The 119,135-nt window shown below is 37.0% G+C and overlaps 2 protein-coding genes and 1 long non-coding RNA gene across 4 annotated transcripts in view; 2 read left to right on the forward strand and 1 right to left on the reverse strand.

Annotated features, from left to right (window-relative positions):
- The window catches only part of LOC143736572 (uncharacterized), a 14,189-nt gene extending 14,122 nt beyond the window's left edge, over positions 1–67 (forward strand). The window contains exon 3 of the long non-coding RNA XR_013203485.1: positions 1–67. This exon is cut by the window's left edge and continues 145 nt beyond it. This is a non-coding gene — a long non-coding RNA (uncharacterized LOC143736572).
- A 33,845-nt stretch (positions 68–33,912) lies between these two features.
- immp1l (inner mitochondrial membrane peptidase subunit 1) lies at positions 33,913–47,993 on the reverse strand. Its single transcript, XM_077227877.1, has 6 exons — positions 47,917–47,993; positions 38,010–38,134; positions 37,819–37,907; positions 37,579–37,705; positions 34,598–34,708; positions 33,913–34,047 (listed from the first exon to the last, which is right to left on the reverse strand). The coding sequence occupies exons 1-6, from the start codon at positions 47,960–47,962 to the stop codon at positions 33,985–33,987; spliced, it is 561 nt and encodes a 186-aa protein (XP_077083992.1). The 5' UTR covers positions 47,963–47,993; the 3' UTR covers positions 33,913–33,984.
- A 91-nt stretch (positions 47,994–48,084) lies between these two features.
- Positions 48,085–116,283, forward strand: elp4 (elongator acetyltransferase complex subunit 4). 2 transcript variants are annotated; one of them, XM_077227879.1, is made up of 11 exons: positions 48,097–48,275; positions 49,161–49,196; positions 53,396–53,517; positions 55,866–55,997; positions 58,372–58,505; positions 66,038–66,122; positions 74,061–74,249; positions 81,113–81,221; positions 84,996–85,102; positions 89,753–89,873; positions 90,181–90,252. In XM_077227879.1, exons 1-10 carry the CDS (start codon positions 48,107–48,109, stop codon positions 89,825–89,827), a joined length of 1,158 nt encoding a protein of 385 aa, XP_077083994.1. In that variant the 5' UTR covers positions 48,097–48,106; the 3' UTR covers positions 89,828–89,873; positions 90,181–90,252. The 2 variants fall into 2 exon arrangements, with proteins under 2 accessions (XP_077083993.1, XP_077083994.1); XM_077227878.1 differs by lacking the exons at positions 89,753–89,873; positions 90,181–90,252 and adding an exon at positions 115,769–116,283 and having other exon boundaries at positions 48,085–48,275.
- Positions 116,284–119,135: the final 2,852 nt, after the last annotated feature.

Here is a 119,135-nt window from a genome sequence, read left to right on the forward strand (position 1 = left end):
AAAACGTTCACCATACTCACGCTGATGGCCAATGTCCTGGCCCTATGGTGCAGTCCTCCTTGCTATATGGGGGGTAGAATGTGGCCATGCATAACTGCGCTGTTTTAACCAATGGATGTTTGGATGTCTTCCCTGTTTATCACCAAATAAATCTCACATTTATGCAAGATGACTTGTGGAAAAACAATGAAAATTGCTTGATTTGATGAGTTGGTGTTTTTGTTTGCACTTAAATTACCTTAAATCTTTGTCCAGAAGTTAATGCGTATGAATTTAACAATCTCACAGCAATTCATAACTATTTAACGTTTTGCTTAAAGGTAGGGTTGGCAACGAGACTAGCTTTGAAAGCATGAGATTCCACCCTCCCTTCAGAACATCTCCAAAGCCACACCTCTTTCAAAACACAGTAGGTGGCTTGTTCGACTTGAGCTGGCGCTGCACCGTGTGATCGGTGAATGACAAAGAGAGAGCAGACGGCGGTACTTTGATGTGATAAACTGATCGGCCTGTGCAGTGCCCATTTCCAAGTCGAACATGAGACTGTTAAATTTTGCCTCTGCATTCCCCTTTTAACTTAATAAAAAAATGAATATGTGAATAAAAGCCTTAAATCTGTTCATGTTTTTTTGTGTGTGTGTGTGGCTTTAATATAGCATGGCGGTGTATTCCCTAGTTGCTGGAAATTTTTCAGTCATAATTACTCCAATGGATCCTCATTGCAAATTGATCATTATTTTTACAAATCCCGATTCAAATTCTAGACATACCCCTGTGTTTGTGTATGCTGTCTCTTGATATTCAATGCTGATTTATGCCAGTCTCCAGTACAGATCCAGTTTCCTGAAGAGTTCAACTCCCGGTTTCACAGACGAGGCTTAAGCTTGTCCTATACTAAAATGCATGTTTGAGCAGTTTTAACTGAAAGACTTGCACTGGCATATCTTAGAATATGTCAGTGTCATTGTTTTCACGACCCATCTCCCACACCTAGTTCTAGGTGTAGACACCAAATCAGGAATGTCCTGCTCCTCTAATTCCTGAGTGACAGGGTACACCTCAGTGAATGTATCCAAGGACTGATCTTGTGTACCACTTTTATCATCCTTAGGTGATGCTTGCAACAGTCCCATGCTGCATATTCACAAGGTAGGACCGTGTAGCAAAGTGACTGGCAACAATCATTCCTAATTCTTTAGCATCAGACACCAGATTTCTTCTCCTGGCTGTAGTGTGCTGAGTTTGCTAGCTCTGTGATGTTTATTGAAGTGCTCTGCATCTGTACTCTTTCTTCCCTTCTGTTTTGAGAAAATTCAGTAACTCAAGATCAGTATCAGGGAGTGCTGGATCTACCAATGATGAGAGTGTGGGGACAGTTGTTCGCAGCCTTCTGCCCATAAGAAGGTGAGCTGGGCTGCACCCATTCTGCAAGGGAGTAACTCGATATGCAAGGAGAGCAAGGTAAGGGTCATTGGCTTTCTTGCAAAGAGCCTTTACTGTCTTGACCGCAAGTTCAGCCTCTCCATTGCTCTAGGAAAATTTAGGGCTGCTAGTAACATGGACAAATCCATACGAAGCAGCAAAGACTGAAATGAGTGCCCAAAGAATTGTGGCCCTTTGTCTGTAACCAGCGTCTCTGGAACTCCATGACATGCGAATATGGAGTTGAATAATGATATCAGTAGACCAGCTGGGTGATAACTGAGCAATCTCCACATACCTGGAATAGTAATCCACCACAAGCAGATACCTTTTATTTCCCAGCATGAATAAATCTGCCCCTAACCTTTGCTCTGGCCTGTCTGAAAGCTAAGTGAGCATGAGTGGTTCTTTTGTGTTTATTCTCTCCTTGAGGCATGTCCTGCAGTTGAGCACCATTTCCTTCAGCTGATGACTTAACCCTGTCCACCATACTGATTGTCTTGCCTGCTCTCTGCATTTCACAAGTCATAAGTGCCCCTCATGCAACTTGCTAAGAACACAGTTTTTCATGGCGGCTGGAATGACCAGCCTCGTGCCTCTCAGCAACAGGTCATCCTGCACAGTTAAGAGAGCACGTTCTGCCCAGTATCGCTTCAGTATTGCGTCACTCTTGCTGTGCTCTGTCCACCCTTCAACACACAGTTTCATCACACTGGAACATACATGTACATTGTCACTCTTTAGTTCTTCTCTCAGCTGTCCCAGGTAAGTTGTGCTTGCTGGCAAATTCCCCATAACAGAGTTAGCATAAATGTTAGTGTCCTCCCACAACTATCTCTCTCTTTTTTTCTTCAATCTCTTTATTAAATTTTGAACTTGAAATACGAACAAACAAAATTCCCCTTCACATACAAAAATACAAAAAACATAAAAACAAAGAATAAACAAATTAAGGAAATAAAAAGAAAACAAACATTAACTACTAGCTGTGTGTGACAGTCCAAGAACTACTGCCCAGTCATTCGCAGCAAAAAACGTGGGACAATAAGTCTACTCAGGATTGTCTGGGAAGGACAACTTCCCAACGTATTCAATAAAGGGGTCCCACGTCTTTGAAAATTTAGCCTGGTAGCCTCTTAACAAATGCCTAATTTTTTCCAGTTTAGCAAAGTACAGGACATCCCTAATCCAGTGAATGTACGATGGAGGTGTAGGAGACTTCCATTTCAAAAGTAACAGACGCCTTGCTAACAAACTAGCAAAGGCTATGAACATCTTGAGCTCTGCAAAACAACGACATTGTGACAGGAATTAGTACAGTGACAGAATCAGGCACTATTCTCTTCCCTGTGACCTCACTCAAGGAATCAAAAATGTTTGCCAATAAGTTATTAGAGCAGGGCAAGACCAAAACATATGTATATGTGTTGCTGCTGCCTGGTGACAACGGTCACAAGTCGGGTCAATGTTGTTAAACATCTTAGAGAGCCTGGTCTTAGTCAAATGAGTACGGTGTAAAATTTTACATTGGATCAATCCATGTTTGGTACAAATTGAAGAGTGGTGTACTTTGTCAAAAAGATTCCCCCACATATCGTCAGTGAACGCAATCCCCAGATCTTCCTCCCATAGCACTTTAATTAATGACAAAGAAACCAATCGGAGTGAGTGGATCTGAGCATAAATAAGTGAAATCATACCTTTCAAAGCAGGAGCTGGTTTTAGGAAAGTATCAAGGGGTGTGTCAGAGGGTATAGAAGGAAACTGAGGGAACCTATGAGAAACAAAATTACGGATCTGCAAGTACCTAAAAAAGTGTTGTTTTGAAAGGGAGAGTTTTTTGGACAATTGTTCAAATGAGGCGAAAGTATTGTCAATGTAGAGATCCTTAAATAATTGAATACCCTTACTGGACCAAACCTAAAATGCACGATCAATTAACGATGGAGGAAAAGAGCGATTAGCTGTTATTGGTGCCAAAATAGAATATATTTGAAGATCAAAACAATGTCTAAACTGATTCCAAATCTTCATAGTTGTCTTAATGAAATTTTTGGTGTAACCTGTGATAGGTGATTTAACAGGCGAATGAACCAAAGCTGAAAGTGAAACTGGCTTACAGGAAGATTGTTCCATTCCCAACCAGACTGATAATAATAACTGTGAACCAGAATGTAGCCAAAACGGAATTATTTTAAGGTGAGCCACCCAGTAGTAAAACTTAAAGTTGGGTAAGGCCATTCCTCCTAGCTTCTTCGGCCTCTGCAAATACTGTCGGCGTAATCTTGGTGGCTTCCCGTTCCAAACAAAATTCGAGATAGCGGTGTCTAATTTATGAAAAAACCTTTGCGGAGGGAAAATCGGTTTACATTGAAACAAATATAAAAACCTGGGAAGGACATTCATCTTGATACTATTAATCCGAGCAGCTAGAGACAAGTTCAGTACTGACCAACGATTAAAACTGCTTTGTACCTGAGACAGCAAAGTGGTGAAATTAGCGCGATAAAGATCCTTGAATTTAGCAGTAACCTGAATCCCAAGATAGTTTAACTCGTGCTGAGCAACTTTAAACAACAGGGTATGAAGTGGGTATTCATCTCCTGCCTTATTAAGAGGACGAAGCTCACTCTTATTCTACAGAAATCGATGACAAAATCTATTTAAATATTAAGTTGTAGTTTATTTTAAATATTGTAAGTTCAAGCAGAGTTATTACAGCACTTTTCTGATTCTTGATTTCTGTGCATTGGCTGCAGATCTTTTGTGGTGGAGCACGGCCTGCAAGGAAAGATGATTTTATTGCTGCTCATTATACATCCAGTGAAGGGCGATGTGGTGTAGCATAACTGTAGGAAGGTATATGGCGCAATACAATGTAACAATCACTGTCAGAATCGCAAAAGTTGACAAACGATCAAAGTCTGTGAAATTTATGGTAGAGATACCAAACGCAATTAAGCTAGAGCCCACTATAATATAGCTTAACATTGCAAGACGCACAACCCATTTTTCTTTTCTTTTATATTCTTTTCTTTTAATTTGTGTTCACAACACAAACCTGGCATGCATTGGGTGGACACAAATCTCCTTACTTCTCTGGGTTCAAGCAGCATGGCAGACCAAGAGAACCGTAATTTCTTTGTCTTTCCCTCGCCCTCGCTCTCGTTCGCCACACTCTTCTTCGACCCTGCAGCTCTCTCGGTAGCTTAGTGAAAGCATGGCACCGGTCCAGGTGTTCATTCAAGTTACTCGTTCTCTTTCTCTATGTAGCGAGTTCCCTCTGTGTGCGGAACTTGAATATTACGTTCTTGTCCTTTTTTCCCGGATGAACAGAAAATAATGGGAGTAGGCTATATCCATCTCACAAATGTAGAATCCTTCTCTGCAGTCACACACGTGTACACAACTGACTTTTGTTGCTTGCGAGTTTTGTCTGGCGATGTGAAAAAAAAACAGACTTCAAATCGAAACACCTCAGCAACCTTGCAAAGTCCTATCAGTCACACATGATAACCACATGGAAACATGTTAAAAACTATAGATACACTAATAATCTCAGAACAACTATAATATTATTGTTGTTATTATTAAAGTTTTCAAAATGCAAGATTTTAATACATTTAATAAACAATTTCCTCAATAATTTTATTTTATTTAAATTTTATATGTTATAAATTATTTTAATTTGATCATTTTAATATTTTTGTGCTACAAAGCAGAAAAATAGCTCTGGTTATTGGACATGAAAAAAAACTGTGAAAGCTGTAAAATAATAATATAATGAGTAATTTTATAATAATTTTTATTCATTGTAATTTTATTATATATAGTGCTTCATATAACACGGATAGTTTCAAAGCAGCTTCACAGTTAAAAACAGGAAAATATAAATCAACGATGCAGAATTTTTTAGCAGCTCTAAAAAAACAGGAAAATAAGTTAAGTTAATGTTGCAGAATGTAATCAGTTATGAAAAAAATTCAATTTCAGGTGTAATGGAGCTCTACGTTAGACAGTGTCATTATTCAGGTAAATTCTGTTTAGCGTTGATTCAGTTCAATAACAATGCCAGTGTTGCAAATAGGGTCATTATCCAGCTTGATTCAGTTAAATAAAATTCTCATCTAATTTGTTCTCAATTTAGTGTCAGTCAGCTATGGGGAAATTTACTTGAAAGTAATGCTTTACAATATTGCGTTACTACCTAAAAAGGTAACTGATTGCATTACTTAGTTACTTTTCATGGAAAGTAATGTGTTTTGTTAACCTACTTTTGCATTACTTTTTCTTACCTGGGCTGGTCTTGCTTGTATTGTTTTTTATTAAAAAAAAGTTATATTGGCAAATGTAAAGGTTCTGTCACACCAAAACAACACAACCAAATGCAGAAACGCGCTGCAAATAACAGAACACAACGGAAATGTTTCTAGGGGACCCCAATTAGTGACGAACTCGGCTGGGACGTGCTTATTGCTCGTGAGCAAGCATCCCTATCCCCTACTCCCTTCAAAGGCATACGGCAGAGCCCTTGAAGTGGAGACTTTGGATTGAGCAGGGCACTAGTGTGCCATTATGTAGCCATTTGGAACGCACTTAATGAAGGGAGCAACGAAAGACAACATAATTTCCTCGTTATTTTCACCTGGGATGTTCACATGACAACGCAGCACGGTGTCCATCAGCTGAATAGCTGTTTACGACAGAAATATCTTATTAATATACTGTTAACTGCATAACTTTTCGTATGAAACTTTTCTTTATGAAAATTTAAACATAACATGACAAAATATGTACAATGCAACTGATGTATAGATTGATATCTTTCCCCTCTTGTTCTTTTTCTCTATCTTTTTTTTTTTCTTTTTTTTCAGCTCATTATTTTCTCATTTGTATTCTGATGACATTGAACATATTGTAAATACATTTTGTATATTGTATACAAAGTTGTATGTCATAAAATGTCATCTCTGTATCTTTTGCAAAAAAGAAAAAAGAAAAGAAATAAAATAAAATAAAATAAAGTAGCCTAGACGTTTGAGCTGTAAGCACGTCCCAGTCGGGTTCGTCACTTATTGGGGTCCCCTGGAAACATTTCCGTTGTGTTCTAAGTTATTTGCAGCGCGTTTCTGTATTTGGTTGTGTTGGGAGTATTTGGAGCACATGTGTGTTGTGAAACTGATGAAGATGTTTTCTGAATTTGCGGGTGTTTTTCTATTTGCATATGTTTTCTTCAGTTGCAGCGCGTTGAGCTCTCTCGGCCACCATAGGACATGGCATCTGAGGACTATTTCTCATTTTTCTCAGTTATTATATATAAGACTGCGCACATGCAGTCTTAAAAAAGAGACGCTATAAATCTCTTGACAAACTAAAATACGTAAATGATATTTACGGCAGACGCAGGACACGAGACACTCAATAATGGCAACAAAAAAAATTAAACAAATATGACATACATCTAAAATAATTTTTGCTTATTTTTATGGTTGAATTGGATAATTGAAGGTCAGCAGCAAAGACTCTGTAATAAAGTGAGATTAAATACATAAAGTTGGCTATATTTTTGTTATTTAACATATTTAATTTATTGTGGGTTTGTGTAATGTTCTGAGTTTGCATTTCACAGTTTTATTCTTTTTGAGGAATACTGAATCTGTTTTTGTGCTTTTGTGCGATAAAATGCCTGCTCACATTTAGTCTGGAACAACAATAACCATCACGTTTATACAGTGCACACAACACCTCTACACTTACTCACGATTTCTCTCAACATGGGGACAGAAGAGGTGTCCGCTAACAAATGGGAAACAAAGAAACTTGCATTGCTAATGTGAAAAAGTAACATTTTTTTTGTAAATGTAAAAGTAATGTGTTACTTTACTAGTTACCTGAAAAAAGTAATCTGATTACATAACTTGCGTTACTTGTAATGATTTACCTTCTACACTGGTGTCAATGCAGTTGAATTAATAATATAACTGAATATTATTTGTCTTTTTAACCTTAACTGAGCAAGCAAAACTTTGAAATTCAGCTGGATGTTCACAGAAACTTCAGTAGACTAACATCACATCGCCTCTTCAGGCCAGAGTTAAAAAAGTCAGCAGGATAAAAGGAGGAACTTGACCAATACCCAAAGGTCTTCATTTCTATCTGCACATGTCCCGAGAAATTAAGACATGTTTGATTTAGAGTGATCTCTAAGGGTACAGTGTCTCTCAGAGCTTACACCCTCTTCCTATCAACACAATGAATCTGAATATCATTTTGACCTCAGCTTTCCTACAATCAAGAGGCTCAGCAGGGGGAATATTAATTTTAGGAGCATTCAACACGTCATAGTCCTTGATAGATAGCAGATATCTTATGACAGCAGTGGGAAATGCAATCATGGTGTGTGTGTGTGTGTGTGTGTGTGTGTGTGTGTGTGTGTGTGTGTGTGTGTGTGTGTGTGTGTGTTTCTTAATGAAAAAATACCACCCCACCCCCTACCCCCCTTTCTGTGTGTATGCATGACCCAGTTGGCTCTGTGCCTGTTTTGCAAAATCTGGAAGCTACAAATGAGCCATCTGGTGTGTGTGTGTGTGTGTGTGTGTGTGTGAGAATAAACAGGGAATTTGCAGCAGCTGATTCTACTCACCCCTCCAATGATGATGAATATCATGCAGACATAAATGGATATGCATTTCATCATGACATTGATTTTTTTTTTTTTTATCTTTTATCTATTGTAATTTTATTGATAACGAAAGTAGAGATAACAGTAAATGGTGGCTAGAAGAGGACAGAACAGAATCAGGGCTTCAAAATCACAAATTCAAACCCCACTTTTCCATTAGCTAGATGTGTCTTGTGCACATGCTAACCGCTAGGCCACAGCTTTAAACGATATGTATGATTTTAACATTCATATCAAAGATTTTGCAAGAAAGTGTCTACTGCCTAAAGAGAGCTGCCCTTTAAGGCAAAGTCCTAACTGGTGATGGACAGTCACAGTAACGAAATAGTTTTTACTTCGTTACTAAGTAGCCCTAGCCTACATTTTTCCAGTACTGTACTTTATCAGAGTATTTTTTATTGTGGGAAACTTCACTTCATTGCAAAGCACAATATTGTCCATACATTTTTTCATAAAAAGATGTTGTTCCTCGTTATTTTGACAATAGCCACCTGCTCAGAGACGCGATGACGGTGACCGATTCATGAGCTGATTCTTTTCAATTGATTCAAATGATCCTGTCATAGGGAGTCTCCAGTTAACAATTCATTGAATTCACAAGTCGGAATCAAAATGAGCCGAATGGAGATCCTCTGAGCTTGTGCGCAAGACTGATGGTGCGAAAAGTAGGCTAAGTTACAATTTTTTTGCATTTATTATTGTAAATTAGATGAATATTTAGGTCCTGTAGGAAACTCAGAAGTGAAGACCAGGAGACTTGGTTGTATCTTCAGCAGGATTTATATTGAGAATAGAGCTGTTGCAGCAGTCATCAAGTCTGACAAAGGAAACTTTACATGGCATCTTATAGGCATTCCTTAAAGGTTCTGGCAGTCCTTAAAAGAGAAGACATCCCACCTGGGGGGTAGGGGGGTGCCATCTCCCAGAAATTAGTTTTTGCAGGGTAGGATGTCAACTAAATAATGCAAATGAATGTCCATGCATCTTTCCTGCAGTCATTTTAAGTTATGTTTATAACTCACTGTAAAAAATAATTGTTGGTAACTTAAAAAAGTAAGCCTAACCTGGTTTCGAAGAGAATTTGTGGATAATTCAAATGACAACAGAGTTAAATTATCACAAGACTCATGCAAAGATATTTGACCAACATATGCTTCTAAACCACAGACCCTCGTAAGTTTTTTCTAGTTTTCCCGTATAAATATCTAAACATTCTTAAATCAAGACATATACTTGAGAAGAAAAATGACATATGATATAAAGTCTTGTATCCTAGAAAAACTGATTAATATTAAGTAAGTTTATGCTTAAAACATGGAAAGGTATTTATCAGTGAGGTAAAAAAAATCTTATTTTTCCTTTTAATGAAGTGTTTTTTTTAAGCATAAACTCACTTAATTTGGATGTTTCTTTATTTCAGAAAACAAGACTTAAAATCTTAATTAATTTTCAGTCTCAAGTAAATGTATCCTGATTTAAGAATGTTTAGATATTTGAACTGGAAAACAAGACAAAAATACAGAGTAAGAAAATATCCCCCAAACCCCCATTTTGACTCTGAATGCTATATGTGATGGTGCGTAGATATTTTTCTGTCTATGTATCTGGCACACACTCTATACACACGGATACTCCCTATAGCTCAGAGCAAATTTTCTGACTTTTGATCATGACATCTGTGTCTTGCTGAAATGTTTGCTCGTCTCCTCCTTCTGATGTAGCTCCAGGAGCTAATGGCTTGTGAAAAAGGCAGAAGGGCCCCTGTCTGCATGTTTGTGTCTGTTTGTATCTCTTTCTATATGTGGAGAGGAAGAACAAGAGAAAATAGTTGTTGTTTAAGGAATACGTTTAATTCAGTAGACTAGCAAAGTAAGATTCTTTAAGAAGAGGAACGGATCATAAAAAGTTTGTAATATGTCCAAATAAGGAATAAAATCTGGTCTCTTTAGCATTACTTCCACTGACATCATTACATCTATTCAGGCATCAGGTGTTTTAAGATAATCCAATTATTCTTGACCTTCCTGGAGAGACTATGAATACCTCATACAGTTATGCACTCGTCTCCCGACTTTAATCCGGTCCCAGACGACGATGAAGCAAAACTGAACCCCTTCTGCTCATCAGTTTGGAAAATGATGGAAACGCTGTCTTCTCCAGGTATTGCACATGTTATTCAGTGCTGTGGAAGAGTTTAGGACTCAAACTAAAAGGTGGTGGTCAGAACATTCCTAAGGTATTCTGAGCAGATGTTAGTGTCGTTCTAGGTGGTTTTATTAGTAAATTCAATTTATTTTGCCTTTTAGTAAACAAGGTATTTCATGAAACTTTAGTTTTGTCATGATTCTGCCATCATGTCCTTGTATTCTCCTAGTATTGTGGCAGGATCATGACAGACCCATGTTTTATGTACAAGCGCATGGTCTGTTGTTTGGGCCATGTGCTTGTGTTGTCTCGTTTCGTTATCCCGCCCCCTTGTTATCCTCGTCTCGTCATTATTGTCTAGTCAGTTTCACCTGTCCTTGTCATTAGTGTTCCCTTTATAATCCCCTTGTGTTTTCTGTCCTGTGTCGGTTCATTGTTTGACTTTGTCATACGTTGTGTGAGTCATTGCTAACTTACCTGTGAGTACCTTTTGAAAGTTTTGTCTAGTGTATTACTGATCCTGTTTCTGTTATTAGTTTATAGTCTAGTTTGTCAAGTGTTAGTCTAGTTTAGTCTTCCCTCGTCAGAGTTGTCCTTGTTTTACCCCCTCGTGGGTTTTGTTTTCCCTGTTTTCTGTCTACAATAAACATTCTGTGATTGCATACTGTCTGCGCCTGGGTTCATCCGCCAGCCTCATAACAGAATGAACCGACCAAAGAAGAACCGAGCAGACCGTTTGTCCTTCTCTGCCAAGCATCGTCTGGACCCCCTTGAAGTCTGGTTGTCTTCCCCCCTCAACAAGAGGAGTGTCACCCTTCCATACTTTGGAAGATCTTGTCAAACTTCTCCCGGCTGTATGACCACTTCTCCCGGGAGGAGTCTGGGGCGGCATCCTTGAGGTCTTCACCTTCTGCCTGTCTTCCTGTCATCCCGGAGGGTCGTATGATAGGCGTTGCGACGCTTGGGGACCAGGCTGGTTCCCCCACGACTCCAGAGGCGTCTTCCACACCCACTGACCTCCGTGGTAAACGAGGGAGACGGGTTTCGTGGGATTCCCCTTCGTAACCATCTTCATTTTAGCTTACCCAACCAGAGATGGTCTTCCCAGTTCCTGTTTTGTCTTCCGCTGAGCCCGTCCAGCAGATCACGAGTCCTGCTGTGACCATTGCTTCCCGACCTAGGAGAAAGAGGATGAAGAGGGGAGCCTCCCATCCTTCCTCAAGCGCTGTTCCAGAGCCCGCTACTGCGAGCGCTGTTCCAGAGCCCGCTACTGCGAGCGCTGTTCCAGAGCCCGCTACTGCGAGCGCTGTTCCAGAGCCCGCTACTGCGAGCGCTGTTCCAGAGCCCGCTACTGCGAGCGCTGTTCCAGAGCCCGCTACTGCGAGCGCTGTTCCAGAGCCCGCTACTGCGAGCGCTGTTCCAGAGCCCGCTACTGCGAGCGCTGTTCCAGAGCCCGCTACTGCGAGCGCTGTTCCAGAGCCCGCTACTGCGAGCGCTGTTCCAGAGCCCGCTACTGCGAGCGCTGTTCCAGAGCCCGCTACTGCGAGCGCTGTTCCAGAGCCCGCTACTGCGAGCGCTGTTCCAGAGCCCGCTACTGCGAGCGCTGTTCCAGAGCCCGCTACTGCGAGCGCTGTTCCAGAGCCCGCTACTGCGAGCGCTGTTCCAGAGCCCGCTACTGCGAGCGCTGTTCCAGAGCCCGCTACTGCGAGCGCTGTTCCAGAGCCCGCTACTGCGAGCGCTGTTCCAGAGCCCGCTACTGCGAGCGCTGTTCCAGAGCCCGCTACTGCGAGCGCTGTTCCAGAGCCCGCTACTGCGAGCGCTGTTCCAGAGCCCGCTACTGCGAGCGCTGTTCCAGAGCCCGCTACTGCGAGCGCTGTTCCAGAGCCCGCTACTGCGAGCGCTGCGGCCGATCAAGCTGCAGAAGCAGTCCTGCAAGCGGTGTCTGCTCGTAAGCGGATGCCTATCATTGTTGCTGCCGAGACTCTAGCAGACTACCTTGCCAAGCTTGTCAGGATCCTCGATGTGCCCGTCATGTCTTGTCCCAAGCCCACTGTGTCTGTGAGCTCTATTCCCAAGCCTACCACTGTGAGCGCCGCACCCGATCCTGTCCCTGGGAGCGCCGCACCCAAGCCTGTCACTGGGAGCGTTGCACCCAAGCCTGCCACGGAGAGCGCTGCACCCAGTCCTGCCCCTTCGCCTGCTATGTCCCCCGTCAGGAGTCCCGTTTCCTCATCCTCTGTGTCCTCCGTGTCTGAATCTGTTGCTGCTACCACTGAAGCAGTATCCCAGTCTGTTTTCCCGGTCGCCCCTGTCTCCACTAATTCCCGGACTGTTTCCCCGTTTGTCCCTGTCACCACTAGTTCTCGGACTGTTTTCCCTGTCTCCACTAAGCCCCGGACTGTTTCCCCCAAGACCTCTCCTCGTGTGTCTCCGTCTAAGCCTGCCCAGAGTCCTCGTCCTCAGCCCTCATCCCGTGGACCCAAGACCCCCAGTCTTCCCATCTTTCCTGGATCCCCCCCATGAACTCTGTGTTTCCTCCACCTCCTCTGCCTTGTATGTTGTTTTTGATGTTTCACCCTAATCCTGTTATTGTTTATTCATGTATGCCGTTATTAGTGTTTTCCATGTTTTGTTGGTTTTTGGCAATGTCTCGTTCCGTCTTGTCTTGTGCTTAGTGTCCCTTTGAGCGTCTGGAAGCTGCTCCTTAAGCGGGGGGTTCTGTCATGATTCTGCCATCATGTCCTTGTATTCTTCTAGTATTGTGGCAGGATCATGACAGACCCATGTTTTATGTACAAGCGCATGGTCTGTTGTTTGGGCCATGTGCTTGTGTTGTCTCGTTTCGTTACCCTGCCCCCTTGTTATCCTCGTCTCATCATTATTGTCTAGTCAGTTTCACCTGTCCTTGTCATTAGTGTTCCCTTTATAATCCCCTTGTGTTTGCTGTCCTGTGTCGGTTCATTGTTTGACTTTGTCATACGTTGTGTGAGTCATTGTTAACTTACCTGTGAGTATCTTTTGAAAGTTTTGTCTAGTGTATTACTGATCCTGTTCCTGTTATTAGTTTATAGTCTAGTTTGTCAAGTGTTAGTCTAGTTTAGTCTTCCCTCGTCAGAGTTGTCCTTGTTTTACCCCCTCGTGGGTTTTGTTTGCCCTGTTTTCTGTCTACAATAAATGTTCTGTGATTGCATACTGTCTGCGCCTGGGTTCATCCGTCAGTCACATAACAAGTTTTGTAAGTGTTCTCCCTTATTAGTAAGCTCAGTGCTGTAATGAAGACAATGTGGAAGGTTGACATTCCATCATTAAAATTTAATTGAAAAACATTGTTTCAATAAAATGTCAAATCATTCCGGCGGTCACCTTGATCAAAGTTCCTATTACATTCTGCTTTATAATGGCTCTTTTTAATGAATCTACAATTTATCGGGATACCAAAGAAATTATCATGAATAATCATCTCTTCCTGTCCTGTTTTACAAAAAGTAGTTCTAGATTGGGGGGAGGGGAGGGGGGGGGGGGGAATTGGCAAGGTAAAATTAACTTCTAATCATGAGCATATATAATCCTGTGTTCGTCCAAAATATTATGGTTCATTTAATTGATATTATCGAATTGATTAAAAGAACAATAATTGCTCATTATGTTCCTCTTTGCATTTTCTCTTTAATATTGAGTCCAACACAATTAGGTGCATATTTGAAAGGCCTTCGTACAATACAAATCTTTATACTGTCTATTATTTTGTTTTAATTTATCCCGTAATTAAATTCATGAATAACAAATAAATGCAAAATGAACATAGGACAATCCTGAACATGGCACTTTCCAGTCTCTCAGCAGGGTTTCATGTGTAGATATGAAATGAAAGATGCCCTCTAGCAAACATCTGCTCTCAAACACCACACACACTCACACTCTGCTCTGAGTGTCATGTTAATTAATAATCCCCACAGAATTGAATCATATTTACAGCACAGTCCTGCTGGCATTGCCCTCAGTGCCAGCCTGCTGAGTCCAGACCCGGTTTCTGGAGATCTCAGATACAGACAAGAGCTCTGATAGAAAATCACCCTGATTCACTATAGTAAGCCTGTTATAAATAAGTGTTTATATTTTAGACCGGACGGGATGGTTTTCGTGGGAAATTGCATAGTATGATTTCTGAAGGATCATGTGACACTAGGGATAAAACGTATGCTATTAGCAATATCGTGGTATCAATATATCATGGTATCGATACCAAAACTATCTTGATATCATTGTGGTCACAGACTGAAACAATAGATCTTCCAGGCAAAAAAGGTGTAGGTTTTTTTCAGCCCAGTGGACCGTGCACGAGAGAGACCGAGTGTGTCCACGAGTGCGCTCGATAGTGCGCGAGAGAGATCGAGGGCCCTATCATAGCATACACCCGGTGCAATGCAGCGCCAGGCGCGACGCACGTGTTTTTTTTTGCTAGTTTCAGCTCAACGCAGTAATCATTTTCACGTCCTGCGCCGCGTTGTTTAGCCTAAATAGCAAATGCATTTCGATAATTTGTGCGAGGTGTGTTCAGGCGCATTGTTGGTCCGTTGCTATTTTGAGGCAACTGATATAGACTGCGCCATTGACCAATTGAAACCTGGTCTAAAGTCAGGTAATATTGTTTTTGCTATTTAACCTATAGTGACAAGTAGGCGCGGTTACAAAAAATGGGAGGCACGCGGACGTTCGCATGGAGCCTCCGCGCGCACCCTCCGATGATGATTTTTACATCATGCGGACCCTAGCGAGCGGACCCTCGCGCAATCGCAGACGCGGAAAGTATAACACTAGCTTAGCTTTACACACACAGGGATGCGCAGCAGGACAGCACTATTTCATAATATATATATATTAATTGTAACATATTATTCACTAAAGACAGATAAAATAATGTTAGTCAGTCAGTAAAAACGAAATGAGGTTTATTTTATAAATTAGGCCTAGCCTACGCGTGTGCATCTTTCTATGGAAGCGTGCTGAAGCGCATGCAGACCAGAGGCTCGTAGTAACGAAAGATACAAACAACCCCACATATACTTTTCACACTAGCTTAACATTGGCTTTATATTTGTAGCTATTTGAAAATTATAGCTAGCGAATGCTTTTTACAGATCCAGTAGAGCGAAATTGGCGGATGCTGCTACTAGTAGCGAAAGAGAAGAGAGAGATTTCGTAATTTTGGACGCTAAGGTGAATTTTAAATCTAAAGCGTGGAAGCATTTCGGTTTCCCCGTGACAAGAGCCACTTGTTAAATCATCACCAGTCAAACTTTATTTATTTTTTATTAGAGGGTCTGATTATTTTATCCTTATGAAAACTGAAAACACACTTGAAGTTGCTGTTTCAAACAGACTTAACTGTTTTCTTGCACTTTAAAATTAATACCTAATCTACGAGGTAGGTAGGTAGCATAGAAAATGTTAGAAAAAATATTAGATGTTAGCTTTGTCAAGGTCCAGCTGGTGCTGGTGCTTATTTTATTTTATAAAAGAGAGTTTTAGGTAATTTGACCCATCTATACCTTCATACTTCTAAGAGGATTAGAAAATATGACAGGAGGATAAAGGACATTGGAGGATAAAGAAAAGAGGACAGGAAATGACATGGTTAATTTGTACATCATTGTAATGTTCAATCATTGTTTAATAAACACTTATGGCACTTTTTTCCAAGTCTTCATTGGTCTCTCTCTTTTTTTTAAATATCGCAATAAATATTATACTAAGGACTTTAAGCTGAGGTAGCCTATTGTGAGATTTTGATATCGTTACATCCCTACTGAAGACTGGAGTAATGATGCCGAAAATTCAGCTTTCAGGAATAAATTACATTTTAAAATATTAAAATGGAGAAAGGCTATTTAAATGGTAAGCATATTTTTGAAATATGTCTGTTTTTATTGTATTTTGATCAAATAAATGCAGCATAAGAGACTTCTCTCAAAACATTAAAAGATCTATACCGACCCAAAACTTTTTAACAGTGTAGGGATCATCTGGGAAGCTGGAGACAAATAAAGCAAAACTTTCTCCATTTGTTCTCCAACTCATTATTGTCTAAGAGAAAGATATTAAAGTAATCTTAAAGATAAAAAATTAAAGATTAAAGTAATCTTATTTGTAATCTTTTTTTTTTTTTCTCTTCTCAGATGCCATTTTCCACTAAGGTTTCTGAGCAGCTATATTGTGATATAAAGTTCTTGATGTTAGATTATAGGTTCTTCAAATCAGCAAATTGATTTGATTTCTGGGTTCTATAATTTCTGTTAAAACCTGTAAATAAAACATTCTCATGTAACATCAGACTATAAAACCATATAAAACCTTTATTTTTTAAGAGTGTAATAATAGAAATCTGGTCAAAATAGAAAATTTGATTTAAAAAAAAAGATAAGAAATGAAAAGAAAAGAAAAATGATACAGTGGCATAGAAAGGAAGAAATAGAAATAGGCCTCAGTGTTGGAGCCATCAGCTTGTGTTAAGTGGATTGTGACGGGAGCCAGACGGACTTTGATTCCCTCAGGTGATTTTTCCGGTAAGTTCTCAATAACGCGGAATGACAGGGGACAGAGGGTGCACATCCCCTCTCGTGTCATCCTCATTCTCCTGCTATTTTCAAAATCGCGGCCGTGACAGAACTTTTAGCCGCAGCTGTAACATGTAGCCGTGAAGGGCAGCCGAGCACAAAACTGGTGTTCGTTTGTCATGAGCTGTGGTCACTGGAGTTTGTTACATTAGACTGTCAGGTATGAGAGGCTAACAGACCGCTGTTACTTTAAAGAACATAGGCTACAGCTGTAATATGACAGATTCTGTGTTTGATTCAAGATGATCAACAGAGAGTATAGGGCGGCCTTCTAGCATCATAACGTCATCTTTTTGGGTCATGGAACCCTTTAGTGGGAATTAAATGTACACGTTGTAGTGGAAATGAATGGCCAAAACGCATAAAAAAGTTTCAGTTTTTAGTTGAAAGTATTCAGATTAAGGGTCTGTTAACATGACATTGTTTTCATCAAAAAAATACAACTTTTTATGCATTTTGGCCATTCATTTACACGACAGCAGCGTTTTGAGGGCATGAAAACACACAGTTTTGAAATCGGAGTTTAAAGTGCAACCATCATTTTCTCAATGTAAAAAACGTGAATTTGTGAAAACAGTGATTTGTGTATCTTACGATGTTTTATTAATAAAGTTCGGGAGGAGCACGTTCAGATAATTAAACCTAATTAAACACATGTGGAGCACATTCAGGTAGCCTAATCAAACCTAATTAGACAGGAGTGGAGCACACTCTGTTAATCAGCCCAATCAACAAGTCAAACTTACCTCAGTTCGTTGACAGTTTAACAGCATCCCTCCACCACTCCATCTCCTCACTTCTTGTCCTAAATACTCTTACAACAACGGGGGGAGTAGGCTACTCTGGGTTCAGGCAAAAAATTCCGATCTCGAAGCCCTCCCCTCGGACAGCACGCCAAATACTCATAATCTTCACTTTGTTTAATTGATGTAGCCTAAGTGTGAACTCGTGAACAGTCTATAGTCGCATAATGTTTCTTTGAAGTGACATCGACATCTACTGGTCTGGCATGAATAATGCCATGTTTTTAGTCCTTTTCAGGGATCAATGTGGTTGTTGTCTGAACATGGAAAAATCAAAAGAAAAAGTTTCCATTTTTAGTAGCCTACATAGTTGTTGTGACAACATACCCTAAATGCCAATGGGGTAAGAAACGTGAATTAAATTCAGATTAAAATTCACATCGGCAGATTTTTTTTCTTGTTTAAAGCTAAAACTTAATTTTGATGATTTTTTTTTTTTTTGCTTATTAAGTTATTGTTTCTTGATTTAAGAATGTTTAGATATTTGAATTATTAAATAAACAAAGAAAAAATATATAAAATTCTCTTGGACAACCATATTCACAGACAATCAGCATGATTAATAGAGTAGGCTACATGGCTTTTCGGTTTTGTAGCACGATGCCTTTTTACATTTTTTGTGTCGTCTTTCACTCTCTTTTGGTGCTAGCTTAGCACCAATCTCTGAAATATGGAACCGAAGGCACCCTATATAACAACATTGTGGCTAGCAGGACGCAAGGCCGTTGGTGTGATTGCTGATGAGCGACGGCGCACCGGTCTCGTAGGCTATCTCTCAAGGAGGAGCGACGATCGTGAAGATAGGGCGATAAAAAGGCAAGGGTTTATGATGTGTTTTATTTTATTCTATGTGACAGCAGTCGTCCGTGAAGGGCGAATTTTTGTAATTTGTTTATTTATTTATTAAATTTTGGAATTTTCGCCGGTTCCCTCCTCCTTCTTCCCAACAACGGACCTTGTTACAAGTATGGAGAGCTCAAGCTATGCATACTAAAGGCCGATTTAGCTCTCCGCTAACAACAGGCTATACGGTTTGAACAGCCTGTGATGTGGACAGAGCTGAGCATTCTTGTTTTGTTTGTTGGTTGAGACAGTGTCGCACAGCACACATGGAACAGTGCAGTTAAAGGGCCAAAAATGGTGCAAAATCAATTTATTTATTTTTTGTTCCCCAAAGAACCTTTCAATTAATAGTTCCTAAATTTTTTTTTTTCTTAAGTGTGAGGAACATTTAAAAAAAATCTAAAGGACCTTTTTCCAATAAAGTACCTTTTGTGGAATAGGAAGGATGCATGGATCTTAAAGATTTTACATGGGACTGTGCCAGTAAAGAAACTTTATTTATAAGCGTGCATAGATGGTTTAGAGGTTGCAGGATCAAACCCACCAAGGATTTTCCAAACTGAAGTTTGTGTGGGAATAATTTAATGTTAATGATTAAATCATAAAATATAAATTTAAATAAGCCAAATATAAAAATAAAATAAAAAAGATCAAATATTTAATTTGTATTTACCGGCATGCCATGTGACATTACCAGCATTAAATAAATGAATGTGCAGTTATTAATATTTAATATAATAACTTGAAATTTAATAACTTTAATAACTTAAAATATCAGTGGGTAGGCTAAAGTAAATATTGGGTTTTTCAACTGACAAAAACGTTTGGGAATCCCTGACTAAACCCAGGAATTTATTTGAATAAAAGCATCTAAATGTCTCCTTACTATAAAAAGGAGTAAACACTCAACTATGATGTTATATTCATGACATGTTTCTGAGAAACTAAATTCCAAAAGAATGTCTACTTTTACTTACAAAACCTGAAGTAACCTTCATTACTCACATAAAACATGCCAATTGAGAAGACTGACATGGTCAGTCATTGAAATTAATATAATGGAATAGAATATCATGAATAGAATCTAATTTCATTTCATTTTAAATGACAAATGTTACCACCTTTTTTTTTTCTTAAGGGATACAAAGTTTATTTGAGTCTCATTCAAATCTTTTGAATTTTTTTGTCATACTGAAGAATTGGTAGCTACAATTCGCATCAATTTGTAGTTTCATGGGTCGGTATATCCGGCATACAAATTGAAATTCACCATATTAATCTCTGTAAAAGTATTATTTTTTTTTTACTTCTAAATGAATAATCCATGTCAAATGAAAAGTCATGGATATTCATTGATCAAAGGTGTTGGTACCATCTGGTTCACAGGTGAGACACTTCTGTCCTAAAGAACATTTCACTTTTAACACCAGAACCTGTGAGCATTTTCCAGAGCATCATTGCTAGCTCCAACCCTCTGCCTTTGATCTGCTACTGCAGCGGAGTTATTTTTTTGCCTATATTTTTATTGCCTTTCACTCTCTCATTGCTTGTCCCGTGGGTTTTGAATGGGTAGCATATGGAAAAATGTCTCTGTTTTTGTTTTGTGGCTAAGCTCAAAGTCAGGAACATTTGGTGATCTCAGCACATGACCACCATACGTAGCACCCCAGTACCACCAACATTATTCGGTCATGGGTCAAATTGGTTTGGCAAAGATTTTATTGCATGATCTTATATGCATTTGTTTTGCAAAATATGCAAAAATGTAACTCTGAGTATGCCCATGTGCCGAATACCTTGCTTAGCCTATATTGTATGTCAGACCCAAGGTCTTGTCCAACTTTACCACACAGAGCAAAAACAAGCAGAGAGAGCACTGCAAATGACCCTTAAAATCCAAACTCAGTCCTTAACCTCAGTTTGCATACATGCATATGGGCTCAAGGTGGCAGTGTTGTCCTGCTGGCAGCTTGTCTCATCTTACTCTGGGTCTATTTGCAGTGGTTCCAGTTCTCTCACCATCAGCCTAATGAAGTGAATTCTACAGTGTGGCTGAAACTGATGACTCTTTCTGCTCTGTTACGGACAATTTTACTTAGCTTTCTGAAGTCGTGAACACTCAAATCCAAATTAGCTTTATCTATTATCATAAATGCGTCCGCGGCCCTATAGCCTATATACAGTTCTTTCATGTGCACTCCACTCATGGCAAAACCATGCACATGATTGTGAATATTTTTAAAAATCTGTTATCCTTGGTCATTGTGATTCTCTCTCTCTCTCTCTCTCTCTCTGTCTCGTAGCCTGGTCTTAACTAGACTGTCACGATTCCTCGATTAATTTGTCTATTAACCGGCGAAATGCCACATTCCACGGACGAGAATCCATGACCGATCAGTTAAACATCATAATAAAACATATTGCTATTGTGATTCAGTTAAATAAATATATGTGCTACTGCGCAGGTTTCAGGGTGAAGCACGACACTTTAATAATTAAAGGGTTAGTTCACCCAAAAATGAAAATTAAGTCATTAATTACTCACCCCCATGCTGTACCAACCCCGTAAGACCTTCGTTCATCTTCGGAACACAAATGAAGATATTTTTGATTAAATCTGAGAGGTGGATCACTGCTACATAGGCTGCCAGAGGGAATGAAACTTGACGGCCCAGAAAGTCATTAAAGAAAATGTTTAAATATTCCATGTGCCTACAGTGGCTCAACTATAAGTTTATCAAGCGACGAGAATACTTTTTTCCCGAAAAAAAAAACATAATAACGACTTTATTCGACTATTCCTTTTCTTCCTTGTGGGCCTGAGACGAGAGTTCAAGAGATTTCCACGACGCATGCGCGAGAACTGAGAAGAGAACGTTCTTCTTCTAATACTTCTTGTTCAGTTCTCGCGCATGCGTCGTGGAAATCTCTTGAACTCTCGTCTCAGGCCCACAAGGAATGAAAAGGAATAGTTCATTCCCTCTGGCAGCCTATGTAGCAGTGATCCACCTCTCAGATTTAATCAAAAATATCTTCATTTGTGTTCCGAAGATGAACGAAGGTCTTACGGGGTTGGTACAGCATGGGGGTGAGTAATTAATGACTTAATTTTCATTTTTGGGTGAACTAACCCTTTAATTAAGATAAAATAAATAAGTTCGTGTTTACATAATATATGTGTGTGCACTGTGTATAATTATTTTGTATATATATAAATACACACACACGCGCATGTATATATTTAAGAAATATATGCATGTATATACTGTATATATTTATATATAATTTATATTATATATAAATATAAATATTTTATATATAAATAAAAACAATTTCTTAAATGTATAATACAAATGTGTGTATTTATATATACAAAATAATCATACACAGTGCACACACATATCGCATAATCGCATCCAATATATATTAATATATATATAATATATATAATATATTATGTAAACACAAACTTTTATTTTGGATGCGATTAATAGCGATTAATCTTTTCACAGCCAATATGGTTGCCATAGTTTTAATATCCACATGTTCTTGTTTAAGAAATTACAGTGGCTATAGCATTTCTATCGACCAAATATGAAAGATTAATTGTATTAACATTAATAATAAACATTTATTATTATACTAATTATTATTGACTCATTGTTATTAGATGCTACCTTTGTATTTTAAGTAATTTTAATGGTTATTGTTCACTTATTACCACCAATTTTTTTATCTCATTACTCGATTAATTGTCAAAATAATCAACCATTAGTGATAGCCCGAGACATAACAATATTAGTAAGAGCAGTACAGGCATATTCGTAAAGAGGTGAAAAACATTGTTTTTAAAGGTGAAAATTGAATGGCTTATTTGTATGAGAGTTCATAATCTGACATTAGATGGAATTGTACCTTAATGCTGATTAATCATAGCCATAAATGAGTTTAGAAAGTGATTAAAATGTGTAATGTTTAATTATATATGTTTATTTAATAACGTCTAGTGTTACTAATCTTGAATGTAGTTCAAGATTTGTCATTACACAATTCTGCAGACTTTGCACATTCAGAATGGCGTAAACATTTTTTTAAATGGACTTGTTCCATGTTCTGATGCACCCGTGTGCATTTATGAAGCTAATGAAATAGCCCGAAAGACAAATGAAAAAGAATGAGACTATGAGATAAAAAGAGATTGTACCCAGGTCTGGTTTACTATAATGGTTGCGTGCAAAGGGTTTTACTTCAAGGATCGAGGGAGAAAAAAACAAAAAGGAGCAAAATAAATGAGGCAAAACGCATGATAGACAACTGCGAGACAGGCACAATTAGAATCATTATTGAGGCAGCAGAGATCAGAGAGGTGCAACATGGCCGTCCTGCTGGGCTCTGGCACGCGGATGAATAAGGTCATGGTCACTTCAGTAAAGGTATGCTGAACCTTCTCCTGATCATCCCTACCTAATCCCTCTGGACCTTTAGTTAATCAACCAGCACACACACACACACACACACACACACACCACACACACACACACACACACACACACACACACACACACACACACACACACACACACACACACACACACACACACACACACACACACACACACACACACACACACACACTCATACAGACTTGCACACTCAAGATTTAGCCTTTCTACTGAAAGCTGCAGTTGTAGTTCACACTGGTTTGGAGGCTGTTTTCACTGTACGTCTTGTTTTTTCTCTAATAACACAATGAAACTTCCATTAAGCAATCTTGAAAATTATAATTGAAAAATTCATACTGTAAAACCTTAATTCAAAAGGATCAATGGACAAGTTGAGCAGAGTTGATTAAGTAAATGCAGCCTTCAAAAACATTAAATCTTACTGACACCAAACTTTGAACAATAGAATACACATTTCTAATTTTTTTTTTCATTTATGAAAACTGACCAAAAATATGTGTGACTTTAGCATTCACAGGCATATTCAGATTTTCATTCGAATAAAATGTTCTGTAGAGTGAAAATTTCTTTTCTAATATACCACCTAGCAATAGCAAGTAGCAAATCATGATTCATAGCTGTGAAATTAATTCACCCTAATAATTATTATTATTATTATTTTTACAAAAGAAGATATTTTGAAGAATATTGGTAACCCCATTATTGGTCCCCAAAAGTCAATGGAGTCCATCACCTGTTTTGATGGTTTTTACCTGAAACAAACCCCTAACCCTATAAACTTATAAATCTTGTGTCAAATAAAATGTGCAAAAAAGTGGATGCTACATCACCATAACAATGCGCTAACAACTCTGAAAACCTTAGAAAGCACACACCAACACCTGCAGATTACTCTACTCATTTTCGTTGATAAAATGAAAATAAAAAAGTACTATACAAATTATTTAACTGATAGCCATATGATTTGACTCCAAACAAGTGCCTATAACTTGCAATGTTTCTCTAGGTAACATCAGTTTGCTGGTGACGTCTCCATTGTATCTATCTCTCTCTCAACAGACACACAGTCTCTCCTGAATTCGACCCGCACGACTCCCACATTTAGATATGCTCTGGAATCTTCTGCTCGAGCAAGTGGACTAATGCATCTCCGTGGAAACGCTCGCTTGCAGATTGATCAGGCATTACAATATCTGCTCTCTCCGCCATCACAATCAGAGAGCCAAAGATTCGACTCATCTCAAGCACGGGGGAAAGAGGCAGTGAAGAGCATCTTAAGTTAGTGTCAGTGTTAGGGAGATGATGCATAGTCATTTCAGCAGATAAATTTCCCTCTGCATTCAGATGAGGGTCGATTTGCAATTCCCAGTTCATTTAGTTCCTCTCAGAAGTATGCTACTGTTAGAAGAAACGGTTCTATTCAGAACCTTGAAGAGTTGTGTCAGGAGCTTCACATTTAGAACCTTTTAGGGGCTCCCGTCATTTTATGGATTTAGTTTTAATTAATTTGTAACTAAATTTAATGAATTAAGCAACTCATAAACATATTTAACACTAGAAAAAATCGAAAAAGAAAAACAATTAAACATAAAAGTACTATTATTATTAAGTTTACTTAATTAACTGTTTTAAAAAAAAATTTAGAGAAGAACCAGGGTTCTATTTAGAACCACACTGATCCTTTCTAAATATACTGTGCCAAATGTGCTATTACAAACAAATATCCTTAGGACAATGCTGACCTCAAACACAAAAAAGTATGGGAAATGAGGGAAATTTGAATAATCCCCCCCCCCCCCCCCCAAATCACTAACTATTAATGTACAACAAATATTCAGAGAGGTTTTACAAACACGCAGGTCAGAAGCATGTTGGAGAGAGTCTCTCATTCTGGCCCCCAGGGCTGTTTATGGAAATGCAGAATTTAATAAGCTCTTCTCGACACCTTGTCACTGAAGTGTGTGTGTATGCGTATATGCACCTGCATTAGCAATGCTCTGTTGAATAAGTCCATTATGACAGAATGGAGTGACCTGAGTGTGCACTGTCTGCATTCTTTGAATACTACAGAATTACTTGCATTTCACTTGAGTTCTGTCACAACATCTGACTGTATGTCATGCACACAGAAAAAACACAACACATTTTTTAACATTTGCCATCAATGCAAATAATTGTAATGGGGAAACATAATTATTCAGTTGCAGTCGTACCATCTTGGAAACAAAAACTTTCTAAGTGCTGTGGATTTCTATTTCTGACAAAGCAATGCCTGCAATGGAAAAAGCACAGTGCTTTGACTCACTGTCACACATCAATAAACCTTTTAAGATGGAAATAAGTTTCTAATCATTCTTGTAAATCGATAATCATTTAATACAGCATATGAGTCACTTGAGAGACATTTGGTTAAATTTTGTATTCCTTTTAAAACATGGTCTGAAATTGATACCAAGATGATGCACTGTATCATGTAAACAAAAATCCTCTTTCTTCTGATCCCAACAACTTTTTCAAAAATGCCATGAGCTCAAAAAAGGCACCACATACAAAAGAACAACCAATTTGTTTGAATTTCTTGGTTTAATTTCTTGGTTAAACCCTTGGTTTATATTTCTTGTAATGTTTTATGCTGACATCTGGCAAGGGCCTTCTTGAGAAATAAAAGAGTGAAATCTCACAGGAATTATGGGAAATATTTAATGGGTAAAAGTAAAAAAAAAAGAGATGAATTTCAGGACAGAGGTAAGTTAATCAACAACTTTGTTTTCATTCACATGAAAAATCTGTGTGTTGTAATCACAGCTTCTCTTGTTCCTGACCGTCTCTTGGCTGATTCTACACTCAAACCCATCTGCTGTTCACCGTTCCGCCACATCCGAACCCGAGCAGACCCAGAAACAACCCATCATCCCCAGTGGCCCTCGTTTCATTGGCCCACCAGGCTTTTGGAAGATTGATGATCAGTCGGTAAGCTGCCACAGCACCAGATTTGCAGAAGGTCTGGATTCACTGGTCTGGTAAAGGAAGGGCAGGAATAGCTGGGTAATTTGGCATCACTTTAGCCTTTATTCGCTGGCTGGGCCAGCAGTGTTGGAAAGACAGTCATGCATGTCGGCCCAAAACAACTGCTGCCAAAAAGAACCAGATGATGATTTTATTTATGAGAAAAAACACCTTTTTGTTATAGTTACAATCAACTTGAGTCAAGAAAAACGTCTCATTCTGAAATCCGAGGTTTTGTGACATCTACAATTACAAGTACACTATATATAATATTGTAATAATATGATGCAGACCTAACAATTTTGGACGTAACAGCAAACCACAATAGTCATTTTGAAAGACAAAATATGAATCTGTCATTTTACACTGTAGGCTGGTTTTAAATGGGCTATTAAAATGTGTAATATAATAAATTGCAGGCAAAAAAATTAAAGCTTTTAAAATTTGCACATTTTATGGCATGTTATTCTGTCTCAGAACTATTGGATGTCTTTAAAAACTCAATAAGCGTAAAGGGTTTTATACTGTACAAACTGTAAATGATATCCTTTTACACTAACCCTACCCATCACAGAAAACTTTGCCATTTTTAGAATAAAAAAAACAAACACAGTTTAGTGTGTTTTTAAGCCATTTGGTTTACAAGGACACAGGATATAAACCATATTTACGTTGTAATACCCATGTTGTTTTTCACATTTGTGTTCTCATAAATCATATATACAAGAATACACACACACAGAATAAAGGGAGCTGTTGAAGGAGCTATATGCAGAATTCAGAAACCCTTGTTATTAGCGACACCGGTGGCCATTAAGTGAAATGCAGCCAGCAACTTATTGCTCATGCTCACACTCGTTCACACGTAACGTACAAGAGACTGATTTAATGCCCCAATATACTCACATTGAAGTTTTTTTTCTCTGTTCTTTTCTTAGTTGGAAGTAAAAAGTTGGACCGGTCTTTGCAGCGATATACTGTTAACGAACATCCAGGTGCTGTCCATGCTGCCGACAGTATAATAACCGTTTAAATCAATATGTAAATATGTGCTGTGTGCTTTCCTTTCAATAACAAAAGAAATGCACAACAACAATGACAGTAGTGAAAAAAACAGCAGTTAAAAAAGTATCTGAACATAGCGATATGGATATATTTGCACAAGCTCTGCAATTCAGCGACATAATCTTGACAGATGATTAAAATTACACAGTTATGACAGTTTGATTATAAAGTATATTTGAGACTATAGACTATAGATCTGGCTATGTGAGACTATAGTTTAAATTAATCCCATTTCTTAGCGTGACACATTAGCATTATAGTACAGAATAGTTTTTTCGGCTTATTCCTGAACATTGTATATGCATTCATTTCATGTGTCTCAGAACGGAGGAGAGGCTTTCAGGAGATCGCGTAACGGTCACATCCTTTTGATTTTCCCTGCATAAACATGGGAGTCCTTTACATTAAAATCAGTTTACAGGCTTTCAAACTAAGGAATTCGGGAAAGGGTCTAATTTTTTAAGTTTCGTTACAAGCTGTTAACACATTGGCAATAAATAAGGCGATTAATACACAACAATTCTTACATATAGCCCCTTTAAGTGTTCTGTCAAAGTAATTTCAGCACATAATGACATACCAGTGACAAACAACAACATTCTCTTTGAAGCTCCATAAAAGAAACACTGGTAAATAAAGTACATCTATCATCTGTCAAATGTCTGACAGCTGAGGCTGCCGGTGGCAGGTGTGGTTTCAATACATCTTAAATGATAATCGTATGTCACTTAAGTCTCTGTGTAGGTACTGGTTAGCGGCTAAAGATCAGAGGGCGTTCACAAAACATTTTATCTTAACACCAAGCCCTCTGCTAAATGGCAGTAAAAGTTCTTAGTTAAGAGTTTTCTCTTAAAAGCTATTTACAAAGCTGCTGAGGCCAACTTTTGCTAAGGAATAGAGAGAAGTTTTAAGCTAAGAGTGAGGGCTGGGTTGACCTCATTGGATGATGTCAACATGCTTACTAACTATGCCCACAGTGATTGGCTGAAAGGGGAGGGGGTCTCTGTCAGTGATTTAATCATAGAAATATTGTAAAACCAGAAATCATGTTCCCATTCAAATAAAGGTTTTCAAATAAAAATGTTGCCATATTCAATAAAGATTTTAAATTGTTGGCTATGTGTCACTATTAAACAAGTATGTTCAGCTAATTCTCAGCCTCTTACATGTCTGCATCTTGTGAGATTGGAGAATTCAAGTGACAAATTATGTTTAATTAACAAAGTTCGGGAGAAGCACATATAGATAGTCTATTCAAACAGCTTGAGAGAAGGCATATATATACACAGCTGACTCACTTAGTTACCTCAAGTTTTCTGAATCCCTCCACCACCTTCTACCCTTCTTCTCCTCTGGGTAGAACTCTGGGTTTGGGCTAATATATATATATATATATTTTTTTGCCATTTTTGCCTTTTTATTATGATAGGACAGTGAGCGAAGTGGAAAAGATAGAGGGGGGACAGGATCAGGAAAGGTCCACGAGCTGGAACTCGAACCCGTGTCACCCAATGTTTTATTTTCCATCATTCAATGCATTTTGCCTGTACATAAATGAACCTTTATAATGTGTCGTCGCAGATTAAAATCTATTAAACAAAAAATGTTTTGCATTTATGTAGAAAAGGCTCAGGACCCAAGTCTATGCCTATTGCCCCAATGGTGTGCAGTGTATTTGGGCAGATTGCTGAGGCGGATTGCCAACAACAGCCATTTTAGGATTTGTGATTTAGTTTTAGTGGCTTTTTAACAGATTTAGGAGCTGGCTTTAGACCTAAAATGTGTTGTGAAATACTCTTTGAACAAAAATGTAGGAGTCCTAAAATTAGGACTGACACGTTTTTAAGAGTTTCTCCTAAACTGGCAAGTTAGGAGCTACTTTAAGCCTTAAGATGTTTTGTGAATATGGCCCCTGGGCTAGCAACCCAAAGTGGGTCTACTTGGGAAGGTTTTGTCCATTCAATTACTATTATGCCCAGCATGGGAGTTTTTGGAACAACTAAATGGCTAGTGGCCAGAGAGAGTTCAGCCAGAATGGCTACTATTGTGATTTCTCTTGAGTTGACACATTGTCAGAAGCTTGCCAGTGTTATCTGCACTGATCCACTCTAAAGTACACGGTTATCATGACTTAATTTTGTGCTCCTCCATGCAAAGAGAAGTTGTGGTAATTTCATTTTGTTGGCGCAAAGTCTAGCGTATGGCTCACAACAGCAGCTAGCTCATTTTGGGCTTTCTAGATCAGACTTCAAAAATATAACAAATATTTTAAAACACCCATAACTATGAGTCAACTAAAATGTCAGACTAGATTAGGTGTTTTCAAACTGGGGCCCTGGGGGGCATGAAGAAAATATAAGGGAAAAATAGTTAATAGTTAAATAAAATTAATCAAATTTGCTATTACCATTTCATTCTGATTTCTGATTTCAATAATAATATTATTGTCTTTGAGAGATATGATACAAAACAAAATAGACAACTTGGCAGAAAGTAAATATTTTCCAGATACATATTTAGGATGTTTTGACAATGACGGAGGACTTCACAGGTAAATATTTTTGGTCCAAAATACTGCTCCATATATAGCATTACATTTTAAATGTCAAACATGTTTGACTGACTGTGATTGTGCTATACAGACTGTACAGACTACGAGCTTGTCGCTGGAAACTCATTTCATCACTCCTGGTTCATGACATTGAGTTAGAGACACTGGCCTTTAATAGAGGAGTTGTTTACCTGGTTCCTCTGGTTTCTCTAACTTTTCAAGCAGAGTCGATGCAGTCTCTCCATCGTCTCTGTGAAGGTGTATCGGTGCTCTGTGAGGCTTTTAAGGAAATTAAATCAATGACTGAACATCAAAGTTGTGTTAAATGTGCTAGAAGGAGGTTCTCTAATGTTGCCCTTAATTAAAGGCTGGATCGATGACCTTTTGTGAAGGGTCTGCTGGAGTGATAGCAGCTTCTCTCCATTAAAAGTTTAGTTTCACTAAGACGTTTGATACTCTTCAGTCTCCTGTTTTCCTGAGGGGACCTAATTATAATGGAAAATTATTTTATAAATTCAATAATCACTGATTTGTCTCAAGTAAATTTCTGCAAGCAAGTAGTGGTGGAACATTACAGTCACATGTAAGGTGAATAATTGATTTTAAATGGTAAAATAAATTATAATTATTGTTAATTTTTTTATTTAAATTATATTTACTTTTAGTTATTAGTAATAATAAATTATTATTATTTATTTGAAATATTATTATTATCAAACGTTTATTTCATTTTTAAGAATTTAAAGTCCCCCTGTAGTCAATAATTTGATCCCTTAAAACTCATCTTTGATCACCAAAATGACATATTTAAACGTTTTTTTTCCTTGAAAGTAATTTCTTCATGTCTTAAAATAGCTTGAATGTAACTCTACACCCTTGTCTCATTTAGTATGAATATGAATATGCAAATTAGCCCCGCCTCCACTCACTCAGAACAGCTCAGAGATCCACTCGTTGATGATCAGACGTTGTCGTGTTTGGGCACAAGGTAGTTTGTGACGTCAGAAACACCAGCGATTTCAAACTGCATCTTTGAGACTGACTTTGGTTCAATGCATTTTTATGGATAAAATAATCCGCTAAGACTAAACCGCAATGCCAGACTGAACAGTGAGGAATATTTGGCCACTGCCAACTTTGTGATGAAACAACATCACTTGTTCCCAAATACAGAACAACCAAAGACATTATGATTAGAAATAAAACATTGACGCGAGAGTAGAATAATTCCTGCACTATGCCAATCAGCGATGGAAATTGTGGTCCATTCTTTGGAAATCCCCAATGAGATATTAGAAAGTTATGTAAATGTCAGTTTTTCAGAGGGTTGGAGGTGGTGCTTGATTGGTGTAAGTTCCAATCAAAGAAAACCACATTTGACAAATTTAAACTAGTGTATTAACAAGTATTAAGAGAACAAAGACTGAAGACAACATCAGAAACAACACTGTTCGGATTCATTGTTTTATAACTCGTTTCTCAAAAAGTGCTTTCATTGAGCAAGAGTGCTTGCAGACCCACGGGGGGTATGTGGGTCAGGACTGTCAGAAGCAGCCTGCCTTTACACAAAGTGATGGGTCTTTTGCCCCTTCATGCCCCCTTTTCCTTCCCACCTCGGCCCCTGCCCATGTCTCCAGGCCTTGGGGAAAATGTTCCTTTGCCCTCCATTAAGAGTGTTCAGTGTTGCTCCCCAGCACTCTTGCCACTATTAGTCGAGGAGAGCGACAGTAATAGTGTTGAATGCCTGTGGCATGAGGACAATTCCACACAGCAATGGCAGTCCCAAACTGCAAACTCAGACCTCAGAGCGGCTCCACGCTGCTGTTGTGCCCTTCTGAAGAAGGGAGGTTGCCTCGACTCTGAGGACTGAAATCATCAAGAAAGTTCATGTCAATCTCCATTGAGATTGACAAAGCATGCACTTTTTTGTTCTAAAGTCTATGTTTGACCATTTCCTTGCATAAAAATGGACCATTGTAACCATAGTTTCAACCAAAATACCACAGTTTTTAGCATTAATCAATAGTTTTAAGAGATCTTTAAACTAGCTGGTGCTTTCCCTCACACAGCCTTTTCTATAAAGGAAATGTCACTTTTCTGTTTGGATGTCATGTGTGAACAGGAGCCATTGTTACAATACTGCAAAATCAGTTCTGTTAATTTAATGAGGAGTTGCCGGAACATGGCAGAAACATTTTGTACTGACACATTTTTTTTATGGATACTTTTATTCAGCAAGGAGACATTAAAATGATGAAAAAATACATTTATACTATTACAAAAGATGTTTGTATTTCAAATAAATGCTCTTCTTCAAAGTTTATCTGAGGATCCTGAAAAAAATATTGAGTATCAAAACAGCATATTAGAATGGTTTCTGAAAAATCATGACACTGGAGTAATATAAAAATAGAAAATAGTTATTTTAAATTGGAATAATATTTCACAATATTACTGTCTATGACTGCATTTTATTATAAAACATTTTTGTTTGGGTGATGGCCAAGAAAAAAATGCCATACATTTAAAATGTAAGTTTTAAAAGGCTGGAGTCAACAATCATGGATCATGAAATGAAAGAGTGAAACAATCCATGTGGTTTTCCAACAAATTATATCAGAACTGCATTTTAGTGCTTGTGCTAAAAGATGTGTGGATAAAAGACTGAAAACCGTTGCTTGCATGTGGTACATTTACTGGAAAAGGTCATGTTACTGCAGTTTAATGGAGTTTGTGTGTGAAAATAGCTAAGAAACTTTTCATATCTTGATGATGGTGGCTGTCATAATATCTGTAACTGTATCTTATAATCGGTAAGAATCCCAGCAACAACTTTGTTACCATAGAAAGCTTCAGTGAACATATTTTTAATTTCTTCACAGACAAAGACTCTCAATTTACACCAGGAAATGTGTTTGCATCAAAGTACCTGGCATTCTGTATTGCTTTTATGCTTTTGACAATAATTCGGAAGCCTGGTTCACATTTTTAAAACCAAAGGGTTTATCTATCGATTATCCTCATGGGTCTGATCACAACAGACATCACACTTGGTGAAGCTGGCAATAGTTTGTCTCCCCCTCAATGCCAGCTGTCTGGTATGGATCCACCGGGGAGAAAATCCTATTTTGGCAGAAGTTTCCCTTTTGAACTGATCTAAGATCAAATCCCCTTTCCACAAACCTCAATCTCAACCACAACAACAGAAACCACACATCTGACTTCAGATCAGCACACAAAAGCCAAATTAAGAGGCTCATCCCATGCAAACGGCCACATTACTGAAAAGAAATTGTGACCGCTGTCTCACATTTGTGTCTGATGTCAGCCAGCATCATCCGATGACAGACTCATCCTGCGCTGAGATCAAATGATGCTGTGAAGTTTTAATTAAAAACCTTGATTAAAGAAAGACACATTCTGCTTTGAAAGAAGGACGTCAATTTCTCATTACCTTAAATGCACACATCCAAACACACCAATAAACACTGACAAAGAAGAAAGAGCTACTGAGGGAGTTTGTCTTTGAGGAGGGAGTGTAGAAGTCTCTCTTTGGACTTTAATTATGATTAAGGTTTATTAATCATTACCCTCAATAGTGAATTACATTCCAGGTGTGCTTGAACCCATACTATGAAGCTTCAAACACTAAACTAAATCCTCTAAAGGTTTGTTACACAGAGGATATGCGGTTGTGGAACATTGAAAACAAGTATCTGTCTTTAGAAGTTTTTCGGTAATACTTAATTTTGTTTGTCCACAACTAACAATAAGTAACTTTGCAACTACATGTCAACTAGCAGTCATTAGAGTGTTAGTAAACTGTCTGCTTGATATCGGCTCACACTTTATTTTTATGCTCCCCAACAGACATTCTACTGCATATAAGTCACTTTGCAAGTATGTGTTAACTTATTCTACTAACCCAAACCCTAACAGTCTACTAATAGTCTATTATTTATTTAGTTGACATTTAGTTGCAAAGTTTCTTATAGTTACTAGAATGTCTAAAGTGGACCATCAAAACAAAGTGTAGCCAGTTCTGCCCTCTCAAAGACACCAAGCAAAATAAATATAACTTTTGGTCAAAGTAATTCCATGCATAAATGAAATTTCAGTGCAACAATGAGTCAGCTCTCAGCTGCACTTATGAATTTGAAACAACACAAGTCTGTAATACCCATTTGAAACATTAACAGATCTTCTTAGTATTTTCACTAACATTTTAAACCATTGATTCCAACATGATGTAGTTGATATGATGCATTTGTGTTTCATCACTATCCTTGTTTGCCTTAAACAATGAAACAGACAAGAATTATAAATAAGAATTTATTTTAAAACATAAAAAAATTATCATTTACATTGTGACAACATGAACACAGCTTCTTCATAAAATGCGCCCGTCGTTTGGACTTTCGGCCAATACGCCAACACTATGTGGTGGCCACAACTGCAAAAAAAAAAGCACAGCAAAACAAAAACAAATTATATAAATAATTTACTTTCATATTAAATGAAACAGTGAAATGAAACAATGAAACATTTCATGTTAAATTAAATATAGCATTAATCTACTTTATATTATAGTGCAGAAACAACACCTTTTCCTTATAAGACCCTGTAAGAAAAAAAAACCACCCCTGTATCATTTGCCTTTGAGTTTCCAATCAAGGGCTGACAGAAGGTGAGGAGACCTGTTTACAGGGTCATGGGCACATGACGCTATACGAGACGACAACTGAAAACAGTTTCAAATGAAGACAGCACACAATTCTTTAGCTAGTTACTAGATAACCATAGTATGAAATAATCTATTTGTATTTACAATAAAAGTAAAATTGAGAAATGATCATTTGTATTTCTTGTTTGAGGAAAAACAAAACCTCACATTCAGAAAAAAAAAACCCAACATAAAATGGCAACAGTTCAAACTCAAAAAGCTTTAGGTTTGGCCTTTGGGGAAGCGTATAGGTCAAGAAACGAGACTGTATCCTCATTACCTTTAAGCAAACACGTCCTCGGATTAAGGCGTAGGGAATTGGGCCATAGCTTCGGGAATCTGTGGAATTCCGAAGGTTATCGCCTTCCAGCCACATATGCCCTCTTGGTACCTAGATTACAGCAGGATGGAAAGAGCAAAATGCTAAATCATAAATCTAACTGAAAATTAATACGATTTATTCGGATTGCAGCCACACCAAAAATGGGGTCTAAAATGATCCTTTGACTCATGCTTCACATGCAACATACAATATTGGTTCCCCCGGATTAGAGGATAAAGAAGAAGTTCCTAACAGTGAGAAGGTTCACATGACTTAACTGTTCATCTCAGATGGGAATGGGATCATTTTTACTGACCGCTGGGGCCTCGCACCCCCTCGCACTCCCGCCCTATCCTCTCGGTGAGGGGTGAAGCCACGCCTCCATGAGCTGCTCCATGGGTCTAGACCACGGACAGACCTGCCAGGCTGGGCTGGCAACCGAGCGAATCCTGATCCACACTGACATCAATTAGGAATAATCTCATCACACAGGGAGAGTTGGGCTGTCAAGCCCCTAATTAAGTCCCCTCCACCCCCTCTATATGTGAGGCGAGGGTGAACAACACATCACGTTGTCATTATAAACATAACAGTATGGAGATGCCTATCTGGCACTGACCAGACTTTAATAACAATTTTTATACCCCCCCCCCCCCCCCAACTACATAAAGATTTCCACACAGTAGGATTTAATGTGCTCAACTGTTGAGAAAGCATTCTTACGGTCACACCAGATATCTAAGAAAGCCGTTTCATGCTTCAACGTGTGAAGAACAAAAACAAACATGACTTACAAAATGATTTGCTGACCTTCTGTATAGCAAACAAACTCATCATTGACAAATGTGAAAAGAACCTATAACATATGTCAGCATGTATCCGTCTTGCAGTCGACTCTCATTAGCATGAAAACATATGTTTGATCCCATCCACAAGAAATCTCAGCCCGTCGTCATCTGCTGTTCAGAAGCGAAGCTTTTGTCCAATCTGTCAGCCAAGCATGCGAAACTTCACACCATACTGTGTCCAGACACAAATGTTGACAACTCTGCATTCGATCTTACAAACGGGAGGCATGTTAGAAACATCTTGATTCTGGTCAACAAAACACCTCTCCAGATAATGTAAATTTGTATAGGGCTTGTCTTATCTTTGACTTGCCTTCCTAACTTTGTTTTACAACTTTTGTTTTGGTAACTGAATAGAGTCCTACAAGGATTATGTCATTTTGTTGGCCAAACCAGAAGTTCGCATCACCCTTGTTCCCCTTGACAAAATACCAATAAGATTTTTAGGGGTCAAATCCCAAAGGGGCTGATTTAGCCAGGATCAGACGAACCATCGGTTCGCCATTTAGAATTTTGTCATAAATTGCAGTATCTTTTAAACAATTTGACATACAGTATCGGCACAAAATTAGATACGGATCGTCGACAGCATGTCCTGAAGGTGCCTGAGATGTTCAGCTCCACCTAGTGTTCCAGAGATATAAAGGTTTTTGCAAAAACACTTTTGAAAACATTGTCCAAAATGTGTCCTTTTGTTCCCCTGCTTATGCCGATTCCGATCTTATTTGACATTTTTCATCAATGGGCCTGTCCGCCATATAAAAGTAAACGAAAAACAGTTTGTCCAATTTTGTTCAAAATCTGATCATATGATCTTCGGACACATTTTTTATATTTACTTACTACCGTTCCTGAGAAATACCTCTCCGAAGTTGACTTGGTTTGTTGTCTTATGTTATAGTTAGCTTAGCTTGCTAATTGGTTGCTAACTAGACGCTAACATTTAGGACTCATTCCTGCAGCACTCTACTGAACACTATCACACATTTTCTCCTGTGTATACTGTAGGTCTTGTCCATTAACATTTTGTGGTTTGGAGACATGCAGTGAAAAACAGCTGCCTGAGATCACACAGCCAAATCGGTAATTAGCCTTCTATCTTTGATTGACAAATCCTTTACTTTCCCAAAGGCATTTTATATAGAGAAACAAACAAATCATCCTGTCATACTGAAGGTAGTATTTACTTGCCAAGAGACTTTCTTGTTTTTTACTAAAACGTTTATAAAGTATTGATATTTCCGTGTTATTAGACACCACATAGTCAGAGATTTGACTTATTATATTAGCATTAGTTTTGTGTTTTCTGTCAGCCATAAATAAGAATCAACATGAAGCAACAACTGGAACCTTGCTCCAAAAATTCAGCAAAAGACAAAATGACCATTAGGCTATTATACAATCAGAATTAAATCAGGATGCAAATAAAAGCAAGAAAGAAGACCAATCGCAATTCAATATGTAAATAATCGCTGTTAATTTTGAATAGCATTCTAAGTCAATGGGAGATTTTCAAACTTTAATCTTAGATTTTAAAAGGAGAAGAAAAAGTATCAGAAAATTGATGCCTAGTAATTGTTCTGCAATTCACTAAATTGCAATTGTAATCGGTTTAGGTTTGACTAGTACTGAGAGACTGAGCAAACTTCTACAATCTTTTTCAGCTGAGGGTTTGTATCTCTATACCTTAAAGGACTCCAGTGACAGGCCTTTCTTTCTCTCCTTTCTCTTCATCACTTGCTCTACTCATCTGTCACTAACACTAACAGCTTCGGGAAAAATTACAGGCCAGAATCGCACACAGGCAAGGTTAAAAAAAAGAAAGAAAGACAAGTGATACCAAAAAGCAATAACAGCTATTTCAGTGAAAGGCTGGACCAATAATAACTGAGAAACAAGCATTTGTTTCTTCCATAAGGTAAACGTTTTACCCAATGCACGTGAATGCATGTGAAATTCAAATGCATACACCTTCAGAGTAAACGCAGTGGTTCATACTAAAAGAAGAAAAAAATGTAGTTGAAGACTTCAGAAAATGTCTATGCATTATGAAGGCAGAGCTCATGTCAGTGCACTACAGTAGGTACTCACGTAAGTGTGTGTTTTAAAGATATCAGATGGTCCACTGGTGCAGACTTTGTCCCCCTCCAGTCCGATCACTCTTTTACAGATGTTCATCTTCGGATCAAAAGGACTTTTGGCTATTACAATATCCCCTCTGGAAGAATGTAACAAGTGAGGTCAAAAATGAAGCCAATAGTTTAGCATGAAAGTATGATCAAAATATCACTTTAAAATAAACATTGAAGTAAGCATTTCATACACACTCACTTTTGTATTCGACAGAGGTGACGGCTTACTCGTTCTGAGAAAACCACATCGTGGTTAGTGATGGTGGGTTCCATCGAAGGTCCTGAACACTGTTGTAAAGTATGTGGAATCGTGGGTAGCATTAAGAATTTATATGTATTTCTTGGTCTGTTTCATCAAATGATTTGACTAAACATCTCCAAGAAACTTACCGACACAAATTCACCAATATACTCAAAGGCACAGTGAGCGATGCAGCCATACTGGACGGTGTAACCAACAAAGCTAACTGTCTTCACAAAGAAACCACGAAACATCCTGCCGCTCCTCAGAAATGCTAAAATAAAAAAAAGAGTCTATATTTAAAAATGATCATTCACAACCAACATTAATTTTGTCATCCAAGGGAGATTTGAGCACATTTACTGATTTACTTCGAGTTCTAAACCAGGTTGATGAAAATTAAAGTCTGAGATTAAAACTTAAATTTAGTTTCAGGAATAGTGAAAAGAAATAACCAGCGTGGAAATGGAAAAGGGAAGTCGGCATGAAATGGAAATTCATTTCCATCAAATGTAAATCTATTTTCTAAATGCATCTTATTGTGAACGATTCATCCATGCAAATATTTAAAAAAATAAATTTAAAAAGTGTAGTTTGTAATTTTCAATTAGAATATCATCACCTGCATAAGAATATAGCATGTGCAAATTTTAGCATTTTCAAAATGTACTGTAGTAGTTAATGAGCTGTCTGAACGGCTATTTGGTTCGTTCACTAGTCGGTTTTATTATATCTTATTAAAAAATAGCACATGCTTGTGTATGGCAGTGTTGTTATTGGCATCTTAAAATTATATTCAGTAATTAAAATAAAGCTGTAAAATAAAACGGTAAGGTTCAATAAAATTGTTAGTTAGCTGCTTAGTTGACATAACAAACTATGGAAAATTATTAAAGCATTTATTAATGTACATTAGTTAATGTACATTTCAAAATTTACTAATACATTAATAAAATCAAAATATTTATGTTTATATTATTTAATGGATTTGAGCTAACATATACTAACAATGATTAGTTGTATTCTTATTACCCAATGTTAACAAAGAGTAATAAATAAGTTAACAAATGTATTGCTCATTTTTAGTTAATGCATTAACTAATGTTAACTAATAGGACGTAATTTTTACCAATAAAACATTAGATGAAAAACACAAACTAATAAAAATGATTTAAAGGAATAGATAAAAATAAAGAAAATAGTAAAATTTTCATTACTTACCCCCAAGTTGTTCCAAACCTGTATACATTTTTTTATTCTGTTTATTCTAAATAAAAGACAATGTTGGTAAGTGGTAAGCAAACAGTTGACGGCACCCATCGACTTCCATAGTATGAAAAAAAAATACTATGGAGGTCAATGGCTACCGTCAACTGTTTGGTTACCAACATTCTTTAAAATATCATCTTTTGTGCCTCATACAGGTTTGGAACAACTTGAGGGTGAGTAAATGATGACAACATTTTCATTTTTGGGTGAACTATCCCTTTAAACTAATTTCTTTTTTAAATATCAAAATAAATGCTAATTAAAATTATTAATAAATACTATGATAGTATAGAAATAATACTAAAATAATATTTATGGGGCTTTCAAGACACATAAATTAAATCCCAAATTTAGATTGTAACATCATAAATTAATATTTGTCTTAATTATCAGATGATTAGTTGACTATATTAACCCATTCTAAAAGAGCACCACAGCTCTGCTTTAACTGCCAAACCATGACTCCAAACCACCAAGACTTCATGTGCTCACTAAAGCCTGGAATGAGACTCCACAGCACATCAGAACTATAACATCAATAAGACTATTTAAAATAACATTTGCTCGCCATCTAATGGATAGGTATGTCTGTGACCACTGAGATGGCTTCATGGCCTCCCTCTGATGCTTATTCTCTTGGTTTGTGTGTTTGTTGTTGTCTTGTCTAGGAGTTCTGTTGTATATGTGGTATTTATGTTCTGCAGAGCAGGAACCTGCTGAAAATCAGTTTTATACTGTGTCAGACCCCATTGTCTTAAATATTTTCCTGTTTAAAAAAAAAAAAAAAAAAAAATGAAAACCTAAAATTTGCATGGAAATTCTCAATTGGAAATCTCACTCAGTGCCAAAAACTGACGACACATGCCTGTGCCAGAGGGTCGAAAGTGGCTTTTAAACACTTTGTCACTGAAGTGGTGTTGGTGGGGAAATGCACCTCACACATTTAATGCTAACGGTTAAAACTGTGAAACCAAAGTGATCATTAGAGATGGTGTTTCATTCTCAGTAGCCTCTACAACCCATCAACAAGGCACAAAGGTCGCTCTTTGTGCCTTGTTGACTGGTTGGGCATCTGACCCTGTCTGAAACAACCCAATCTACACCTGTGGGAGCAGGTGACAGCGATTGGAGGCACAGGTTCATCTCCTCGAACTAAAAAAAAAAAAAAAAAAAAAGGCCATAGCAACAGAACACAAGGTCCTTTGTTTGTCCTCGAACCCTGGCTCTTTAACTGATAAAACTGTGGTGCGTTGTCTGAATAAACAGTCCATCCTCACTCAAGCTATTGACTTTTCCTTGGCCATCAAGCTAGCAGGGTGCTTGAGTCAATAAAGGTCATGTTTGGATGTTTGTACACATCCATGAAACCTCGCTTGGCAGATAAACAGCTCAAAAGATAAACCAACACTTCAATGGCGTGCCGTTTGCCAGTTTACAGGCTGGTTCATAAGAAACTCTAAAAATCGAGCTCTTGCGCAATTAGAAAACGAAATCTTCAGAAGAACAACCGTGCTGGATGTCCAATGAAGGACGAACCTCAATCTTTTCTCCTGAAACAAACCAAAGGAATTAAGGCGACCCGGCCGAGCAGAAACTAAACAAAACCGAGCCCTGTCCCAAAAGCCCCAATTGCCTCGGGAATGACATCTCCAATATGGGGCGGAATTAATCCCCCTGGCCCCTACTTCCTCCATCTCAGTCCCAGGCCAAGTGTCAGGTGTCTGTCTCCGTGTGTCATGGAAAGTGCTATACCTAATCCCATTACCCACCAGCCATCTCTTCGCTCCATACCTCCGTCCCCGACACCCCCTTCAATCCATTCCGGTCAGACATTGAATCCACACCTTTGAATCCTCATAATTACGTCTGATACCCCCAACACAAACACTATGTACAAGAGTTAGCTCTTGTACCCAAAGGCCCCCTCCGTCCAGGGATGTTTCTGCCTGACTGGATGTAGTCGTATCTCAGGGAGGCAGTGAAAGGGCCAGCTGTTGTTTTGCTTATCAAACTCCAGGGTGGGGCGAACAAACTATTGTTTCTGGGCCGTTTTCCCTGCCAATAGATAGTGGGCACATATTCTCTGCCTAAACTATAACATATACTGTACGGTTTCCTTTTAAATCGCTATGCTCGTTATAAAGTTCATCTTTTGGGACAAAACAATTCTCATAATTTTAATAGTAAAGTCTAGGGTAAATACGGGTAATTGGTAAGTTACTCTATACTCCATATGGTGAAAAACTGTAATAAATCTAATCTAGTTTTACAGTAAATTTCCAGAGGTTAAAGCTGCAGTCTGTAACTTTTTTGGGTTAAAAATTATCCAAAATAATAATAATAATAATAAACATAACCAGCCAGTGTTCAAAAATATCTTCTTGCCTTAGCTCGATTCAAAACGGTTAGCTATTGTAATAATGATTTTAATTCCAGTGGCTGGTGGATTTCCGCGGGAAATTTGAGCATGTCTTTGCGTCATTACGTCACATCTGTACACATAAAGAAGGTGTTTCGGCTAGTGGGCTATATTGCGTGAGGATGTTGGAGGTGGAAATTTTTAGGCTTTTTTCACAGCACTTTAAATAATTAAAATTATGGCGGATCCATAAAGGTTCAAACGACAATCACCAGTGACAACTAGAGATTCAACAGTTGTAAAAACCAAAATAATTCGGACTTCAGAGTGGTAAAAAGAGACTGCAAACGGGCCTACGTGAAAACAAGGATAAACATCGCAGGGCTTTTGAAAGGTTTTGTGAACTCCGTGATTTGAAGGGGTTCAAAACGGACGCAGAGACGGCTTTATTCTGCTGGACAGGTAAGAATTTTCAATAGTTCAATCATGTAACAGTAGCACACGTGATCGCTTAATTCACACAGTTACAGAGTTTCCTTTGTTGTGGCTTTTCTAGTTTTGCTATTATGGTAAATATGAATTATTTTGTGCTAGCTATGAGAGGGAGCAATTCACCTCTACTCCAAGAAAACCAAATCCGCCTTCTCCGTTGTCAAGCATTAGAGCTGAAAAATTTTCCTGTCGTAAGATGTTATGCTTTTTTCCCCCTTCGTTGATCAGAACAAAAGTGGATGACATTTTCAGGTGAAAATTATTATGTTGGTCATACTATACTTCCAAAAAGTAGAATGTGTGATTCTGAATGCCAGTATCCACACCGGCGCGGCGACTGACAGACTGCGCAGTCTCCTCAAAACATTGTGTTCATCCGCCCTGTTTCATGCCGATGTACAACTCACGTAAAGTTTATAGTTCTGCGAAAAACTGCAATTACAGATTTTGAACAGAGATGGCGACAAAGAGGAAAAGCTACGGACTGCAGCTTTAATTTAAAGACGCAACCTTTCTGAGGATGTTGCTGTGCAAACTGTGTAAAAACTAAAGCATAGCATACTGTCAGCATGCTAAATAAAGTACTTCTATACTTCTATTCAGCAAGAATGTTATTGAACATGCATGATAGTATACAAAATATTTCTTTTAAATGCTGTTCTTTTTGATGTATAAAAGTAAAATATTTTTGCATCATTGATAATAAAAAAAGTTTCTTTTTTTTTGTAAAATTTCTGAAGGATCATGCGATTCATTCAGTATTGCATTTGTGCAAATTACATTTTAAAGTATATTAAAATAGAAAATATTTATTTTATAATACTACTGTTTTACTAGTGAGCATATGGGTCTTCTTCCAAAAATATAAACAATCTTACCCACCCGAAACTTTTGAAAGGAAGTGTATATATAAACTATTAAACAATAGAAAACAAGTCGACTCGACATGATTCAGATTCTGTTAACAACAAAGCATGTTGATCCAGAAATATTCCTTTAGTTCTGTCCATCATTTTACTTTAATCTGATTGGCTCTATCTTTCTTGTCCTGACCCTAAGAGACTGTCAGGCTCATAGACCAGCTCGGCAGAATGCGTTGCGGAGAACACAGCATCCCCAACTACAGTCTAGTCGTCCAATCACCAGCACTTCACTGTTGTGGGCGTCCAGCATAGGTGAGGATTAAGGATTTAGCATAATAAGATTACACGGCCAGTGAATGATATCAAGAGACAGTCCATATGCGGCCGCCAGGTTTTCCACTGGCACCCTGTGTGTGTGTGCGAGAGACTGGGTGAGTCAGCTGCTTGAAATCAAATGGAGTTTAGCCAAAATCAAACAGACCTTCAGACAATTGAGATTAAATCTCTATTTCTGAACATTCCCCTGTGTGTTCGGAACAAGCACTATCTGCCACATGATTCCCTAGACGGGGAAGTGACGGACCAAAATGAATTTTATCTAACAATTGGATAATTAACTCCAAGTCTCCCCTTAATCCAGGATTACACAGTACAATGTATACATATATATATATTTCCAACACAGGGTCACATAGAGCATCTCTGGAGAGCCATCTGTGGCACCGGATCCCCAAAACCCATAATGCAACAGAAGGGAGAAAGGGTTCCCAGAGAGCTGAGAAGCAGGTGGCATCAAAATGCCCTTTTAATCCTATAAATCTGTTGTAAAAACAAACTTCTGAAATTGAACAAATCTCTTGAGAGTGAGGGGTCATCAATGTTGCTTTATAGCAGCATTTAATCTGATAAACTACTTCTTGTCTTGGCAACAACTATGACAATAACTAAAAAATAAATAAATAAATAATGTTTTATTGAGTATTAGATAAATAAATTAAGCTGTTGCATCATGTCTTGAACTCATTGCATGTGTGTTGCCTTAATATGGCAGCATTCAGTTGCACATCTGTTTTAGCAACAAAAACAACAACAACAAAAATCACTTATTTATTAAAACACACCTTATAGACCAGATTATCATGCACCGGAATTTTTTTTTAAACAAAATCTAAATTAAAACAGACAAAGCACTATTTAAACATTTTGGCCTGCAAAACTATTTTGGAGAAAACCAAAATGTTTGCCTAGATTTTGATTCTGGTTCATCACTACATATAATACTGAACAGCAGAGTTAAGACATTTGATTTCCCAAAATAATACAATTACACCATCAGTGGTATCAGTATATTATGCATTAATGTATTACTTTGGAAAATCAACTGCATTTTTAAAACCCTCTCAGCTGATATAATTTGGAGGCACACGTTTCAAATATTTTAGTAAAAATCAGAGTTTTCCCTTTAAGAGTCAATTACAGTGCAGTCTTTTATAAAAGCGAAGTGTGCAAACACCAATTCAGGCATTGAGACTGATGTCACACTTGTGTAAAGGTCACTATGACTCCGTGCCACCATCTAATGTGCTTTACACTCCGCTGACCTCCTGAAATAGCAAAGAAAATAAACAGCAGCCCAGGTGACAGTAGAAACGATGCAGTGCTGTATTTTTGAGCTCCATTGTTCATGATTGCCGGACATTCAGAACTAAAATTATTACAAGAAAATTTGGTACAGAAATAGTAATTTACTAGTGCATTGACAGAAAATAGCTTCTCTCTGATACAGAGCAAAAAACAATTAATATAGCCAAACATTTATATACAAGTTTACTCAGTTCTCGCACATGCGTCGTGGCGCACTCGTGAACTCACATCAGAGGCCCACACGGAAGAAAATGAATAGTTGAATAAAGTCGTTATTTTGGGGGGGTTTTGCACACAAAAAGTATTCTCGTCACTTGATAAACTTAAGGATTAGCGACTGTAGTCATTTGGACTATTTTAATGATGTCTTTTCTAACTTTTCTGGGCACAAGGAGTGATCCAGCTCTCAAATTTCATCAAAAATATCTTAATTTGTGTTTCGAAGATGAACGAAAGTCTTACGGCGTTGGAACAACATGAGGGTGAGTAATTACTGACAGAATTCTAATTTTTGGGTGAAGTAATCCTTTAATTGTAATAATCCAGTGAGATTTTTGTATGCACAAGGAGTCGGACAACAGCCGGTGCTCCACACGGAGATCTAATCTCACCATCATCGAGTCCTTCTGGGATTACATGAAGAATCAGAAAACCGAGGTAGACTAAATCCAGAAGAACTTCCAACATCTCCAAGATGCTTGAAGAAACCTACCTGCAAAGCTACAGTATACTGTGAAAACGTTTCCTACCACTATTAGCTAAATCAAATTAATATGTGACCACCCATTGCGTTTAAAACAGCTTTTGTCCAGGTACACTTGCACATGGTTTTTCAGGTATCTTTGTTGGTAGGTTTCTTCAAGCCTCTTGGAGGCATTGCTGTAGTCCTTCTGGATTTAGTATGTCTCCGTTTTTTTCTGGTTCTTCATGTAATCACAGACAGACTCAATGATGGTGAGATCAGATCTCCATGTGGAGCACCGGCAGCTGTCAGACTCCTTGTGCACACAAAAATCTCACTGGACAATTACAATTAATGGAAAAATTAATGTTTGGAAATGTAAACTGATATTTCCTACTGACACACTACAGCAAAAGATATAAAACCTGGCTTTTTAATTTTTTTGGTGAAGATACTAACATGCCTAAGATAGATTTTTAAATGAATTGTTTAATGTTTAATATCTTAAAACTTTAAAATATTATTCGGAAGGACAGCGGATGGTGTGAAATCAGTAGAAAGAAAGTGAGGAATCCAATCGCAAGGCTTGCTTCACAGCTTCTTATCACAGCACATCTGAATTTAGACATACATGAGGAGCTCGACTTTGGGAGCTTCTGTGGGACTTAAGAAGATTACATAGATTCGAAGAGTGTTAACTAAGATGGCGTTCCCCCGAGAACCCAGATGGAAGGAAGATGAGGAGGGGGGACCACTCTGATGTTCTCGATCTGTGTGGCAGAAGGCAGCTGAGGGTGGCCTGCCTCGCACTGCTCTCTTTGTTCAATGGATCGGAGAACTTTCAGATTTGGTAATCGGGAGGCTATCGGTGCAACTATCAAAAAGAGGCTGGTGGATGGTGACACCTGGTTGCTGGTTGATGGAGGACAGATGTCAGCACGCATGACATAAAGGAAACCTCCCATAATCAGATCATTTTTACAACAGTCCAATGGAAATCAAATGAATTTTAAAAGGCAGATAATGAATAAAGCCAATTACAGAGTCAATCCCCGTAAATATGAACAAAAGCGAAGCAATTTCAAAGGATGCTGAGCTAGTTCTGTAACAATGACGTGACATAAAAAGACTAATCTTTATTAAAATGACCTTTGACTGCAGCCTGAACCCAAGATGGAGCTGAAAGGCAAACAGATCTTATCAGATGTGCCAAGTTAGGCCTTCTGTTCTGGGTTAAAGAGAAACCTTACAATTCTCTATTCATTTAAATGCCCATCCATCCCTACCAATTAGCCTGCTTTGTTTTTACAGGATAGATATCCTTTATTTCGTATCGGAAAAAATTCAGATTAATGCAGTTTTTGGAGGAGAGAATAAAATGACCTTCCTGTGGGTCACAAATAATAGTTACCACAACCCTATAATTGTCCTGGCATCCAAGATTATTGCTTTCCTTTCAACACTAACGCATACAAACCCTCTGCAGATGACAATCTAACTTCCCTTCTGAGCAATGCCACTATATTCTTAACCTCAGATTGTGGTAGCAAAGAGAATCACGTTGGGGAAACCCAAACAAGCTGCTCAGGAAACATTTGACATGTTATGACTGTTAGCATTAGCACTGTATGGAACAATCAGATAGGAGTTGATAAAGCTGACATAATAAAAATAACATAAGCGATACCAGCATCTGGACAAACTAAAAAGAGCACCGTAACACTGAATGGTCCTTTCTATTGGAGATGTAGCATTTATATGTACATAAATTATTTTTTAAAAAAAGGAACCAAATTTATCAATGATAAGACACCCACTTTTATGATGGATAACATCACGGTTATTATATAGGCTATGGATGTTAAATACTGATCTCAGTTTAAATTATTATGTAAGGAACTACCACAATACAGGGAATTGTGTATTGTGTGTGTGTATTTTTTTTTTGTGTGTGTGTGTGTGTGTGTGTGTGTGTGTGTGTGTGTGTGTGTGTGTGTGTGTGTGTGTGTGTAAAAGTTTGGTGTCAGTAAGATATATTTTCTCACCAAGGCTGAATTTATTTGATGAGAAATACAGTAAAACAGCAATATTGTGAAATATTAAAATTAAATATATATATATAGCCTACATTTATTATATTATTATTATTATATTATAATATATATATATATATATAATTTTTTTTTTTACTTATGTTTTAAAATGTAAAGTATTCCTTTATCAGCATCATTGCTCCAGTCTTCAGTGTCATATGATCCTTCAGAAATCATTATAATATGATTTGCTGCACAAGAAACATTTATTATTATGATCAATGTTGAAAACAGTTGTGGTATCGAATAGAAGGTTCAAAAGAACAGTATTTATTTGAAAAACAATTCATTTGTAACATGGGAATAAAATAATGAAATTCAATAAAATAATATATATATTATATATCTGCGATAGCCGTATACTATTAAAAATATAGGCACGTATGCAAGCATGCATCTCGATTCATTGTGCAATTAATTAATCAATAAATACATATACCGTTACAATGGCAGCTTCAGCTTTTACTGTCCCCGATGATGAATCTGCTTACATTTCATAAGTCTTGTCTAAAGTAGGGCACCAAGGTTTTTGTGTTACAGCTCAGATAGCTGTCAGTTTTGAAACATCGATGACATAAATATGATATTCAGCAGTAATGTCATGTGTGATGGAATTATAATAAACACTATAGTAATTCTGTACAGTAATCCTACCTGATTCGTGCCCATTGACAGCGTGCTGTTTATATTCCTTGACCATATGTTCACTACGCAGCTGCAGTCAACCTTGAACTCCATTGCGTCATCGTCACTAACCAAGTCTCTTTCTAATTGGCTAAGAACACGACAATTCAGTCACTGATTGGCTGTAGAGTCATCGCTGTTGCTGTCAACAGAAAAAAACATGGCGGCTCCCGTTAGATGCATGGCTGGATCCTCCAGCATAGGCAACACAACTAGTTTTCAGAAAAAAACCCGCAGCAAACTCGTTTCTATCCCTGGGACCAGACCGTCTGTACAGAACGGACAACTCTTACTGTCATCTGGCGTCAGCTCGCTTGACTACGTTATTGGTTTGTATAATTCACTCGGTTTATGCTCACTGTCAAGTGGATGTGTACTAAATTCATTTTTACATGCCTCTCTATCGTCTTCATATATACATAAATCATTCAGCATTAATACACTTTTGTTTGCACTACTGTCACACAGTCTCTGTTTTAAACGAGAAATGCCCTAATCCCATCAATCAAAATATCAGGGTATTTAATATATATATGTAAAAAAAAAACAGAAGAAACAGTAATATTGTGAAATATTATTACGATTTCAAATAATGGTTTTCTATTTTAATATACTTTAAAATATAGTTTATTTCTGTGATGCAAAGCTGCATTTTCTTCAGCCATTTCTTCAGTGTCACATGGTCCTTCAGAAATTATTCTAATATGCTGATTTATTATCAATGTTGTAAAAGTTGTGGTGCTTAATATTTTTTTATAACCTGTAATACTTTTTCAGGATTCTTTGATGAATAAAAAGACCAAATGTCCCCACAAGTAAAGTAAAACCTGAGATCACCTACATTTTGGGGACCAGCCAGCAGTCCCCACAAGGGAAATGGGTTAATAAACATACCAAATTATATATTTTTTGAAAATGCAGAAAGTTTTGTGTGATGGGTAGGTTTAGGGGTAGGGTTAGTGTGAAGGGAAGAACATACAGTTTGTACATTATTAAAATATTACTTCTAAGGAGAGTCCCCACAAAGATAACGAACCAGACGTGTGTGGTTGTCTGTGTGTGGACGCATGCAATAATGCTTAAAACTAGCTGGTATAATATGCAAAAGAATACAGTTATTTCATTGTAGGTGTATTTGCGCCTTTCTGATTAAGTTATGGATAAAAAAACACATTATTATATTATGTCATTAAAATATACACTTTTTTCCATAGGTGGTGGTCTGGCAGTTGGAACTCTGCTACTTGTGGGTAAGCAATGAAGCAATTTATTTATACTATCATGTCACGTCATGTCATTAGGTTGTTAAGAAATTCTTTTTCTGGCTATATTTTTTTCACTTAGCCACTGCCTTGCATGTCATAATGGCTAGTGAAGAGGGATTATTAAAAATAATGTTTTCATTAGATGTAGATTCATCTTTTCATGTTGCAGAGTACTGTACAGAGCCAGTGGAATTTAACAAAGAGTGCAAATAGTGTGTTTAGTTGCTAATGAAACTACAAATCTAATGATAGCTCATTAGATATGATGATATACCTCTGATTGCATGCAGACTGTTTTTTTTTAAGTCGGCATGAAACCTTGCGATATAAGTTGCAAGTCTTTTCTTCCCTATTTGGATGTACATCCTGGATTCTTGAACAAGAAAAAATGTAGGGCGGGTCTTGATTTTGTCCATTGGTAACTGGGTGGTGGTTTTCTATTGGATCTCATGTGAGTGACAGGCTGTCCCGCATTGATGCCAGTAAACACGTCATCATAGAAAAGAAGAGATGTCTATGCTAGAGGGAGGGGAAGTTATTTTGAGTACGGATTATGAGGGCACATTAATTAAAAAAAATAATGATGTGCACAGATAAATAATTTATAAAAAAATCCCATAAAAAATGGGATTCATGGTGACTTTAACAGCAGTTTAGAGTAGTTTGACAGAAGGTGTTTCTGTTGCTCCTCATCAGTATTATTAATTTATTTATTTTGACATAAGGTTAAGAAAGTTGCTTCCATTTGCTTTGCACTCTAGTATTTGACCAGCATATCGTTTTTTCCATTGAATAATTATTTCTTTTGATGTAGCTTATTATTTTCAAAACATATATTCATGAGGATCTCATATCTTTACATCCTAATTTCTATTCTTTGCATTCTTTTGTCCTTTTTTCACTTCATTGGAAGTGGATTGGTCATGGTCCTTTATGATCTATCGAGTCCTGTCTAGGTCACTTGCGTCCTCAACATGTGACCCACATGAAAGATACCACTGTTGTGTGTGTGAGAGAGAGATGTTTATTCTTTCTATAATAGAAGGAAATTATCTGCCTAAATGGTATGGTCTACTTTATCTATTATACAAATGATGTAAAAGAAGTTTATTTCATTTTCTTTCTTTCTTTCAGATGTTAACAAAGGTGAAGTGTGTAATTTTTGCATTACAAGTTGCACCAAACTGTTCCAAATGGCTCTTTTTTTAATTTATTTGAACACTCGTCCGACCTGCCATTGGTTGGTTAAATAGATAGTTCTGCCCCAAAATTACACAATTGGTTTAGCCAGTGTTGCTGTGTTGGGATGCAGAAATAAAAAACTGAAAACAGAAATATTTCAGTTATTTGTATGCCTTAGTTATTGTTGTCTTAGCATGCGTATTAAAGGGTTAGTTCACCCAAAAAAGAAAATTCTGTAGAATTTTGGGGAACTATCCCTTTAAGAAAGTATTTTAATAGTGAAATATAAAAACTTCACCTTTCAGATTAGGGTCCAATTTGTAAGCTATTTATGTTGAGTCAAATTGAGCTGTTATTATTTGATGCAACAGTAATAAAAGTAAATAAATAGTTGGTAGATGTGTCCCCAGAGGTTGCGCATTTAATCTAGATTTGTATTACCGGTTCCACTGTGAATCAGTGGGACTCAGACGGCAAACATATGGAGGCAGGAGGGCAGAAGTGTTGACCCAAATTTCCCCTGCAGCTTTGAGTGACTGACTCACACTCGCTGCACTCACAGACTCCCACTGCCTTACACACATGCTTAAAGCACGACTTGCATTATTCTTTCACCAAAAAAGGCGGCTTCTCTCTGCATCAGAAAAGATAGGAAGTCTGTAAATGCCCCACCTTTTGGGTTACGGATATGTGCCAGAGTCTCTACAGCAGAGATATGCACCCCCAACACATCTCATTCTGCCCCCGAAACACCCCCGCTAGGCTAATAGCACCCGCAGGTTTCATTTGTAAGGCGCCATAGAAACGCCACCACAATAGGCCCCATCTCGAGTGGGCCCATCTGGGTGTCTTTGTCGGGGCCGCTGAAAGCCACAAAGGCCTGCTGACCTAGAAACACATCAATAAGAAAGAGGGGAGTTCTTCCGATGACAAATTGAAGAGCTGAGGAATTTTTTTTTTCTTCCGTTGGTGATGGAATATGAGAGGCATCCCGGTTTGTAGGAAGAGTCGGGAAGAGGACAGGAAACCCCTCATTCTCTCCTGCTGTTGGAGGAATCCTTCAGAGGTCACACAGAGGCTTTAGACATGTGTGGGTTTGAGGGTGTTTGTTAGAGAGAATGGAAGGACGAAACTGTAAGTGTGAGCTGGAGAGGGAGAAGCAGATTGTCAGTGTTTCTTAGAGGCTATTACAGGAAGTCAGATTAACGGGGGTAGTGCGATGTGATGTAAAATGTGTATTTAAAAAGAAATATATAAAATATATAGCTTCTGTATAAGCCAATAAATTATTGACCAGTCAGATATGGTCAAAACCATTTTGCCACCCGATTTTTTTTTTATAAACAAAAAAATATTTTTTTTTATGTCAGCACTAAACAAATTGGGAAGCTGATTTGAAAGTTAATTTTCAATAAAAATATATATTTTTTAAAAACAAACACTCCATCGATCAGAGGAGGTCCAGGGTCAGTAAAACATTTTAAATACAGATTATTACTTTTTTTCCAGCAAGGATACATTAAGTTGACCAAATGGGACAGTAATTATTTTTTTGTGACAATTTCAAATAAATGCTGTTCTTGTTAACTTTCTATTTATTCAGAATCATGGCAAAAGATGTTTTTTTTTGTTTCCACAAAAATAGGCTACACAAAAGAAATGTTTCTTGCGCATCAAATCATCATATTAGAATGATTTCTGAAGGATCATGTGACACTGAAGACTTGAGTAACAATGCTTAAAATTCCTGCATCATAGGAATAAATTACATTTTAAAATAAAAGTTTTTCATTTAATTTGTTATTTTTAATTGTAATACTGCATTTTGATCAAATGAATTCAGCCTTGCTGAGCATGATAGAGTTCTTTAAAAAAAAACAAATTGTTTAGATTCTTAGACAAACTTTTGAATGGTAGTTTAACAGATAACATTTATGTAATTTACATAATATAATATTTCTATTTTCAGTTGGAGCAGGTCATTTTTTTCTGACATTTTTTTTTCTATTATTTATATAATATTCTATTATACTATATATATATAGTATTTTATTTTAGATTATTTTTATAGTATCATAGTATATTCTACAGTATATTGCTTTGCTATGAAAAATATTTACATAAAATCCCAGTGAATCATTTTTGAACTGATTCATTTTGAACCGTCCAAACAAACCAGCTTGCTAAAATTTTATTGGACTTTACAATGATTCAGTTGAGACACAATAGATATTTCAGATATGAGTGATTGATTATTGCCCACCAAGCAACTGCCACTGGAAGAAATTGGAAATGCTTACAAATAACTTTCTTCAGCTATTATAGACCTTCGTGGTGCTTTCAGGGTACTAATATGTACACATGTAATAATGTAAATAACAGTAATATTTATAATCATATAATCAATAATATATAATCAATAATATAATCTTCTCACTAAGAAAATGAAACATGTCTGCAGCTATGAGAATGTTTATCTCAGTACCTCAGAAAAACTAGTATCAACGGAATCGAATTTAGCAAATGTTTGTCTGTATAACTGTATCTGATGGAGATTTCATCATCACAAGGTTGAGGATAAAGTATAGTGTTGAAGAGTTTGTAGATAGATCAAGACAGATCAAGTACATTTCAGCTACAGGAGATATAACATGTCATATTCATACCTTTCATGTATGGTGTAGGTGCTGATGGGCTGACCATTAAATCCATTACAATCATACTGGCCTCTGATCCTTTGTCAGACGTCCCATTCGACATCTATGATAAAGTGGCTACAGTGTGTTTGCCATCAATAGCAGCCAGAATAAACAGTTGTTCTACTATTTCAACCACGTTTAGTGTTGTTTTTGTTCTCCATGTTGGGATATTTACAGTATCTGATCCGAATGTGACTCTCTGGCAATTCTTTTGTCATGACGCACGTCAAGAGGCACACCGCTCTTTGTTTTGGTGCAGTTTGGGTTGATGTATGTGGCATTGATGGTGATTTCTGTTCACAGAAGAGGACCGCTATGACAGCTACTCCCGCATGCTGCTCAAGTACTTCCTGGCGGAGGGAGTTGTGTGCGGACATGAACTCTTCCTGGCATCCGCCCGAGATCACCCTGATGAGATCATGCAGGTAAGAGCTAAATCAAATCAAGTGTTCACACTCGGCCCCTTGGACACTTTGGTCAAGTTTTTTGGTTCTGTGAAGTCTAAGTACATCAAAATGCATTATTTACAATCGTATTCTCCTTTTATAACTAGTACCTGGCCCTCAAAACAATAAACCTTGAGGAATCTGTGTGTCCTTACCAGTAAAATATTATTCTCAGCTTTGGCCGGGAGCCGTTTGACTGAACATGACACAGTGTCTGTATGTGTTATTATGACTCTGGCATAGTCTAATTCATGTATCTAACTTTTGGTCTATGGACTCTTTGAAACTGCTGTTTACTTTTGTTTATGAGTGTGTTTGGAATAGAATATCAAACAATATTTTTGCTGTGTATATTGGATGTATAGTCTGCATAGTATTTACATTTTACATGTATGCATTTGGTAGACGATTTTATCCAAAGCGACCTTTTATCCAGACTTACCCATGACCTTGGCGCTGCAAGCACCAACGCTCTACTGTTTGAGCTACAGGAAAGCTTGTATGCAAGTATGCAGGTTTCAATGCAAATATTCAGTATAGGATATACTTTGCTCATTCCAAGTCTATCCCACAATGCATGCAAATTGAGTTTGCATTGCCAATGTGTCAAATGATAAATTTTGAACATTGCTTCATTGTTTGAGCAGACTTTATTTTATTTTATTTATTCTGACATCATTTGCATCTTTTGTTTGCATTATTTGATCAGACATTTTATAATATTATATTTTGACTTCATTGACATATTTTCTTGCTTCATTATTGGATCAGACATTTAATTCACTGTTTTTTTTTTTTTTCAATGATCAGACATTTTTATTATTATTATTATTTATTTTATTTTGCAATAATTCACATCTTTTCTTGCTTTATAATTTGTTTGTCATGTCATGTTTTATTTATTTTAGTTCTTATTCTGTCTTATTTTAACATTATTTGCTTCTTTTCTTGCTTCACTATTTGATCAGACTTTTATTTTATTTTATTTTATTTGTTGCCTCATAGTCTTACTATGTGCATGTCACGGTATTTTTTAATTTATATAGTTGTCTTTTGCATACTGTTACAAGTATTGCATTTAAAAAAAAAGCATGCTAGGCTGTTCTCAATGCCAAGTTTATAGTCTGTAGCACTTTGAGGTTTGTCTAAAATGTAAAGTGCTTTACAAATAAAATGTATTCTTATTATTAAGTGTACCGTGTGCGTTAGGCAGTACACTAATATTCCATTCCAAACATAGGAAGTGTTTTCTCTCTCATCTCCTTCCCCATGTAAGACTGATACATGAATATTTTTGTGTGGGAGCTCAGGGAGTTACCTGTGAACGTTAACGAGTCTCACCTTAATGACAGTGGACAAGGAGTTCCTCTCTCGCTGGCCCCTGATTGGCCCCCAGTTAACACAAGCTTAATGAGGGCCTGTTGTTGCTCTTCAGACTCTGCCTGCATTGAGCTGTTATTTGTGAAACAGTCTCTGTTTTTTGTTATTGCAGTGTCTGTATGAATTTGCCCCTAAGGGAGACAATTCCCACCTTCATTTTGGCATTTTTTGGCATTAACGACAGTATCAACCCTGTTGTTTAAACAACAGCTTCTGAAGTGCTTGCACAATTTTGATGTGTTTGTTCATACTTTTGGCCTTGTTAAAACAGGTCACTTGACATTTATTTCCCTTTTCACAGGTGAGCTCTGGCCAAGACAGTGGCTTAAACAAGCTTTAGTCTATCTAGATACAGTGTAAAATAGATCAAATATTTGATTTGTTAAGTATGTAGCAATTTAGTTAATGAACTGGTTGATTAATGCTATTTTTAAATTTTTGGTTTCAAAAATGGGACAAAAATTGTTTCAGTTTTAAATCCCCCTATAAAGCTTTTAAGGTCACTTGCCATATTCAGATTGCATTTGTCAAATGTAAAATACGATAAACATTTTAGGAATCCGCTATTGTGGATTGTTATTTTTTGCTTTTTCATGTTCTTCTGTGTCTTAAATAAATGCATTTTTCAAAGAGAGAGATAAAATGTTGGGCAGGACTTGATTCTGTCCATTAGGAATTGATTGGATGATTGTGGTTTGCTATTGGTCGATCTCATGTGAGTGACAGGTTGTCCCGCCCTCGCGCCAGTATCATGTCGCTGCAAGAGGGAGGGGAAGTTATTTCAATTAAAGATTACGAGGACATGTGAATAAAAAAAAAAATGATGTGCACGGATAAATCATTAATAATAAATACTACAATGTTCCATAATGAAATAAGAATTTTCCATTTTCCTTTCATGGTAACTTTTAACTAATGTTGTTTTTTATATCTATTTTCTTAAATAGGAACTCCCATCTCCAATTATGGATGAAGTTGCCAGCCTGAAAATCAGTGAGGGTCAACCTCAACCGAGCGACCCAGAGAATCCAGACACAATGAAAATCGCCTGGCGCTACCAGAACCAACCCAGAGTTCAGGTAAAAGATCTGTTGGGAAGTGCTTTTATTCAGTAAAACATTGAGAAATCAACCACACACATCAACATAAACGTAATAGATGGCATTTGCTGAAATTATGTTTTAAATTGACAGCGCTATTTATAAAGAAGAGGTTCTCAACTGGTTTCGCCTCAGGTTCACATTAGACATCCAGTCACCACTTGATGTCTAATGTGAACCTGAAACGAAACCAGTTGAATAAAATTATAATACATGCAAATGCATTATAATTTTCAAAGTGTAAAAATGCATTATGGTTGGCACAATGTTATTTTTCATTGCTAATTCGGATTTGCATAGTTTTCTTAATGTTTTTTTTTTTTGAGAATGAATGCTGTCACACAACCTGTCTGTATAGCATCTGTCTTATTTGTCTAGATTTTATACCAAAATGCCATATAGTTTGATTGGACACACAACTTTCGATATCAACAACCAAAGAAATGGGAAGGATTTTCTCTTCATTTTTATTTTTAATTTTATTTGCATTTTCCTATTTACATTTACCATTTAGCATTGTTTAACCCTGCTTTCCGCAACCCTATCAGAACATGTATGAACCTGTGTCTCATTTTTGGGTTGCCACCAACTACTTTTATACCGGCTAAGGAAAGGGGGGTTGGGAAAAATAGTGTCCTATAATAAATATATCAATTCCTACCCACCCAGCACTGTGAATGGGCTTTCGCTGTTCTCGTTCACAGTTTAGGTGGATTACTCATGCTTAGCTGGTTATAGGTGGATTTAAAACCCGAGGAGACAGGAGGACATGGAGGTTCTATTCAGCCTCAAGCCTTTTACAATGGAACAGCAGCTTCCAGCTTCCAGCACCCCCAAATCCCTTCACAGCCCTCGCCGTGGCGTCCCCGTGCGCCTCTTTCTTCCGTTCGGAGAAAAGACCCCTCCCGCCAGCCCATAATCCAGATTGCTATGGAGATTAGGGGGACACCAGTGAGTCCCCAAAGATTTCACTCTTTCTGTCTGTTTTCTGACAACTTTTGCTCTTTCTCTTCCCTGCCCGCCCCCCCTCCCTCCCTCTCATTGGATATTCTTTCCATTCATCAAAGAATCCTGAAAAAAAACGATCTGAGTTTCCTCAGAAAAATGAAATGGCTGAATTGTTTTCACCATTGATTGCAAATCAGATATTAGAATGATTTCTGAAGGATAACAATGCTGAAAATTTAGCTTTGACATCTCATGAATAAATTACTTTTTAAAATAACTGTTTGCTATTTCAATATACATTTTAAATTGTAATAAAATTTCACAGTATTGGTGTTTTTGCTGTATTTTTGAGCAATAATAAATGCAGCATTGATGAGCATAAGAGACTTCTTTGAAAAACAATTTATAAATCGTCCTGACCCCAAACTTTTAAGAATAATGTACAAATATTACTCTTTCTCTTCCTTGACTTTCTTCCCTCTGCTTCTCATTGGATATTTCCAGTCTTATTTTCTTATTTCATCCTCTCCTTCCTCTTCCCCCCATCACCCTTTCTTCCTCCCTGTCTCAGAAGGGATACTTACCCTCCTTAACCTTTATCATACCTCTGTCCTCTTCACAAAGCACCAGTAAATCTACTAAGGGATTTGCATCCTAAACATAGAGCCTCCCCCTCGTTTCACGTTCTCAATGGAGACACCAGATCAAAGTTCAGGCAGTCAAAACCCATCCCGTAACGTTAAAGGGGTCGACCCGACCTGTCCACTAAACGAGGTTGAGTGCCAAGCCGTCAATTTTCGAAGGTGGTGCTGGAACACATAAGAGTTGCTGATCCAGATCAGGAGAAGATTAGGGGCTCACCTCACTGCTCGTTAGAAACTCCCAAAAATCCAGACCCCCTCACAACCTCAGGAATACGTCTGCCTGCGTACAACTGTGTTTTTCTAAGCCTAAGTGGTCAGTCTTGTCAGAAAGTCATTATGTTTTCAATTGCTTAACGAATACTCTGGGTTTCTTACAGTTTAACAATTGTTAAATGTATGAATGGTTAAATAGCACTTTATTATGTACTATTGTACACCTTAAATGCTTTACAATCATTTCAGGGGAAAATTATCATGAATGAGGAAAAACATGACTGTAAATTGGTTCAAAGAGAGTATAAAAATAACTTCATGTCACTTACTTCACTTACATTGAAAAAATTAAGTTACGGGAACTTGACAATTCCATATTACTTAATTTTTTCGATTAAGCATGAAGTTTATTTACTTAATTTTTTAGGCAATGGGTTTCCTCAAAAAGTTAAGTCAACTGATTACTTTTTACAGTGTAATTAATAGCAATTTTATAGTATTTTAAAATAAACCACTAGAAAATATTTTTTTTCTTTCTTTGTTTATAGACTGCATTGGCGTCCTCATTGAGGTTTGGTCATTACTATGACGTATCCAAGACCATGGAGCCTGAGCTACAGCAAAAAGCCAAATGCCACAGTTTTTATCAGCTACAGGAAACACCAGTAACCACAGGATCAAGGTAACTAAGGCCATGTTCACACACCAGAAGAATTGGGTGTTTTAGGTGTTTTAGTTTTAGTCCTTAATACTGTTACATCCACACACAGCTACGTTATTTACGGGAGTGACAACCACATCCTGTAACCAAACTAACACCTGTAAATTTTCCGGACTCAGAACCGCATTGTCGGAAAAACCCGAGCTGTGTGAACTGAACCGGTGTATTTTCGTTAACCTCGACGCAGATATGAGCTGTGTGTTATCTGAAGCTTTTAGATCCAGTCACTGTTCTCCACTGGAGATGCTCACATCAGTTTTGTGTTCTACGCATGATTTTATGGGGCAAATTCCAAAATGCGTTTTTGCACCCTTGAAGGGTACTTCGGGAAGGGGACGCCATTTGTAGGGCTTTCCAAATGAAAGTGAGTAGCTGAATCTCTTAATGAAGGGCCCTTCCACAAGTGCTTTAGCGAAGGGATCATGCAATAGTCAATTCAAGGAAGTCATTTAATCATTCATGGTCATGTGACCCAGGGAGATTCATTTTAAATCTAGATATATTTTGGTAGAGTTGGAGTTAATGAAGTTGTTTCCTTGTGATGTATTACACACATTTTCGTCATTCAATTCATATTAAAGGGATAGTTTCTGAATTTCTAAATACTGTCATTAATCACTCACTCTCTTGTCACGACACGTTTGAGCTTCTGCAAGAACCAATAAGGTTCCTTCTCGTGTTATCCAGCACGATTGATCGTCCACCAGAACCAATGAGGTTTGTTCTCACCCGTCAAGCAGGCTCGGTTGAGCTTCTGTTTATGTTCGCTTATCAATATTTAAATGTGAATAAAAGCCTAAATCAAATCTGTTCATCATATAAAGCATTTGCGTCTGTTCAGAAAATTTGGACTAACCGCTTAATTCTTATGGATTTAGTTTTATGATCTCTTTATGAACTTTTTGAAGCTTTAAAGTGGTAGTTGCGTAGCTGTCAATGGAGGGACAGAAAGCTCTCAGATTTCATCAAAAATATCTTCATTTTTGTTCCAATGATGAACGAAAGTCTTGCAGGTTTGGAACGCCATCAGGGATAGTAATTAATGACAGAACTTTCATTTTTGGGTGACCTAAACACATTTTTTTCACGTATTTTATCATTTATTGGTATCATATTAACAGCAATGATAAGTTATTCCTGTTGTCGCTGCTTAGCTTTGTCGTGGTAACATTCCATGGGAAGCTAATGATGACATGGTCTTTCATTGCTTCCTTCACCAAGTGCGTTCCAAATGGCTTCATTATGACAGACAGTTGCCCTGCTCCCTCCAAAGTCCCCACTTCAAGGGCTCTGACCTTCGGAGTCAATAGGGCATAGGGATGCTCACATGGACGTCACCATCTTTGAGATTAACATCTAATACTAGTCTGATTGAATATCTATGTTGAGTATCAAAATGTATGTTTAGTTATGGCCAATATTCAAAATAGGATAACCTGAAAATGTGAGTTATTCCAGGAATATACCAGCTTTGAAAAGCATTGACATTCTGTTTGCCAAGATAGTACACTGCCTTTTATAACCATGGGGACCCCAAGATTTTTTTATGAATTTTATTTTTAAAGAAGCCTTTTATGCTGATCAAGAATACAGAAATGTTGTGAAGTATTATTACAATTTTAAAATAACTATTTTCTATTGTATTGACCCCAAACTTTTTAATGGGAGTGTGTGTATGTCATCTTCAGAGCATCAGACAACCGAGCGATATGTGGTATGAAGTTTAAAAGGATCAAGTAGGAATATTCAACATTCAAATTTAAATGGATCTGCCTGTCCTGCGTAAATATCTAAATTGCCCTGATAGTGCTTTTATTATTACTCGTGGAAGTTCATAAAAGAATGCTTATGATTAGGGACAGCTTAACCAAACATTATAACTGAACACACACAGCCTTTTGCACTTATCTTTCATATAGGTCCTTACTTCTAGTATGATAAGTGCGCTAAGTATCGTCACATATCTCCAAGAAGAAAATGCTTTCTCAATGCTGATGTCATGTTTCTGAGGAACACGTCTGCAATTTGATTTTATGATGGGTGTTCAGCCTAATAAAAGTTTTCATAGAAACGTCTCTGTACTTCCAGGTCTTTGCTAGCGCTGCTAGAGACAGGGTTGAGTCTTCAATGGTGTTTGCAATGCGGTTGTTTTATGGTTGCGAGGGGTGCCCGTGTAGAGGAGGCAGGAGCTTTGGTTGCATTAAAGTCTACGGCATGGCCACAGTGCAAACAAATCAATCTGGAGCCCCTGCTTCATGGAGCCCTCTCTCTGCTTTTTATGTCCGCAAACAGAGAGGTCTTCTAATTGTTTATCTGCATAACAGCACCATAGTGAAGGGGCCGTGTTCCCAAGCCTATGTTTACTCGCATCCGTAAATGTGTTCCTGTCTGGCGATACTGTGTCCGCAGAACAGCTTGTGCCGTGGTAGCAACATGATGGATGCCGTGGCCTACGTAGGTGTTGCTTTTGGAATTTTGCCGTCATTCCTTCCTCCATGTTCAGTTTATTACGATTTTATGACGTGTTATAATGCAATCATAAAGCTTTTACCCATTAGCTCTTTTAGAACACCTTTTAGATGTGTCTTCGTACCATAGGAACACCAATAGACGTTATTCCTAGTACATATATTTGATGAAGAGTTTGTAGTCTTCTAGTCGTCATGTAATTTCCAACCCAGGTTCATTGGAAAACCGTGCCAGTGGCTACTTTTCTGCAAAATGATATTACGTCGCATGTTTTGTGTGAATGTTGAAAATGTTATTACGTTGGTCGTTGTCCGTATTGCGGCAGCTTGGAAATTAAATGAAGGTTAATCGCATTTGAAAATGACGTGCCACCTACACCAAATACTAAAAAGTGCATACAAATGTATAAAAATGCTGAAGCAACCATGCCATTTTAGCTTGTGTCTTTGAACTCTTTTATCGTGACTGGGGTTTCACGGTACTCGTACCGGAGCATTTGCAATGCTGCACCAGGTTAGTTAATGAGCAAGTTTACTATGTCAGAAAAGCCATACATGGAGCTGATTATGTGTTGCAAATGTAAAATGCGTTAGCTTATAAATCCTGCACTATGGTAAAGGTGTTTTAAGTAATAACCAGGGCTTGACAACCCACCAAATGCGGGTGGATTTCAGCAGTGGCGTGTAACAGTCACTCCAACTTGCCACTTTGACGGGTTGAATTTTATTTATAATATATACATTTTTCAATTGTAGTCTTTAAAAAATGCATCTGAAATAATAAAATAAGTGCAATGTAGTGTACATATCAATACTGAAATACTTATGAAACTAATTTTCTGCAGAATAAATACACAATAAGTGTAGAAAGCTGTGCTTTCTCGTTCTCTCATCTCTCCGACAGTGAGTTGAAACACAAACCCACCTCTCCTTACTCACATTTGCTCCAAATGATTGTTGTTGGTGTTACAGGGCTTGAATTCCGGTGGGGATTGTGTGTATTGTGCATAATTTTAGTCATTCCTGCAGATTTTTGTGCTCACACTCACAGTGTGGCACATAAAGCCATCTTGTGTTCGTTTTCGCTTCCTTATTGCACTTAAACAGTCAAGTACACGCAAAATAATGTGAAAATGCCGGTCTTGGTGAGTATTCACGTAAACAGTCAGTAAAGTTTTAATTGAATGTAATCAGAGTTGAGAAAGAAAATGCATACAGCATAATGGCTCCATGCTTCAGGTATTAAAGTGACAGCAGCCTAATATACCTGCTGCCAAATTATGAGATAATATAATAAAAAATATCTAAATGGCAGTTTTTCCTCATGCAATTGATGTCAAAATTGGGGCCGGTGAAAATACTGAGTGGCTAGCAGCTTTGGAAAACCACTAGTATTGTGCAAGGAACTGCATGAAAATTCTTAATTGATCGATAATCTACCCCTATAATCATAATTTGTGTGAATAGGGATAAGCTTTGTTTTACGGCCACTGTTTATTTCAAAAGGAACTGTTGTGAATTGTTTGTATAGGTAAGTTTTTTGGAGTTTGTCTGAAAATGATGATAGAGGCACATTTTGCAATGAGCCTATGTTGGTAATTTTGCTATAAAGCACCAATTGGGACTGATGTCGAAAACTGCTTCATATCCATTTCGGAGAAATCAATTAATCAGCAAGCTTAAACGACTACTAAATGTCTTGAGATACAAAAAAAACCTCTCATTGTCTTTCTGTGTTTCACAGCTCATAGAATAAAAAGCCCCATGCCGTTTCCAGACTGTTAAATCGCTCCGTTTCACTACGTGGCGTAATTGGCACAAATTGCTCTCCAGGTGAAAGCGGAGCCTGTTGTTTAAGACGGATGCTACCTCTGGTCCCCCTCGCGCTCACATCACTGTGATCTTAATTAGCTCACCTGTCGGCCTTTATCCTCCACGGACGGCACCTTAAGCGATCACGCTCCGCTGGGCTGCTGTGTCTCAGACACAATGGGGGCGGGTCTTCTTTTGATTACCACCACCCCCACATCTCCAGGTCTTAATCAAAAGAGGGAAACACGTGTTTCACCCCATTAAGGAGCAAATCAGTCAGTTGGGATCAGAGCGTGATATTGTACACTATTGTTCAAAAGTTTGGGTTCAGTAAGATTTTTTTCTAAAAGAAATGAAATTGATCAAAAGTGACTAAATGTATAATGTTACAAAAGATTTCCATTTCAAATAAATGCTATTCTTTTGAGCTTTCTATTTATCAAAGAATCCTAAAAAAACCTGTCATACACTAAGCATGATAAATATTAGCAGAACAACTGCTTAATAGTTTCTTGAACAGCAAATCATCATATTAGAATGATTTCTGAAGGATCATGTGACACTGAAGACTGGAGTGCTGAAAATTCAGCTTTGACATCACATGAATAAAATATTCATATATTAAAATAGAGAACAGTTATTTTAAATTGTAATAATATTTCAAATATGTTTTTTATTGTATTTTTAATGAATAAAATGCAGTTTTAGTGAGCATAATAGATTTATTTCAAAAACATTAAAAAAAATATTACCAAACCCAAACTTTTGAACTGTAGTGTATGTGCGCGGATGGAAGACTAAACATGTAACATGATGTTTTAGTTTTATCATCAATTCTATCAACAGCATTTGTGGCCCAATGTTGATTACCACAGAAAATAGTTTTGAAACTTTGAGACTTAAACGTAAGGAGTTAGCATGAGACTGTCATAACACTGCTTTTTTCTGTGCAGTTATAATAAGAAAGTAATAAATTTCTAGTCATATCATAGCCATGTAAAGCCGATATACCCTGTAACTTTCACATGATATTTATCAAATGCAAAATTTGGTAGTCCCACGTCTAAAATCACGATAAACATCTTTCCGGCACAAAGAACTCACAGTATTTCATTCAAGTGCTTTTATCAAATGTAAAATGAGCTTCATTTTTGCTTTTAAAAGCAAATTATTATTATTTTTTTTAACTGGTGGGCTCAATTCAATTTCAGAATGAGTTTCTGTGGACATTTGTTGGCATTATGCAATAGATGCTGTTTTTGAGCGAGTCCTTTTAAACAACCGAAAGGCAGTGACGGGCCTGGAGGTGGCTGTTTTAGATCCAGTTCTCAATCTTTGAGTAATTGATGGCTATCATAGCTTCATGCAGAGAGGCACAGTGTGGTCATTACAACATGTCGTGAGCCAGAATGAGAGGGAAAGCCTGAAATGATTGACTGAAGTGACAGAATGAAAGAGGCGTGTGTGTGTGTGTGTGTGTGTGTGTGTGTGTGTGTGTGTGTGTGTGTGTGTGTGTGTGTGTGTGTGTGTGTGTGTGTGTGTGTGTGTGTGTGTGTGTGTGTGTGTGTGTGTGTGTGTGTGTGTGTGTGTGTGTGTGTGTGTGTGTGTGTGTGTGTGTGTGTGTGTTAATATAGATATAGTATATGTACCGTATGTAAGTTCACACAGAGAAGACATTTTAACATTAGTCAACTAACAAGTGTCCAAATACGTTTGTCTTCATTTTGAACAGTTGGTTAATGTCTTTACTGAATAATTGTTAAAAAAAGTTTTTGGTTTTTGTTTATCTTAATGACCCCAAACTTTACTAATCTTTACTTTCAACAGTAGTGTGTCTATTGTTGAATAATTTTAAACTTTTTTTTTTTGTATTATTTTGTAAACTTATTTTTGTAACATGTTTTGCTTGAAAGATGTGCCAATATGCTAACCTTCCTTCAAATAAATGCCACATGGTTTGGTGACATCTAATGCATTTTCATTCATGCAATTTAAAGTGTAACTAGAGGGTCTAAAAAGTAAAGACAGAATGTGCAACTTAGAGCAGGTCAACTGTTTTGACCTTCCTTGTTAGGAGTTGCACATCTTACCCCTGATTTAACATAGAAGCGCTGTGTCACTGGGATCAGAAGCACTGTCCCGTTAACAGACTCACCGCAGACCTCAGGGGGAGTGCCCCGAGCTGACGGAGGTGCCAAAGTGTTTAATTAATTTCATTTCATTTCATTTGATTTAATTAGTGATGTATTTCCTTGCATCTACATGTACCGGTTGGTTGCCAGGGTTACTGCCGATGTCAACAGGCTTTTGTGATACCGAAGCAAATCCCGCTTTATGTTGGCAGCATATGCCACCGCTATGAGTGGTTTTAATTGAAGTGGCCACAGGTATCATCAACTTTCGACCTGAAGCCATAATCATAATCATTCACATTCAAGCACTTTGCTGAAATTAAACCCTTGCTTGAAAATAAGTAAAATAACAGATAGATTGAAGCACTCTTTTGCTTGTACATGCACCTTTGCAACTTTTAAACGTTTCTTATGATAATGGGATTGCATTTTGCACTTACTAATTATTACTCTTCTAATTTTTTTTGGTCTGTAATGTGTTTTAATGTTTTTAAAATAAGTCTCTTATGCTTAACAAAGCTGCATTTATTTGATCAAAAATACAGTGCAATAATATTTCAGAATATTTAGAATTATTTAATTTAAATAACAGTTTTCTATTTGAATATATTTTAAAATGTAATTTATTGACGCATTGATGAAAGCTGAATTTTCAGCATCATTCCTCCAGTCTTCAGTGTCACATGATCCTTCAGAAATCATTCTAATATGCTGATTTGCAGCTCAAGAAACATTTATTAGTAGTAGTAGTAGTAGTATTATCAATGTTGCAAAAAGCTTTATATGTTTGTGGAAACTGTGATTTTTTTTTTCAGGATTCTTTGATGAATAGATTCCAACATTTATTTAAATAGATATATTTTGTAACATTATAAATGTATTTTCGGTAATGTGCACATTGATGATGGAGATTTTATAATAATTATTTGATATTCTAAATTGCATTCATGCCAAAGTTATGTCAGTCAAAGTCTCCATGAAGCTATAGGTTTTCTGGGTGAATGCTAGTGTTTTTTGGGTGGTTACTTTTGACTAGCTTTTGGTCTCTCTAACATCTTGTTCTTCTCTCATGTTCTCTCAGTCCGTTACCATCACCCTATCATGCTCTCCTGAAGTCTATCCAGACGGTCATCCGTAAGGAAGGGTTTGATGGATCCACAGCTCAGGTTGGTTACCATTTGTTTAGCTATTTGTTATTCTCTCTCTGTTGTTCTTTTGATCATGAACGTTTTAATGATTATGAACTTTTATCCAATATTTATGAATTTAAAGTGCTCCTATTATGCTTTTTCGAATATTATTACCTTTGAGATAAGCCCCTTTCCCACTCTGCGTTGATCCCAGAAAATTGGCATAAAATTTCTGGGGATCCTTCTGTGTGAACTCCAACATGTCCCAGGTTGGGAACCTAGTAACATTGCTGGGGTCAGTCAACTTAGTCTTTATTGGATATTTACGGGATGTGTTTGAACGCACCCACATATTCCATAAAATCACTGGCGGTGTAAATAGCAAAAAAAGCAAATGATCCTAGGACAAATCCCGGGACACGTTATCAGTGTATTTTCCGTAATCTGTGTGTGAAAGAGGCTATAGTGTTATGTAGCTGTTTGTGAATGTAAAAAGTAACTGTTCGGATTACTCTATATACAAGTGTAGTAAGGAAGCCTCTAGAACTGAAATTCAGTCATTTACGACACATGATGTAAGCGGTAGACCATTCACTACAGATTGGTCCATCTGACCAATTAGAACAGAGTATCTCTCTGAACGCAAGTGTTTAGAGAGACTGAATCATGAAAGAGGTCATGCTGCAATGTATTATAAGAAAATGTCATTTTTCTTTACCATGAATACATGTAAACCTATGGTAGGAGACCTTCAAAACGAAATTAGGAACCTTTAAAATAGCATAATAGAGGCACTTTATTAAAGGAATAGTACCCACAAAAATGAAAACCCTGTCATCCTGACTTAACGTTCAGTCATAAGGCTTCAGAAGACATGGAATATAGTGTCAAAATGACTGCTTTCATCATACTCATGGTGATTCATTTTTTTTATTTTGTTCCACAGAATAATCTAAACTAAGTACAGGTTAGAAACAACACGAGGGTGAATAAATGATGCCAAAATTGTAATTTTTGGGTGAACTATCCCTTTAAATTGAGCAAAGGCTAAAATGTAATGCACAGTTAACAGGCTTTCTGTCATTCACACCTCTGGAACAATGAAAGCGTTTTGCTGCAGGCAATGTTTTTACAAGACCTTTAATTTGTTGTTTCATTGATTGGTCTCAGTTGGCTAATTGTTGCCTGATTTTGCCTGTGCTTTCACTTCCTTTGTAACGTGGCTTTCGTAAGCTTGTAATATTTAGGAAGCAGAAAAGAACTTCAAATATAAAGGCTGTTTGTTGTATTTTATTTTCCACCTTTATGCTTCTTTTTCTCATATCATCCTTAGTTCTCAGTTTCTATATGTTGTGCTTGAATCACTCTCAGGAGGGAGATGGGTTCCCTTGGGTTCCTCTTCCTTAAAGCTGAGTCCTATTAGTTTTGTGGTAAACAGGCCAAGACAGACACTGGGCAATATGCCCTCTGTCTGTTCATATTCATTAGCTCCTACTGAGAAGCAGGGGAGTTCGGCCCCTCTGGGGGCCCCTCTCAGAAACGGCCCCATGATAGCCCCTGTCTTGACTTCGGCATCAGCACTGCATCTGCCGAGCCGCTCTTGGGACCAGGCCGCTTGAGGATACACTCGCTATTTTTAATCAGTTTCCAACTTTATGTGGCTCTAATGTGGCTTCTGTCATGTGGTGAACTCCAGAGATAGTCTAGTGACCAAAATTTGTTTCAGCTTAAGGCCCCGATATACTCACAGCCAAGTTATTTTCTGTTCTTCACTTTAGGGTAAGAAAAAAAAAGTTTAAAAATACGTGAGCAGGCTATACTGTTATATATCTCCTGATGCAGCCCACGCTAGTGAGAGCAGCGTCTATATGAATATGTGAATATGTGCTGCACACTCTTTCCTTTCAATAAAATAAACACAACAAAAATGACAGAGATGAGAAAACAGTAAAGAAAGCATCTGATCATACGATGTGGATATTTGTTCAAGTCAGGTCACTTTTATTTATATAGCACTTTATGCAAAAGATTGTTTAAAAGCCAGCAGCTGTACAGTATTAAACATGAAAAACAGTGTCAGCGTCTCTTTCAATTATAATTACAAATTCAGTTTCTACTTTAAAACAGCTCTACAGTGTTTTTACTAAAGGATGTCTGACCTTGATGGACTGAACAGAAATTAACTGCTGAAGATTTCCACGTCAAAGAAGGAGGAGCCACAGAGCCACACCTACCTATTATGTCATCGCCACGGACCAATGGTAGTCCGCAGGTGTTTACCTGGAAAGTTTGGTTTGGCAAGCTGTTTCGAACTCCCGAAACGAACACAAAACTAACTTAGTTTTTGCCTAATTTTGTTTGAAATGATGTCACACCAGATCGTTCTTCGATATTGATTAAAGAATTTCGGGGCCTTTAAATTAAACAAAGTAAATGTTTATTACATGAAGTTAGTATACTAGTTACCTATACAAAGACTCACAAATTCCATAAAAATTTACTACGGAGTCTTTTAAAACCACTTTTATTTTAGAGATATTTTAGAAACACCCTATTTACATAAATTGGAGTTAAGCTTATGTCACCTCAACAAGCTATTAATTAAAAAAGAGAGAGAAATTGCTTGTTGTGCTAATTACTACGAAAGCTTGTTTCCGCTATGGAACATAAAAAAAGGTATTTGCAACTTTTTATCTCAATTCTAGCATTTTTGTCTTGGAGATGCAAGTTTATATTTCACATTATTCTGACTATATTTCTAACAATTCTGAGTTGATAACTTTTTTCCTTGCAATTGCGAGTTTATTTCTCACAATTCTGATTTTATTTTTTCCAATTGTGAGTTTATTTCTTGCAATTTTGACTTTCTCAAAGTTCTGAGTTTCATGCAACTGCAAGTTTATATCTTGCAATTGCAAGGTATAAACTTGTAATTGAGAGTTTACATCTGACATATCTGACATTTTTTTTATCACATTTAGTTTACATCTCGCAATTCTTTTTTCTTTTTTTAAGAACTAAATTAAGTGTAGTTCTGATTCAATTAAAGACAATATAATATTGTCTGAGTACAGTTTAGTTAGATTGCATGAAGACATTTAAAAACTCTGTGTATTATTCTTTATTTATAAATTTTAGTCTTACCAACAAAAACGAACAAATCAAGCTCATGTCATGAAATTTTCATTTGTTGAGCACCTCGAAATTTAGACTTGTAAACAATCTTATTCCTGCTTTTTTAAATCTGAATAAAACAAGTTCCTAATCAGTCTTGTTCTGTTTAGTAGTTGATGTCTTGTTTGTGCTAGCTCTTTCTTGTTGATATTTGCATATAGTTTTTGTTTGAATCCGTGGCACTGATGGACACCTCGGGCTCCTCACCCTGGAAGTCCTCGATCCCCGTCAGTCAACCGACAGATTAAGCTCTTACATCATCAAACAGTGCCATTCAGTTGGCAGAGGTCGGGGAATGTGATGAGGTTGAGAGAACATGGGCACAAAGGCAAGAATGCTCAGAATGAAAGCAAACAGAACAGTGAGACTGACTAAAACGTTTGTCAGATTGGTGACTCAATTCTAGAATTATTGCAATGACCTTTAAAGTTTGAAATAAACTTAAAATAAAACATTGTGTACAGGTTGTGTTAGATTTGGTAATGGACATTTTATTTTATTATGTTATCTTTCTTTATTGTTAGTAAAGAATAGCGGTTATGTTTGTTACCATCAGAATTGGTTGGAAGCATATCATCTTTCTCATGCACACACTGCGGTGGAAGAGTGTGAGTGATGAAAAAGCTGGAGTGTGGCCGAAGGGACGGAGGAAGCGAGTCAGTCAGGAACACCCTCTCTGTTGAAATGTCAAGCTCAACCCTCAAGAAGCTTTGGAAACACAGTCAAACAATGAGGTTTATTTAACTTAAGATGCGCCTGATTGCTGGATGGCGCGGAGGGTGTTAACTTCACCGTTTATTGTCAGTGGACGAATGCTGATAATTCAACACCACGACTATTTTCAGCTGGTTTGTTTAAGATATCTGTCAGATTCCATGTGAATTTTAAAATAATTATGCTTACTTATAAGGCTTTGCATGGACTGGGACCTCATTATCTCTCTGAGCTTTCAACCCCTTACACACCAGCACGTGATCTCCGCTCCTCGGACGCTGGCCTTTTAATTGTTCCGCTTACTCGTTTAAAATCCATGAGTGATGGCGCTTTTTCTTCAATTGCTCCAAAACTTTGGAATTTCCTGCCAGCTAAGATTAGGCAAGCTGAATCCCTTAGTCTTTTTAAATCGTCCCTTAAAACTTATTTGTTTAAGGTAGCTTTTACATGATTGTTTTTATTGTCATATTATTATTATTATTATTATTTTTATTTTATTGGACTTTTGATAGTATGTTTTTATTTGGTATTTTATTTTCATTTGTTTTTTCTTTCATTAACGCATTGTTTGTATTATTGTATGTTTTATCTTGTTTCTATTCTTGTGAAGCGCTTTGAGATGCTACTTTTAAAGGTGCTATGGAAAATAAAGTTTATTATTATTATTATAATTATATCTAGCCTCCTTTTCTCTATTTCAAAGATACAAGCAGATTATTCAGTTATTTACAATACAATAGTTTCATTAAATTAAGGCATATACAATAATATCAAAGCAAAAGGACAATTCTTGCATTGGGAACTTTTCTGTCCTATAATACACTCTCAAAAATAAATGTTCCAAATGGAAGTTTTTGCAGCCATGCTGAAAAAGAACAATTTTTGGTTCCCCAAAGAAACTTTCAGTGATCAGGTCTGAAAAAAAAAAGTTTTTTTTAATGATCTAAAGAACCCTTTTCCGTTATATGGAATGCAAATGTTCCATGATATTAAAGGTTCTTTAACCATCAATGCTAATAAAGAACCTTTATTTTTAGAGTGTAGAATGATGTAAAAAATAGATTAAATTAGCTTTAAGCGTTTTTATTGTCCTTTTAAGGAGTACATTTAGTTTTCTACAGTCACATTACTTTTTATGTTTCCCTTTAATTCGGGAAAAGGATGCTAAATTCGCATTTATTTGTATAGCGCTTTTCACAATACATAGTTTCGAAGCAGCTTTACTGAAAATGCATGCGTCTACATTACAATTTAGAGTGATCTTTTATCAGAAGTGACTGTGTCCAAGTAATGTATTTCAGAAATGTACATATATTCATACATGTGCATAATTATTAACATAACACATGATTACAATACTGTATATTGAAAATTTAGCATTGGTGCATGTTGATTCAGAGGTTGCATCAAAATAATATTTCTATAGGCTGTAAAAATCATGGAAATATTATTTTGCACCTATTCGTGATTGGCAGTTCAAGATCAGAAATGTAAGGTTTTCACAGTATGATCTGAAAGTAGCTTTACTAGGTGTCATTACCTGTATTTTGATTACATTTTCTCTTTCTTTTTATTTGTATGTTCAAAGTTAATTTGACTGATACAGTAGCTAACTTATTGTGTTTGCAGTCCACAGCTTGTCCAAAAAGTGTTAGAATCCGTTACTAAAGTCTATAGCTATTTGGTCTGGACTAAAAGTATGGTCTGTGTCCATCTTCTACCTTTTACATCTTCATAAATATGCAAATATTAATTTTTTCCTACTTTTTCGAGACATCTGGAACTTGCATTTGTGTCTCACATGGTTCCCTGAGGCCAGTTTTGTAGATGTTCTTGTCTGTCCTCTCTATCCTTATTTAGCAGGTTCAGAATCAGCTCTTTGGTCTTTTGGATGGTTTGTGAATAAGGTTCAATTCTCTGTCATTATTTCTCAGACTTTTGCACATCTCTCACCCATGGCCCCTTAGCTTGGCTGATGTTGGTGAGTAATGTGCCAAGAATTTCCTGGCACTTGTTGGAAGCAGACATTTTGGCTCTTAGGTTGACAGCCACATTGTGGTCGTGTCAGGCAACTGTCCTGATTGGAAGATGTCATCCAATCACTTTTGACCATCGTGTTCCGTTTGACCATGCTGTTGAGTGGTCTTGGCTGGACTGTTTGTTTCATTTATTCAAGTTGTTTGAGAGGTACATGACCCTCACTCCAACAAACAAAAGGCTTTTCACTACAGACAGGACTCCACTACTGACTTAGTTACACAAGTCATTGCACACTTATGTATGACATACTATTTGGACACTGTTTTGTTTGCTTTTCACCATTTTCTCTCTCTTTCTTTCATTCATTATAGAGAGAGTATAAATGTGAAATTGTACAATAGCTAATCATGTCCTGTTGAGAGTCTCTAATTGAAGTAAATTAAGTGTCGTCCTGTGACTTTAACATGCTTTTATTAGAAAATCAATACAAGATAGAAGCACAGAATGTGCTTAAACAGTGTAAACTTACTAATGATATAAAATAATTGCTTATTTTATGCATATTCACTAGATTTTATAGTGTTGTTTATAGTTAAGGAAATACGTAATTGAAGTATTTCTCCCCGTCCATTATTTTCTGTAGTTAATTCAGCTTTGACTACTTAACGTACACTTAACTTTATTCAAACTTTTTGTATATAATTTCAGTCTTGGGTGTTCCAGCTATATTTAACGTAATGCTTGTAAAATTCAGCATGAAACGGAAGTTACAATAGTGTTTGCTTCCTATTGATGTAGATCCCAGTGAAACGGCTTCTGGAACAAGATAAAATGTAGGGTGGGACTTGATCTTGTCCATCGGGAATTGATTGGATGGTTGGATCGTTGTTTTTTGCTAGAGCTTGGTTGCAGGTATGACGTCAGAACCTGGAAGACTAATTCGCTAATTGTTCCCTCAGATTTTCCTATTGGATTTTTTAATGGAGTAATCAATTTATGAGAAAAATAAGGTTTATTGTAAACATAACTTGATGAGACACACCCCAAACGTTCTCATCTACTTATTAGAAACATATGTTTTTTAAAATACAAATAACTGCTTCAAAATTCACATTTTTCGATATGGGTGTGGGTAATTTATGTGTTCAAGTATCGTCAAGTTATGTTTACCTCAGACCTTATTCTACTTATTTAACCTCATAGGAAAATCTCGAAGAAACTACTAGCAAACTAATCTTGGTTTTTTGATTTATAATAAATACTGCAATATCCCATAAAAAATAAGCATAGTTCATTTTGATTTCTTGATGACTCTAAAAAGGTGTACGATTAAAGTTTCTCATAAGTTTCTCAAAATCTCATTGATATACATTTTGTCATTCAAAATCTAACCAACATTGACAACGTTGATATTCAGTATTTGTATACTGAATTGTAATAATGGGTTGTCTTTCTTTTCTTTCTTTCATTTATTTACATATTGGTTTCTTTTTATGCAACAATGTATCCATTCATAGCTATCTTTGCAGTACATAATTCATGTTGTGTGTTGATTCTCATGCACAGCAGACAGAAAAAACAAAGAATCCAGAGTGTCTCTGATGGGGTTCTGATGTAGTATTATACACAGTATTAAATCATTTAAACTTACCTAAAACTTGAACGTTATTTTTTTGCTGTGTTGCATGCACTGATATTTTGAGTACAGTAATGCACATCTAGCTCATAAAATGTTTCACTTGTTTTAAAAAAAACTTTTATAGCCACAGAATTACTTTTTATAGAGTTGTAAACACTGTAGGTAAAAATGATGTATAATTTGATATATTACTGTAAATTAGTGTCATGCACTTTATGTTTCTCCTTGTTTCTTTTGTAAATTAAGGTGCACTTATTAAAATGCGGTAAGATATTCATTCATGCATTATTGAACACTAAGTTCACCAAAGTTTACCCTACGGTACTTTAATGAAATATTCATTGCAAAAGCCAGATGTGGATTTGTTCACATGAATTGTACATATCCTGACCGTCTCAGAGAGAATGCAATGTTGTTTTAAATTCAAATGTTTTATGTTCATCTCTCTTTTTTCCCCACTTCTATAGTCTAAGGCTCGGAATGTCCTGCGGCTGGGTCTTCATTCTCTGGGATCTGCGCTGTGGGGGGATGATGTGTGCTGTAAGGATAACCCCGCCCACTGCCACGCCCTCACCACCTTTCTCTATGCCCTCCGAGGCCTGTTACGCACTTCACTCTCGGTCGCTATGGTGACTGTACCCTCCCACCTCATACAGGTATGATTAATCAAATAGTTTCTCGGTTTGTTTCTTCATATATATATATATAATCCTTTGCTCAGGTTTCTACTGAAGACGGATGGCATAAAAGGCCATTAATTGGTAATATCAAACACTTTTCTAAATGTTAGGGTTACGGTTATTATATACACACCTGGGCAAAAAAATGGACCAAGGCACCAAGCCCAAAATGGCTAAACACTACATTTTTAATCGTCTTAAACACAAATTATTGGTCAGGAAATTTGCTCAATTTAAGCTAATGCACTACTTAAAAAGCCATTGTTGTCTCAGAAAATCATCAAAGGCTTAATTAATTATTTGTCAGAATATGGGAAGTTGTGTGTGGAGTGATGAATCACTATGAAAAACGAGTTGCATGGTGAGAAATATAATAATAAATGCATCTCTACCACAGTGAAGCATGAAGGAACGTAATTTTATATAGTGTTTGCTAGTCTAAATAAAAATAAAAATAAAATTCTATGCGGAAAAACTGTGTTTTGTTTTGTTTGAGATAAGCTATTAGTTTATTAAGCAAACAAATTCTCAATTTTTTTCAATCAAACCTGCAAAAATGTCCCATAGATTTACACTTTAAGTCAATAGTCAATAATTTTATCCATTAAAACTCATCTTTGATCAACAAAATGACATATTAAAACGTTTTTTCTTTGAAAAAAAAAATCTTCATGCCTTAAAAATAGCTTGAATATAACTCTACACCCTTGCCTCATTTAGTATACGCGGTTCTATGAATATGCAAATTAGCCCCGCCTCCACTCACTCACACCAGCTCAGAGATCTACTCGTTGATGATCACACTTTGACGTGATTGGTTTCAAGGTAGTTTGTGACGTCAGAAACACCAGCGATTTCAAACCGTGTTTTTGAGACTGTCCTTGGTTCACTGCAGTTTTAAGGAGAAAATACTCAGCAATGTTGTTAACTTATGAATTTGCACATGGTTTGTCTTAAAGCATATTGAAAACACTACATAGACATATAAACAATATTAAAAGCTTGATTTTTACCACAGGGTGACTTTAAGGAGGGACGTAAACCATATTGAGACACCAGAATATCTTTAAACTTTAGGGTGGGCTAAAATGACCAGAACGCATGCCCTAGCGACTACTTACTACACTCAGGCTGCGTCCGAAATCTCATACTTCCCTACTATATAGTTGGTGAAAAATAGAATGTGACAAAAAAGGTATACCTCAATTCACAGTACTAATAAAAGAGTAGGCAAAAAGTACTCGGATGACCCACTACTTCTGGCGAGATTCTGAAGTGGGAATACAATGGACACCATCAGGCAACTGGAGAGGATTTATGAATGGCAGTGAAGCTGACGCTGGTTGGTCACATGATAATGATAGCATGGCGAATGTACAGTAGTACGTCAGGATTGCATTCATACTACACGCACTGATACACACACTTTTTTAGTACCTACTCAAGAGAGTATCCGATTTCGGATGCAGCCTCTATCTTTGTGCGACCCTTGGCAGGCAAGCTCCTCTCACATTTTCCTCAGAAAATATATCTGTTTTGCTGTCTTTTTAAACCTTTGAACTGATGGTACCATCAGTACTTGCCATCGAGTAATTACACAGGACACATGCAAGATGAACATTTCCGACATCAACTTCCAGAAGTAATCTTGCAAAACGGTCTTTTTAGACTTTGTTTTTGAACTTGACTGTCATTCACATGGACCAGCATTGAGGTCACCATAAGTTTGTCAACCCTGGCACACCATAACCGCCCCATGAGCCGGAGTCAAAGAGTCGACCCCCCTCCGTTTCGTGAATGAGGTTCCGCTTGGCTGGGGTTCAGGGGGCCTGTGTGTGTATCTGTTTGAGTACATGTATGTTTGGCCTTCAGAGGAGCTTCTTTATTGGCGCGTGAAGCTACATTTCTTTGTCTGAGGCCCTCAACTTTGCATTCAGCCAGCCAATGGTCAGTCTCAAGTCTTTCTGGGCGCTTCTCTCTTTCAGCGTCTTTGGGTTCCTGAGAGGCCCTTTTCTTTGTGCCTCCATTAGCCAACGAGAGTCAGGCCACAGCCGCTGTGCTCTAAGAGTGCTTCAAAAGACAAGATCTCGCTGTTCTTTGTCCGTTTGGAGACAAAGTGCTAAAACCCCTCTTAGGGAGGCTGGGGGGCACACAGCGGTTTTCTGCGGTGGAGGTGATAGTGTAAACGCTGTGATTGGTTTGAAAGTGGTTTTGTGGAATGGATGTGATGAAAACATGTTGACCTTTCAGTAACTACAGTATTTTGAGGCGGTGAGGTCTTAACTAGTCACAAACAGACTATGTCTAATAAATAAATTCGGTCACACCTTAGTTTAGGGTCCAATTCTCATTATTCACTAACAATTAACTATGATTTTGCCTCCATAAAATCCGAATTACTGCTTATTAATAGTTAGTAAGTTAGTTGTTAAGTTTCTGTGTTGGGTAGGATTAAGGGATGTAGAATAAGGCATTCATATGTGCGTTATAAGTACTAATAAACAGCCAATATCCTAGTAATATGCATGCTAATAAGCAACTAGTTCATAGTGAGAATTGATCTTAAACTAAAACGTAAACCTATGATAACTTAAATTCTAATCCCTTCTATTTATCAAATAATCCTTTATAATCCCGATTTCTATAGGATCATGTGACACTGAAGACTGGAGTAATGAACTGTAAATTCAGCTTCGCCATCACAAGAATAAATTACATTTTGAAATTGGTTATTTGGTTATTTTACATTGTAAACTTTTATTGTGCATTGTAAACTTTTGAATATTTGTCCTTTTTTCTTATTCCTTTGAATCAATGTTCTTAATAATTATTATTATTGCTTCACATATATTTTTGTTAATACATTTTTTTATTATTATTATTTTACATTGATTATTATTAATAATAATATTACAATTGCTTTTGATTAATAAAATACACACTTTACATTTAAAAATGCAATGTAGCCATTGAATGTTCAATACAGTAATTAAGCCTTTGTTTCATTTAAGATTCAATATTCTATTTTTAGTTTCAAGTGTTGTCATGCAAGTTGTTTTTGGTCTTCAGTTTAAATCTCTGAAGCTTTTGTATCAATATATCTGCTCATGTGGAGCTTGAATAGATTTCCTTAATGTACAATAACACTACAAGTGTAACAGTACGATGAATAAATATTTTTGCTTTAACTACTAAATGTGGGGTCAACTCACAGAGATGTTGTGTTAATCCTCCATTATTTGCATTAGCACCTCATCTAAAATCCATCTGATGTGGCTTGTAATGAAAAGTCCTGTCAAGTATTTTTAATGTCGACGTGAAAGGGCCGGGCCTTGAAAGCCTCCTATGATGAGATTAAAGCCACAGTCCATCTGAATCTTTAATCAATCTCTGCTCAAATAGCCATAGTCCTCTAGCACACACACCTACAGATACAGCCTCTGTTGGGTCCAGGACCCTGGAGACCCAGTCTTTCAGTCTAAAGAGTGACAGCTTAGGATACGGAAAGAAGGGGTTTAAGGAAGAGCTGGACCGCTATGACTAGAGTTTGTTTTGTTTTGATGTGACTTGTATAGCAGGTCAATCTTAGACGTGTACATTTTCCGTAACCGATTAGTAGGCCTGCATGGAATCGGTTCAGTTGGGCAGAAACATTCATTATTCACACTTTTACAAATTCATTGTGCGTTTCTTTATTAAAGGGATAGTTGACCCAAAAATGAAAATTCTGTCAGTAATTACTCACCTTCATGTCATTTTAAACCCGTAAGATTTTCTTTTATCTTCGGGACACAAACCCTGTCACAAATCTTTTTGATGAAATCGGAGAGCTTTCTGTCCCTCCATTGACAGCTACGTTGGGGTTACATAAGGTCTATATTTAGCACTGTTTGCCATTTCAAGATTTCCCCTCAAAAATGAGCAGATTCCAACTGGGCTTTCATTCATTGAACAAAAAATGCTGTAAATGTTCATAAAACTTAGCTACTTCATTAAGTTGAATGATAATTTATGTAGAACCAATGTATAAAGAAATTTGTTCTAATTTTGTCATTAAAATGCTCTTCAGATTTAAATACGCTGAATATATTAGCTGTCTCGTGATGAACTATGGGCTGATATTTAAAAATTACAAAGTTGAACAAAATGCCTAAATATCTTAAAAAAGAATGGGTTTAATTCATAACACATGAGCAGAATTAATTTATGTATAAATTGATTTATCTTTTTGCTGTGTACATGTAATAGATGGTTTTGCATTTACTTCACATCACTTGTCACAATGAAATGTATATTTTTGTTTATTTACATATGCATCTTTTTTCATGCATCATATTCAACTCTGTTTTTAATTAACAGAAGTTTTTTTTTTCTCTGACTTGTCCATAAAGAAATCTTTATTTTCGGTGCTTCGGGAAGTTTGATCAGTTAAACTACACAATGCTTCCTAATATCATTATTCCATCCTGGACTGAAGTCTTCCATATGTTGGACCAACTGTTGTGTAGTTGCATTGCATTTTTAGCTGTATTGTTTACTTGAATTGATCTGATGGTGTTGAGTTAGCAGCGACTGTCACTAACACAGTTGCTTGGGTTAAATTTTTTATGCTAGATTTGGGAAAAGGGTCAAGGCTGCGTACACAAACACGCATGCTCTCAAAGTCTGCTGTAGAAGGAATGAAAAGAGAAAGGAGGAAAAAAAGAGGACACGGATGCATGAAAACTGCATTAGGCCACGTCAGCTGCTACAGAGAGGGAGCGCATGAAATATTCAGGAGTGGCGTAGAGATAAATTTTTCACCACAGCCTGATATCTCTGTCTGTCTTTGGAGTGCGCCTTTCTGAATGGTCTCTGTATTTGTTTTTGTCCAGGAGGAGGCGCTCTCAGCAGATTTGCTGCTCGTATTTGATCTGCATTTCTGCTTTTTTCGCTCTTTAACACTTTAAACTGGCTTATTTTCTCTTTGCAGCTGTTGACTTGTGTTTGTTCAATCCAACCCATGACAGGATCTTCATATCAGTAAGGTCAAGGTCAGAGGTTTTCATAACTCATTTTCCAAGCCCCTTAAATGTTTATTAAACATTCTGGCCCATTTCTATCATACCTTCATCTCTCTTTAACATGTTTTACCACATTTTAATCTGTTTTGCAAATGTTTCCCATGAAAATCATCATCGGAAATGGATTATGAGCTAGTCCATTTCAATGTGTGAATGTGAACTTGTGTAATTCTTGCGTGACACAAAACCTTGATGGGCTGAAAGGCATTTTTACACCATTTAATTGCATATATTTTTGGAATGAAAGCATTAATGCGTGAGAAGCCTTTGCTCTGAAGCGGACCGGGTCTTTGGATCTTTCTCTGAGTTGATTTGGCTTCGTGCTTGCGTTCATCCAGATTTGTGCCGTATGGCGACACTGCATGATTTGTTCGATCCGAGTAAGAGAGACAGACAGATTTGGAGAGCATGTGTTTGAAGGAATCAGAGCACTCAATGTGTTTGAGCACCAAACGTATGTTCTGCTCTGATCTGATGGATTAAATGTTACACGACGCAACCAAAGACAGCATTTCACAGTGTTGGCATTATATACAGTTGTACAGCTGATATCCTTACCAAAAAATAACCTTATAAAAGCGGTTTGGATGCCATGATTAATGCAAGTGCTGATATGTTAAAACATAATTTGGATGCATTGAATGGTGTATTGAATTGTACACCCATTCAAACGTGGAAGGGTGTTCTGGGAGGTTGCCAGGCTGTTGCTATGTCATTCCTAAGTTCTGGATGGTTTCTAGGTGGTTACTTACAGCGCAGTCTCTGATATTATGGCCATATTCTGGCCTGTTCATCACCATGTGTGAAAAGCAATACTTTCTTACTTTACTAAACAAATGGCACAGGTGTTGGATGAGTTGCACTGAGGCCTAGAGTTTTTTTTTAAATCTGTTAACCTCTTTTGCTATAAGCACATACCATACCATTCAAAAGTTTGTTCATCTAGGCTGCATTTATTTAGTGAAAAATTTTAACACAACGTAAAGTTCATATTTTCTATTTGAATATAATATAAAATGTAATTTATTCCTGTGATCAAAGCTGAATTTCCAGCATCATTACTCCAGTCTTCAGTGTCACATGATCCTTCAGAAATCATTCTAATGTGATGATTTGTGCTCAAGAAACGTATCTGATTATTATCAATTTTGAAAACAGTTGTGCTGATTAATATTTTTCTGGAAACCGTGATACATGTCCTTTTAGGATTCTTTGATTAATTGAAAGTTCAAAAGAACAGCATTTATTTGAAATAGAAATCTTTTGTAACATTGTTATGTCATATCTAATACATTGAATGCATCCTTCCTGAATAACAGCATTCATTTCTTTCCAAAAAAAAATCTTACTGAACCCCCAAATTTTTAATTGTAATGTATTATAAGGAAAACCGTTTACCTCAAATGGACAACAGTAATACCTCAAATCATCAATCCTCATAGAGAGAGGTGTTGGTAAAATGGATTTTTTTTTAAATCACTGCTGACTGAGGTGGTTTTAGATCTGTAAGCTCAGGCTTTGTTGTAAGATCATGAATTCCGCCTCCGGAATACCCTGCTCCATTTTTCCGAGAGATAATGATGACCTAATTCAGTTCTCAGAGTAAAGGGAGTGAAACCCCTGCTTGTTAGGATGGGTTTAATTAGCAAGAGATGCTCTCAGCTTCGCTCTAAATGTTTCTACATTTGTTTGTACACTTTTAATTGGACTCTTCTCATGTATTTCTCTTGTCTTTCTCATCTATTCCCACTCTCTCTTTCTGTCTCGCACTCTCAGAACAGAGCTGTAATGGGACGGATAATCAGAATGAGTGACACAGCCATCGCTCTGGAATCATTCAGAGGCTCAGAGAACGAGACCAACCCACTTTACAAAGACTATCATGGTGAGAAGAAACATACATGCAAGAGTTCAAATACACCGACAGAAAACCCCCAAAGCCTAAGTATTATATATTGGCTTGTAACTCCTTCTGCACCGATTGATACCTAATGTAAGCAATGGGATTTTTTTATGGCAAATGATAAAACTGATGGACCGATCTAGAGACCAAATATCAAAAGAGACTAGAGACCAAAAATCTACGTATCTAGAGACCAGAATGTTACAAGGACCGGGGTTATTATTGTTAATTAAAACTAAAACCATTCAAATATTTGTTAAACTTGTTTTATTTCAGCAATTTTATTTCTCATTTCCATTTTGGTTAAGTTGGGGTACTAAAATCAATAAAATTAAATAAACTAAAATGAATAAATAACCGTTTAAAAATGCTATATAGACATATTAAAAATGTCAAAAACTGAACAAAATTATACTTAAACTAAAATTTAAGTGAAAACATAAATAATAAACATAAAATATAATTCAAATAATAATAAAAACAATAGTTTATCAATGACATGAAGGTGACTCAGAATCAGTGTTGTTATTGTTAAATAAAAATATACAGTATTATATAATAAAGAAATTAAAAAAATTAAATTAAAAAAATAAGCTGAAGTACTACTAAAACTAAAATAAAGCTAAATCAAAAATAATATTTAAAAAAAACAACTAAAAAGGACAAAAGCACAAAGCAAAGTTACTAAAACTTAATATATAGAAAAATAAAAGCGAATTCAGAACATTAATAAATACTATAGTGATATATAAATAATACTGCATAGAACACCTCAGCTACTGCATAGCAACACCCTGGCAACCATCCACACCAGTCTAGAATCATGACGGACACCCCTCGCATTTCTTCAGAAAATCTACTTTCAAAAGATGTTTCATTGCTCCCTCGTCTTATTCATGCCTTTTGCATCATCCAATCTTTCTGGCTCTCACACACACACACACACACACACACACACACACACACACACACACATACACACACACATACACACACACTCAGTAAAGTGCATTAGTAGAAAGGGGCAGGCAGGGTGGACCTCTCTCTAGCTGTCAGCTCCTGTTAGTGTGGCCGTGTTCAATCAGACGTGCTCCTTGGCAGACAGGCCAGGGGGAGATTCAGCTGCCACGGAAAACACACACACACACACACACACACACACACACACACACACACACACACACACACACACACACACACACACACACACACACACACACACACACACACACACACACAGAGAGAGAGAGAGAGAGAGCCCCCACCACCCCATCACAAGCACCCAGCACAGCCCTCAGGGGCCGCAGAGTTGCAGAATCAATATTTCCATACTGGCTAAAACCTCTCTGTGGCCACATTACAGAGGAGGAAGATCTTTTGGACTCACGCTCTTTCCGTTCTGTCCTTTTTTTCTGTCTCATTGTGCCTCTTTATATCCTCCCTTGTTTTCATCGCACACTCTCGCCATCTCTTAATGTTGCATGCTTTATCTTTTCATCTTTTTTTTTGTCCATCTCTCTGTAAAGGTCAGTTTGTTTACAGTTCTCTCTCCTTGTTTCCGCCCCCTGCCCTGTTTCTTTCTTGCATTCATTTACAAGTACGGAATGGCCAGAGGGGGGGGTTACCAACACTAATGACATCAGATGATTGTTTATGTACTTAGTTATTTACTCACTTTTTTTATTGTTTTGTTTTAATGGTTTACATTAAATTAGTACTTTTATTATGTTACGTTATTTTAATATTTATTGTTATTTTCTCATTTTATATAATATATAATAATATAATATTAAAAATATAAAATAATAATAATATAATACGTTATTTAATTTTTTTTTTAGGTCAGTCACTTTTGTCAAAATTTTATTAATTTAGTTTTTAGTTATTTGATTAGATAATACATGGATTATGTGATACCACACGTACAATGTCAATGCTTATTGGATGGGTGGTAATATATAATTGTTAGAGCATTTGTTTAGCAATACAGATGTTAGAAATGAATGATTTCACATTCATGAATTAGTTCTTTTTGAGATGTTTAAGATATTTGTGAACAAAATAAGACTAATTATATTAGTGTTGTTTCAATTGTATGTGAAAACCCCTTTTTTTAAAAAGATGTTAGAAAACAGATAAGATACTTAAGAATATAATGCAATGCTTTCCAGATGGTTTCACAAACATCTCCACAATGCATATCCTTACTTTTAGTGTGTTTAAACAGTTATTGTTAGCTTTTGCTATTGATTTTTACCTCATTTCATCAATAATGCTGTGCCATAAGGTCTTAGTGAATGTGAAGACGTACATGAGGCCACTCTTTCTTTTCTGTGGTGCGTCCACTGCACAAAGCATGTTGGGAGTTCTGTCACAGCGAATCAACTCGAGCGGAATCAATGTAGCGCACGGGTCTCTTTACAAGCGGGGCCTTTACACACATACACATGCTCTTTCCATCCTCTCATCCCCCTCATCCTGGTCTTCAGTGCTTCTTTTTAATGTCATATTTCTACTGGCCACATAACTGAGGGGAAAAAATATGGAGGGAGGAATTAAAGAGGGTGAAAAAGCTTTCTCTCTTCCCAGCATGCCCCTGTGCCGACTGACCTTGTTTTACCCCCATCCTCCACTCACCTCTCTGGCTTTCTCTCCCTCCCACCAACCCATTCCTCTCCTCCCTCCGCTGTAGTCCTTCTCTCATATGTTTTGGTTTCTGCCCATTGGTGCAGCTAATAAAATAATGGTTGATACAATGCTATAGTGGCCAGTGTGAAAGATGATAGCTACATGTGCCCACAGTAAAACTCAGCAGACAATGAAAGCAAGAGTCTGTTTAAATGGGTAACAGGCAAAACAATACCTGGGAAAAATATTTGTTTCACAACATGTTTATAGCCTCTGCAATATAGTCATGCCCACTGAAGTGTCCTGCCAAATGGATTTTGAGTGCAATTTCAGTTTTTTGAAACTCATAAGCACTACAGTGTTTACAATACCGTTCAAAGGTTTGCAGTCCGTAAGATTTTATTCAGAAAGGATGTAATAATTTGATTTGAAAGTGACAGTAAAGATATTTAAGATTTTCTCAAAATATTTATATTTCAAATGATCACGATTTCCACAAAATATTAATCAGAATAATTAAGCAAATATTATGAACATTATTTTTCGAAGTTGGAAATTAAACAAAAATATTTGGAGTATGTTTACAAGAAGTCATTTTACTTCAAATTTACTTCACATTTAATTAAATGTGTCACTCGCAGTTTCTTTGTACTTATTTATGACATTTACTAGCAATTTCTGAGTGAAAATTGTTTCAAAGTAAATCCTACATAATTGTTGTGTCTGTGTGTGTCTGTGTGTGTGTGTCTGTGTGTGTGTGTGTGTGTGTGTGTGTGTGTGTGTGTGTGTGTGTGTGTGTGTGTGTGTGTGTGTGTGTGTGTGTGTGTGTGTGTGTGTGTGTGTGTGTGTTCTCGAGCAGTAAATCATCATATTAGAATGATCATGTGACACTGAAGACTGGAGTAATGATGTTGAAAATTCAGCTTTGCCATCACAGGAATAAATTACATTTTGAAATATATTGAAATGTATTTTTAATTAAATAAATGCAGAGTTGGTGAGCAAAAGAAACATCTCTCAAAACTTTTGAATGGTAGTCTATACTGAATAATATCTCTGACAGTATGTATTTCTAGCACGTTTACACAGTAATATGATTCGCTGTTAATGTCTTCTGTGTTTGTTCAGGTCTCCTGCATGTTCGTCAGTTGCCCCATCTGAACTCTCTGTCATGTGAAGTACCCGATACGAAAGACTTGGCCTTCAAACTCAAGAGGAAGCAGTTCACAATTGAGGTGAGTTCACAATAATGTCACAGTACACCAGATACATTTAAAATGGCTCTTTGAAAAAGTTTCATTATGATATATTATATATTCATACAGCTTTTTTATCTTAATGTTTGTTCGTTCTTGTGGCGAACAGGAAGAGTATGACGTTACTTGGTGCTAAGAAATTACTTCTTTTAATTGCTCATTTTATTTTTCTTCCCTCGTGTCTCTCAAATCAGTGCACATATTAGGAGGTCATGGTTATGAATTGATGTCCACATTAGCTGTGCTTCACTAATTCCTGTTTATTTTCCTCAGCTATTGAGTGTCAATTTGAAAGGTTGAAACTATTGATTTTAGACTGGAGATGTTACACCTCAAAGAATTACCTTAAAATAATTTGTGATTTTCTTTCTGAAGTTTCATAAATACACTTGCTTTAATGTGTGTAACTTGTTTTCACTGAGAATTATATGGCACTCAGACAGGTCCGATCAGAAATTGTTTTGAAAGTAATACTTAATAGTTACTTTTAAAAATAATGTGTTACAGTATTGCGTTTCTCCCTAAATAGTAACTCATTCTGTTACTTAGTTTTTTTTAATGGAAAATAATGCTGTTACTTTCACGTTTTTTCACCTTGGCTGGGCTTGCTTGTTAGTTTGTTAAATAAAATAAAAACAATAGTTTTCTTTTTGGCAAATTGTAAAGGCACTTTGACAGCAAAAACAAAGAAACAAAATTAAACACAAATGGGATGTTTTTCTAATATCATTTTTGCATATTGGTATGGTTGAATTGGATCATGAAAAATCAGCAGCAAAGACATTGGTTATTAATGTGAGATTAAATACAAGTATATTTTTATTATCTATTCTAACGTATTTGATTATTGTAGGTTTGCACAGGATTCTGAGTTTGTTTATGACTTTTTATTCATTTTGAGGAATACTTAATCCTAATCAGTTTTTGTGCAAGTTAGATGAGTCAATGCTCACATTTATTCTAAAACTACAATAACCACACACACAACACCTCTGCACTGGACAGAAGAGGTGTCGGTCAATATATGTGAATAATAAAGTAATTTGTGTTACTTATTTAAAAAAGTAAATCAGATATTTAGTTGTACATTTAAACGTACTTTACTAGTTACTTGAAAAAGTAATCTGATTACATTACATTTCTCACGTTACTTGTAATGCGTTACCCCCAACCAGAGCATGTGAGCGGATTCCGCTCCGCTCGCTCCGTCCGCTCAGCGCCGCTCGCTCTACTCAGAATGCCCTATTGTGATTTGGTAGTTCGAGAATCGGTGGATTAGCTAAAGCAATAGTGGGTTGGTTATAGAGTTCAAATATTGTTTTAAGGAAGTTGCGAGCCTTTTGCATAACATGCATCTTGTTTGTGTGTGCCTGCGTGGGCACGTGCGCGTTTTAATATGCCTGTTTTGCAACTGCAGTTATGTTCACGGAAATAAAATAACGAAAATCAAATATACCTTTTCAGTTATTGCATTTAATAAGCAAGTTTGCCAAAGGGCTAGACATGAAATTAAGTTAATTTAATGCATTTAAATGAATAAAAAGAACAGACTTTTATTCAGAATCACCCCGAAATAACTTCTATTTACAATCCTAGCTACTGTAAATGATACATTTATTCCAGATATTCATTACAAAGTACAAACAGAAAGCAAGTAGCCTACAGAGACATTTTATTTTCGGAGCGGGATTTGTTTTACCGGTGAGCGTGAGCGATTCATCAGTGGAGCGTTCGCTTGGGACGCGAGCGACTGAGTGGAGCGCACGCGCATGGAGCGGAATATTGAGCTGAGCGTCACACCGCTCCGCTTCGCTCACATGCTCTGCCCCCAACACTGTAACTATTGTCTGTAGAAGTTGTCTGTTAAAACTTAGAAACTTGTGTGTTAGTAAAATTCCCAAATAAGCTACAATGAGTCTTTATTCTGTCCCTTTTTGACCGTTTTTTTTGTAAACCTCTTCAACATACACACACACACACACACACACACACACAATCCACTTCCAACCAATGAGTGCCTGTCCATCAAGTGGACCCAAATGAAAGGGCCCAGGCTCTTACTGAAGTCCCATCATTGGCCCCTAATTAAGTTATCACTGGTGAAGCTGTTAATAGTTAATCAGAAAGTCTATTGTCTCAGAAGGACCAGTAGTCTTTGTCTTTAAACGCTGTCTAAGGCAGCGACCTCTCATCCACTCCTCACTAGATTTATAGGGTCAATAAAAGTCAAGGTGGTTTCCCTCAATGGCTGTTTAATGGGCTGACCACTTTGAGTTTTTGGAAGGGCTCAAATGCAGGTCTGTGATGTAGCAGCGCTGAAGAATTTGTGTGTATTTTTTTTAGGCAGCTTAACATACCGTAACATTTTTTCACCTGATCTTTTGACACAACCCTTTTAAGGATAGTAGGATAGATCCTAACTCGTAACACTAGGTGTTAGCAAGCCAAGGTCAAGGGTTCGATTCCCAAGGGCTGGGTAAATATAGGACACAATCTTGGGCTAATTTTACCCATCAAATTGGGCTATTGCCTACATTTAAAGCCGCTTTACAAACCTTTAACGGAGCTGACTCTCGTAACTTTAGACCGTCAGCCTGCGTTTCAATCATAGCTGAAATATGCTGACACTGAGTCCATTACCTGCCCATAAACCATCAGTAAACAGCACTGAGGACATATTTAACATCCAAAGTATTTAGATTTAGTATCATTACGCAAGGCATCAAACGTTTTGTATCACGCAAATAGACCGATCCAACACTCATTTAGGTGACTCACATCCCTGTATGTTGCTTTACATAAAATTAAATGATTTACTGCACAGTAAGGATTTTATAGATAAAATTAAATGTACACAAACTTGTATTTTACAGAAGAAATGCACAAATTCAATGGAACTGAGAACTGCTCTCTCCTAAAGAGGATGCAACAAGCCTTTGATAAATAACTCAACCACTGGGTTGTTACGTCTACCCAAAAACTACCCAAACACTTTTCTTTTCTTTTTTTTTAGAGTTTACCCTAAACAGTATTGCAGTTAAGGTATGTTTTATCAGTTTATGCATTCCCTGAGAATTGATCCCATGACCTTTGGGCTGACAGAAACACTGTATTTAATTTCACAAATTTTGTCGTACAATTACACTATTCAAATGAATAGTTAGAAATGAGATTCTATGACAATGTGTTCTTGATTGGAGCTCTCATTGTGTGATGACATCACAATGAAGGGGACATGCCAAACTAGCAGTTGAGAATTTCTTGGAAATTGATGTGAAAATATCAGTGAAAGGAAGAGATAGTGACTTGTCTTCTTGAGGGATTTTCCCCATTTGATCTTACCATTCCAATCTAGACTATAATCTACAGACAGTCCTTTGATAGATAATGTTACACCAATACATTGTCACGCACACAAACAAAATGTGCAGTGCCGAGTTTACACTGGGCGAAACTAAATTCATGCAGTGAGTTTTCCCTGCGGGGCTGTTGGTAGCGTGTGTACGCTCAAACCACATGCCTCACTCGACCATCATTCTGTGAATATATCTGACGCAGTCGTGATGGGAAGGTTTGACTGAGAGACACATTGTTTATGTATGTTTACATTGTCACCACATCAAGAATCAAGCACAAAAAACAGTATTTACTATAAAAAGGTAATATAATGAAGCATAGAGTTTTCTTGATCTTTTGACATTGAGAGCTGGATGGACTTTTGGCACTCAGAACCTCTGAATTATGACTTGAATTATGATATGGTCCCTTTGCCGCCCGCTCGCTGGTAACATTGAGACATCATTCTTGCTAGCCACGCCATCATTCTAACCTTCATTCGTACAAAGAAAGCAATGCTCTTCACCTTCCCTTTAAGATGAGTCAGTGTGAATCAAGTCTGATCTGTGTTTAATGATTGTATTTGAAAGGTGATTGGCAGGCCAAGTTTGTGTCAGTCAGGTCGTTTAGAGTGCACATGTCAATCAAAGATTAGTCACGTCATGGCAACATGACCACAAAAGATGAGTTTTCACACATAGAAACCATGCAAGACATGTGGAAACTTCAAATTGAAATATTAGACTGAATCGTTCCTAAATTAGGCATCAGAAAAATCTAATATATATATATATATATATATATATATATATATATATATATACTGTACATACATACACGCGCACAAAAACAATCTAAAATTACCAAACTAAAGTTCATGTTTTAATAATTTTATGCTCGTTCTGTAATAAAATATTATTCATTTATTAATAAAAAACAAATTGCACTGTATAGTGAAGGAAGGAAGAGTTGGAATCTAATCAACAGAAGAATGTTTTTTAATTTCATTTTTTAAACATTTAGAGTATATCTTGCTTCCCAACTCTCGAAAGCAAATACAGCCAAGCGTGATTTGAGAGGGATTGTTGATATTCTGTCTGTCTGTTTAAGTGAGCTGCTTTTCTGTAATGTTATTAATGCAGGCGGGGTCTACATGCTGTCGCTCGGCTACCCAGAGGAGCATTTTGGCTGCTTGTCTTTGACTGACTGGTAAAGTTCAGTTGGCGGTTGATGAGCAGTCAATTACCCAGAATGCCCTGCAGCTAGAATTAACCCCTGTCCCTGTTCCGGCAGGTAGAGAGAGAGAGAGGGGTTATGAGGAAAATCGTGATTAGCAAACACTCACGCATACGCACGCATGCCAGTTGAACGCTCGACAACGAGTGGGGTGAGGATTCAGACCGGAATGTAGGAGGTATGTGATTAAACTATACTTACCCTAGGGTGATCCCTGACCCAAACTTGAGCCAAACACACCTTGAGGGTGCTGGGGTTTCTAGAGGTGAGGTCAGATGATCTTCAACCCAAGATTTGGGTAAAATTAGCCGCGGCTCATGGAGGTACAATCTTGAAAGATCAGCAAACTTTGTTTTAATAGTTGAGAGCATATTTAAGACTTGTGTGGACTTATTTATGGTGATATGTCAGAACATTTGTTTTATCATTTTTCATAACCACACAAGCATTCCTTTAGTAATTGTTTTTTTGTTGTCCCGTCTTAGTTTTGAAGGTTCTGCTCCTGCGGCAAGATCTTGATTGATTGGTTGTGTCTGGGCCAGCCTGTGCTGTATTTGAGTCTGGTTGGTTGGGCCTTGTTGCCGTGATCCAACTAAAGTTTTTGGAAGGTTAATTTTGGTGGTTAACCAGTATGAGTTTTGCAGTGGCCAATATATATATATATATATATATATATATATATATATATATATATATATATATATATATATATATATATATATATATATATATATATATATATACAGTATATATTATTACTTTATTATTACTGTAATTAATAATTGTTGATGGGTAACTTATGATAGGATATTGAACATGTAAATTAACGTTAATAACTTAATTTTGTATAATTTGAGTGTTGATTTACACTCCCGTTCAAAAGTTTGAGTTCAAGTCAAGTCAAGTCACCTTTATTTATATAGCGCTTTTTACAATGCAGATTGTATCAAAGCAGCTTCACAGTGATAACATGAAAATAATATAACAGAGTTTGTTTCTAAAAGAAAATTGAGTCAACATCCACCTTAAGTAAGGCAGATCAATAATATTATTGAATATTAAATGTCCCCAACTAAGCAAGCCAAAAGCCAAGGCAACAGTGGCAAGGAACCAAAACTCCATCAGGTGACAGAATGGAGAAAAAAACCTTGGGAGAAACCAGACTCAGTCGGAGGGCCAGTTCTCCTCTGGCCAACGAAGGAACAGTGCATGATTTATGATTCGGGCAGCATTACAAGTCAGATTGGATCGGAACATTTAGAATATTTATCTTTAGTTCAGTACAAGTTTTCTTTTTTTTAAATAAATTAAAGGGGTCACGAGTCATGACATGGATTTTTCGTATTGACATGGATTTGTAATTTAAAATGTTAAAACAGTTTTTTTTTGCACAAAAGAAAGCATAATTATGCAGAAAATGATTGGCTTATGTCGTTGCGTAGGAAATGTATCAACGATCACTCGCTATTTAACCTTAAGAGTTTTGAAAACATTATAAAACCATTTACAGACAAACCTTTCTGAAATCATTTACTAATGGTGCGTGATGCAGCTGCTGTCCGAACACCAATTAAGAAACTGACCGCTTTTTGGGACATTTGAAAATATATATATCATACTATATTTATCATTTACAGCTGCATGTGCTTAACAAATGTAGATTGATGGAAATGTTTTATGCTATTAATTTAGTCTCATTTCTCTTTGCATCTGGAACAAATTTAATACAAATTTTACGTACACCCATCCTCTCCCTCAACATTACGAACATTATGTACACCCCATCCTCTCCCTGTACAGTAGTTTCATATGTTGTCGAATGACCTCATTATGTTGCATGTTTCCTTCAGCAGTTGGCGTCTAGAAAGAGCTGTTAAAATTCGTTTGATATTGACTAAATTAAAGTTCAAGTCAAGCACATTGCATTGGAAATACAGTATTCCACACAGTTTTCTTTGCATTGACAAATTTTGGCAAATGTTCTAGACCATGCATGTGCATATACTGGTCATGGTATATATACTGCATACTACTGTCTTTCAAAAATAGAAGGCAGTGTGCCATTCTGAACATAGTACCCTATTTTATGAAAATGTAGATTATGAAAATAAAAGCAAAGATGAGACAAGGATTGTGTACATGGGTGAAAATCAGATCATAATATCTTGATTTTAAAGTTTCTTGCTCAGAACTGGTAACAGTTAAATCATATGTAGTTAGACTGATGTTGTTTTTAATTGTTGAACAGTAGGTATTTGACTCCGCTTCCCTCTGCTCCTGGAATATTTGAGCAGATATGTTGCAATTATTGTATAGAAATAAAGTAAAAGTCTTTAGAGGTGCGCTGCTTAAGCCAGCGACAAACTTTGAGCTAAACTTGCCATCATCAGCAAGTCCTCCTCACGCCCACCTGGTCCACTGTCGGCCGGTTCAAAGGTGGAATTTTGATCCGGAGCAGAAGATGACCGAGTAGAAGTCTTTGTCGGTTCTGGCATGGCTGCTAAAAATAACTTTCCCACACTCTTGAAGGGCTTTCAGAGTACTTTCTTTCATCTGACAGCTAGATTCTGAACTCTGTCCACATAGTAAAAATAGCTTTGTGCATCATAAAGAATATTGTGCAGGTGAGGGGTTTTGAGAATTTGCAGTTTGAAAGCCTCTGGTTATGTACTTTTCCAACTGCCTGGTTATCAGTGATTGTATACTTGATTAACACTGGTTGAATTATTGGGCTGCTTTGTCCTCCCTTTTTTTCTTCTTCTTTTAATATTGATAGGAAGGGTTCTTCTAAATGTTGCATAAATCAAAACCTTTAAACAAGCAGTCATTGAGTAAGTGGTCATAAAAACTTGATGAATTTTATGACCATCTTTACACTGACACCTACAGCTGGCTGCTTTTCAATGGAACCTAAACAGATGACCGAGGTCACTGGAAATGCATATTAATGAGTTCTCAATGCAGTTTAATGTAGATTAATAGATTATTCATGAGTTGAAATGGGAGGGTCCTGATCCATATTAAAGAATGTTTCTGAGACCGAATCCCAGTCCTGTGTTGGCAGGGTTTTGTGACCCCAGCTTTGTGAACTGTGATCCAAGCGGTGCTATTTCTGCTTTAGACAAACTTTCCCATCGTAGCTAATGACGTGGAGTAATGCTCAGTGACAGTGGTATTGGGACGAGGGCGGGGCTACAGTATGTCAGAGCCAGTCACATTTCAACTGACAAATTACATTCAAGCACCGCTAAAGGCTTCATACAAAATAATGTACATTATTCATTGCAATATGCATGGATAAAAATGATTTTGTGGTCAAGTAAATACTACAGAAAAAAACAATGTAATTTACATGAAAAAGTTAGTTCAGGCAAGAATTAAAAAATCTAAGTAAATTCTATATTAGTACTCAATTTAAGCGTGTAGAAATTAAACTGTAAATATCAACGTTATAAAATTAAAGGGGTGGTAAAACACGATTTCACTTTTCTAGCTTTAGCTAGTGTGTAATGTTGTTGTTTGAGCATAAACAACATCTTCAAAGTTACAACGCTCAAAGTTCAAAGCAAAGGGAGATATTTGCTTTTAAAGAAATCAATTTCTAAGGACTACAGCAAACGGCCGGTAGGGACTACAGGACATTCCTCCAGGGTTGCTGACATCAGTAACCCCAATATTTACATAAACCCCTCCTCCGAGAATACTAAATAAGGGGGCGAGGCCATTTTTGCTTTGGAGAAGAGTTGTTGTGGTATACTAGGCTGTTGTTGCCGCAATGCCGTCGAAACGCTGTTATTTTCATCTGGATTGCAGGTCCACTTTGTTCAGCCTTCCTAGGGATGGGGGAGTTAGGGAGTTAGTTTATTTTTAACAAGGTCCCTCATAATTATTACCCAAATCTCGCTCTCTGTGCTGAACATTTTACGGAGGAAAGCTTCTACAATCTTCGTTAGTTCAATGCAGGATTCGCACATCGGCTTGTCCTGACAGATGGAGCAGTTCCAACTTTAAGAACAGAAGCTGTTGTTTACGGGCCACAACCTGTAAGTATGATTTATTTTTCGTCGATGTGTTTTCCTGCAATAGTTCGTATTGTTAATTGTACGTTGCAGCAAGGAAGTAAACAAATGACAATGCTGTTTGGCTCTGCAAACCAGTTAAATGCTCATTCATACCTAACGTTACAAACTTTTTTTAAATCTCAACAGCGAACTTGGAATTAGTGTAAATTATTCTTTGATTAGAGCTTTTATGTTTATCTACATGCTTGTTTATCTACAGGCATGCTAAACATGGTTCTGTGTTTGATTTGGCTACTGTAGTATAGCCAATGTTTAGTGTTTGTTTTGGGTTAATAGTTCTGGCGACAGATATTTGGCTACAATCGATCTAAAAATACAAAAGTAACGGTGCCATACAGTCAGAAACGATCACTATAGATCCGCAGTCTTTACTCAAAAAAAATTCCTTTGAGGACTGTAACGTTATTATAATTTGTTAGAACGATTATATGAAATTCTTGTTTATGAATATGAAGCTTATTTTTTGTAATACTATAATAATTAGTACAATTTAATTACAGCGTATCTAAAAAGAAATGAGACAGAAACATCAACAAAAACAAACCGTTCTGAAACGTCGTTTAATAGCCGTTCTTGAACAGGTTCTGCTCGATCATCTTCACTAACATTCTTTGGGTCCAATTGATACCATTGTTTATAATACAGCAAAGCACAAACTACTGGTAAAGGTACAGGGCGTGACGCTTCCGAAAAACGTGCACTAGGCGGTTAGCGAATCACAACACACTGGGCCAGCTAACCAATCTGAGCCCATTGTATTTTTGAGGGACTGGCTTCATAGAACCCGGAAACCATCAGACCGTTTTTACAAGGAGGGACAGAGCAGTGTAAAATAAAGGTAAAATATTGAAAGATAATGCAATTTTTTAAAAACGAAACATGAACACCTTACAGTGCACCCCACAAACACAATCAAGCCTTCGAAAAAATGTGTTTTACCACCCCTTTAAGTAAAATCTCTCAACTTCAGTCTCTCAATTACTCAACTTTTCTGATACTGGTGTTCCCATCATGCACTGGGCCTTTTTCTAGCTGTATTTACACTGTTTTATCATTGCTTTTGTTTTTTAGGATTAATAACTTGCTATTTTGTGACATTTGGAGTTCATTTTCTACTCAAAATGACACACTCAAACACAAAAACGATCCATCAAATGTTACCCTCATTGTGTATTGTCTACCAAGTATTAAGGTCTCTGCATTCACGTAAAGCGTATAACGTTTGAAATGTAAATATGGTGTCTCACACAATATCTATTGTATTAATTACTTAGATGTTTCTAAGTGAAGTATATACTTTAAAAATGTGGATTAATTTTTATATTGTTTGAGTGAAATATATTGCTAAATAGATAGATATTACTCGACCTTTTACTAGCCAAGTTAAAATTACTTATTTTCTTTGTTACTTTCACTTAACTTAGTTAAGTAGAGTTTACTTAATTCCATATGTGAAATTTACTTAAAAAATGTTGTGCAAAAACTTGCCAAAAAAAATTTAAGTATATTTTCAGTGTGGTTGTTTTATCCAAATATTTTCTTCTTCTTTTTTTCACCATCATAAAAACAATTTTTGGGTTGTGGAAACTTTATATATGATCTTAAAATTTAAATTAAATATAGGCTTATTAAATAATTGTTATTATATAAACTATTTTCAGTATTTTTTTAAAGAAAGTTTTTCGGTTAAGAAACTTTTTAAATAATCTAAATATTATATATATTCACAGAATTATTGTCACCCTTGGTAAATATGATGCCTGTGAAAATACATCTGCATTGTTTATCCTTTTGATATTTCTTTCAAAAATCTCTCAAAAATCAAACCTTTTATTGAAGTAAAAGAATTGGAAGTGGGAGGAAAATGACATTATGAAATAAATGTTTTTCTCCAAAACACGTTGGCCATAATTATTGGCACCCCTAGAAATGCTTAGGAGTAAAATATCTAGAGTAAAGTATATTCCCATTCATATTTAAATTTTAGGTTAAATATAATATCTTTATATTATATTATATAATATCTAAATATCTTTAATGTTGTGGGCCTATTTTTCTGCAGGAGGTACTGGACATCTTGTTCAAATACATGGTATCATGGATTCTAGCCAGAAAAGTTTATGGATTCTATAAAAAATCTAAACCTGACCGCCTCTGCTAGAAATCTTAGAATGGGCCATGGTTGCATCTTCCATTAGACAATGATCCAAAACAAACATTAAAATCAACACAAAAATCTGTCACTGAGCACAAAATGAAACTTCTGTCGTGACTATCCCAGTTCCCAGGCCTGAACCCTATAGAAAATGAGTGAGGTGAATTTAAGAGAAGAACACTTATTTCATAAAGAGATATTCGTAATTCTTTTACTTCAATGAAAACTTGGATTCATGTAACTTTTTTTAATAAAAGTTCAAAAGGATTAACAATGCAGATTTATTTTTTACAGGCTTTTTTGTTCACATTTAACCAAGGAGGGTGACACTAATTCTTACCATATTGCATATGACATATTGCATCCATGAAACCATATTCTTTATCATCTTGTTTTTAAATTGTACTTAAAATTACAGCAATCAGTTTATTTTCCGCTCTCAGTCACCATGAATAACTTGACAGCTATTCATTTGTACATTATTGTATTGGTGCGTGTTCCCTTTCGACAATAACTATTATGATATAAGTTGTTTGCGTGCCTGGGTTTCCCATGAGGCAACTGCCATGTGGCAGTTCAGAAAGGAGAGCAAGTTTTCGATCACACTTGCATTTTATGGCCAAACAATCTCCGCCCACTTCCCCCAGCCTCCCTGCTTCCTTGTGTCGTGGCAGTGATGATGTTAATGACCAGTGACAGCTCACCTATCCCTGGCGTGCCTCCAGTTTGTCCCATCCCCCCCATTCACATGCACACTGCTGCAATCACGCACATTTGCTGTGAATTCTGGACTGGTAAACCATTGCTAGAATCAAACACACATACATATGGATACTTGTGTATTGGGATGATTCATTCTACATAACCTCAGTATAGTTATTAACTAGTGTTCACGACATAATTAATTATGCCAAACATTATAATTTATTAAGAATATGGCCCATTTTGCAGATTACGTTTTTATTATTTTAGGAGTTATCTGTTTTTCTTATTTTCCATGAAGCATTAGATTTGAAATAGGAGTGTTATAGTTTGGATTTCTTATGGTTTACATTTGGTTTTGAGGTCAGAAGTTCAATCAGATAGGAAAATTATAAGTGTTTTGAGTGTAAACATTTCATCATTTTCATTATTTCATACTAGGGTTTTGGCAGAGATCTTTCCAATTTCCTTGTTTTCTTTGTTGTTTGAACAGTTATCTTAAATTGTAATGTGTCACAATAGTGTAGTTTTTACTCTATTTCTGATCAAATTAATGCAGATATTCGATATTTAAATTAAACAAAATTAACATTAATTTTAACAAAATTTAATTTAACATTTCTGTAATAAGAATATTAAGAAAAAATAACCTTTCAAAAATGCTTGTCGCAAAAAGAACATCATAATTTAAAAAAAATCCCTCATATTCTTAATGCAAAATGTAATTTCTTGTTTTCTTGTATGGAGGAATATGATCTTTACATTTATTTGTGAAACTCACCCAAGTACAGTAGCAGTGACTGCTGAAAGACATTTTAATGTAAAACTGATCTTCACATGAGCAACAGCATGGTCAGACTCAACAACAGACCTCACGATTCCAATAAAGAGGCAACAGCTCGACGGCGTTAGCCTAGCCAGTCTGACCCTTGCTTACAGAAACATTAGCATGCTCATGTCAGTCGGCATGGTTAATTGATTACCAGTCCACCCGGGCCAAAACCACTTGAAGCAAGGAATAAAGCAGATATCCCTAGGTGGCCATATTGTTTGAGGCAAAAACTATTAATTTGTCCACTGCCAAAAAAAAACCTAAATGAACACTAATTTTTTTCCTTGTTCCTGGCAGGGTTTCCCGTTTTCAGCTGGCTTTCAAAGGGAAATTAATTATCTCAGATACGTGTAGCTCTTCGGTGGGTCTGGGCTTATTTGCATTGAGGAATATTCAGCAGAAGTAATGGATGCACAATCAAAATACTGGCATCAAACGAAACGCAATTTTCATACGCAAATTTCCCAAATCCCACAGGAGCAAAAGTATCAGACACGGGTGAAATAAAGATACAAAGCCAAACAAAAGGTACGGAAAATGAACTGAGAATATTATAAACAGAATAGCTGGGATGTGGCTTCACTAAAACACAAAAAAATGAAGGGAAACGTCAAGAAATTATGATGTGTATGAAAGGGTGAAAAAGGGATATAATGATATGGCTATTTGACAGTTGATGCCTTCATCCAAATGTAAGAATTTACATTCCAATTATGGGTAAATTAACATCTTAAACAGGTATTTGTGCTCAGTGCTCCGTTAGCATTAGCAGTGGTGCCAAGGCTTTGCTACCTCAGCTGGAAACTGATGCCATCCGCTCCTCATTATACTTTTAACTAATGCCTCTAAAATTGCTGCTCAAAATAATAAAAATACTTATAATAGTCATTATATTAAAATATTGTGACCAATGCTGCTTAAATTTTACACTGCTCATTACACACAGGTTCTATGGCTTCAGAAGACTTACTTTTATGTTGCTATTTTAGTCATTTTGGAGCTTAACAGCTCATGTCCTCATTCACTTGGTCAATAAAGAAAACTGTCTAGTAATTTTCTGTCCACTATGTTAAAGCTCAAACTATCCTCATTAATTTCTCAATTGAGCACCTTAGATAAGACTCCACTCTGTACAAAAACCATATTGAGATTGAGTAAATCAAATGCAAACACACAGCTATTACAGCTAACCCTACGCTGCACAAAGTAGATGAAGTGTCCATGTGAGATCTTTCTATCGCCTTCTCTAAGCCTCAGAAAAGCCCACACTAAAACATAAAGGTCAATGAATGTATTTGAGTTAGTCCTGCTTCACTGATGGCCATTACCAGCACCTTAATCAAAATAATAGTAATAAAAATGCCAGCTGAAAGATGATGTGAAAATGCAGGAGACTCAGATGATTACCAAGAGGAAATCTTCATAATTAAATCGTTTAATTTAATAAAATACAATACCAAGAAAGATTAGTGCAAAGAATTTTAACAGTTTTTATATACAAATAGTTTTTTTAATAAATGATGTCAACTTTTAACATTCTTAAAAATTAGGACAACATTAAATAAAAGTTTAAAGTTGTTAAACTACTTTTTAAAACTAGAATAATTTATAAAAAAGTCTTGCTAGGGGTTCAAAATTAAAAAATCAACAGTTTATGTAATGTAATATTTTACTAATAAAAAAAAGTAGATGAGGATTTGCATCAGAGTAAAAAGTCGATTTAATTAAAAATATTTAAAGAAAAAAGCTCCACAGATTGGGATTTGAGATTGAGATTTGAGAAAATCCAGTAGTGTGTGTTTTATGAATGAACAAAATAATGTTTCATCATTTATCTATTATAATAATTTATTTAAATTATATTATTTATTAAAAAAAAGTCATCTGCGAACACTGGTCATTCAAACAGGTCTGTGTTGAGGGGCAGAGAAAAGAAATTAGTTGGTAGAACAGAAAAAAAGAAAGAGTGCATGACTGGTCTCAGATCAGACACTAATGCTGCTCTCATATTCACGCAGACTCATGCATTTGTGCTGCGTTTCACACTGGCCCAGCACGCAACCCTCCATTTCACAGCTCACAAACACACACTCACACACAGCAAACCCTAGTGCTTTGAGCAGGTAGAAGACACTGCAAATTCTTTGATGTCCAAAACATTGTTGCCACTTCATATCTCCATAAACACTGCGGCCTAAATGACTGTTTGACAAGGTCAGGCAATACATCAAACTGAAAAGACATAAAATCTAAAATAATACTTTTCCATTGTCTGTCTGTCTGTCTTTCTTTCTTTCTTTCTTTCTATCTGTCTGTCCGTACAGGTGAAACTCGAAAAATTTGAATATTGTGCAAAAGTTTGTGTATTTCAGTAATTCAAATTGAAAGGTGAAATTAATATATTTAGTATATATAACTATATACATATGCATGATTATACTTTTCAGAGGGCCGACATTTCTGTATTTAAAATCCTTTTTTTAATTGATTTCATGTAATATTCTAATTTGAATTTGGGGTTCTGTCTGTCTGTATCTATCTATCTATCTATCTATCTATCTGTCTGTATCTATCTATCTATCTGTCTATCTGCCTGTCTGTCTGTCTGTCTGTCTGTCTCTGTCTGTCTGTCTGTCTGTCTGTCTGTCTGTCTGTCTGTCTGTCTGTCTCTGTCTGTCTGTCTGTCTGTCTGTCCTGATGTTCTGCATGCTTAAACGCATTGCTGTCCCGAGCAACAGGTTAAGATGCCAGTTCATAGCTGCTAATTTGGACTTAGGTGTCCCACTCTCATTTTTTCTCAGGAACCTAGTTGCACTTTGTTCGCTGAGACGAAAGCCTTCCTATAAGCTGGTGAAAATATGTGCCTTCCTCCCTCCTCCGTGGGAACAACTGATCGAATAGCATGACAAATACTAACTGTATGCCCAGAGCCAAGGTGGTGCAGGTGTGCAGGGATTCTTTTGAAAGGTGTTCTACCATGGCAGAATGCTGACAATGCACTGGATGCACGTTAACCCCCGCCTCTCGTGTAATACCTGTGATGGTTTCCAATTAGTTCCCAATCAGACAGGAATTTTGATGAGCCCATTTCATTTTTGGTGTCAGTTCACATCTGTCAGCGTCACTCAACTGCACAGGATGCGTTTTCAACTGCGTTTCTCATCAAAATCATTAGCTTGGCCATGAGCAAACGCACACCTCCTGCTTTGTGAATGGCCGTGTTCATTCATGCACCCGTGAGTGTGATTGGTCTCTTGCTGAGCAGGACTTAAAAACTGGTGATGTGGGAACAGCCTTTTGGCAGGTGCGCTGACTGCTCACGTGCTCCAGTCTGATGATGATTATCATTTAGATCACTGATAGATAAATCTGTATGTTTCTATCTGTCTGTCTGTATGTTTCTGTCTATCTATCTATCTATCTATCTGTATATCTGTCTGTCTGTTTGTCTGTCTGTCTGTCTCTATTTGTCTCTATCTATCAAGCCTATCTATCTATCTATCTATCTATCTATCTATCTATCTGTCTCTATCTTTCTGTCTGTATGTCTTTGCTTATCTATGTCTGTCTGTCTATCTATCTATCTGTCTGTCCGTCTATCTGTCTGTCTGTCCGTCTATCTGTCTGTCTATTTGTCTCTATCTATCTGTTTGTCTGTTTGTCTGTCTGTCTATCTCTCTAGCCTATCTATATGTCTATCTGTCTGTGTCTATCAATCTGTCAGTCTGCCTGTCTGTCCATCTGTCTGTCTTTCTGTCTCTATCTGTCTGTCTGTCTATTCGTCTGTCTCTATCTATCTATCTATCTATCTATCTATGTCTATCTATCTGTCTGTGTCTCTGTCTATATGTCTGTCTCTATCTTTCTATCTGTCTGTATGTCTTTCTATGTCTATCTATCTGTCTGTCTGTCTGTCTGTCTCTCTCTCTCTATCTCTCTCACTAGCTCGCCCTCTCTCTCTCTCTCTCTCTCTCTCTCTCTCTCTCTGTCTGTATGTTTCTATCTGTCTGTCTGTATGTTTCTATCTGTCTGTCTATCTATCTATCTATCTATCTATCTATCTATCTATCTATCTATCTATCTATCTATCTATCTATCTGTATATCTGTTTGTCTGTTTGTCTGTCTGTCTCTATTTGTCTCTATTTATCTATCAAGCCTATCTATCTATCTGTCTCTATCTTTCTGTCTGTATGTCTTTGATTATCTATTTCTGTCTGTCTATCTATCTATCTGTCTGTCTGTCCGTCTATCTGTCTGCCTGTCTGTCTGTCCGTCTATCTGTCTGTCTATTTGTCTCTATCTATCTATCTATCTATCTGTTTGTCTGTCTGTCTATCTATCTAGCCTATCTATATGTCTATCTGTCTGTGTCTATCAATCTGTCAGTCTGCCTGTCTGTCCATCTGTCTGTCTTTCTGTCTCTATCTGTCTGTCTGTCTATTCGTCTGTCTCTATCTATCTATCTATCTATCTATCTATCTATGTCTATCTATCTGTCTGTGTCTCTGTGTATATGTCTGTCTCTATCTTTCTATCTGGCTGTATGTCTTTCTATGTCTATCGATCTGTCTCTGTCTGTCTGTCTGTCTCTCTCTCTCTATCTCTCTCGCTCGCTCTCTCTCTCTCTCTCTGTCTGTCTTTATGTTTCTATCTGTCTGTCTGTATGTTTCTATCTATCTATCTATCTATCTATCTATCTATCTATCTATCTATCTGTATATCTGTCTGTCTGTTTGTCTGTCTGTCTGTCTCTATTTGTCTCTATTTATCTATCAAGCCTATCTATCTATCTATCTGTCTCTATCTTTCTGTCTGTATGTCTTTGCTTATCTATGTCTGTCTGTCTATGTCTGTCTATCTATCTATCTGTCTGTCTGTCCGTCTATCTGTCTGTCTGTCTGTCTGCCTGTCCGTCTATCTGTCTGTATGATTCTATCTATCTATCTATCTATCTATCTATCTATCTATCTATCTATCTATCTATCTATCTATCTATCTATCTATCTATCTATCTATCTATCTATCTGTCTATCTATCTGTCTATCTGTCTATCTGTCTGTCTATCTGTCTGTCTATCTATCTATCTATCTATCTATCTATCTATCTATCTATCTATCTATCTATCTATCTTTATATCTATCTCTTTATCTGTCTATTGATCTGTCTGTCTGTCGGTTTCTCTATCTGTATTTCTGTCTGTCTTTTAAAAAAAATGCTTTATTGCCATGTCTGTACATAATACAACAATGCCAAAGCTTAGAATACATAGAATAATTATAAAGACATCAAAATAATAAAATATTGCAAATAAATATATAAATTGCAAATTAAATTAATTGTACAAATTAACAGTGTAACAAATTAAAGTATGTGTGAACATTTGATACCACAGTGTTTTAACATATACACACACACATTACTGCAGGTCACTGTGGTGGACAGTAGGGAAACACACTGAGGTTAGACAAACACATTACACACACATTCACCTGCTGTCTCTCAGGCTTTGGCACACACACACACACATACACGTATCTGGCAGCCAGTGCTGCTGTCTGTCCCTCTCCTAGTGCGATCTCTATCTGTTCTATTTCAGTCATGGCTGTAAAGTTCTGTATTAAGGTAGTGAATTTGTTTAAGTAGAGGTCTCTGATTGAACTGTATTTGTGACAGTGAAGGAGGAAGTGTGTCTCCTGTCCTACAGTGAACACACACTCTTTGCTCTCGGGATAACCAGCTCTTTCTGTGTCTGCCGGTCTCGATGGCTAGGCTGTGTTCACTCAGCCTGTACTTGCTCAGGATCCGTCTCTGCTTTGTGTCTCTCACACTCTGGAGATATTCTTCCAATTCATATTTTGATTTCAGAGTTCGATAGTTTGTCTATAGTATAGACTGTTTGATTATTTGGTTTATTTTGATGTTTGTGTGAGAAGCAGTGCTGGTCTGAGACTGGTTAGTGTTAGTAGAGTTAGTCAGGTTAGTAAGTCTCAGAACTAGCTGACTGAGGGGACTTTTTTCGGGGTTCAGTTCTTGGGTTTGTAGTGCTTTAAAATGCAGCGATTCTGTGGGACTTGGTTTTAGATGCATCCAGAATGTGAGGGATCTTTTTTGCATATTAACAATCAATGGGAATCGGCCTAACTCTGCCCTACATGCATTATTGGGTGTTTTCCTTTGTAGTTTTAGAATAATTTAGCAGAATTCTGTGTGTAGGTCTTCGGTTGGATGTCTGTTCCATCTAGTTTAGCTCTGATCACTGAGTGAACCCCAAACCTCACTTCCATACAGCGCAATGAGCTGAATTACACTATCAAAGATTTTACACCAGATTGAAATTGGTTGGTATTTCAATTTTTTGGGCATTTTTTCTTGATGGCATATTAGTTAATGGTGTATTTCTTAATGGCGTATAATGGCGCGGTGCTGCCTAGACTGTATCTGTGTTCCTGACATCTGGGCTTCTTCTGAAAGACCATAATGTTTGTCTTTGTGAGGTTGACTGCCAGGTCCCTGGGACCTGGCAGTAGTTCTCCAGCAGTTCCAGGTGCTGCTGTATTCCCTGTGCAGTGGGTGACAATCTCTCTCTCACACACACACACACACACTTACAGGGTGACAGCAGCACCAGGTCGTCTGCATACACCAAGAGCTCGATGTTTGTGTCCTGTAGAGTGAGTCCAGGGCCCGTAGACTGTTCCAACTGCACCGCTAGTTCATTAATGTAGATGTTGAACAGCGTTGGACTCAGGATACAGCCCTGCCGCACTCCTCTTTTCTGGGTGAAGAATTCTGTATGTTTGTTGCCAATTCGTATTGCACATTTGTTGTTCGAATACATTGATTTTATAATGTCATAAACTTTACCCCCTACACCACTTTGTAAAAGTTTGTAATATAATCCATTGTGCCAAATAGAATCAAATGCTTTTTTGAAATTGACAAAGCATGCAAATATTTTTTTCCGTTTTTGGTCTGTTTTACGTGTTTATTGATTAGGGTGTGTAGGGTGTGGTCAGTAGTTCTGTGATTTGGAACGAAGCCAATCTGACTCGTGCTCAGGACAGTGTTCGTTAAGGAAGCTTACAATTCTATTGTTTAAAATACTGCTAAATAACTTATATAATAATAATGTCTATCTGTCTATAGATTTGTCTGTCTGTCTGTATGCATGTCTCTCTATCTGTATTTCTTTATCTATTCATATATCTGTCTGTCTGTCTCTATGTCTGTCTGTCTATCTATCTATCTATCTCTTTATCTATATCTGTCTGTCTGTTTATTTGCATTTACATATTCTGCTACATGCAAAGAAATGCAATTTCCCTTAGTTCTTATAAAGATATCCCTACAAATGCCTCAGTATATGGCCCATTGCAGTCTAACAATAAATCCCTGTTATCAATCTGAATGATCTCTGCAGACTCTTTGCACTGACCCTCTTTAACTCTTAAATATGTAGATCCTCCTGGTCTGAAATTATTTAAATGTCTGCGTTTCTCTCTTTGTCCACGGTCATTATCCAACAGCACTCATATATGCATGTGAATTGCGTTGGATACGGTTCTCCTTTCATTCTCCTTTCGGGGCTATATGTCATTGTTGTTGCCAGTAGGCTGTGTGTATTTATTTAGGGGTAATTGGAGGGAGAATCTAGGGGGTAATGAAGTGTATCCACTCATGGCTGCTCCCCTCCGCGCAGGACTCAGCAGCACAGCAAGCCAGCATCACATCGCCAGAATGCTTATTTTATACCCAGGTGGACAAACACAATTACAGGCCTCGTCCTCATTGTGGTGGCCCAGAGTCTGAAGCAATCGTTTGTGTGTGTGTGTGTGTGTGTGTGTGTGTGTGTGTGTGTGTGTGTGTGTGTGCCAGATTGGATGTTCAGTGGAGCTCGAGGAAGACCTTTCAGTGTCTCGGAGCCCTCTGCATCCCTGCTGTTTTCTTGCCTGGCCCTCTGGAGCGGCCGTATGATTTTTCTAACACCTCCGGTATTTAACTCTGTCATGGAAAAGCAAGCCGGACGCTGTTCATGATTTACATGTCATTTGCTGCCTCATATTGTGTGAAATTCAATTGCACAGCACAAACTGTAGCCAAGCTCCCGCGCCGGCTCTCTCTCTCTTTTGCTTCTCATCTTTCTTTCCCTACTGTTTTTTTATTACAGAAAGTTTTCTGTCTGAAAAAGTGTCCAGTTGGTTACCCATCCTCTTAAGGTGTTTTAATCTTAATGCGTTTATCGTAACAGAACTGCACACAAGCATCGCTGTGAGTTGAAATTGTTTTTTTTTCTAGCATATCCAAACAGAATTGCAACTATTTACAATAAATGAATGGACAGACTCCCTCTTCCCTTCTAAAAACGTTTACATAATAATAAATTCACACATGATATTTTTGTCAGATGTGCACAATAAGCCCAAACAAGTAACATTTTTACTGGGGGAAAACATATATAAAATAAAAACACCTAGCACCGAGCAAAGTTTTTCAACATACTTCACGTTTTCTGAGTTTGACATTTTCTTCATTCTTTTAGAGTAGACTTTTTCTTTCAGCAGATGCAAATGGTGTGTATGTAGCGTAACGGAGCTGTTGTTTCTCTGATATAATGTGTGCTGGACTAAACCTGTTGTGACAGGAGAGAAGTCGCTGGAGTGTTGTTGTCTCTCCCCTCTACAGTGTGTCCTTCAGTGACCTTCAAATCACTCGCAGCACACAATTACATATCTGTTCCTCACATGAGCCACACATACATAAAAACGATCTATCTAGAACGACAACTTTATGCCTAGATAGATAGATTGATGGATATAGACGTGTGTGTGAGAGAAATCAATACTTTTATTCAGCAAGGATTCATTAAATTGATCAAAAGTGACGGTAAAAACATTTATTATGTTATAAAGTTGATTATGTTTCAAAAACATTAAAAAATCGTACCGATCCTAAACTTTTGAGCTGTCGTGTATACTGGATATATAAAGGCCTAAAGTTGTCATTCTAGTCAGCTTGGTGTTGTTGGTTAAGGTCAGACTTGTGACTGTTAAAGAGTAGATTGTGGTTCAATGGGATGGGGTTACTAACGGCAACACCTTTTCAGCGCTGCAGTATGAAGTCCACACTATGCCTGTCTTTGTCCCCACAAGTGCTGTCCTTTGGTTAAAGGGACTCTTTCTTGTGAAGAGTTACAACCTGTGATGGATTACACCCCCAATTCATTAACACTCTGTGAAGCACTTAAACACACACTTAGACTCTCTTTTGCCCGCTTTCTCTTTCTCTCTCTCTCTCTCTCTCTCTCTCTCTCTCTCTCTCTCTCTCTCTCTCTCTCTCTCTCTCTCTCTCTCTCTGTGTCTCTCTCTCTCTCTCTCTCTCTCTCTCTCTCTCTCTCTCTCTCTCTCTCTCTCTCTGTGTCTCTCTGTCTCTCTCTCTCTCTCTCTCTGTCTCTCTCTGTCTCTCTGTCTCCAAGTTCCTCTTTCGTCCTCTCACACACCCAGTTCTCCTTTTGTCTCGGTTTGATCTTCAGCCTTTCAAGTCTTGCGAAAGCCAAGTCGTCCATACAAAACCCCATCTTTATCTGCCATTATCCTAAAAGAGTCCTTTTCCTCTCTCACCCCACCTTCTCTTTTTCCTTCTCTCACTAGCGTTTCTCCTCCCATGTCTTCTTGATAGCTGAAAATACCTGCTGGCTCATTAGCTCCTTCCTCACGGTGCTGCACACGCATAAAGAGCAGCGATGGCTAACAGCAGAAGCCTTTAGCTTGCTGTCACACACACAAATGCACACACTCTCACGCACACTTCCCTTAAGCTTGTGGGCTGCTCTTATTGGCCTGAAGGATTGAGTCCCACACCTCCATTTGTAGGCACATCAGACAGGAGTTTCTTTTTTTGTATTCTGCTAGACATTGGCGGTGGGGGGGTAACGCCAGCACGCAACACACACGTACCCTGGAGTGTGATCCAGAGGACTCCACTCAAGCGACTGGTCAGGCCCGTTGAGGGAACGGCACAGTAACCCGTGGCCGACCTCGCCACTCCTGCACGTAATGTGTTTAAACTGTGTTTGAACCCCACTTATGGTTTGGGGGGAGGTGGGAAGGAGGAGAATGGGGACTGGGTTTTGTTGGGCATGTGGAGAACGGACTGGAAGGGCTTCACATTGTATATTTGTTTGTGGTTCCTTTTGGGGAGTTTATCACTGGCAGTTCCAAGCACTTCCAGTCTTTAATGAGAATGAAAGGTCAACAGGTTCTTTCAGAAATGCCGCTCTTTTCAATGTAAAATTGCAGAGGAAACAACAATAAGGTGATGGTATGAACAATTAATTATTAGGCAATTATATTGCCTGACTTGAACAAAGATGTTAGCCCCTTTTCTAACATGATTTTAGCTTTTTCCCGTGGCTGTCGGCTCCAATCTGCATATTTTGCAAACTCAGAGTTGTCAAATTTCATGTATCATGTAGTATATAATATGATGGGTACAATTTCTTACCGTCAGATTCCATCTATTTGTTCTCTATTTGGTATTTTAGAGTAGACTATAGAGATAATATAGGGTGTGCTATATTACGACTCAAATCTGAATCTCAACATTGTAAGCAATGCCATTGAATAAGCTTGACCCATTTCTGCATTCTTTCATTTGTTAAAAGTTGAGTAATGTATTCCATCTTTAATGTGACTTCCCTCTTGCCAATTTAAACAATTCGATTATCCAAAAATTTACAATTGTTATATGCTGTATTAAAATTCATTTAGTTACTTTACCCTGTGGTTGTTTGAATTTAGTTTTCAAATCGTACTTTGCTGTAAAAGTACACTGCTGTTCAAAAGTTTGAGATTTCTTTAAAAGAAATGAATACTTTTATTGAAGCATTTATAATGTTACAAAATAATTCTGTTTCAAATATGTTGTCCCTTTTCTATTCATCAAAGAATCCTTTGGTTTCCACAAAAATATCACAATGTTGCTGTTTTGCTGTTTTGGGGGGGTTTTTTATCAAATAAATGTCGCTTTTGAGAGCAGAAGAGACTTTAAAAAAATCATACTGATCCCAAACTTATAAACGGTAGTGTATGTTCAGTGAGATATTTATATTCAATAACTGCAAACTGTCTCTGTTTTCGGTCCTGTTTTCCTATTTTATTAGTCATTTACATTTAAATGAACCCTGAAAAATGCTGGGTTGCACAATCATCATGTATAATAGTCACTTTTTGGTAACACTTTACAGTGTCCTTGTATCACGTGACATGTAATTTCTATAGTAATTACTATAAATTATGCATAACTACATGCAACTAACCTTAAACCAATCCTAACCCTATAGTAAGTACATGTAGTTAATTAATATCACTCAGTACTTAAATGTATAAATACACTGTTACAAGGACACCTTAAAATAAAGTGTCACCCACTTTTTTTTGCTTTGTTTTTTGCTATATGATCTATAGAATGATACACACGGATTCATGTAGGACAGTGGCTTGGCAGTTACAACACGTAGATATCTTCCACTTATATTTAAAATGTTTGTGTAACTGTCCACAAAAGGGTTAAAACAAGCATTTTGAGAAGCTAGCAGAAGCGGAGGTGGTGTTCCTCGTGATACACTGTCATATCATATACTGCCTTCATTTCTCAACTCAGCCAATCGGATATGAAAGCAGCACTTACACGTGTTTGTCCTCTGTGCCTTTTGCACCCCAAAGTACCTTGGGGGCGTCCGCCTCTGCATTCATATTCCGGCCAGCCAGTCCGCAAGGGTCTTAAGCCCCCAGCGTACATCCAACACCCATCTGACAGCACCCAGGGTCCGTTCTTATGGCACCTCTCCAAATCCGAACGAGCAGAGAGGAGTGAAAACTCCCCCTAGACTCCTGACCTCTGCAGTCACTGGCCTAAAGACTCGGAGCACAGTGGACACAGCTGACCAGAGGGTGAGGTGCAATGAGAACGATACTGATTGCGGTACACGTTTGGGCTTTTTTATTATCTCGGTTACTTTTACTTGTCCTCGGGTGCTTGTCACTTGGCTTGGATTGGATTTTGAATAACGTTCAAATGAAATAGAAAATTGTGATAATTATAGTGCTGACGCCAGAAGTTATTACTTCACATTATTTCATGTCCGATGGTTCTGATATTATGTAGGCCCCCAAATTGCACATTGTGAAATAGAGCTGCTGTGTTTAAGAGCACTAACTCTTGGTGCTTGTTTAAACATGGTTAATTAAAAAACCCACCATGCAGAAAACACAAATGGACGTTTGCCAAGTAGTGTGTATGAATATATACACATACATTTAATGTATATATAATCAATGTAATTTAATGTACATTTATATACACAGATTGTGCATGTGTGCAATCTTAAATGCTTAGAGAGGATCCCGTTAAATGGTAAAAGAAGCCACTGGTAATCCTACCTTTCTTAAAAATTGAGTACAGTGTTGCTACAAGAATCATATAATGGCTGTTCACACTGTTGTGATTTGTGATGCTTTTAATTCATTGATGATGGGTAAAAGTACATAATGCTAGACTTTAAGGAGATAAAGGAAACGGAAAAAATTGGGCTTGTGGTCATCGAAGAATCATATTATACAGGTCATTGTGATCTGTGTGAAAGAAGAAAATAACAGTTAATATTGATTCCAGGTACACTAAGCTGGTCTTCAATAACCTCTCCTGTTGCCCTGAAACATGTATGTGCCTCTGAAGAATTTCATCAGCTCTTAAAAATAAGAAGCATTGTTCTGGAAAATTTGCTCTTGTCTGTCAAACAAAAAGGCTTCTGGACATGTATTGCATGGGATATTTAACATGTTTAAACTACAGTTTGTGCTTCTATGCATCATTTAACATTTTGCTTACGAAATACAAAGCTTGGTGAAACATGAAGACACAAGCTTATTGTTAGTGTTGGAAATCGTGTTGGAGTTGGTTATTAGTCCCAACTGGTTCCATTTAATACCAGAATCCATTTCATACCAGAATCAAATTATTTTCATGATGTTCAGTAGGTTAACAGTTTTGGCAGTCATTCGCCATGTTTCTTATCTTGTCTTATTTCAAGAATTACAATACTATTTATTTCATAATAATATTTATAAAACATGTATTTGGTTTACACTGCATATAAATATATGTATATAAAGATATTTTTTCTTTCTTTGTTAAACCGTGCGTATGCGTGAGTGTGTGTGTGTGTATATATATATATATATATATACAAACACACACATATATACATTTGAAGTGGATCAAAAAAGTTAATCAAAGATGTCCTAAGATAAAAACGAGTACGGTTTAAAATGTTTGTATATCTTCGATGAAAGGTTTTGATCCACTTCGTGTGTGTGTGTGTGTGTGTGTGTGTGTGTGTGTGTGTGTGTGTGTGTGTGTGTGTGTGCGCGCGTGCGCGCGTGTGCGCGTGCGTGTGTTGCAAATGCATTACACATTGTGATCTACTCTTGGGTAAAGTGAAGAAAACTTATTTTTGACACAGTCCCAGGCTTTTTGAGTTGGGGTAAGTTAGGTTCAGGTTCCTTTATTTATACTCGTAGGTAAATTAAGTTCCAGAGAACAAGTGTAGGCTATTTCTCAAACATATAAACATTTACATCATATCAAAAACAGACAACAAGACACTAAAAACACACTTAAACAACCTACTCCATCTTAACACTATTCATGTGATTAATCACTACTGGAACAAAGCTATTTTTGTATCGTTTTGTTGTAGTGAGTGTGAATTTTGTTGTAGTGAGTGTGAATTTGTTGTAGTGAGTGTTGAAAGTTAGTGTGAATTCAGGTAAGTTGGGCTACGTGCTTTTCAAATTTCCTAATTTACCTGAATTCACCCCAAAGCCTGTTACTTCAATCCAAACTCCTTTGATCCCAAAGCACATTACGTTAAGTGTCTTAAAACGCAATCTCCTGTGAGATTTGTGGTGATTTTTCACAAGTACCAGTGCTACCAACAAGAAGTAGCTGGAGGGCTTTGAAGCTATTATCAGTGTGAGGTTTTGTTCGCCGTGGAGTGTTATTTGTAACCCTCTTTAGGAAAGCCACTCTTAACGTTCCTCTCGAGAACCTCTTGTAAATCACTTCAAGAGTTTTAAAGTGATTTGTACAAGTGAGTCTTTGGCAGAAATTGTTCTTGCTGTTTGCATAAAGCACTTCATGACAATGATTGCCTCTTAATAATCCACTCATCCCTTTAATAATCCTAGAGGTTTTCTATGGGCTCAGTTGGTTGACTTTTCTTTGTTTCTTGGTTAAAAATGTCTCCTATCTCAGTTTAATGTGCAATTATAAATAAACCATTCTGGTTTGGTTTGTTTGAAATCCTGCATTGACTCAACCAATGATGTGAGTCTCAGGTGTGGTTATGTGTTTGTTCGATCTGTGGCCGACCGCTGCAATATTCAGGAAATCTGTTTAAAAACAGTCATTATTATTTTAAGTCTAGCTGTTTACTACCTAAGGATGTGTTTTCACTTGTAGTTCGGTTCTCTTGATTATTTTAGTCTGGACCAGGAAAGAAAATTATACATTTATTACACTTGGTATTCACACAGAAGATACAGAACAATAAAAACATATTGTATTGCTTGTTGGCAGAATTCATAACAGAGCACCCTTAGATTTAAACTATACCAAATGCATTATGGGTGCACAGTTCCTGCATTTCCACAGACAGTAGGACATAGTGTGTTCAAGTGTGTGTCTTGTTCAAGTACTCTTAGTCACACTCTCTAGTATTGATTGGTCTAGACTGCTGGGAGGCTGAGAGTATAAGTCAAAGTGGAATGTTTTTTTATTTTTTTATTACACTTCAGTGTCTTCAAGTCGATGGACTGTTTAATGCAAATCTTTACGAGCTTGTATGCTTAGCAAAGTAGTGTTGCAACCCTTTTTTTCTTTGAGGTTATAGAGTAAATAATATTTTGTCAGTTTTCTTAATAATATATATATATAATGTATACAGAAAATGTCACATTACTTCTTTTGCTTTATGGTTGCAACCATTTTTAAGTAATAAATATTAGCCATTTTTTTAAATGGTAATACGTAGTATATATATATATATATATATATATATATATATATATATATATATATATATATATATATATATATATATATAATATTACTTAATACTATATATTAATTAAATTTAATAATATTGAAAAATAGTTTTTTAAATATAAACTCCTTTTAAATGCCAACTCCTTTTTTTTTAAGAAATAGGTAAAAGTTTAAATTGTCATTATGTACTCACCCTCATGTGTAACAAAAAATTACATTTTTGAAGAATTGTTTGCTCTTTTAGATACAACAACATGGTGACCACATCCGTTAAGCATTTTAAAAGGTTTTAAAACAACATGAGGGTGAGTACAGAATTTACATTTTGTGGTGAACTATCCCTTTAAGTTCCAGCATTTTCCAATCTGTAGATCCGTTCTCATGTTCTTCAGAATACCTTCTGATAAGCTTTACATTTTGATCCTGGGTGTCTCCTGATTGGGGAAGCATCGTAGCCTTGAGGGTTTCAGGGGGAAAGGATCTGAAGCTCTTAAAAGCGTGTGGAAAAGGCTCAGGGAAATTAGAGATTGTCCTGAGCTTCCAACGACATACCTTTTTGGGATTGTGATTTACTTGCTGTTCAACAAACAATAGGATATTTAGAAGACCATTGTTTGGTGGGAGATAAACATCAACCTGAGGGAAAAAAGGTCACCTGAATCAAGGCTGCAGTTGCAGGTATGTTTGGCTTGTGGCGATTTATTGTCCGTACAGAACTGCATTTAATCGTGCACTTGACTACTCTTGTGTGTGTGTGTGTGTGTGTGTGTGTGTGTGTGTGTGTGTGTGTGTGTGTGTGTGTGTGTGTGTGTGTGTGTGTGTGTGTGTGTGTGTGTGTGTGTGTGTGTGTGTGTACCTTGTGCTGAGCTCCCTCATTAGCCTCTTTAGCACAAGCTTTTTGGCGTAGCTCATTGCCTTGTTAGAGATTAGTGCCCATGTGGGGCCAGGTTACCGTAATAAAACGCTTGATTCTAATGACTCTCCTCTAAGCCGTAACTCTACGCACAAACCGCCAAAAAGCTTGAGCCTCCCTGAAGGGTTTTTTGCAGCACGCTAACAGTTACACTTCTCGGACCATTTAAGGTGCATGGCCAAGCGTCTAACGCAATTTGTGTTCACACACTGTTTTGTCTGTCTGCAAACATGGGCTTGGATGTTTTCTCGCCTAAGTCTGCAGATCTTCACTGTGGAGGGAAGAAGCTGAAACAGGCATCACTGGCTAAAAGTGTTTGTGAGGACCTCTTCATTTAAACTGATCTCAGATTGTAAAGGTTTAGTTGTATTCAGCAATATACAGATGCTTTTTTACAGTTTTAAAAGTAAAAAAAAAGAAGAGAGAATTGCATTGTTGCTTAGCAACAAGTTCAAATTTGATTTAAATAAATTGTGAATCAAGTCTACCTTGGCCTTTCTATTCCTTTTTGTTTTTGTCCTTAACAGCTACGACTACAACATGAGTTCTGTTACGACAGCTCTCGGAGTGTTTGGCATGGTAATGATTATGACAATGTTGATATATTTGGTCTTGGCGGAATAGATCTGCTACGCTGCTGTTGTTGGTAATTGCTGCTGCTGCACAGCAAGTATGGGACTTGCTACTCATAATTCATAAACGACACGCTGCTGTGAGCAAGTAAGACATGCTGCTGCTGTACAATATAGCATACATGAATTAACCATAGCAGATCTATACAGGTGGAGCTGGGGAAGGAGGAGGTTGAGCATTTGAAGGTTGAGCAGCGAGCTCATTGGCTACTGATACAGCAGGAACCAATCAGCTGTGCCCTATAGAGAATGTGACTGCAAGCTAATTGAGTTAAGGACCTATTAGTCTGTGCCATCTAGAGTTTCATGACAGAGCTTTGTATTTATTAGCCTCGTTGTTTCTATGTTCAAGTTTTTTTTTTCTTTGAACTGGCTAGACCTGCGCCAAAGTGGAATAGTATTGGTCTAAAATCCCACTCCACATTTCAATATATTAATGCTGCTTTCACGTGCTATCAGAATTATCTTGCACATGAGTTTCCTAGTTAAATATTGGACATGAACGCCCTCTCAAGTCGTTTATATGGTTGTCAATGAATGGGATGATGAATATCATTTTGGCTTTAATAAGATTTTCCCAATAAATTGGCAAGAATAAACCTGGTGTCTTTCGTGATTCCTTTTCTTTCTGACAAAGCACTTGAACTTGACGAGCTTGTAAGCACGACTGCAGAAGAGGGGAGTAGGACATTTTCGATTAGTACGTGAAGGCAGCATAAACCACAAATATCTGAATATCAGAAATTTTTACACATTAAATTGATCAAAAGTGACTGATTTTTGTTACACAGGATTTCGGTAACACTTAACAATAAGCTTTCATCATTGGTTAACATTAGTTAACAACTTTAGGTAACATCAACAAGGAATGAACAATACTTCTACAGCATTTATTAATCTAATTTACTAATACATTATTAAAATCAAATGTTTCATTTGATATCTTTCGTTAATGCACAGTGAAGTAACATGAATAAACAGCTAGATTTGTATTAACTAACATTAACAAAGATGAATAAATACAGTAGCAAATGAATTACTCATTGTTAGTTCATCTTAGATACTACATTACAATAAGGTCTTATTTGTTTACATTAGTTAGTGTTACCAAGATTTCAAATAAATGCTGTTCTTTTGAACTTTCTATTCATTAAAAAATCCTGAACAAAATGTCTCAGAGTTTCCTCAAAAAAAATATTAAGCAGCACAACAGTTTTCAACATTGATAATAATAATAAATGTTTCTTGAGCACTAAATCGTCATATTAGAATGATTTCTGAAGGATCATTTGACACTGAAGACTGGAGTAATGATGCTCAAAATTCAGCTTTACCATCACAGGAATAAATTACATTTTAAATATATTCAAATAGAAAACAGTTGTTTCCAATTATAAATACTTGTATTTATTTTTAATCAAATAAGTGCAGCTTTGTTGAGCGTAATAACCTTTTCAGCTGCTTGAAAATGGTAATTCAGTTTTTATTATAGTAATTTCGTTTGTAGCTTTATCTTTTGCCCTACACATTATTCTTTCAGCCTTCCTCTTACATTCTCTCTCTCTCTCTCTCTCTCTCTCTCTCTCTCTCTCTCTCTCTCTCTCTCTCTCTCTCTCTCTCTCTCTCTCTCTCTCTCTCTCTCTCTCTCAGAGACTGCACTTGCCTCCAGACCTGTCAGAGACGGTGAGTCGAGTGAGTAAAACAGAACTGGCAGCAGGATGTGGTACCACTGCCACGGGCAACAAGCACCTAGATTTCTAGCGGATTCCCATCCTTCCTGCACCTCCCCCTCCAGTTCCCACCACCACCCCTGTGATGTTCAAGGGCAGGAGAGCGCTGGAGCTGCACTACGACAACACTAGGTTACGGTCGCACCTGCACTGACACGGTTTCTGTGAATATTAGTGAAAGAGATTAAGATGGCTCTGCGTTTAGTAATTACACAACTTGGAGAAGAAGGCAAGACAGTTATATTCAGTGTCACAAGAACCTGACAAGCATCTGTTGCTCTCTTTGGATAAAGCAAGAATGTGACGCAAATAACGATAACGTAACTTGGCTACCAGTGTCTTTTCAGTGCACTTCATGGCTTCCTTGTGTTTAGTAGCTTATGTAGCTAATAAATATTTGGTGTCAATAAAGTTTGTAAAAATGTAAAAAATAAATGTCATGTTTTTATTCAGGTTCAAAACAAACGTGGTTGCAGAAAATGTTTTTATCACTAATTTTTTTTACAAACAATTTTGTTTCACGGTTTTTTTATTGAATTATTGAATTTGGAATGTTCCTTTTAAGCTGTAAGATTAATTCAGTTTCATAAAGTGGCTCTGTTAAGGATATAATTAGTTAAAGGGGTCCTATTATTATTTTAAAAAAAATTCTGTAGTATGTAATGTTACTTTTTGAGCATAAAAAAGTAAATTATCTGTATAAAAATCTGTAAATTACAAAGTCACTCCAAAGAAGATTTTCTCTATATCAGTTAGCACTGAAACCCCTCTATTGTACTATTGAGTTTTCTTCCGGGAACAAACACGTCACAATATTACTCATTTAAAGTCCCCCTGTAGTGAAAATCAAGCTTTTAATGTTGTTGATATGTCTATGTGGTGATTTTGATATATAACAATGTACAAATTCAAAAGTCAACACCATTGCTGAGTATTTTCTCCTTAAAACTGCAGTGAACCAAAGTAAGTCTCAAAAACGCAGTTTGAAATCGCTGGTGTTTCTGACGTCACAAACTACCTTGAAACTAATCACGTCAAAGTGTGATCGTCAAAGAGTGGATCTCTGAGCTGGTGTGAGTGAATGGAGGCGGGGATAATTTGCATATTCATAGAACTGCATATACTAAATAAAGCAAGGGTGTAGAGTTACATTCAAGCTATTTTAAGGCATGAAGATTCTTTTTTCAAGGAAAACATTTTTAAATATGTAATTCTGGTGATCAAAGATGAGTTTTAATAAAATTGTTGAGTACAGGGGGACTTTAAATAATTCACGCCCAGCAGCCAAGACATACGCAAAAAAGGGGCAAAAAAGGGGCAAGGCCTTGTCAAGTTCTGTTAGTAGTGTGTTGAAACTTGCGGTTATAGTAAGGGGCGTGCCATTTCCAAAACACGCTTGAAACAGTTGGCCAATCACAACACACTGATCCAACTAATCAGAGCATGCTGTGCTTTTCAGAAGGAGGGGCTCCATAGAGACAAGAACTAAACAGAGCGTTACTGACAGACTGGGAAGAGAGGTGCTGCAACAATGTAAAATTTGTGAAAAATAAGATGAGTTTTGAAAAACCAAGCTTGAAAACCTAATCTAGTAGAGCCTAGAAACACAATCAAGACTTCTAAAAGGGTAATAATCAGTCCCCTTTAAAGCTGAAATGTTTCTTCTTTTCAAAGTGTTGATTAGGCCTTTTGTCGTTTAAATGGTACTTTTCACTGGACAGATGAAGAATCTGTGTCTTATTTTTTTTCACTCAGCCAACAGATATTCACCAGTGAGTGAGGAATCTTAAATTCAGGGGTTGAGAGATGTTGGTGCAGATCTGTAAGGTTGCACTTCATCACGCGTCAGGGCAGCTGCGTACAGTCTTGTGTTTTTATGAGAGCTCAACGACGATGAAGTAGGTCAGAGGTTATCATATTCATATACAGGGATGGAGACATACGGTAGTCTCTCTTTTGATTTAGTGATGTCATTTTGAACACTGTTTTCTGTGAGTTGCCACAAAACTTTTATTTTTTAATTTTTCTGCCTGGTTTATAATAACATACACAAAATTCTCCCCGAAACTCTATTAATTTTTTATACATCATAGTAGGATTTAATTTTTTAGATTATATTAATTTAATCTGCCTTTCATTTAAAAAAAAAAGTTTAATTACTGTTATGATTTTTGTTTTTAGTACAATAAAAATGCTGTTAAAGTAATGGGAATCACTATTGAGAATAATGGTAAGTTTTTTTGAATTATCTCTGACCTCATTAGAGTAATGAAAATTTGCATTTTTTTTCCATAAGGAATTATCATTTCTTTTGGGGTGAAAGATGACCTGGACATTTTCATAATTGTTTAACTCAAAGCATTTTTTAGACTCCACAATAATATACTGCATTTATTTACAATTTAATTACAATAAGATCCTTTTGCATTTATAATATTCAACATAAATTTCATCTGACGTGACCCGGCTTGACTTTATGGGGAAATGTATTTGTAATATTAAAATGCATGAATGCACAAGATTTAAATTTCTGCTAATAAATAAAGCTGTCTGTGGAAGCATGTTTTCATCAGGCAAGTATGTTTTTATACACGCGTTAAATGTTTCATTTTAGCCTCATTTTCATTGTCTGTAAGCAGATATAGCTGTCAGTGTTCACAGTTTTTATTGTAACCGTTTTTATCTTATTGAATTACCTCAGTTTATTTTGAATTATTTTAATATGCTCACCTAGTTTTCACAATTTTTAATCTTAGCAGCGCACTTAAATAGTCACATGAATATTTTTTAAGAAAAAATTAATTTGAGCTCATAACTTTATGCACAAGGTGATAAGACTGAAACTCTTTCTGGTAGTGAAATATAACAGTTTTGTCCAAGTATAACTTGGCTTTAGTTGTGATAAAAGAATTCTCCATCCTTTTCTCTTTCCATTGCTGTCTTTGTAGGTGCGTTTGAGAGAGTCTAGAGCTGTCCTAAAGTCCCATAGGCCACTACCTGACCCAAGTAACGTCAGGACCAACCTACCACCCCCATAAACCCTTCCACGCGGACACTTTCTCTCCGTGTCTCTCCCCTCGGCCCTCCCGCTGAGACAGCAAGTGAAGCAAAATAACTCATTCTGCCACACAATCCCTTCATCTCTCCCTCCGCTCACCCTGAGCTCGCTCGGACTGCTTTATTCTTCTCGTTTCTCCCCCCTCTCTCCTCCCCCCACGCGCGCACGCTTTTTTTCCCCTTCCTTTTACACCATCGAAACTCTACCAAAAACAAGAGCTGGCAGTGCT

Source organism: Siphateles boraxobius, unplaced genomic scaffold (genome assembly GCF_051911475.1).
Source record: "Siphateles boraxobius isolate OS27281-9 unplaced genomic scaffold, OSU_SipBor_1 130, whole genome shotgun sequence".
Taxonomy (NCBI): domain Eukaryota; kingdom Metazoa; phylum Chordata; class Actinopteri; order Cypriniformes; family Leuciscidae; genus Siphateles; species Siphateles boraxobius.

What these genes read in the sequence shown, in the direction of transcription:
- immp1l (XM_077227877.1), bottom strand. Translation starts at nt 47,962, where the DNA reads ATGGTCAAGGAATATAAACAGCACGCTGTCAATGGGCACGAATCAG. An exon ending in TGTCAATGGGCACGAATCAG is followed by an intron (nt 38,135 to 47,916) that starts GTAGGATTACTG and finishes TTTTTATTTTAG; the next exon opens with CATTTCTGAGGAGCGGCAGG. An exon ending in ATATTGGTGAATTTGTGTCG is followed by an intron (nt 37,908 to 38,009) that starts GTAAGTTTCTTG and finishes ACTTTACAACAG; the next exon opens with TGTTCAGGACCTTCGATGGA.
- elp4 (XM_077227878.1), top strand. Translation starts at nt 48,107, where the DNA reads ATGGCGGCTCCCGTTAGATGCATGGCTGGATCCTCCAGCATAGGCAAC. An exon ending in CTCGCTTGACTACGTTATTG is followed by an intron (nt 48,276 to 49,160) that starts GTTTGTATAATT and finishes TTTTTTCCATAG; the next exon opens with GTGGTGGTCTGGCAGTTGGA. An exon ending in GGAAGCAGTTCACAATTGAG is followed by an intron (nt 85,103 to 115,768) that starts GTGAGTTCACAA and finishes TCTCTCTCTCAG; the next exon opens with AGACTGCACTTGCCTCCAGA.